The sequence below is a fragment of the Pleurodeles waltl genome, chromosome 7 (genome assembly GCF_031143425.1).
Source record: "Pleurodeles waltl isolate 20211129_DDA chromosome 7, aPleWal1.hap1.20221129, whole genome shotgun sequence".
NCBI classification, from domain to species: Eukaryota; Metazoa; Chordata; class Amphibia; order Caudata; family Salamandridae; genus Pleurodeles; species Pleurodeles waltl.
This window is the reverse complement of record NC_090446.1, coordinates 642,984,347-643,128,525: the sequence shown is the minus strand read 5'-3', so window position 1 is coordinate 643,128,525 and position 144,179 is coordinate 642,984,347.

Sequence of the window (144,179 nt, the reverse complement as noted above, 5' to 3'; positions counted from 1 at the left end):
ATAGGATATCCTGTTTACCAAATCTGTACTGGGAGTTGACTTTCACTTTCACTTTGCAGTCTCAGAGTTATCTAGACTGTGTGGTTGTGTGAAAGGTGTTGTCCTGTGTTTTACTGCTTTAGTGTCCTGTGTGCCTTGTATTTTGTCTTTGTGTCAATCTTTTATTGTTGTCTAACATTGTCTCAGTCTGTTTAGTGTTATTTTGTCTATACCTGTGATAGTTTGTATTGTCTGTGGGAGTCTGTTGTGGGTAGCATAGTTTGGGGGGTTAGTTGGGCTATTTTTCTCCTTCTTTTTCTTTCACACCTCTACCTTTCCCCATTTCCCACTTTTTCTTTCATTTTTCTTTTGTACTTTTTTACACCTCTCATCATGTCAGGTAGGCCTCGCCTGTCCAGGATGGGTGAGGACGAATTGGGGGGCTTCATATGGCTCGTAAGCCATTTCCTCCCACTGATGCTGGAGGCTGGGGGCCGTGTGATACAGGGGTATCACACGGAGGCGAGGAAAATCCGTTGGGAGAAGGTGCGCCATCACCTGGTCCGGGTCTACGGGAGTCTGAGGAATATACATCAACTCAAGCACCGCTGGGCAGATCTGATCAGCAGGGAACAGGACCTGCTGGACCACCTGGGACTCCGGATTGGTGGCTATGTTGGTGAATACTAATCAATTACATGGGAATAATAGGAATGTGTGCGTGAACATGTGATGATTGGTAGCCAATCTGCAAAATAAGTAGCTGACTGCGTGTTATGCTAGAGAAACCTAGGCCCATGGGTATACACATAAATCCCCATTTTTGCTACACATGTACACCCAATAACAGCAGTAAAATGCAACATCTATTTGTATTTTGCTAAGTAGCCCCCTCTCTGCATCACAAAATGATGCAAATGCTGCGCTACAAAGGTATACATATGTGTCCAAATGTGTATTTGTTGCAGGATGTGTATGAAGACCTATGCTACCAGGCCGATGCCTCATTTTTGCAACACATACCAGATGGCTGTAGCTGCATGGAATGTACTGTTGCATTTGTGTCTGAAAAGCAACACGTGAACTGCTCTATTTGTACTCTACTGGTCATAATGGCCAGTGAGTACGTCATGTAGAAACAACATACCTACATATGTAGACGCCATAGCTAGACCGAAAATTGCAAACACATGATGATGCTACACATGTGTGTTGCCTTCACGTCACATGAAGTTAGTCATGTTGTCCACACATATGTCACATGTGTGTCTGGTTGCTGTGTGTTGAACCTGTCCACATAGCCTGTTTGATTGTGAGTGGTCATGCAGTCCTCATGGAACCAGTTGTGGAATGTTTCTCTCTGGGATGCACATGCTGAGATGTATGGATCACATGATTGTTGGGGCCTACTAATGGAGGATTAACTTGGACGACACATGACTGTCCTGGCCACTGCATGAGTGTAGAAGGGTGTGTCACTGGAGCAGGAGACTCATCCAATGATAATCTAGAATACAAAGTCAGCCAGGCAGGATGAGCATGTGTGAAAGTGTATCATTACCATGTAATATTCACACACTGTCATTGTAACAGAAATTATTTGTCTGTTCACCCAGTCTGAGTATAATCTTCCTTTCATGCTTTACAGGTGGACCAGCCCCGTACACCGTTGGTGAGGTGGCCCATTTTGACGACCCCGATACCTACAGTGAGTGTTGCCTAAGTGCTATTTACATTGTTTGGAAATGAAGCATGATGGATTACTGTGTGTTCAGGATAATTCATGATTTGATGTGCTGGCCGTTCATTGGCTTTGTTGTTTTGGTGTGATATCAAATTGGAATAATGTTTCTGTAAAGCAATACCTAGTCATCTCTCAGATTGAGGGGCAGTAGGTCATTCAATTAGTGCGACAATTGGGAATGGCATGACTCATTTTGAATACACTGGTCAATGTTAGACTTGGTCAGGAATTTGCCATTAACTGAGTCAGCATATCAGACTGACAGTCTCCCAGATAGCTTAGGCACATGGCTTCGATGACAAGTGCTTCTTCCTAGTTGAGGATGGACTGTGTACACTGTAGGTCGGATCTTCCGGGGGCATGTACTTCCACAAGGTGACCTCGAAGTGTGTGTGACTTGAGTGCAATGGCCTAGGTGTTCTGTTGAATCATGTGAATGGGTGTTCTACCTCCTCTGTGTGTGTTGTAAAACATGCCTCACTAATAGTATGTTATGTTGGGCTAAGTCATATCATTTTGACATGTGTGGACCTGGGATGTGACAAGGTTGGGCTGACTCCAACGTGTTGCTAGCCCTTCATAGGTGTTGTGTGTGAAGGCACATGCTTGTTGAACTTTCTGTACACTCCTGGTTGTGCATTGATCATGGGATAGTTGTTTGTTCTTCCCACACCACCCACAAAGACTGGGATGTTACTGTGAAACAGGGTACCTAGGACTGTAGCAACCAGTATGTTACACGTACTTAACACCTTTTGTGACTTGAGTTTGTACCTAGGTCCAGATGTAGCAAAATGTCTACACATTGCAAATAGCATAATTTGATGTTAGTGAGTTGCAAACGTCTGTTTCCTAATCCGAAATGTTTTTGGTGGTCATGTACATATTAGCAAAATGCTTTTCTAAATGAAAAAAATAAAGGAGTTTACCAGCCCTACTTGCAAATCACAGTGGTAGGCAATCCCATTTGCTAACGAGTACGTGGTTGCAAAGTGAGTAGCTGTTATCATCCACTTGAAGTGGATGCTAACCAACTTGCTGACTGGAAGGGGTCCTCATTGTGAACCTTCACCTTTGTGAGTGGACCAAAATACTCCTGCACAAAACAGCCAGTGGTCTAGGGGAGCAATAATTATTGTGTAAATTACGAAAAATCAATTGTTGTGAATTTAAACAAATCGCAGCTCATTTTCCTTTCAGATAAAGGGCCTACACTTGGTGAAAAATAACTTGCTTCATTTAAAAGCAGTCACGTCTATGGAGTTCTGCTGTTCCCAGCAGGCCTCCATCCCCGTGAGTGCCCACAGTTGCTAAGGTGGTGCAAGTTGGAACCCACATCATTGATGTTCATGAGGTGGGATTTAGGGACCCCATAGTGACTCGCAGACGGTGTCAGAGACACCGTTCAGCTTTGCAATTTGCTAGTTGATTTCCCATCAATTCCTACATCTGGCCCATAGTGTCGACATATGATTCATGGCCAGGGGTTCAATCTTAGCACACAACTATTTCGAAATGCCATTGAGTGAGGAGTGTGATTCTTATCACATAGAATGACATATGTGGTGAAGTCAGTATGCGGACGAGCTGGTGCCATAATGTATAATGCCTTAGGTATGAATTGTATGAGTAGTTTAGGGTGATGTCATCCATCATGTAGAGACATGGATATGCTATATGTGATATGCCCTTCAGTATGCATGATTCACATGTACTTCCTCTGAGCCTTCCCGTGAACTATGTTGTAACAATTGCTGCAACCAATACATTGCTAGTAATGGACAAATTACCCATTGTGGTATTCAACCCACTGTAAATTCTATGCTCAATATTTGCCTTTTCTCTTCACAGCTGCAAACCTGAGTGCCGCAGCTCGCAACCAGTTTGAGCGCCGGGCAATGAGGTACAGCCACATCCTGCAGGTGCAGTGTGGGTATCGGAGGATGGCCCGCAGATACAATTCGGAACGGGCCTCCGGGGCGTGGTATGCCACACCACAGGCTCCCCCAACGGTGCCCCCAACAACCCCCGCCACTACATCCACCAGGTCTGGCCAAGTGGACCCAGCAACGGACCAGGCATCCTCATCCAGACCTGGACCCAGCCGTGTGGTGGGAGCAGGGCAGTCCCGTGCCCACACCACTCCACCAACACAATCCACCTCCACCGGCACCCAGACCTGCACTGACCCTCCGATCAACCCAGCGGACTTCCACGCATTGTCAAGGAAATTGGACAGGTTGATTGGAAAAGTTGACACCCTGACGGAGGACATGGCTGAGGTGAAGAAGAAGGTGCGCTCCATCCGGCGAACACTACGGAGGCCAAATCAGTAGACATTTTGCCCTCCAGAACTTTTACCCCTCCCCTCTCACCTCTTTCCTATTTCATACTGTTAGTTGGGTTTGGGGGTTAGTTATAGGATAAGTGTAGGAAATTAGCTTAGTTAGTGTTAGGTAAGAGGGTGGGGGGTCCTTCTTCTTTATATCTTATCTTTTTGTGTGGGTGGGTGGGTGGGGGGCACTGTTGGGATTCCTGTTTAAAAAAAAAAAAGATAATCTATAAAAAAAATATATATATATATATATGTGTAGGAAGTTGGCTCTGTATGTGCTATTTCAAAGTGAGGAATAGCATGCACAGAGTCCAAGGGTTCCCCTTAGAGGTAAAATAGTGGTAAAAATAGATAATACTAATGCTCTATTTTGTGGTAGTGTGGTCGAGCAGTAGGCTTATCCAAGGAGTAGTGTTAAGCATTTGTTGTACATACACAAGACAATAAATGAGGTACACACACTCAGAGACAAATCCAGCCAATAGGTTTTTATATAGAAAAATATCTTTTCTTAGTTTATTTTAAGAACCACAGGTTCAAATTCTACATGTAATATCTCATTCGAAAGGTATTGCAGGTAAGTACTTTAGGAACTTCAAATCATCAAAATTGCATGTATACTTTTCAAGTTATTGACAAATAGCTGTTTTAAAAGTGGACACAGTGCAATTTTCACAGTTCCTAGGGGAGGTAAGTATTTGTTAGATTAACCAGGTAAGTAAGACACTTACAGGGCTCAGTTCTTGGTCCAAGGTAGCCCACCGTTGGGGGTTCAGAGCAACCCCAAAGTCACCACACCAGCAGCTCAGGGCCGGTCAGGTGCAGAGTCCAAAGTGGTGCCCAAAACACATAGGCTAGAATGGAGAGAAGGGGGTGCCCCGGTTCCGGTCTGCTTGCAGGTAAGTACCCGCGTCTTCGGAGGGCAGACCAGGGGGGTTTTGTAGGGCACCGGGGGGGACACAAGTCCACACAGAAATTTCACCCTCAGCGGCGCGGGGGCGGCCGGGTGCAGTGTAGAAACAAGCGTCGGGTTCGCAATGTTAGTCTATGAGAGATCTCGGGATCTCTTCAGCGCTGCAGGCAGGCAAGGGGGGGATTCCTCGGGGAAACCTCCACTTGGGCAAGGGAGAGGGACTCCTGGGGGTCACTTCTCCAGTGAAAGTCCGGTCCTTCAGGTCCTGGGGGCTGCGGGTGCAGGGTCTCTCCCAGGTGTCGGGACTTTAGGTTCAAAAGAGTCGCGGTCAGGGGAAGCCTCGGGATTCCCTCTGCAGGCGGCGCTGTGGGGGCTCAGGGGGGACAGGTTTTGGTACTCACAGTATCAGAGTAGTCCTGGGGTCCCTCCTGAGGTGTTGGATCGCCACCAGTCGAGTCGGGGTCGCCGGGTGCAGTGTTGCAAGTCTCACGCTTCTTGCGGGGAGCTTGCAGGGATCTTTAAAGTTGCTGGAAACAAAGTTGCAGCTTTTCTTGGAGCAGGTCCGCTGTCCTCGGGAGTTTCTTGTCTTTTCGAAGCAGGGGCAGTCCTCAGAGGATGTCGAGGTCGCTGGTCCCTTCGGAAGGCGTCGCTGGAGCAGGATCTTTGGAAGGCAGGAGACAGGCCGGTGAGTTTCTGGAGCCAAGGCAGTTGTCGTCTTCTGGTCTTCCGCTGCAGGGGTTTTCAGCTGGGCAGTCCTTCTTCTTGTTGCAGGAATCTAATTTTCTAGGGTTCAGGGTAGCCCTTAAATACTAAATTTAAGGGCGTGTTTAGGTCTGGGGGGTTAGTAGCCAATGGCTACTAGCCCTGAGGGTGGGTACACCCTCTTTGTGCCTCCTCCCAAGGGGAGGGGGTCACAATCCTAACCCTATTGGGGGAATCCTCCATCTGCAAGATGGAGGATTTCTAAAAGTTAGAGTCACTTCAGCTCAGGACACCTTAGGGGCTGTCCTGACTGGCCAGTGACTCCTCCTTGTTGCTTTCTTTGTTCCCTCCAGCCTTGCCGCCAAAAGTGGGGGCCGTGGCCGGAGGGGGCGGGCAACTCCACTAAGCTGGAGTGCCCTGCTGGGCTGTGACAAAGGGGTGAGCCTTTGAGGCTCACCGCCAGGTGTCACAGCTCCTGCCTGGGGGAGGTGTTAGCATCTCCACCCAGTGCAGGCTTTGTTACTGGCCTCAGAGTGACAAAGGCACTCTCCCCATGGGGCCAGCAACATGTCTCTGGTGTGGCAGGCTGCTGGAACTAGTCAGCCTACACAGACAGTCGGTTAAGTTTCAGGGGGCACCTCTAAGGTGCCCTCTGTGGTGTATTTTGCAATAAAATGTACACTGGCATCAGTGTGCATTTATTGTGCTGAGAAGTTTGATACCAAACTTCCCAGTTTTCAGTGTAGCCATTATGGTGCTGTGGAGTTCGTGTTTGACAGACTCCCAGACCATATACTCTTATGGCTACCCTGCACTTACAATGTCTAAGGTTTTGTTTAGACACTGTAGGGGTACCATGCTCATGCACTGGTACCCTCACCTATGGTATAGTGCACCCTGCCTTAGGGCTGTAAGGCCTGCTAGAGGGGTGTCTTACCTATACTGCATAGGCAGTGAGAGGCTGGCATGGCACCCTGAGGGGAGTGCCATGTCGACTTACTCATTTTGTTCTCACTAGCACACACAGGCTTGTAAGCAGTGTGTCTGTGCTGAGTGAGGGGTCTCTAGGGTGGCATAAGACATGCTGCAGCCCTTAGAGACCTTCCTTGGCATCAGGGCCCTTGGTACTAGAAGTACCAGTTACAAGGGACTTATCTGAATGCCAGGGTGTGCCAATTGTGGATACAATGGTACATTTTAGGTGAAGGAACACTGGTGCTGGGGCCTGGTTAGCAGGGTCCCAGCACTCTTCTCAGTCAAGTCAGCATCAGTATCAGGCAAAAAGTGGGGGGTAACTGCAACAGGGAGCCATTTCTTTACACAAGCCCCCCCCAGCCCACAGGCCAGGAGACTCAGCCCAAGCTGGGAGAGTCTTCCTAGTCTGTCAGGCGAGGAAGAGTAGGAGAAATAGGCTGGTTAGTTGCAGGGCCTACTCTGCCTTACATCCTTCTGTTCAGGTCATTCCCTTTGGGGAACTGACCTACTTCCACAGTGATAGGACCTAGTCTGAATTGCCTCTTGTCTGCCTCTTCAATGTCTCCACCCATTCTTTCTATTTTGGTCTTAGAGGTACCCACCTCTGCTAACCTTATCTTGGCCAGGGTTACCCCTAGCTTACCCAGAGAGGTTACCCAGAGCTGGAGTAACCCCACCATGACCAATAGGGTCAGGGGGCCTAACTTGCTATTTGGCATGGGGTCAGACCACCATGCTAAGGATAGTGCAGCCATAAAGGCTAACACCCAGCAGAGGCCACTGACAGCTGTCAGTGCCCAGAACCACACCTTTAGCTCTTCACCTAAAAGGGAAGGGGCTAAGTTACAGGCTTCTTTGGGTTCAGGTTGCCTGTCTGCTGTATTGGAGTGGGGGGTTACCACATCTTGTAGTAAACACCCTTCTTCCACTCTTTCTTCTGTTAGCTGAGGAGCCACCCACTCAGGTTTAACAGTTGCCTGACTAGCCAGGACTTCTTGTGGGTCAGGTTGGACTTTATCAGGGCCATTTTTGGAGTTCTCCCCTACTGGAGCAGAATCTTCTTGGCTTGCTGTAACCTTGGCTAAAGGTTGTCCACCCCTCCTACTCTGTTTTCTTTTCTTCTTCTTCTGGGGCCTGCTTGCATTTACTGCAGAGGCAGGACTTCCAGAATCCTTGGGAGAGGACTGGCACTGGACCAGTTCCTCTCTTGAGCTCTGACTAACCTCTGGGTAGTCATTTCCAAGGAGACAATCAAGGGGGAGGTCTGTACTGACTACTACCCTTCTCCAGCTAAGAGTGCCACCCACTTCTATGGGCACTAAAGCCACAGGCCTCTTAGTGACCCTGTCTAGGCTAACTCTTACCCTGGCAGTCTCACCTGGGATGTACTGGTTTGAGAGCACCAGCCTGTCATGCACAATAGTGTGACTGGCACAAGTGTCTCTCAGGGCAGTGGTTGGGATTCCGTTCACCAGTAGGTGGTGGAAGTGTCTACTTCCCTCTGGAATCTCCAACTCACCTGTTGGGCCCTGTTTCCAGTTGAAGGCTAGGAAGACCTCCTCATCTGAGGAGTCATCTCCCATGGCTACACTGGTTACCCCAGGAATTTTGTTCTGGGGTTTGTTTTTGGGACAAGAAGTGTCCTTGGTGTGGTGCCCAGACTGTTTACAGTTGTGGCACCATGCCTTAGTGGCATCCCAGTTCTTACCCTGGTACCCACCTTTGTTTTGGGTTGTGTCTTGGGGCCCACCCACCTGTTCTGGTTTTTGGGGGCCTACAGAGGACTCTTTTTCTTTGTTTCTAGTGTTACCCACTTTCTCCTGGGGAGTTTTTGTAACCCCATTCTTTTGGTCACCCCCAGTGGAAGTTTTGGTTACCCTAGTCTTGACCCAGTGGTCTGCCTTCTTTCCCAATTCTTGGGGAGAAATTGGACCTAGGTCTACCAGATACTGATGCAACTTTTCATTGAAGCAGTTACTTAAAATGTGTTCTTTCATAAACAAATTATAAAGCCCAACATAGTCACACACTTCATTTCCAGTTAACCAACCATCTAGTGTTTTTACTGAGTAGTCTACAAAATCAACCCAGGTCTGGCTCGAGGATTTTTGAGCCCCCCTGAATCTAATTCTATACTCCTCAGTGGAGAATCCAAAGCCCTCAATCAGGGTACCCTTCATGAGGTCATAAGATTCTGCATCTTTTCCAGAGAGTGTGAGGAGTCTATCCCTACACTTTCCAGTGAACATTTCCCAAAGGAGAGCACCCCAGTGAGATCTGTTTACTTTTCTGGTTACACAAGCCCTCTCAAAAGCTGTGAACCATTTGGTGATGTCATCACCACCTTCATATTTTGTTACAATCCCTTTGGGGATTTTTAGGATGTCAGGAGAATCTCTGACCCTATTTAAGTTGCTGCCACCATCGATGGGACCTAGGCCCATCTCTTTTCTTTCCCTTTCTATGGCTAGGAGCTGCTTTTCCAAAGCCAATCTTTTGACCATCCTGGCTAACAGGGGGTCATCTTCACTGGAGTTATCCTCAGTGATTTCAGAGGTGTTGGTCTCTCCTGTGAGGGAACCAGCATCTCTGACTATTATTTTTGGAGTCAGGGTTGGAGGGACCCTGTTCTCCCTAGATAGGACTGGTAGGGGGGAATTTTCCTCCCAGTCACTATCCTCTTCCTCTGAGTTGCCACCCTCAGAGGGGTTGGCCTTTTCAAACTCTGCCAAAAGCTCCTGGAGCTGTATTTTGGTAGGTTTGGGGCCCATTGTTATTTTCTTTATTTTACAGAGTGACCTTAGCTCCCTCATCTTAAGATGGAGGTAAGGTGTGGTGTCGAGTTCCACCACAGTCACATCTGTGCTAGACATTTTGCTTCTAAAAGTTGGAATACTTTTTAAGAATCTACAACTGGTTCTAGAATCTAATTCAAACTTTTACAAACTTTTAAACTCTAAAAGAAATGCTAAACAGGATCTAACACAAGGCCCTAGCAGGTCTTTTAAGAATTTAGAAAACTTTTCAAATTGCAAAAATCAATTTCTAATGACAATTTTGGAATTTGTCGTGTGATCAGGTATTGGCTGAGTAGTCCAGCAAATGCAAAGTCTTGTACCCCACCGCTGATCCACCAATGTAGGAAGTTGGCTCTGTATGTGCTATTTCAAAGTGAGGAATAGCATGCACAGAGTCCAAGGGTTCCCCTTAGAGGTAAAATAGTGGTAAAAATAGATAATACTAATGCTCTATTTTGTGGTAGTGTGGTCGAGCAGTAGGCTTATCCAAGGAGTAGTGTTAAGCATTTGTTGTACATACACAAGACAATAAATGAGGTACACACACTCAGAGACAAATCCAGCCAATAGGTTTTTATATAGAAAAATATCTTTTCTTAGTTTATTTTAAGAACCACAGGTTCAAATTCTACATGTAATATCTCATTCGAAAGGTATTGCAGGTAAGTACTTTAGGAACTTCAAATCATCAAAATTGCATGTATACTTTTCAAGTTATTGACAAATAGCTGTTTTAAAAGTGGACACAGTGCAATTTTCACAGTTCCTAGGGGAGGTAAGTATTTGTTAGATTAACCAGGTAAGTAAGACACTTACAGGGCTCAGTTCTTGGTCCAAGGTAGCCCACCGTTGGGGGTTCAGAGCAACCCCAAAGTCACCACACCAGCAGCTCAGGGCCGGTCAGGTGCAGAGTCCAAAGTGGTGCCCAAAACACATAGGCTAGAATGGAGAGAAGGGGGTGCCCCGGTTCCGGTCTGCTTGCAGGTAAGTACCCGCGTCTTCGGAGGGCAGACCAGGGGGGTTTTGTAGGGCACCGGGGGGGACACAAGTCCACACAGAAATTTCACCCTCAGCGGCGCGGGGGCGGCCGGGTGCAGTGTAGAAACAAGCGTCGGGTTCGCAATGTTAGTCTATGAGAGATCTCGGGATCTCTTCAGCGCTGCAGGCAGGCAAGGGGGGGATTCCTCGGGGAAACCTCCACTTGGGCAAGGGAGAGGGACTCCTGGGGGTCACTTCTCCAGTGAAAGTCCGGTCCTTCAGGTCCTGGGGGCTGCGGGTGCAGGGTCTCTCCCAGGTGTCGGGACTTTAGGTTCAAAAGAGTCGCGGTCAGGGGAAGCCTCGGGATTCCCTCTGCAGGCGGCGCTGTGGGGGCTCAGGGGGGACAGGTTTTGGTACTCACAGTATCAGAGTAGTCCTGGGGTCCCTCCTGAGGTGTTGGATCGCCACCAGTCGAGTCGGGGTCGCCGGGTGCAGTGTTGCAAGTCTCACGCTTCTTGCGGGGAGCTTGCAGGGATCTTTAAAGTTGCTGGAAACAAAGTTGCAGCTTTTCTTGGAGCAGGTCCGCTGTCCTCGGGAGTTTCTTGTCTTTTCGAAGCAGGGGCAGTCCTCAGAGGATGTCGAGGTCGCTGGTCCCTTCGGAAGGCGTCGCTGGAGCAGGATCTTTGGAAGGCAGGAGACAGGCCGGTGAGTTTCTGGAGCCAAGGCAGTTGTCGTCTTCTGGTCTTCCGCTGCAGGGGTTTTCAGCTGGGCAGTCCTTCTTCTTGTTGCAGGAATCTAATTTTCTAGGGTTCAGGGTAGCCCTTAAATACTAAATTTAAGGGCGTGTTTAGGTCTGGGGGGTTAGTAGCCAATGGCTACTAGCCCTGAGGGTGGGTACACCCTCTTTGTGCCTCCTCCCAAGGGGAGGGGGTCACAATCCTAACCCTATTGGGGGAATCCTCCATCTGCAAGATGGAGGATTTCTAAAAGTTAGAGTCACTTCAGCTCAGGACACCTTAGGGGCTGTCCTGACTGGCCAGTGACTCCTCCTTGTTGCTTTCTTTGTTCCCTCCAGCCTTGCCGCCAAAAGTGGGGGCCGTGGCCGGAGGGGGCGGGCAACTCCACTAAGCTGGAGTGCCCTGCTGGGCTGTGACAAAGGGGTGAGCCTTTGAGGCTCACCGCCAGGTGTCACAGCTCCTGCCTGGGGGAGGTGTTAGCATCTCCACCCAGTGCAGGCTTTGTTACTGGCCTCAGAGTGACAAAGGCACTCTCCCCATGGGGCCAGCAACATGTCTCTGGTGTGGCAGGCTGCTGGAACTAGTCAGCCTACACAGACAGTCGGTTAAGTTTCAGGGGGCACCTCTAAGGTGCCCTCTGTGGTGTATTTTGCAATAAAATGTACACTGGCATCAGTGTGCATTTATTGTGCTGAGAAGTTTGATACCAAACTTCCCAGTTTTCAGTGTAGCCATTATGGTGCTGTGGAGTTCGTGTTTGACAGACTCCCAGACCATATACTCTTATGGCTACCCTGCACTTACAATGTCTAAGGTTTTGTTTAGACACTGTAGGGGTACCATGCTCATGCACTGGTACCCTCACCTATGGTATAGTGCACCCTGCCTTAGGGCTGTAAGGCCTGCTAGAGGGGTGTCTTACCTATACTGCATAGGCAGTGAGAGGCTGGCATGGCACCCTGAGGGGAGTGCCATGTCGACTTACTCATTTTGTTCTCACTAGCACACACAGGCTTGTAAGCAGTGTGTCTGTGCTGAGTGAGGGGTCTCTAGGGTGGCATAAGACATGCTGCAGCCCTTAGAGACCTTCCTTGGCATCAGGGCCCTTGGTACTAGAAGTACCAGTTACAAGGGACTTATCTGAATGCCAGGGTGTGCCAATTGTGGATACAATGGTACATTTTAGGTGAAGGAACACTGGTGCTGGGGCCTGGTTAGCAGGGTCCCAGCACTCTTCTCAGTCAAGTCAGCATCAGTATCAGGCAAAAAGTGGGGGGTAACTGCAACAGGGAGCCATTTCTTTACAATATGTTTGTTTAGGATAGTGTAGTATGTGTGTAGGTTAGTAAGTGTTGTCCTGCACGTGTCTTGTCTCATAATGGTGGGTGGGGGGTTGATGTTTAGATCGTTTCGTTACATGTGTAGAGTAAGTTTAGCTTAGGTTAGTTAGGGACAGTTGTGGGTTAGTAGTAGTCAGGTTAGATTAGTGTAGGTTTATCTTTCCCTTAGTTGCCTCTTTTATTACTTATTGGAAATAAAAAATGTGTTAACCCTTTACCTGATGCGTTAGGTGCTACCTTTGCATGGCCTTGACATCAGTGTAGCAGAAAGTTTTAGTATGACATTTGTGTCCTATGCTCGCTATCCCCAGGCTATTGAGGTTTAACATGCCAGCTACCCGTGTGCTAACTTGGTAAGTATCCACCATGTGGGAGAGCCACCATTGGTAGTGTGCATAGATCATCAAGATTTGGGGTTGGTATGTATCCTACTTCACAAGTTGATTTTGTAGGTAAATAGATAGGTCGGACAGCATTGTGAAGTTCAGGGAGAGCTTTGTAGATGAGTATTTGTTCACACTCTTGTCTTGTTGCTGTCATTGCTGACCTACATCATGTCTGTACTGCTTGAGCATGACTTTCCTTCATGGTAGTATACGCTGTAAGGGTGATTGATGCAGTGTAATTTGGTTATCATTCCTTTCATTTTACAGCATAATTTCTTGTTTTAGTATTGCAAGGTGCCTACATTTCTCAGCCACCATTAGTTGTCTAGAATAGCTATGGATGGGGCCTCATTCTGTCCAACACAGCATGATTGTGTGTGCTTAGTCCCTACATCAGTTATTTTCCTCAGTCCAGTAAAGCTATGATGCAATCCTGGCCACTGCACAGATGTTTCGGTATACATGAAATCAGGACAGTAGTATAGAGAATCGACATGGTTGCCACACAGCCACTTTGGAGTTATGTACTGCACAGTTGAAGTGTGAAATGACACAGAGACACAATAGGTGTGCAAGTGATATTTATTTTTAGGTGGAGTAGTGCAAAAAGTCCATTAACAATGTTAGGTGAGTCCGTTCTGGTGCATTCTTAAATGGTGATCCTATTTACAGGGTGTGGATGATGCTCCTGACATGCTGGGGTGATGTCACAGACGGTGCAGAGGAACAGGAATTGCCAAATGGTAGGAGAGAAACATTTACAGCCAATGTGGACAAGTTAAACAGTGGATTGCCGAACAGTCATTGAGGGTAGTTGGAGTGAGGCTGGCATGTGTCAAAACGTAGGACCTTGGTCAGAGTAGGGCATGGTGCAGGGACTAGGGCTTCCGGGTACTCTTGCGAGTGAATGTTATCTGTTCCATGTCTTCTTCTTCTGATGTGTGTGTTGCCTGGTGTGTCCTTGTTGTTGTTGGTTGTGAAGGGGCAACACACACCTCAGTGTCAGAAGGCATGGAGGCAGACATCCCGGTGGCTGATCCCTGTCCAGTTATGAAGGGCAGTACTGCAGCAAGGAGGGCGTGCTGGTTTTTCAGAATGGCAGCCACATCCCGATGGTAGGCAGCCAGGTCGGCCCTGAGGGGTTCGATGTTGCATTCGTGCACACGCTGACTGGCTTGCTGTTGGAGTTGTTTGGTCAACTGGATGACAGCTGTGCAGATTGCCTTCTGTGTTACTAAAAGTTCCTCCAACAGCGATGTTCTGGCTTGCATTGCAGCTGCCTGATCAGCAGTTGACAGCATGCACGAACGCACCCCCTCAAGGCTGGCTGCCATAGTTTGCATCCCCACCCGCACCTCCTTGGCCAGCTCCCGCTGGACCCCAACGACTGTTCTTTCGAAGCTGGTGCCAGTGTCGTCAGAGTCCTCAGCTGTGTTGGAGCTGGCAGGTCTTACAATTGGGGTGGCGGGTGGTTCTACTGTGGTGGATGCTTCTTCTTGGCTCCTCCTTGTTACTGAAGGGGGGGTTTGGAGGCTTTCGAGGACCATGTCAATGGTCTCTTGTGTGAGGTTGATGGTCTCGTCATCCATGTCATCAGGGAACTCATGGACAGGCATATCGGCAGGAGATCCGTGTTCCTCTGCAAAGAAACAGGGTACAATTAGTGTGTCTGTGTTGAGATCATTTTGCACTAAGATACAAGCCTTTGGATGCCTTAACTTTGTACTCTGATTTTGTCTTGGTATCTGCTGTCCATCATAGGGCATTGTTGTAGGCCTATGGCCCACCTGTGTGTCACATGTATGATATGGAGCTATCAGACATGCCTGCCAGGTCATCTCTAGGTGTTGATTTGTAATTATTTCGGAATATGCATTTTTTTGTCCTACTCCTCCCTCGGTGTTTCACTATTGTTATGGAGGGACATTTGTTTGGGTGGGCTCTCATTATCCTACATGTGATTCTTGGCTTTCTAGGCAGCAGGATAGCTAATGGTGTGGGGGACTAAGTGTGACCCACTTGTAAATAACTCTGTCACCCAGATATTCTATTTAGCTCAGACAGACTAGCAGTGCCTCTGGTCTCCCACAACAGAGGAATGTTTAGAAGTCCAAGCCCATGACATCTTTGGGACTTCTCAGGGAAGTGGTGGTCACTCAGGTCCTACACATTTCTATCTTTTCCGGTATGTTCCCATACACAAATGACACAGACAGTATTTGTTTGATATGAAGTTTCATTGTACAACTGACTTGTAGGAATTTAGGTGTGAGCCCCAATAACCAAAACAATACACACAGTTAGAACTGAAATAGTCCGCAGGAGAGTAATACATTGGTACACAGCTATCATGGTGCCTAACAGTTTCTACTCTCCCTCTGCTTGTTCTATATATAGCACAGCATGTTAAGTTTGGAGCTTGGCTGTCTGAATCACAGGGGAGACATCATCCCTCATATCAGAGGAATGGGCTGGGATCTGGTTGTGCATCAGCAGCAAGGCAGGCAGCATCTAGATGTGATTTTCTGTTTGTAAACTCCCCCATGCGTGTCTTGGGACGAGGAAGTGAATTTAAAAGACATATGTCATTGTGATGACAAAGTTTCCCTACGCAGGAATGGCAAACCTTAACCCCTACCACATCTATCATCAACGAACCAGACGGTATCCTTGACTGGGGCACAGAGTGAATATGTTCTGGCAAACTCCAGTGCAGAAGTAGGCAAAACAGGGTGATTTGACTAATTGCCAACACCTTAGGACTGACTATTTGCTACATTAACTGATAGGAAGGGCAATGAGATTAATTTAGTGCAAAGTGCTCTGAGGCACTTAGATGTGAGCAAATGAGTATAAGTACATTCAGGGTAAGATGCACAAAGGCCTCCAGCCTGAGGCTATTGCGCAAAGTATACGTTTCACTTGCCACGCTACACTTTGACTGACTGTGGGTGTTGTGACTGCCCTGCCAGCACACTTGCCTCACAGGCCCTGCACCATACACTTTTTATTCACATTGCATGATCTGTACATGTTAGGTGGCATGACCTATGTATGTCAATGTTAGGATGTGGTATGGATGTAAACATTGTTGATGTTTGTATCTGATGGGGTCTCATGTGTGTCTTACTGGATTGGCCTGTTTATCGTATGAATGTCCTATTTTTTGGTTAGACTGTGCAGATGTGTTTCATTGACCAGTTGCCTGTGTCCCCTCGTCAATGTTGTTGTCTGAGCAGTATGACATTTGTGATGTAGCATTGTTAGGCAGGTACGTGAGGGACCCTGACGTATGCAGCATGTGTGTGTCGTTAGTGCTGTGTGGCTCCTATTGCTGTTTACTTAGGCTTATGTATGTGTCAGTTATGGACATTCGGCATTTAAGTGTACTGGTACCTTTGTCTTATTTCTAGGAGTAGTTGCAGATGTCATCCTCACCCCCTAATTTAGGTATGTATGTTCCAGGGTGGTGTTCCTGCCATTTGGTACTATAGCTGCCCAGAGATGAGAGGTGTTATTGTCAACTGTGGTGGCAGTTAAGTTGCAGTTGTTGTATTTGCTACTGCATTACAGGTAGGGACCTAGTTGATGGGGAATAGTTTGTGAAAAACAAGTGCCTGGATGTGGATTCAGGGTAGTGTCCTTCCCACCTGTCACTGGTTTCCCTTGGCTCTCTTGTTGTAATTACAGGATGTCCCCGTGGGACTGTAGTGGTGGCAGTATTTTGTCGTGCCCCGGCTATGGTCAGTACTGGGCATCCCCCCCTGCCGTGCCCCTTTCCCCATGCCACTTCATATATGTGCTAAGTTACATGCATTGTGTAGTAGGTATCCCCCCCCTGCTTACAGTCCCCATTATTGCATTGTAATTCCCCATGCGACTTACCCTGCATGTGCGTAGTGTCGTGGTAGTCTGCGCTGTCCAGTCCTTGTATCCCTGTGACGATCTCCTCCGGGATGACGGCTGCGACCATCTCCTTCATGTGGTCCAGGGCCTCCTGTTGTGCTGGACTCCCCCCTCCAGCCTGCATTGCTGCCTTCCTGTTCCTGGCCATTTTCTCTTTGGTCCTACGTTTACAGTCATGCCAGCGTTTCTTACACTCGGTGACTGTCCGGCGTTCTTCAGCCACACTGTTTATCTTGTCCACAATTTCTTTCCAGATGGCCTCTCTCCTACTGAGTGGCAATTTTGAGGATATGAAAAGTTGGTGCTGGTGTTCCGTCACCTCTTTCACCAGGATTTCCTGCTCCTCTGCACTGAAGTGACACTTTCTTTTTTTCTTTAACATGTCCTGGTTCCTGTATGCTTCCTCCTGGCTGGTTCCTGGTCTACTCTCATCCTCCTGGGGTCTATTGGGGCATCTAGGATCCATTTTGGGTCTCCTCTCCTGTAAGTGCAGTTTTCGCTCAAAAATGTCAAGCAATAGCGTGAAAAAAAACGGCGTTTTCACGATTGCGCTGTTGTAAATCGACCCACAGTGATTTGCGTCACTTTTACGTGGGTTTCCCTTACGACAGACCGACGCTGTGTGCGTCACGAAATAATGACTCCCACCTGTTGGTTGCGCCGCCGTACGTAAAAGTATAAATTTGACGCCCGAATGGCGCATCCAAATGGCGTTAGACGGCGCAAATTTTTTTGACGCAAAACTGCGATAGCCCAGTTTTGCGTCAAAAAGTATAAATATGGCCCTTTATGTGCATGCTAGGTCGGTGCCACGTAATGTCACGCGTAATGAGAGGCGAGACGTGTTTTGATACCGGAGCATTTCCACCTTGTCGTGGCTGAAGGTGATATTGCAGACTACTCCTTTAACTCATTCCGCAAATGAGGGGCTTGCACTAAATCCATCCATGACCATGACGGCATTCCAATGTTGCTGTTTTTGAGTAACAGTAAACAGTAAACGATTACTAACAACAAATAAAGATACTGGAACACACCACTTAAAACAGAACTAAGCACTAAACAAGAAAGAAAAGTATATGGAAACAATGTATTAAAAGGATGAAATAAGGCTTCGACGGCCCTACTTCTGGTTTTATCAATACAGCACCCAATAAGGCAATTAATTCACCCGCTTATGACTCATGGCATCACGCGAAACTTTTACTTTCTTGAGCTGTGACTTCTACGGGCACAGCGAAATGACCCTTCACCCCGAGTAGCAGAATTCTTGCAGGAGCTCTAGCACATTGAAGCTCTACACTTCTATGGTGCACCTGGGCAGATTAAGCTGTAAAGCACCTCTTTCTTTCATGTTTTCAGTTGTCAACTGTACCGAATCAAAGATTTCAATGAGCGGTGTCCTGCTTAATAAGAGCCAGCGGTGGCTTGCTCACACATTGAGCCAAGTGGAGGGGTCTGCAAACATTTTATAATCCTGCCCAGCTGGAAAAGAGATGCCAAGTCCACGTAGGAGGAAACGCGCTGCAATCTAGCGGAAAACAGACCTTTATACCCAACAGACGCATCATGGATACAGCCATTCCCATGGAGGTTTCTGCAGGATCAAGTTAATCTCTTTGGTTTATTATGAATGCTCTGTCAGCAAGGCCTTGTAATACAGATGACTTTTTTTTTTACATTGAAACCTCGGAATGATGTACAAGGTACTACAGTGGTATAACTGCTAAATTTATATGGTTTTATGTGTGTAAAATTTGAACATAACTATAGCTTCCTTGTCACCTTTGGGTTTTTAGTGAGATTCTAAGTTTCTTTTCAATTCTATTTCCTAACTATAACGTCCCTTTGACCTTTGTTTTATTTTGGTGAATTTCTACTTTTTTAATGCTGTTTCCGAACTACAATGTCCCTGTAACTTTGCTTTTTTTGTGAATTCCTAGGGTTTATTTTATTTAAAGTAATATCTAAGTAATATTTAATTCCCATATGTTAATCCAACCGCTGCTGTGCAGAGCCTGTGGCCAACTTCCTGTATCCAACCAACTCCAAGCTGCGCATGACCTTTGGCCATGAGCAATGGGGGGGGTTAGCCACAAGACCTAGCCTGTGGCAAGGCCCTGTGGCCAATGCCCTCAAAGGCAGACAACCTGAGCTTCCCCCCCCCCCTTCCCCGGGCAGATAATAATTATGGAGGTCAAGCAGCTCTCCTCCCTGGGCCAATTTGGACCCCAGGGGTCGCATCCACCAGAGTCTGGCTGAACATAGAAAGAGGGGGCACGGGGGCCTCAACCCCGGTCTGATTTCAGACCCAGGGACCCCATCCTCCAGAGCATTGTTTTGGGGGGGCAAAACAAGGGCCCTCTCGGCCCGGGGACCTCCTCCAGCAAAACCTAGTGCATTTTGTAGGGAGAAGGTGGGAATATGGCCCTCTCCCCAGAGTGATTTCGGTACCAGGGATCCCATCCTCTGGGGCCTGGCACATTTGTTTAGGGAAGCGGGCATGTGCCCCCCCCACCTCCCTGGCCGATTTAGCCCTGAGAACGCCATCCCTCACGGCTTGCCGCTATATTTATGAAGGAGCAGCACTTGAAAAAAGGTTTTTGTCACTAGACGGGGTCCCTGTGGGACCCCAACACCAGGCCTATGGGGTTGGGGTATCCCTATCCTGCTCCCATGTCTTTTTTTCCTTGTTTTTTGGGACTTGGGCTGAGTCCCTAATCCTAACATGGCTGCCACCACTTTATAGTTGAAGCGCTTGTGGCGAGGCTTTTTTTTGATGGTATCTTATAGTGTTAAGCACATAGCTGTAGCTAACTTACGGTGTATTAAACATAGTAAGAAAACAATTGACTAGCCTGTTGTCATCCATTATAAATGGGTAGGTGACGACTTTTAATCTGGGAGTAGAGTATAATACTGAACTAACAGCGACAACAAATCGAGGTTTTCGCGTAAGGCTAGTTAGACAATGCCATATTGTTTGCTTTTAGACATATATGGCTGTCCTTTATGCCGACGTGATGGATTCAAACTATTACTACAATCGGTGACAGATGGTCTCTTTTCCTAATGAGCCACCCAATAATAAAGGTAAAACTAACATAATGGGACATTGGCCCTATAAGGTAACATAACTACTAGCAAGTTTGTACCTACCTTTGTAGCCACTAATTGGTTGTACCTTTCAGGCAATCCAATAAATTTAACACTAGAGTGGACAATATGGTGAACGCCAAGCAGTCTGTTGTTTTCTTTATCTGAAAGTCCGTTTACTCCTTATTATGACTTCTATCTAGAGACTTCTTCAGGTAAACACATGATTGTAATGTGTAAATGGGATTAGTAAATTACTGATCTCACATCTTTATATTGGTTAGAACTGAGTTGTGGGACCTCATGGCACATATTTGATCAATGGACATCACGGGTGCCCACTAAAATCTAAGAGCATGAGGTGCACTTTATGGATATGATGGGACCTATGGGTATAAGGCTATATCTATTTATTCTTCTGGGTCTTTTCAGGTATATCACACAAATGGATGTTATTTATATATGTAACGGCATGTTGTATCTTTTAACTTTGTTCTATGAATGTATCTTTGGGCATGGGTAGCTTATATATTGTATATACCTAATGACTTGGACATGGTACTCCACGATTTCAAGGTTGTGTTTTCTATGTGTTTTAATATACCAGACATCATCTAATGTGACATATATCAAGGAATCAGCATTTCATTTAACATAAATGTCCGCCCTATGGCAGCTGTATCTATTTTGTGAATGCAAATTTGGGAACGGCCCTGATGAAGGTGGCCTCCATACGAGAGGATCCCTGAAACGCGCATAGGCCCTTGGTTCCTACTATGTTTTTGTAACGTTGTATAAAACTATTGATGTATTGGAGTTTTACATTTTTTGCATATATGTATATAAACTTATAATATATCACACTCTTGTTATAGTACTTTTGCAGCTATTTTTGAATGTATTTTGGTATTTTTTTTTGTTGTGTGGATGTGGTATGACTGATTTAATTTATTGCCTATTTACAATGTATTTGATATGATATAATAAAATATGGATAAAATTATTATATGCCTCTAGCCACTAAATAAGTACTGACATACATTATTAGATGAATATTGTCATATTGTGACTCTTTGTAGCATATTCATACACAACGTGTAACTCTAGAGTAGCTTTTTCTTCCTTACAGCTTCAGCTTCTATTTCCCTGAACTAGCTACTATATTGTTTTCAGGAACCCCTTCCTTTGCTTAGAAGGTACCTACTGGTAGCCACCAGTAGGTAATGTAGACATATATGCATATTCTCCGAAAAAATACAGTAAACATCTGAGTTATGATTCTGAATCCAATGCAGAAACGCAGTGAAATTCAGTCGTTAATGGTATGCAACACACACAATGTACATCATAACTCACAAAACACCTATTTCCATATCGAACTGGAAAAAAAGGTAGTCAAGCAAGAGTTAAACATGGCAAACATCATAAGTTATTTGTGTGTTGTGTGCATGCAGCTGCAGCTGCAGCCTGGTCCAGCCTAAAGTATTCCCTTTTTTCTGACTCCTTCTCAAAGGACTTCAAGCAAAATGATCTCAATCTACTGCTGAAGAAACCAGGCCTTGATTTTTTGGCACAGCTAATTTTAGACCAATTCTGGTAAGGTACCTCATGAAAGTATCTGTATTCGTTGACAAAACACTATGATAAACATTAACTTTCTGTGGCCTGAATTCATACTACATATTAGTATTACTGTCTCCTGTATACTTCTATATTCGATGCATATCTAGGAATTTATGAAAAACTGGCAGTCATGGATTTCATTGTTTTCTATTTTAAGTGATTTTATTTTTCTTTTGTTTCACACATTTTCACCCCTGCTCATTGCACAAATTCACTTAGGTTTTTATAGCACCATAAAGGTTTTTATTCATATGGAATCACATAGTACATGTATGCAGCAATAACTGATTTGTCTTAGGTCCCCCATACTAAATCATTCCATGTTTTTGATACACTCTTGTGGAAATCACATCCTTGTTGACAGATATTCTTTGGGCATTATGGCCCTCATTACACCGCCGCCCGCCAAAGTTTCACCGCTGAGCGGCCGCCTATGTGGCCGCAATCCCGCTGGCCGCATTATGACATCCCCGCTGGGCCGGCGGGCAGAAACATAGTTTCCGCCTGCCGGCCCAGCGGGGATGTCAGCCGGAACATTGGAGCCGGCTCCTAATGGAGCCGCGGTATTGCGGCCGTGGGACGGGTGCAACTGCACCCGTCACGCTTTTCACTGTCTGCTGTGCAGACAGTGAAAAGCAGGGTGGGGCTGTGCCTGGGGGCCCATACCAAGTGCATGGGCAGTGCAGCGACTCCCCTTCCCGCCAGCCTTTCAATGGCGGTCTCTAACGCCATGGACAGGGTGGCGGGAAGGGGACTCGTAATCCCCTGGGCAGCACTGCCCTGGCGGATTAAAACTGCCGGGACAACCATGGCGGGAAACCACCGGGGCAACCATGGTGGGAAACCGCCGGGGCAACCATGGCGGGAAACCACCGGGACAACCATGGCGGGAAACCGCCGGTTCCGACTGTGCAACCGTGGTCGTAATTCTCCAGATTGTACCGCCATCCTGTTGGCGGTACAATCGCAGAAACAGCCCTGGCGGTCTTTGACCGCCAAGGTTGTAATGAGGCCCTATGTCTTCACCTGTCCATTCACAAAATTATCTATTTTTTTATGTAGAGTGAACTAGAAGGAAACACTGTCTTTGTGTGTTTTTATTATAATTACCCCAGTTCCCATAGATATTGGGTATGACCCTTGTTGGTTCTAACCTACTGCTCCTATGTTTTCTCTGATGGTTGCCGTTCATTTGCAACGGGTAAGATTTTTTAATCTCAGCCAGCTCCAGACTCTCTATTGCAATGGTCATAAGCCTGCTTGGCAATCTAATTTCTCCTATAAGGTCTATTGCTTTCTCATTCCTGGCCTGTAAACATTCTTTTGTTCCACCTGGTGTTCTGGGCTCGGTTCTGGAGTCCACACTTTGGGCTATCATGACTGGGAGTGTTGCTCAAAGCTAAATGCTCGAATCAAATGGACAAACGGAGGCATGTGTAGGTCAGCAGTTTCAATCCCAACAAAAACACCCTCATTTTACAGAGATCTGGCTTATGCCAGGATATTCAACACTGTTTTATTACCAGGTTCACAAACTTTATAGGGACTGTCTTAGAATTTGTTTAAAAATCTATGTATACACATACACCTCTGATTTTTTACATTGGCCTTTGGTACACCTGTGTCACTTGTTCCCTGCTGAAGAAGGTCTCTGTCTCTTGACTTGCGGTTTCACCATATAACTGTGTCTTGAGATCTCTGTGGACTTCTGCCCATTTTCACTCTGTGCTTCAGAGCATTTTATCTTGCGCTAGTGTTACCTGTGGTACTTTTCTCTTTCCTGTGTTGCCACAGTTTGCCAATCAATGGCCTCTATCGGGTTCTGGTTCCGGCAAGGTCTTTTTCAAGACAGAGAAATTGCCTGCACTCCTGTATTCCACTGTGATACATTCTGGAGCGTCGAGAGGTGTTTCTCCATCTCCTTTTCCACATGTATCTGTTTGGCTGCAGAGTCCCTTGTCAGTGGTGGTAAGTCTCGTCCCTTAAATTCATTGCATTTCCACTGCTTTTCATCAGTGTTCAGTGGGTTGGCTCTGTTTTGTTGGCAGGCCATCTCTGATCCTGTGGGTCCCTGCATCTTGTCCATGGATAGTGCAGGTCTTGTGCATCCCGTGTGTTTGGAATGCACTCTGTCCCTGACACTAATGGTGGTACTGTAATGCTTTCTGTCCTTCTAACAATGCTGATTTGGGACTTTGTCCCTGGCCACTAATTCCTTGGTTGAGGATCAGTAAGAAATTGGGCTTAGTATTTGACTTTGGAGGATGAGCAAAGGTTTGCAGTTCTGGAAATGACTTTATGGGACTCTCTCTTTATGGCCCGTCTAGTACGTCTAGTACAGATGGGGTGTGTTTACATTTATGACAATTTTTCAGAGGCGGCATATTAGGTGTGCCATCTTGCAGGTTTGTGGGATAGCAAATCTTGCTGTGATATCTGGGTCTTTTGACTAGCATGTTTATTAAGCACTTTCTTTAAGGCCTTCTTGTTGGTTCTGTGTTTCATTTGGGTTCTCCAAGGGCGATTTTCTTCTTCCATTCTATATATTGTGGCTGGTTTCAATTTCAGTTTCCTTGGTGCTCAAAATGACCTATGGGAAATATTTTTGACAGGCTTAGAGATCCTGTTTGCTTCCCGTTTATGTTCTGCTCTCTGGAGCCATTTGGGGAGCTCTGTGCCCTCTCTGTGGTTTTTCATCCCATTCCCCATGAAGTGTATCGGCATGTTGGCCCCCATGGTCTGGTGGGGTTCTCAAGGGTTGGGATAAAGGGTATTGTCTGTTTCCACTTCCAGGCGGTGACCCTCTGTTTCTTTATTGACTCGTTGTTGCCTTTCAGTCCTCTGTTTCTCTTGTTTGGACAGCTTAGGCCAAATTTTGCAGACTGTTGTGATCTCTCTGGTTTGTTTTTCTTTGACCTTCACTTGGACTCTGTACAGTGCCCGTAATTGTCACCTGGTTCAGGGTTGCTTTTTGCACTGGTCGTGCCCACGACTAACATTTGAGTGACACCTGCTCTTTACAAGCTGTAAGTCTTTGTCTCTGTAGTTGGTTCCAGTTGCTTCTGAACACAGTCTGTTTTATTTCTCCCGTCTATTTTGCCACTCAGCAGAAGGCTTTGTGATGCCTTGAGAATGTCTACTTTATAGGATGGTTTCACATCTTCTCTTATTGCTGGGCTGTTTGGACTTTGGGTTGTTTGGATTCTCCCTCTGGAGATCTCATTCCCTCCCTCCTTCACAGGATCCTGTCTGGTGGTTACAGGAGGAGCCATGGGTTGAGGGGTCCCTCTGGTTCTCCAACTTTTGGTTCTCCTTGCCTATGAATACATTCCTTCTCATTGTAGTATTTGTTCTTTCCAGGTGTTATTTGCTGTCTCTTGCTGAAGTTTCAAAGTTCTCTTCTTGGCAATCATTCATCACAGAGCTGTTATCTTGCACCCCTGTTTGTTCTTGATCAAGAGTGTTGGTGATCAAGCCTTCTTCTTTGTTTACCATTTCTCTCCTTCACCATGTCTATACTCTGCTTCAGTGACATTGGTGGATAACATTTTGGGATCTGTGTCAGTGCTTTTTCTCAGTGACAGGGCCTGAATGTTCCTGCTGCTTATCAATCATCTCTGTCTCCTGTTCTATTTCCTGCGATCTTTTGGAGTTTCCTCTTCAAGGTCTGTCATTGGAGAGGCTAGTGATCACTGGACTTGACTGACAGACATTTTGTTTTTGAAGTTTGGGCCCTTCGTATCTGTTTCTATTTGACCTCTCCTAGATTTTATTCAATAGCTTGCTCAGTGGAGGATCCTTGCTCAAGTCTACACTCTTCTTGTCTTGTGGTGGGCCTTCCTCATTATTAATATTCCTTCGGCAGCTTTCAATGAGTTATCTCTGTGGCTGGCCATCGCTTGCAAGCATTCCTGGTTCTGTCTTTTATTGTGGTCTTTCTTTGGTGTGTCGTGCTGGTCTTGAGCTGTCTTTTTGCACAGCCCTCCATTTTCTCAGTTTGAGTTGGTTCTATTTGGTTCCTGCTTCTTGCAGTGCCAGTGTTTTAGGGCATCTCTTTTGTCTAACAGTTTAGGAGTACAGGTCTCCCTGGGAGTGCACCTCTCGGGTCTCTCCTTGACTACTTGGGATGTGCCATTGTCTTCTTAGGGGTTTGTTCTGCCTGTGTTTCATGAATTTCAAAAGGTGCTCTTTTCTTTTTTCTGGAAGGTCATCAAACTATTGTCCTTTACAGAGTCTGCCCTACCGCCTTTCATCTTTATAACTGCAGTTTATTGCGATTGGCCTGGCCCGACTTGACCTCTTGCCATCTATGTTCTTCTGCCCTTACTATTTCACTTTTTTGTCTTCTTGGCATGTCCCTTGCCTGGGATGGTTTTGGGACATTTACACTTGGGATTGAGCCAATCAAGCAGAAGAATATAAGTTTGCTCAGAGGATGCTGACCGTTCCCCTATCATGTCCGGCTAATATGTGTTTTTCAGAGCTGGGACTAACAGCTGTCGGGGACAAGATTAGGCTGGCACCACTGACTCCGTGGTTAAGGATTTGGAGGAACCCTGATGCCTAACTCTCAAAGGACATATTGGAAGACTGCCTTTCTCCGGACTATGCCATTAAAATACTCGAGATTAGATATATAAAGAGAGAATTTTGAGGCCTGGGCCTGCAGGATTACACTGAAAATCGTGCATGTATTGCCTCCAGTGCATCCCCAGAGTAAAGGAAGCTTTTGGGCTTTGATAAACTGTCTGTAAGCCGCGTCTATACCCCAATTAATTTGATACATGTTTGTGAGCCTTATCTTTCTTGGTTCCCGAATGAAAACAGTCAGGTTTCATCTAACTAGATTACATTTTAGCCTACTGCACTTGTGTGTTGCCTTTCCTCAGAACATTGTCTGGGGAGAACTACTAACTAGATGCTGTGTAATAACTCTGCTGTTCAAATCACTATGCAATGTATTGTATTCTGCCCCTTGCATGCATATGCTAGGAAGTGTTTTGTGTATCGCATTTTTCGCTCTTTTAATACAAACTCTCATAAGGAACCAGAAAATCGCCTGGCTGTGGGAAACTGTGTTCGCCTTTCCCTGGGGGTTAGAAGCAAATATGGTTCATCGTAACCTCTCCACCCTTGTTTTACTGGTATTTTAGGATTTTATTTTGTTTTTAACTTTTTATGTATTAGCTGGTAATCCACTACTGACATGTCCTTTATGTTTTGACTTATATGAATATAGCAGTTTTTTTTTATTATTATTATTTTAATGAATGTTCTGAATTTCGTAATGGTGCTATATTATGGAATGTTTTTATAATGTGTACTTTTATGGCCGTGTACAGCCGAATAAAGTTTCTGTGATCCTGACCCACTTAGGATTGGGCTATAATATGAGCAGCAGCTATGGCTGACTCTGCTGCCGCTGCTTTGGTCTGTCTTTGTCTATTTTCTGTCTCCCATTCGCTTTTTTCTGTTTCAAGTGGACTTCTCTGACATTTTGGGTGCTCAGTTGCTGCACTTTTTAATTCTGTAGCGTGCAAATAGGCAGTCGTTTGTGGTGTTTTTTTCTGCACTGCACAGAATTCTCAGTGAGTACTGAATAGTATTTTTTCCGATTCCTTCCTCCTCACCCAAAACCTTTAAGTTGCCGGTGGACGTACGTCTGTACCTGCTTGAGGCTGGAGTAGTCTAACCAGGAGTTGTGATTGGGCCTGCTCCACGTATGTAGTGCCATGAATGGGAGGGCGCCCCCTCGCACATTGAGGTCACAGGGAAGTTTTTGTCTTTTATACGAGGATTGGGACGCCTGTCTGGGTGGTGTACACACCTCATATTAGTAGGGAAGATAGAGTCGAAGTAAAGAAACTATAGGTAAGTAATTGAAGCATTCACGAATATACCCCCTTAGTGGTATATGGACACTGCCAGGTATGCAGTGCTCTGTTGTTACATATAAAGTAGTGCCAGCTTGGCTTGGCACCGTACCAACCAGACTCAAATTTACTGCATGCTCGTTATTGTCTCTGAGTACTGTGAACGCCTCTATGGGACAATCGGCTTCCTCTCTAGGTCGTCCCGTGCCTTCCCTAATGTGCGGGCCTGAAGCATCAAAGTGCCAAATGACCGGCTGGCTCGTTGATGAAAAGCTGCCGCTGGCACGGAATGTTCGAACCGGAAACAAAATCATCTCGCCAGAGGATTGAGATATATTCTAACTTCTTTTGTTGCAAGTGCCAAAGGCGCGGGTCCCGTACTTGTGCTTCGTGTTGCAGCGCCAAGGACCTCACCACAGAGGCACACTCTGTGGAAAAGCACTGCTCAGTATTTTCAGGGATTCCAATCTGCCTTTTATTTTTCCCACTGTCTCGTGTTTTTTATACAGGGGCAGTCATAAACCTCAATTCACCGAAATGCCAAGCGTATCTGAAATGAAATCACACACTCTTTGACCTCCACTTTCACACACACACGCATTCTTACACATGCAGACAGATTTACACTTACATACACTCTCATATAAACACAACTTTCGCCCTCAAGCATGCACACAATAGCCATTTAAATGCATTTTCGATTGCCTTAATAGTGAAAAATATGTTATTATCCACTATTAGTGTAATAAAAAATGACAGAAATTGTGGAGGTCTAACTGAGGTCCATAAGGACCAGCTGCCAATGTGTTCCTGCCACTGAAATTGCAATCTATGTGGCCAGGGGTCGCAAAGGCAGTGCCATGAGTCGCAGCTGCTTCCCCTGGCGACCCCTAAATGAAGTCCTATATTCAACCTTCCAGACATGCTACAAGTTTCTGGCCCTTCTATTACTTCCATGTTAGTTATTGCATCTGCTGTGCAGTGGTGTGGTCAGTGTGTCTCATTTCACCACACGACAACAAACGTAACACATCACAAAACATGACAGGCAACCAAATAAGTGTCGGAAGACAAGAACTAAACTACAATATAACAACATCAGATTGCAATAATGAAGCACAAAATCACAGCAGCATGAAAAAAGCCACAACGAAATTCCACTCAACAAGAACACACAAACATTCTTGTCATGGTGGTAACACGTGTTAGCACCAAGCACTGCCTTTACTTACCACCCAGCACATGAAATAGCCCAGCCAAAAATGTTTTGTGATAGGGTCCAGTAGATTAAAGGAAAGCGGTCACCTGTTGAAATTTTATTTGATGAAATGCTTATCCCAAATGAATTAGTAACATTTATAAAACATATTAAATGATGGATTTACTTTCAACATTCAAAGGGAAACCCTTTTTGGTTGTCTTTAAGCATTCGTGTAAAAAATCATATTAAACACCATTTACAACACAAACAGTTACCAGAGACTAATGTAAAGAGCCTACCCTGTAAAGAAATCTCCTCCATTCAGTGTCCTCTGGTCAGGTAAACCCTAATGAATATCAGCTCACTCTCACTTCTTTATCTGTGGCTTAAAAATATCCCAGCAATAAATGGACTAAATGTGCACTGATAAACTGTAGAATCAATCACATTTCTTGGGAAAACCAATCAACATTTTGTGAGAAACTTATTTAAAAAATACAAATATTGTAACGGTGGTCCCAAACCTTTAATTTTCATGTTTGCAGCCATGCACAACAAACAGGGTAGAAACTCGTCTACCGGAACGCTCGGGTTATATGAAAGCCCTGTATCAGTGTCAATGAAAGGAAATTCATTGATGAGGAGCAGCAGTTTAGCCATTCATGGAGTGGGCTTTGGGAAGGACCCTCTTAACCAGAGGTCTGGTGTCATTTCAGATTGGTGTTTGCGAGGTACTTTCTCCACTGCCAAGCAAATGTAAGCTGGTGATTGCCAATGGATTTTGTTCTTCGATCTGATTTGTGTTTGATTATTAGTTTAAATCCACAGTGTTCTTTTCATGAACCCTATTGTGGGTCTCATTGTAATGCCCATGTGATCATTTCCCATGACTTTGGAATCCCTTTGCCCCACTAGTGTACAACTGATGGAGCAGACACACAAGGAGTGTAGAGCTGCTTAATGTCAGATCAGGAAAAACACTTCTGTGAGGAATCAACTGACAACGCTGACCCAGTGCACCGGGTTCATCATGTAATACAATCTGGCAGGCGTAGGGGTCATTCAGGTACAGCGCAGGCTGGAAAGCGAGTGACTGAGCCACACTTGTCCATTCCCAGAAGAGCTGGCAAAAGAAGAGGAGGCCTTCTTGCAGGCTGGGACTGTGGTGGGCCAGTGAACACCATCATATGCTCCTGTTTGGAAAACTATTCATGAATGTGACAGTTCATCAGGCCATCCTGATGATTAAGGGTAATCCTCGAGTTAAGATGGCATACTGAATTCAAAGACAAGTGCATGCGCCTCATGGAGTATGTTTTCAGAATTATGCTCAAGCTTGGAAAAGACTACAATCTAAGAGACTACATTTTGTTCCATCCACACCAGAAGGCAATAGTTTGCAACCACTCTCTGAACCATACAGAACTTTTTATAAGGCAATCCATTCCAGAGAGAACTGCTGAACATATAAAAAATGCAACCTGATGCTTACCGAGTATTAGAAAGTAGATGTGTATGGCTTTTGCTCAGGTTCCCAGTGAGCTGCATGTCTCCAGCCATGCATTGCTGCTGAGGTACCAGATAATATCCCAGTCTCCACACTGCAGTTATTAGACATTGTCCTTGAATGCTGCTGAGGACTGCCTCCCCAAAAGAGTTCTTGTGCAAAAAAATCGATATCTGAGGCCTCAATATCTTGGTTAACATACCAATTCAGACATGCCCTCAGTGTGGGAGGGTTGGCACAATTCCACAACTTGAACAGATGATAATGCCATTCATTCAAGTATCTGGCTGACCTGCATTGACTGTGGGCTTCTAGGAGCCACTATTCTCAGTAAGCTGTCTCCTGATAGTGGTTGACGAATACTCCAGGTATCCAATAGGTCATCAGCTGTGTTTTACATGAGCAGCTGTTGGACTTCCTGCTTTAGATGGTGTCTGCACTATATAGAGCATTCTATTGACTTTGAAATCAGACAACAGACTCCCATTCACAGGAAAGCATTCTATCATTTTTTTAGATATATGGGCATTACACACAAAAGATCAGGCCTCGGTGGCCTCTGGCAAATCATAGCCTGGATAACACTTTTTAAGGTACAAAGCTGGTGCAACCATAAAAACAAGCATTGCTCCATGTGCTCCAACACTCCACAATTCACCCCTGGAAAATGCCTGCTGAGATAATACTTGGACAAGCAGGTCAAATATGCCTATCTCAAGTGAAAACCAAAACACCTCCTTACTGTGAGGTGGCTGTTAATTCCCAATGGCTGGGACGCAAAACCCAAGTTGATGAAAAATTGCCCCATTATTAGACCCACCTTTGCTTGTGATGCAGCTATTAAGGACTGTGTTATTGGGTCATGTGTCCTTCAGGAAAGGGCATTGAATCTTGTGATATTAATCTTCTGACTCTGAGTGCCTAGCACAATAACTAAATGCCATGAACTCTTCCTTATTTGGTTCTTAGCTGTGTTTGGCCTTTCTTGTTCTATTGTAATGTTTGTTTACTGTCAGGTACATGTGCTGCATCGCAAGGGGTTGGGAATGCATTCCTCTTCTGCTTAGGCACTATTTCCATACCATGTAAAGCTGGAAAGAGATCTTAGCAAGTAATACACATGCAGCTCATATCTGCTGTGAACTGCAAGTCATGAGTTTCAATTTTGGCATGGTCAGCTCAACCTTCTGAAGTTGGTAAATTTAGCACAATGATACTGGGTAATTTTAACACATTGTTTACAGCGCTCCGTGGCTAAACTGATGGTTGAAGTGCTAGTAAAGAATGGATCTGATTGCTTCTACACGGCCTTGTAAACCCTTGCTATCATGGTTTACTTATAACCTAACTGACATCACTTAATACGTATACTTCTGGGATATGATTATATGATTACAATAGTACAAAGACCAAAGTAATAGAGTGACACTAAATAGGAAACCCCTGGGGGTGGTGTATGGGGTTGGGGACAAGGGAGAGGAGATACTAGACAACAAGCCCACCATGAGTTCACAGTGCAAAGCTACACAGTGTAAGGTTAGCGATTCATTATCTTGCACTAAATATGAGAGTCCGGAGGACAAACAATGCATTTATACCACTGAAAAAGTGCTCGCCCAGACCACATTTAGAAAAAAGAGGCACCTTTTTTGGAAATGTACATACAAAATAGAATTGGTTAATTTAATAATATTTGAATGAATTAATGGGATGGAGACAAGATATGTGTTGTGGCTGTGGTGTTTTTTTCCTCGAAAAACAGAGCTGAAAGAGTTTAATTACTATGAATTTGTTAGATTGCTTTTCAAGCGATCTTTGATATACGCTTTTTGCAATCTGTTTTTGTATTTGACTTTTTTGTTAGCTGAGAATTCCCATTGCCTGCTCTTATTTAGTTTGATGCAAGCTGGTATCAGCAGATACTTTTTTTTAAGTTACAATTATTTAGCCACTTACATATGTTCTATTTTATCCTGCTTTATCACTCAGATTTTCCCTACATCTGTAATTCTAGGGACGTTTGGAGCAATTCGCGAGGTAATAAACATCCCCTCAGAATTTTTACACCACTCCCAAAATAAAGACAAATAGGTCAATTTTATCTTCAAAAAAAGACGCTTCTTTAAACTTTACTGCACGCTTAGCAGCCAAGAAAATGACAGATTGAGTATTAAGAGACAGCATGTTCCTTGACTTCTTTTCTAAACTCGCTTTCTGCCGCCTGGATGAAAAGACCATTAAACACTGTTAGGTCCACTAGCTGCGATGATGAGTTTTTAAAAGAAAAATAAAACATATCCCACTTCACTGAAGCATTATTGGACAAACGTTGGTAACATATTTTTCTTTCTCGCCTTGATTCAGGCACTTATAAATAACTTTAGCTGCAGCATGACTCACACCCGATGCCTTAACGATAAGTTATTTCAAAAGACATCTGTTGTTAATTCAATTTGCGATTTGGAATTAAAAGTGCAGTGTCCTATTTCTTTGCCTGAGGTTGCTCTTGATTCAAGTTGAGAATAAAGATATTATTTACCATCTACACAGAGTGCTTTAATAGTGGAATTATTTGTGAACACTTTTAAAATAGATGTTATTATTCAACTAATTTTTTTACCGACCTCAGAACCAGAAATGATGAATTGATTCTGTCAAAAATAAAACCTTTTACCTGAATATTGCACACAGTCTGTTGCAGTAGATGAAAACCCTGACCAACTATCATAATGGATGAATCGTCTTGCCCAGTGTCTATTCAACATTTAGGGACATTTTTAGATATCATGACAGGTCAGATAAGCTTTACCATGCCACCATCAGCCTCAACTGTCTGGCAGTTACAATCAGGGCAGCTAAGGTAGTGCCTTAGCAGAAGGCAATAGGCATGGGAGTGCACAAAACCCTACCTGAAGTCACGGTCCCCAGTAATATCTCTGGCATTCCCTTTTTAGTCTGCAGGGGGCACTAGTCCTCTGTGTGCTGAAACTAATCATGTGGAAATCTAAAGACAGAGGCTCTCAGTGGCATCAACTGGGCGAAGTATGAAGGTAAACTCTTGTGATGGTCGGTTGATCCATCTGTGAAGTTTGTTCTTCTCAATTTTCTAAGGCAAACATATGAACACAGCAACAAAGAGTCCACCACCTACAAGCATTTTCACTACAGCTCAATAACGAATGAACATTCTCCACAGTTATACGCATGCCCTGAGCCATCAACATCTTCAGCACACAATTTCAGCTAGTCCCAAAGAGGACCATCTCGATTTCCATATGGAAGTGCATAGAGAAATAATTTTTTGCCTACATATCATTCTTATTTCGATAATCACCTGGTCTTACGCATTCAATTTCACTTGTTTTGGTTGCTTGTTAAACTTGTATCCTGTGTTGGAATTGCAAAAATGCATCAGACCGGTACACAGCCCTTGATCACACTGCTGCTTCCTTGAAGCAAAGGAGACAATTTTGATGTTGTAAGTAGAACTAGTGCCAAGTGTTTGGTCAACAAACATAAGATAAGAACGTAAATAATGTTTTGCACTCATAAATCACATTTACATGAACATTAATCCCTGAAGCATACACCTATTCAGCAGCTATCCCAGTCACCTAACTCAAAAACAGCTAAAATCGACCCATACGCTGATAGATTACAGTGGTAAATATATAAGACACTGAAACACAAAGAAGTGATGGGTGGATTTCTTGAGTTAGTCCCAGCCCCTTATATTTACTCTGGGCCACAATCCAGCCTCTATTTTTGATTAGACATGAACTGAACATATGCCTTGGCCCTGCTCCAGTTGGAAAAGCCCAACCCAGACTCTCCGGCCAGGACTGCAGCATGGGTCCTATGTCACAGTGAGCATGGGAACCATGTCTGGGAATACCCACCGCACTAATGACATCACAATGAGAAACAAAAATATGATGGGTGTATTGCTTGAATTGACCTCAGTCACTGGTAATTACTCCATTGCCTTAGAATGCTGAGCTTTCATGTGGACAACAACCCACCTCTGGGGCCACACCTAACTCTACTTTAATTTTTGTGTTAGACCAAATTCCTATGGCTGAAGCATCATCTAGAAGTAGCCTTAGAATATAGGCTCGCTTTCTGCAGGATACTGATAGGGCAGACTAGCTCTTACTCCGTACAAAAGCAAGTGTCTAGTCTCCCAACTCCGTGTAGGTTTTTAGCCCATGAGATTAATAAGAACATAAATAAGGAATACAATTTTAAATTGCCAGTGCTCACTAGTGAAACTACTGTATCTGCTGCATGGTTCTAGAAGCCAGAAGGGAAACAAACCTGTGTTAGTAAGGAAGCAGACATAAATGTATGTCTCCACCATCTGTTCAGATTTTGTAAATGTGGGCTGCATGGAAGAAGCCCTTGTACTCTATTCCAAACCAAGACATCTGCTTGATTAATCCATGTGTGATATACTTTATTAGACATACCATAAAAAGGCCAAAAATGTTGCCTTTGACTATTCGGATTTAAGCTTTAACAGTGTTCATTTAAAAAAAAAAACACAAATTGAACAAATTGAATGATATCAGCAAGTGCACATTCCCTGCCTGGAAAAATGGGCTCATGTTATTCTCGTTGTGCTAACAAGTTGCCCCGGCATGAGGCTCATGAGAAAGTGATTGACACACTAAACTGCCCAGAAACCCTTATTTCATAGTCAACAACCCCATAGAACAAAGATTAAAAGATGAAAATCACGAGAGCTTCTAGTCTGGGAACATTACATTAGAGACATGAAGGTCATAAGGATCTAATGTTCTGCTCCTTATAGTACAGAACATTATCCTTGCATGCCTTGACTTAGAAATGAGGTCCATTCAGGTCACTGCTGGTTTACAAAAATATACTGCACTTAGGAACTCCAGTGCCATGAGAAGATTTTTGAGTGACAGAGATATTAAGGATCTTATTTATAGGTCATTGGAAACGCACAAACATGTTATGTTATACGTTATGTCGTTATGTTATGTTATGTTATGTGGATTTGTACAGTGTGGCTTGACACTTTTGTAGTGCACCCAGACACTGAAGCAGGTAGATCGGTGTAGGACTGAGGGTGTAGGGAGTCAGGATCTGAGAATTAGTTGAAGACTCAGGGCTCCAGGTTCTTTCAGAGTTCAAGAAGCAAGGGGGAGGTCTTGATGTGTAGAGGGAGGTCATTCCGGGTTTTGGGCAGGATGTAGGAGAATGCAAGACATCCTGTTCTTCATTTGCATATACAGGGTGTGTGTTCTAGTGAGAGAGAGACTGAGCACAGGTGTCTGGTGGGTTGAAGTGAAGACACTTGTTAAGGTATGTTGGTCCTATGTTGTGCAGTGTTTTGTATGCATGCATGAGGAATTTGAGCATGCTTGAAGATTCCAGTGTAGAATGCTTTGCTGTATTCTAGTCTGCTTGTGATGAGTGCTTGTGTGATGGTGCATCTGGCATTCAAGGGTAATCACTTGAAGACCTTGTGAAGCATGGAAGCAGGAGGAGCTGACTGCTTTGTCCTGTGCTGTTATAATGAGTTCGTCATTTAGGGCGATTCCAAGGATTCTTGCGTGATTGGTTGTTGTGGATGTGGGTCCGAGCTCTTGTGGCCATGAGTTGTAATCCCAGGGGGAGTTCTTGTACCTGAAGATCAACACTTTTGTCTTGTCAGAAATGAGTTTAAGGCAATTGTCTTTCATTCAATCTGCTAAATTGTTCAATCAGTTAGAGCAGTTGGTTCTTGTGGTGGTGAACTTGTCTGTCATCCATGGGATGAGTTGGGTGTTATGAGCGTAGGATATGGTGGAGATGCCATATGCTCTGATAATGTTGGCTTGTGGTGTGGAGATTTAGAAGTGTATTATAGAGTGATTGGTCCACATGAGCCGTGAGGTGGAGTAAGACTTGGTTTTGATGACTGTGGCAAAGATTGGATCCAGCGGTTGTTCTACGACGTGTGTGCTGTTACGAGCTGGGAGAATTCAGTGTTCTTCAGGCTCACGAGGAAGCCTGAGAATCATGGCTCTGTGGGGTCTTCAAGGTGGAAATTGAGGTCGCAGAGTAGTTTGAAGCCCATGGAGTTGATGGTGAAGGGAGCAATGAGGCCTGGAATTAAGTTGCTGAAATTGGTTCATGTTCCAGGGGGTCTGTTTGCTAGGATTCCTTTGAAGACAAGCTGTTGTTTGTTTTCAGGAAGAAGTGGAGTTCCATGAAGGCATGGGGTGTAGCTTTCAGGGGGGAGGTGTATGGGACGGATCACCCCCTCAATAATATTTTAGAGTCGGGGAACGACTGCTATCGGCCTGGTTGAGGTCAGGTCCTTTCCTGTACAATCGCTAATAGCAGTTAGCCTTCTCAGTGTTTGTTTGAGCAATCAGGGATGCACGGCTCAAGACGTACAGGTGTAAGCCAGATTCCAGTTAAAAAAGTATGTGCTTGTATCACAGGTCTCTGCCGACACTTGAAATGGGTGGATGCCCCCTTGTGATCTAATGTGCAAGCGCAAACATGGAGTAGGAGCTGTGAGCCAAGTGGTAAATCTTGAAACACTGCTCTGTGCAAGAGCAATGCAGTGTTTCTTAAATTTGGGTCTTACTTCAGACTCACTGTACTAGCAATGGTTTATTCCCTGTCTACCTCTAAAAGCAAATCAGACCTTTGCGCCATTGATCTTTTGTGGCACCTCGCCTTTCTGGAAGAATGTCCTCTCCCAGCCATGCCTGTGACTGTGTGATGATGTGTGATGATGAAAGGGTTCAGTGCAGTACTGCCCATTGATGATTCTGACCAACACTTTTTGAATATTAATTTTATTAGTAGCAATTTAATTCTGAAGTGCAGTAAATAATGGTAATTACGGATGGTCATCATGGCTCGGATAGTTACTACAGTGCCTGCAGTCATGATTATGTGTGTAATATCTGGGGGCAGGTTGAAACCATATGAAAGTCCATGAAATGTTAATGTGGTTGCTTACTGTGCATTGCATATAATATTAGGTTATATATTTGTTTTCTAAGTAAAATAGATTAGTGCATTAATGCTTTTGCTGCTTCTAGATCCTTGCTTAGCTTGACAGTAACTGGTACAGTCCTGGTAAAGCAGATACATGGAACATGAAAGGCAGAAGATTGATGCATTTCTGGTTTTTACTTGATTGGTTTGTCACAAAAACACTATGGGGGTCATTACAACATTGGCGGTAAAAGGCGCTTACCGCCATGCAGAAGACCGCCATTACACCGCGGCGGCGGCGGTAGTCCGCCACAGTTATTATGACACACATCTCGGAATCCGCCGAAATTCAGACACCCACACAACTCCACCACACCATAGGTCAGTGTTAAACTGGCGAAAACAAAACCTCCACCTCCACGCCAACAGAAACACGCCCATGCTATTACGACCCACGAATCCACGCGGCGGTCTTTCAACCGCGGTATTCCATTGGCGGTACACACCGCCGCGCTCAAAATACACACACATCTCCAAAACACCGCCACATTGGACAATTACAAATACACACACCTGATACACATACACACACCACTCCCACACACCCAACACAATATAAAACACACACCCACATCACCCACAAACCCCTACGACCACAATTTCGAGACCAAGGCCAGAGAGACAGCACAGCCAAGACAACACCACCATACAGAGGCACACAACACCATCACCCACACCACATCCACGCACAAAACACCACACACCACTACACATCACCACACACATCAACACTCACACCGCCCCACACATCACACACACCACCCCATGTCACGCCAAAGACATCCCCGCTTCTCCGAGGAGGAGCTCAGGGTCATGGTGGAGGAAATCATCCGGGTAGCGCCACAGCTATTTGGCTCACAGGTACAGCACACCTCCATAGCCAGGAAGATGCAGCTATGGCGAAGAATCGTGGACAGGGTCAACGCCGTGGGACAGCACCCAAGAAATAGGGAGGACATCAGGAAGAGGTGGAACGACCTACGGGGGAAGGTGCGTTCAATGGTCTCCAGGCACAACATCGCGGTTCAGCGGACTGGCGGCGGACCCCCACCTCCTCCCCACAACTAACAACATGGGAGGAGCAAGTCTTGACCATCATGCATCCTGAGGTCCTCGGAGGAGTCGATGGAGGATGGGACACTGGTAAGTCAAATCTTAACTATCATATCCCGCACCCTACCTGCATGCTCTCACACACCCCCACCCTCACCCCCTCCCCTATCACTAAAACTCCTCACTAATGTACTAATAACACAAACCACCCATCCCAACACCAAGCCCTGCATGACACAACTAAGCATGGACACCCAGCGCTAAAGCATGCCCACTGCACATACCCACACAACCCCCTAAACCACCATCACACAAGCTCCCACACAGGAATGCTTGCACTGGGGTACACGCTCACCCACCCATTGCACACCATTACACACACACATGCAATAATCATGCTCTTATGCCCCTGCAGGAACACGAAGGACCGTCACCACACCAGAGGGTCCAGACAACACCACTCCACCCCCAGAAGAGGCCCACAGTGACGATAGCAGCTCTGCCCTACTGGATCCTGATGACCAGCCCGGACCATCGTGGGCCTCGGGACAGTCGGTTCCCCTTGCACAGGCACAGCCCAACACCGACCTTCCACCCTCTGGTAACACCAGCACAGCACCCACCCAGCGGGCCCAAACCTCCGTACCCAGGACAGGTCAATCAGCGGTGTGTCCACCACTACAGGGAACCCAGGAGAACCCACCACCCCAACCACAACAGGGACCTGGGGGCAGTGGTAGTGGGCACACGGTCCAGGGGACGGAGGCACAGGAACACAGGGGAACTGGGAGGGCTGCTGTGCGACAGGGGGCGAACAGGCCAAGGGAACCCACTCTCCACGAGGCCCTATCCCCCATCATGCGAGCATACCACCACTCCCAGGAGACGATGGCGACGGTCCTGGACAAGTTGCAGGAGACCCTGCACCTGCAGGAGGAACAGTATTTGGGCTTCAGGGAGGAGCTCAGGACCATCAGCTCCACCCTGGGCACCATCGTAGGGGTGCTGAAGGACATACAGCAGACCCTGAGGGACACCGTGGCACTCCAAGGGGCCCCTGACACTAGCCAGGACGATGAACTGCCCACCACCTCCGCCGGCGCTAGTGGACAGGACGCCCCGCCACAGGACCACCACATCAGCACCCCACCTCCTGCAGACGGACAACCACCACGCAAGCGGTCCCTGAGATCCAGGAACAGGACAGAGCAAGATGGCAAGACCCCCGCCAGGAAATGAGACCACCCTGTTTGTCCTCCCACTGTCCCACTTTGTTACCCTGTCCATACTTAAACTGCCCCAGCTCCACTTCCTATGCCCAGATGGGCAGTCCACCTGTGAGACTAATAGACTGGACTCTGACATGGACATTCCTCCGCCATCACCCATCCTCATTTTACAACCCCCTCCCATTTCTGAGCACTTCAATAAACACCCTTGAAACACAAAACAATCTGGAGTCAATCTGTGATTTAGTAAATATGTATTATCAATGACAGTGTCATAATGCGTTTCCTATTGTAAAGCTAACATACCTATGTCACACATCACAAGTCCTTGAAGGATGCAAGCAGATGACACGTTGGTAACCACACCTGTGAAACCGTAATGGAAAGGTACAACTCAGTTACCAAATACTGGTTGAAATCAACAGACAGGATAGAGGTAGACGTGTGAAAGTTAATGTAATGGTAAAAAAGAAAATGTTCTCACCTGTGTGTCACTGGAAATATTGCTGTATGACTGACTCCCTGTTGTCGTTGTCTTCTTCCTCAGCTTCCTCCTCATCACTGTCCACAGGCTCCACAGCTGCTACAACACCGTCATCTGGATCATCCTCCTGCAGAAAAGGCACCTGGCGTCGCAAAGCCAAATTATGAAGCATCAAGCAGGCGATGATGATCTGGCACACCTTCTTCGGTGAGTAGAATAGGGAACCACCTGTCATATGGAGGCACCTGAACCTGGCCTTCAGGAGGCCGAAGGTGCGTTCGATCACCCTCCTAGTCCGCCCATGGGCCTCATTGTAGCGTTCCTCTACCCTGGTCCTGGGATTCCTCACTGGGGTCAATAGCCAGGACAGGTTGGGGTAACCAGAGTCCCCCAATAGCCATACACGGTGCCTCTGGAGTTGACCCATCATATCAGGGATGCTGCTATTCCGCAGGATGTAGGCGTCATGCACTGAGCCAGGGAACATACCATTTACCTGCGAGATGTACTGGTCTGCCAAACAGACCATCTGAACATTCATAGAATGATAACTCTTCCTGTTCCTGTACACCTGCTCACTCCTGAGGGGGGGAACAAGACCTACATGGGTCCCGTCAATGGCACCTATGATGTTGGGGATATGTCCAAGGGCATAGAAGTCACCTTTAACTGTAGGCAAATCTGCCACCTCAGGGAAAATGATGTATCTCCTTACGTGTTTCAGCAGGGCAGACAACACTCTGGACAACACGTTGGAAAACATAGGCTGGGACATCCCTGATGCCATGGCCACTGTTGTCTGGAAAGACCCACTAGCAAGGAAATGGAGCACTGACAGCACCTGCACGTCAGGGGAATTACAGTCAGATGGCGGATTGGTGACATCAGGTCTGGCTCCAACTGGGTACATAGTTCCTGGATTGTGGCACGGTCAAACCAGTAGGTGACGATGACATGTCGCTCTTCCATTGTCAACAGGTCCACCAGCGGTCGGTACACCGGAGGATTCCGCCATCTTCTCACATGTCCCAGCTGACGGTGCCTACGAAGGACAACAGCGACGAATCAGTCATTATTCCTCCAGGTATGTACCCACAGTTGCACACAAGACTACACCACTCACAAAACCCTTCCTGTATGTGTGTTGAGTGTAGGCCTAGCTATGTGTGACGCAGAGGTAAATTAAGCCATGTGGGCCCCTGAAATGGCGGCTGCCTGACCTCTAAACTGGGACAATGGAGGCAGTGGGGTAACTGCGCTGGCGTTGCACACCGTCGCGGTAGCCGGTCGTAGACCGCGGCGCAATGCTGCATTGGTTGACATAGGACCCTGTGGGTCCTAGGAGCCAATGAGCAGGTGCACCGGCGGTGATGATGCGCACCGCCGCGGACGTGACCGCCATTTTCTATCTGTTCAATCACTAGATACCTGACCTTCAACAGGAGAGGACCTACACTGCAAGTGCTGCTGTGACCTCGGTCTGGAAGCGACGATGGGTGCTGCGTCTGGGGAAAGGGCCCCTACCTTCACTGCACAGGAGTTGGAGAAACTGGTAGACGGGGTCTTCCCCCAGTACACGCTACTCTATGGTCCTCCAGACCAACAGGTTAGTACACAGGGAGCACGTTGTATGGGCTAGGCCTGGGTGAAGAGGGCTGGTTGGAAGAGGGAAGGGGGCCGAGTTCATAGAACATTAATGCATGGGAATGAATGGGCCACATGGCCAGAGTAGGGAGGGGGCCACTCACATCGACGGTGCAGTTGGTAATGACTGTTCCTCTTTCCTTGTGCATGTCATGTAGGTCAGCGCCCAGATGAAGAGGGACATCTGGCGTGCCATCGCCAAGGAGGTCCGGACCCTATGGGGCCCACCAGAGACGGGGCACCCGCTGCCGGAAAAGATGGGAGGAAATTCGCCGCTGCAGCAAGAAGACGGCGGAGGCTCAGCTGGGGCTTGCCTCCCAATGTGGGAGGGGTGCCCGTCACACCATGACCCCCCTGATGTTCCGGATCCTGGCGGTGGCCTACCCGGAGTTGGATGGGCGCTTGAGGGCATCACAGCAGACACAAGGGGGTGAGTACACTCTCATTCAGCTGACTTTGCGTGCAGTGGAGGTGTCTGGGTGGGGGAGGTGGGCTGTGGGTTTCCCTAGGCCAGGGCGAGTTCGGTAGGCAAGGCCCCTCCGTAATGCAGGCCATGTGGCACTCTACCCCACCTCAGCAGAGTGCCAAGTACAGGTATAGTTGCCCCTGTGGCATCCATGTGTGCAGATGTCCACCATTGCCATGTAGGCCATATCCCAGAAATTGTATATGCAGAGGGCAGGAGCACGGCGTAATGCAGGGGGCTGCTGTGTCTGTCTTGTCCGCCAAATGGTAGCGGTATGCCATGCACTCAACCGGTCTTTCTTCTGTCTCCCCCCCCCTTTTGTGCTCTCCCTGTTCTTTTGTGCATCAGCATCATCAAGCGGAGGTACAGTGACACCGGAGCATGAGGGAGCTGCATCCTACATGGCCATGGAGGGCCACACCACGGACTCTGAATGCACCAGTGGGACGGAGGGCGAGGGGAGCTTCACGTCAGCCACCGGATCACAAAGCAGCGACACGGACTCGTTCGCCGATGTGGGCTCCCTTGTGGTGGCGGCACCATCTGTGCACCCCACTTCTACAGGTACAGCTGCACTTCCACTACCAGCACCGCCCTCCCAGCAGCCCCTCAGCGTTCGCCCCGTGCCCGCTCACCCAGGAGGGTGGGCATCACCTTCGCCCCAGGCACCTCAGGCCCTTCCCCAGTGACCCCTGCTGCCCTCAGTGAGGAGGCCATTGACCTCCTCAGGTCACTCACTGTTGGGCAGTCTACCATTGTGAATGCCATCCAGGGTGTAGAACGAGAGGTGCATTCCTGGAGGGCATTCATTCTGGTCAGGCTGTCCTTCAGCGAACCCTGCAATCTCTGGCCTCAGCACTGATGGCAGCCATTGTCCCTGTGTCCAGCCTCCCCCCTCCAACCTCCTCCACCCAGACCCAATCCCCTGTACCCCACCCCATCCCAAGCACACCTACAGACCAGCATGCACACAAGTCAGCACACACAAGTAGCTCAAGCAAACATAGGCACCACACAACCCACAGGCACTCACGCAAGCCTCACCCACGTACAGACACAGCAACATCCACTGCCTCCACTGTGTCCCCCTCCTCCTCTTCTCCCTCCTCCCTCCCAGTCTCGTCTACACACACACCTGCATGCCCCACATCTACAGGCACCATGAATCGCACAAGGAGACCCAGCACTCCAAGCCGCTCACCTGCACTCACCACCTCCACTGCCATTTACACGTCCCCTGTGTCCTCTCCCAGTGTGTCTGTGACACCCCCTCCCAAAGTACACAAACGCCGGCAACCACACACCCAACATCCATCCACCTCACGACAGCCACCAGTACCTGCACCTGCACCCAAAACACCTAAAGTGACACCTCTGACAACCACCTCCTCTTCCTCCACTCCCAGACCCCCTCCAACTACCCATCCCAGTGTACGTCAGAAACTGTCCCTCTGTAAAGTTGACCTGTTTGCCCCCCCCCCTCCAATTTATCAGTCCCGTCGTAGCGCCTCAGCCAAAAAGCCTCCAATACCAGTGGTGCCTGTTCAAGGTTTGTGGAGAGCACCGGCCACCAGGGCAGGCAGTGTGACCCGGAGCCAAGGCACTGGCAGCCCACCCCCTGTAAAGGCTCTCAAATTGGAGAGTGGACGACTGGACTGTAGGAGGCTGGACTGGCTTGTAGTGAGTACCAAGGGGTACTTACATCTTGCACCAGGCCCAGGTATCCCTTATTAGTGTATAGGGGTGTCTAGCAGCTTAGGCTGATAGAAAAGGTAGCTTAGCAGAGCAGCTTAGGCTGAACTAGGAGACGAGTGAAGCTCCTACAGTACCACTAGTGTCATATGCACAATATCATAAGAAAACACAATACACAGATATACTAAAAATAAAGGTACTTTATTTTTATGACAATATGCCAAAAGTATCTCAGTGAGTACCCTCAGTATGAGGATAGCAAATATACACAAGATATATGTACACAATACCAAATATGCAGTAATAGCAATAGAAAACAGTGCAAACAATGTATAGTCACAATAGAATGCAATGGGGGCATATAGGGATGGGGCAACACAAACCATATACTCTAGAAGTGGAATGCGAACCACGAATGGACCCCAAACCTACGTGACCTCGTAGAGGGTCGCTGGGACTGTAAGGAAACAGTGAGGGTTAGAAAAATAGCCCACCCCAAGACCCTGAAAAGTGGGTGCCAAGTGCACCTAAGTTCCCCAAAGAGCACAGAAGTCGTGATAGAGGAATTCTGCAGGAAAGACCAACACCAGCAATGCAACAACGATGGATTTCCAGATGAGGGTACCTGTGGAACAAGGGGACCAAGTCCAAAAGTCACGATCAAGTCGGGAGTGAGCAGATGCCCAGGAAATGCCAGCTGTGGATGCAAAGAAGCTGCCACCGGATGGTAGAAGCTGAGGATTCTGCATGAACGACAAGGGCTAGAAACTTTCCCTTTGGAGGATGGATGTCCCACGTCGTGAAGAGTCGTACAGAAGTGTTTTCCTGCAGAAAGACCGCAAACAAGCCTTGCTAGCTGCAAGCGTCGCGGTTAGGGTTTTTGGATGCTGCTGTGGCCCAGGAGGGACCAGGATGTCACCAATTGCGTGAGGGGACAGAGGGGGCATCCAGCAAGAGAAGGAGTGCACTCAGAAGCAAGCAGCACCCGCAGAAGTGCCGGAACAGGCACTACAAAGTGGAGTGAATCGGTGCTCACCCGAAGTTGCACAAGAGAGTCCCACGCCGCCGGAGGACAACTCAGGAGGTCGTGTAATGCAGGTTAGAGTGCCGGGGAGGGACCCAGGCTTGTCTGTGCACAAAGGAAATCCTCGGTGAGTGCACAGGAGCCGGAGTAGCTGCAATACATGCGGTTCCCAGCAATGCAGTCTGGCGTGGGGAGGCAAGGACTTACCTCCACCAAACTTGGACTGAAGAGTCACTGGACTGTGGGAGTCACTTGGACAGAGTTGCTGAGTTCAAGGGACCTCGCTCATCGTGCTGAGAGGAGACCCAGAGGACCGGTGATGCAGTTCTTTGGTGCCTGCGGTTGCAGGGGGAAGATTCCGTCGACCCACGGGAGATTTCTTCGGAGCTTCTAGTGCAGAGAGGAGGCAGACTACCCCCACAGCATGCACCACCAGGAAAACAGTTGAGAAGGCGGCTGGATCAGCGTTACAGTGTCACAGTAGTCGTCGTTGCCACTTTGTTGCAGTTTTGCAGGCTTCCAGCGCGGTCAGCAGTCGATTCCTTGGCAGAAGGTGAAGAGAGAGATGCAGAGGAACTCTGATGAGCTCTTGCATTCGTTATCTAAGGAATTCCCCAAAGCAGAGACCCTAAATAGCCAGAAAAGGAGGTTTGGCTACTTAGGAGCGAGGATAGGCTAGCAACACCTGAAGGAGCCTATCAGGAGGAGTCTCTGATGTCACCTGCTGGCCCTGGCCACTCAGAGCAGTCCAGTGTGCCAGCAGCACCTCTGTTTCCAAGATGGCAGAGGTCTGGAGCACACTGGAGGAGCTCTGGGCACCTCCCAGGGGAGGTGCAGGTCAGGGGAGTGGTCACTCCCCTTTCCTTTGTTCAGTTTCGCGCCAGAGCAGGGCTGAGGGGTCCCTGAACCAGTGTAGACTGGCTTATGCAGAGATGGGCACCATCTGTGCCCATCAAAGCATTTCCAGAGGCTGGGGGAGGCTACTCCTCCCCAGCCCTGACACCTTATTCCAAAGGGAGAGGGTGTAACACCCTCTCTCTGAGGAAGTCCTTTGTTCTGCCTTCCTGGGCCAAGCCTGGCTGGATCCCAGGAGGGCAGAAATCTCTCTGAGGGGTTGGCAGCAGCAGCAGCTGCAGTGAAACCCCGGGAAAGGCAGTTTGGCCATACCCGGGTCTGTGCTAGAGACCCGGGGAATCATGGGATTGTCTCCCTAATACCAGGATGGCATTGGTGGGGCAATTCCATGATCTTAGACATGTTACATGGCCATATTCGGAGTTACCATTGTGAAGCTACACATAGGTAGTGACCTATATGTAGTGCACGCGTGTAATGGTGTCCCCGCACTCACAAAGTCCGGGGAATTGGCCCTGAACAATGTGGGGGCACCTTGGCTAGTGCCAGGGTGCCCACACACTAAGTTACTTAGCACCCAACCTTTACCAGGTAAAGGTTAGACATATAGGTGACTTATAAGTTACTTAAGTGCAGTTTAAAATGGCTGTGAAATAACGTGGACGTTATTTCACTCAGGCTGCAGTGGCAGGCCTGTGTAAGAATTGTCAGAGCTCCCTATGGGTGGCAAAAGAAATGCTGCAGCCCATAGGGATCTCCTGGAACCCCAATACCCTGGGTACCTCAGTACCATATACTAGGGAATTATAAGGGTGTTCCAGTATGTCAATGTAAATTGGTAAAATTGGTCACTAGCCTGTTAGTGACAATTTGGAAAGAAATGAGAGAGCATAACCACTGAGGTTCTGATTAGCAGAGCCTCAGTGAGACAGTTAGTCATAACACAGGTAACACATACAGGGCACACTTATGAGCACTGGGGCCCTGGCTGGCAGGGTCTCAGTGACACATACAACTAAAACAACATATATACAGTGAAATATGGGGGTAACATGCCAGGCAAGATGGTACTTTCCTACATGGACCGTGTGAAGACTCCTGGTGGGAAAACAACTGACATGGGTTCCAAGAGGATTGGAGAGTCAGCTGTGACTCCACCAAAGGTGGGGAAGGGCCAGAGGAAGTCTGCCCAGCCTGTTGTGAGTGTCATGGCGGAGAAGGGCGGCATCATTCCCGGCGGTCGAGACACAACCGCCAGCACCGTCGTCACTGGTCAGGAGACCCCCGCCACCACCAGAGTCATTGCCCAGGAGGGCCCAAGTATCGTCACTGGTCAGGAGACCACCGCCACCGCCGGAGTCATTGCCCAGGAGGGCCCAAGTATCATCACTGGTCAGGAGACCACCGCCGGAGTCATTGCCCAGGAGGGCCCAAGTATCGTCACTGGTCTAGAGACCACCGCTATAGTCACAGCCCAGGAGGGCCCAAGTATCGTCACTGGTCAGGAGGCCACCGCCACAGCCGGAGTCAGTGCCCAGGAGGGCCCCAGCTGCCACAGCCCAGGTGGGCTATGATGGAACTTCATGCCACACACCAATGCCCAGTGTAGGGAACGTCATGCCACACACCAATGTCCGTACCAGAACTGACATGGCAAAGCACCGCTGAACAGTCCAGAGACCGCTATGGCAAAGCACCGCTGAACAGGGCAAAGACCGCCATGGTAAAGCACCAATGAACCCGGCAAAGACCGCCATGGCAAAGCACCGCTGAACAGGGCAAAGACTGCCATGGTAAAGCACCGCTGAACAGTCCAGAATCGCCATGGCAAAGCACTGCTGAACAGTCCAGAACCGCCATGGCAAAGCACCGCTGAACAGGGCAAAGACCGCCATGGTAAAGCACCGCTGAACAGTCCAGAACCGCCATGGCAAAGCACCGCTGAACAGTCCAGAACCGCCATGGCAAAGCACCGCTGAACAGTCCAGAGACAGCCATGGCAAAGCACCGCTGAACAGGGCAAAGACCGCCATGGTAAAGCATCGCTGAATAGTCCAGAATCGCCATGGAAAAGCACCGCTGAACAGTCCAGAACCGCCATGGCAAAGCACCGCTGAACAGTCCACAGACCGCCATAGCAAAGCACCGCTGAACAGTCCAGAACCGCCATGGCAAAGCACCGCTGAACAGGGCAAAGACCGCCATGGTGAAGACCGCTGAACAGGGCAAGCACCGTGTAGGAATGAATAGACCGCCACATCAGCCATCCTTATCCCATGTGCAGCTGGGACAGTGACAGGACAGGGACTTTCACGGTGAGACTCATCCAGTCTGGGCACCAGTCCCCCTCCAGAACCAGTGGAGACATGCATCCACTACCTCAGTCCTGCACAGGATGAAGCACTCTGGGCACCAGTCCCCCCCCAGAACCAGTGGAGAATGTTATTGACTTGAGAGACTGTGGCTTTGCACTCCCCAGGATGGCACGGTGGGCACCCCACCCACTGTAGAGACTTGAGAGACTGTGGCTTTGCACTCCCCAGTATGGTGCAGTGGGCACCCCACCCACTGTAGAGACTTGAGAGACTGTGGCTTTGCACTCCCCAGGATGGCACAGTGGGCACCCCACCCACTGTAGAGTCTTGAGAGACTGTGGCTTTGCACTCCCCAGGATACATCAATGGGCATGGAGCCCTGTCGTGGATCTGGCTTTGCAGTAATCCGGCTGAGGTGTCCCCCCTTCCCTTCCCCCTGAGGTGCCTGTAGTATTTCTATCTGATGCCCCGGCAGTGTTCTCTCCGATTGTGGTCAGGTATCTTTTGTGGGCCTCGCCCATGCATTTTTGGACTGTTGGTGCACAGACATTGTTATGTACATATCTGCACTACTTCTCGTAATGTATATATTTCTGACTGAATTTCGTATATATCTGTATATTTTTTAAAGACATGTATATTGCAAGATTACAATGTTTGAACGGATTTCGCTTTGTCTTTTCATTCTTCCGGGGGGATTGTGGGTTGTTACTGTGATTTTTGTGGATGCATTGGTGTGTATGTTGTAATATGCGAGGGTGGGGGTGGGGGTGTTTGGTGGGTGTCCCCCTAACTTTTGCCTCCCCTCTCCCCCATGTCGTAGGTGCAGTACTCACCGTTGTCTTCGGCGCCTACGTAGATGGTGGTCGTAGAGGAGCAGAAAGACAAGGGCAGGGAGTATTTGGAGTTCCGGGTCCATGGAGTCCTCGTTCCTCGTGGGATGTGTTCAGGTGAGCGTTTTCCCATTGCAAAAGCTATTTCCGCCGTGTTTTTATCCACGGTGAATCCGCCCCGGAAAAGGTGGCGGATTGACGGGTTGTGATACTATGGGTGGTACATTGTCTTCCGCCTGTCTGTTGGCGGTGACCACCGCGCTGCTTGTCTGTACCGCCGTGGCGGGCGGTGTGTTAAAGTGGCTGTCTTTGTTGGTGGTTTCCGCCTGGGTCATAATTCCCTTTTTTTATCTGCCGCCCTGTTTGCGGTATTACCGCAGCTTTAACACCGTCCGCCAGGGTTGTAATGACCCCCTATATGCCCCAAAGTCTTCTTAATGATTATTACTAGTGTAGATACACTTAGACATGTTTCTATTAGTGACATCAGCGTCAGGTTTCTTTCCTGGCTTGCCCCGCCCTTTCCATTGGGTCCCTCATTTGATTCCACTCATCTGTCTACACAAGAAGGAGGAAGGCTAGTTTGATCGGGCTTCTTTGGAGTTAAGATCAGGCCAGAATCCTGTTTAGCTTGTCTTTGCCCAAAGGTTCGAGTAGCAGGACGGGGTTGGTGTTGGGGTTCTTATATGACTTCCTGTTGAAGAGGGTGGTTTCTGCTACCATGTGCAGCAGATTGAATTGGAGCCCATGTCCTTAGTTCCAACCTCTGCTTCCACTGGACACATTCTCCTAATCTACTTAAGGGCCCTTGTGTAGAGCAGGGCACCGTAAGATTTCTGTGGCATCCTTGGCTTGAACTCAGTGCTTCAAATCTTGCCTCAGCCCTGCCTCATCCCCTTTGAAGTCATGCTCCTCTCATTACAGAATTAAGGTTTCCGTTCAGTGCTGAAATGAGAAGAATGAACTCCACGAACCCACAAATTGGGCGAGAGAATGGTGGTGGCAGAATGGGTAAATGTCACAAGGGAATGGCATTGTAAGGAGCAGAATCAATGGCAGCCAGCTTGTGGTCTGCCAGGGCAAACAAAATAAAGATAATAATATCACCCTTAAATAAATTGACAAGAAAAGGTGATAAAACTGTTCTTCCTTACTTAATTTGTTCCAAACATCATTTCAAAATAGCTCACTGTAGAAACTAATGCATATCCTACAAGTATCAGCTTATACTAGTAAGACCAATCAGGTACTTAATGCACATTATAGACAGACCTGTGTCTTATTTAGGACCACAGTTGGGAATCTTAAAATAGCTTACTGTAGATCATTATGTGCAACTTCAGATTTACTCAAGGTATGATAGCTTGGAGTGTTAATGTGGTTGTTTTAGAGATCTTGCATAACTTGTAGGTAACAAGTTACAAAGTAGTAAATCAGCTCAATGAGTTTTGCCCCTCCTGCAAACAACTGCACATAACTGCATATAACCTGCAAAGTAACAAAAAATGTCATACTTCTAAGGCTGGTGAAGTGTGTCCTCTTGGGCAACATTAACATTTATTATTAAGTGGCATAGTGCAGTCTATTTGCAAAGTGACTCCATGGTTCAGCCAGTTGAACATGTACTGTAGACATATTCAGTGATCTGCAGCTCACAATTTCTAAGTTACTCTGAGGTGAAACCGGTGCTGCTATTAGCACTTGAAAAGGACACCTATTTATAGTGCTTAGAAAAGCAACAAGTGATATATAATTAAAAGAATCTTTCATATCTGTTTGTCTTCTGTTAATGTATGTCTTGATACAGCTTGTCTTAGTTCCCCTGATGGATTTCTTTGATCTCTTACATCTGCTGCCTGCCCAGAAGTGCGTTGAAAAAAAGGAGATTGTGTTTATCCATAATGTTGAACTTTTGCAGCCAGTCCGTGCTTGAAATCTGTACCTCCACACAACACACACACAGAATACATGGGTGCTGCTGCGTGTGTCCTTGTGTCAACACCTCCCACTAGGACAGAGGTGGGAAGATTTTCGGGGGTCGGGTTGGATTCATTTTAAAAATAGCTGCACGGCAGGAATAAACAAGGTGACTGAAATAATCTCAGATATGTCAGTCACTTGTGGCGGTAACAGTCTATCGTTTCTCACACAGTATAACACTCTAACCAGCCTTATACAAATTACTGTTGGTTCTGCTCCAATAGGAACAGTCCACGCCGAGCTGCTGTGCCTGGTCCCCTTCAGAAGGTAAAACGATAGACTGGAATGCGGCCCAAGAGATTGCCAGTGTCTTAAATGTATTCACAAACTGCTTGTATCTTCTTGTTTTTTAAGGTAGATACCCTCATTGCTATGGGTATGTCTAGCTGTGGTTCCAATGCTCACTGTGCCACAGGACTGAAGGCACACCTCATTGACAAGGCCTTAAAAGCTTGAAACCAGACTGAGGTTGCTTGTGTTCTTGTCAGGAGGGAACCTGGCCCAGCTGTTCTCATAGACTGCTATTGAAGTAGGACCAAGACTGATTTACACATCGCAAGCCTCCGTCTAGTGACACTTGCGGATGAATAACAAACAAAAGGCCGAAATGTGCCTTGAACAATTGCCAGTGATTCTTAGAAATTCAAATGTTCCTTTCATCACCTTGTTATCTGTTGCAACAGTAATAAGGCTGGCACCCAGTCTTTCCCACCACTGGTTTCTGTTGCATGCCTGCTCCTGTCCTTCTAAATTGGGTACACGACGGGCAATTGTAGATTCACACCCCTCTAATGATATTGATAAAGCTACGCCTCTGTCTTGAGGCTCTAAGCAGCCATTCTCCAATAAGAGTTTGAAAACCACCCAGGATATTGGTAGCAGCTCCAGGAAGCTTTTGTGATTTTGTGTGTGTGAGTGTGTGTCTGTGGGGCGGTGTAAATATTTATAAACCTGGGGAGTAAGGGAACTGAGACTAGTCTAGTTTTGTGATCAACAATTAAATGAATAAAGAAACTAGTCTAGCTCGATGTGCAACTCTTAAATGATGTGAGGAAACTCGCAATAGATGTTTAATAATTACATTTTTTCATGTATGTTGACGCTGTACCCAAAAGACATTTCAGATATAGTATTTTCATTCAGTGACCCTTAAGAAGGCACTGGCAAAATCCACTACACCATTCTATGAAGTAACATGCACATTCCTTTATTCCTAGACAGAGTAGAGATTTTAGAAATGTGCAAACGAATTTCTATCTCTGACTGAATTCCCAGGCAGAGAGAATGTTTTCAGAAGCATCAGAAATGAGTGAGGGGTGACTGAGAACAGGTGTTGGAGCTGCCACGAGGCACATCCAGTACTGCCTATGCCCTCTGTTGGAACTGACTGAGATGATGTGTTATGACAGCATCTGAACTAATGTGCAAGCTTGCCTGAGCTTTGGGCACCGGCATGGTCAGTCTTTGCTTGAACAACCCTGGTCCATTAATTCAGTCATGCATTGGACTCTCTCACTTAACCCAACTCTGAATGTGGTGAGCACTTGTGTGCTTTTAGGGACTCAGTTGCAGAAAGAGGACTAAACCGAGGTATGTGATGGGGCCGAGACAACCAGGAGGGCTGTCAAGAAACATCTGTTCAGACATGAAACACTGACAGCGCGCACAAACAAGGGCCGAGGAGAGATGTGCGTGAGGGGGTGTATGTTAGATTATCAAGCACACACATATTGTACTTCAAAATTATTGTAACCAGCATGTCGACCACCAAGCTATTTTGAATGTAAGTAACTATTGGTAAATTTAGATTTAGTATCAGTAACTCGACATCTATGCACGTTAAAAATATATCACCAAGGTACCTATATGCGAAGTTAAGAATAGTAAACTTGTACTTGCCTACATACACTTATCCTCATATTATTTTTGGTAGTCGATATTCTGGCTGTAATATTTCTGTAGTACAATTATAAAAACTCAGCATTTTGACAGCGGGTAGGAAAGGAGAACTGATGCTTTACACGTGAATTCAGGAGAACAGCCACGCCAGGTCCCATCTTGACGGGAACACAAGCAACCTCAGACTGGTTTCAGGCTTTCAAGGCCTTGTTGACACAGTGAGCACGGGAACCACAACTCGACATACCCATTGCACTGAGGGTGTTTACTAAAACAAACAACAAGATAAGGGAAGCAATTCATGAATAAATCTCAGCTACTGAGAAGCTGTTGGGCCACGTTCCAGTTTATCATTTTAAATGTCTGAAAGGGACCAGGCACAGAAGTTCGGAGTGAACTGTTCCCATTGGAGCGGGGTCAACAGTGATTTGTATATGGTTGGTTTCGGTTTATAATGCTATTCTTGGTGAGAATGTTAGCGCTCACTTGTTGCGTTTCTAAGCTCTGTAAACAGGAGATGTCACTCCTATCCTTTTTATGTGCTAATAGCAACACTGGTTTCACCTCAGAGTAACTTCGAAATTGTGACCTGCAGATCAATGAATGTGTCTACAGTACATGGTCGGCTGGCTGAACTATGCCGTCACTTGGCAAATGGGCTGTATTTTGCCACTTAACAAAAAATGTTAATCCTACACAAGGGAACACATTTTACTAGCTTTAGAACTGTGAAACATTTAGTTACTTTGCAGGTTATATGTAGTTACGTGCAGTTGTTTGCAGGAGGGGCGAAACTCCATGAGCTGATTTCCCACGTTTTAACTTGTCACCGACAAACTACACAAGATCTCTGTAACAACCACATTAACCCTCTAAGCTATCAATCCTTGAGTACATTGGAAGTTGCACATAATGCTCTTCTGTAATCTATCTGCGATTCCTAAAAGTGAACATGGATAATACACAGATCTCTCCATTATGTGCAGTAGGTACCTGATTTGTCTTGCTAGTATACGCTGATACTCGCAGGATATGCATTAATTTCTACAGTGAGCTATCTTGAAATTATGTTTGTAACAAATTAAGTAAGGAAGAACTGTTTCTTGTCAATTTATTTAGGGACTGTATTGTTATCTTTATTTTGTTTGCCCTGGCAGACCACAAGCTGGCTGCCATTGATTCTGCTCCTTGCAATGCCATTCCCTTGTGACATTTACCCATTCTGCCACCACCTCTCTCTCTCCCAATTTGTGGGTTCCTAGAGTTCATTCTTCTCATTTCAGCACTGACCGGAAACCTTAAGTTCGATGGCATCTGTCGCTGTAGATACACATGGTATGCATGAGCTCGCCATCTGGTGTTGGGTCGGAGTGTTACAAGTTGTTTTTCTTCGAAGAAGTGTTTTCGAGTCACGGGACCGAGTGACTCCTCCTTCTGTACTCATTGCGCATGGGCGTCGACTCCATCTTCGATTGTTTTCTTTCCGCCATCGGGTTCGGACGTGTTCCTGTCGCTCCGGGTTTCGGAACGGAAAGATAGCTGAAAACGGAAGATTTTCGACGGTATCGTTGCGATCCGGTTCGAGATAGACACATACGACGACGCGTTGAACATCGAAGCGCTTCGGTGCCCTTCGGGGTAGATTTCGGCACCTAGTCGGGGCCTAGTCGGCCCGACCGCGTGGAGAACAACGCCGATGGAACGGACCCCGTTTCGATTCTGCCCCGAATGCCACAACAAATATCCTTATACGGACCTACACTCGGTCTGTAACCTGTGCCTGTCACCCGAGCACAGCGAAGAATCCTGTGAGGCCTGTCGGGCGTTCCGGTCCCGAAAAACTCTGCGCGACCGTCGAGCGAGAAGACTGCAGATGGCGTCCACGCCAAAGGAGCGTCGACAATTCGAGACAGAAGAGGAACAGGAGGAATCCTTTTCCATCCAGGATTCAGACTCCGACGAGCTAGACTCTACAAAAACTGTGAGTAAGACGTCGAGATCAGATCTTAAAAAAGGAAAGAAGGCCCAGGGGACGCCACTGCCAACCGGCCATGGCTCCACCCAAATTCTCGGTGACCAACAATCGGCACCGAAAAAGGCCCATTCAGTGTCGAGATCGTCCGACTTCGGTCGAGACACCGGCACGCAGCCTCCTCAGGACCGAGAGAGTGCTAAACAGAAGCATCGGCACCGAGAGTTCGGTGTCGACACGGATCGACGCCGAGACAGTGGCGCCGAAGACCATAGAGGCCAAGAATTTTCGGCACAGAAAAAGAGGAAGGTTACCTCGGAGCCGAAAAAACAATCAACGGGGTTTTCGGAGCCGAAAAAAGCGATTTCAGACCCTGTTTCAGGCTCCTATACGGAAGAGCATTCTATGTCTTCACAAATGAAGAAACATAGATTTGAACAAGAACTGCAATCCACTGACGTGGATCACACGCAAAAGCGTATCTTTATTCAGCAGGGGACTGGGAAGATCAGTACCCTTCCACCTGTCAAACGAAAGAGAACGCTTCAGTTTACTCCTCAGCAGCAAACAGCACAAAAGGTAACACCTCCTCCCTCGCCTCCACCTGTAACTCCGGCTTCACCAACTTACACCCCGTCACATTCGCCAGCTCACACCGCCATGAGCCACGATGACCAAGATCAGGATGCGTGGGACTTGTACGATGCACCAGTGTCTGATAACAGCCCAGACACATACCCAACTAGGCCATCACCACCGGAAGACAGCACAGCCTACTCACAAGTGGTGGCTAGAGCAGCACTATTCCATAATGTGGAACTACACTCAGAACAAGTAGAGGATGATTTTTTATTTAACACCCTCTCTTCAACCCACAGCTCCTACCAAAGCCTGCCGATGCTCCCAGGCATGCTCCGCCATGCAAAGGACATTTTCAAGGAGCCAGTTAAAAGTAGGGCAGTGACGCCTAGGGTGGACAAAAAGTATAAGGCGCCTCCTACTGACCCTGTATTCATCACCTCTCAGCTGCCACCAGATTCTGTGGTGGTAGGGGCTGCCAGAAAACGGGCAAATTCACACACTTCTGGGGATGCACCTCCCCCAGATAAAGAAAGCAGGAAGTTCGATGCAGCCGGGAAGAGGGTTGCTGTCCAAGCAGCAAACCAGTGGCGTATCGCAAATTCACAAGCGCTGCTAGCGCGATACGACAGAGCCCACTGGGATGAGATGCAGCATCTCATTGAACATCTCCCAAAAGATCTGCAAAAAAGAGCAAAACAGGTTGTTGAGGAGGGTCAAAACATCTCCAACAATCAAATACGCTCCTCCATGGATGCAGCAGACACGGCCGCAAGGACCATTAATACGTCGGTTACCATCCGTAGGCACGCATGGCTCAGAACGTCTGGATTCAAGCCAGAAATTCAGCAGGCAGTGCTTAACATGCCAGTAAACGAAAAACTTCTGTTCGGTCCGGAGGTCGACACAGCCATAGAAAAGCTCAAGAAGGACACTGACACTGCCAAGGCCATGGGCGCACTCTACTCCCCGCAGAGCAGAGGATCTTATAACACCTTCCGCAAAACACCTTTTAGAGGAGGGTTTCGGGGTCAGGCCACACAAGCTAGCACCTCACAGTCCGCACCGCCCACCTACCAGGGACAGTACAGGGGAGGTTTTCGGGGCCAGTACAGAGGGGGGCAATTCCCTAGGAATAGAGGAAGATTTCAAAGCCCCAAAACCACTACCAACAAGCAGTGACTCACACGTCACTCACCCCTCCCACACAACACCAGTGGGGGGGAGGATACGTCAATATTACGAAGCATGGGACAAAATAACTACAGACACATGGGTCCTAGCAATTATCCAACATGGTTATTGCATAGAATTCATACAATTCCCTCCAGACATACCACCAAAATCACAAAATTTATCAAAATACCATTCACAGCTTCTAGAGATAGAAGTTCAAGCACTACTTCAAAAAAATGCAATAGAATTAGTACCAAGCACACAAATAAACACAGGAGTTTATTCACTGTACTTCTTGATACCAAAAAAGGACGAAACACTTAGACCAATTCTAGACCTCAGGGTAGTAAACACATTCATCAAATCAGACCACTTTCACATGGTCACACTACAAGAAGTGTTACCATTGCTCAAAAAACACGACTATATGACAACCCTAGACCTCAAGGACGCATATTTCCATATACCAATACATCAGTCACACAGGAAATATCTAAGGTTTGTATTCAAAGGAATACATTACCAATTCAAAGTATTGCCTTTTGGTTTAACAACTGCTCCAAGAGTATTCACAAAATGCCTAGCAGTAGTCGCTGCACACATCAGAAGGCAGCAAATACATGTGTTCCCGTATCTAGACGACTGGCTAATCAAAACCAGTTCGCTCACACGATGCTCAAACCACACAAATCAAGTCATACAAACCCTCTACAAACTAGGGTTCACCGTCAACTTTGCAAAATCAAACATTCTGCCAAGCAAAGTACAGCAATATCTAGGAGCCATAATAGACACAACAAAAGGAGTAGCAACGCCAACTCCACAAAGGATCCACAATTTCAACAGGGTCATTCAACACGTCTCCAAACCAAACAATACAAGCAAGAACAATACTACAGCTCCTAGGCATGATGTCCTCATGCATAGCCATTGTCCCAAACGCAAGACTGCACATGAGGCCCCTACAACAGTGCCTAGCCTCACAGTGGTCTCAAGCACAGGGTCACCTTCTAGATCTGGTGTTGCTAAACCGCCAAACTTACCTCTCGCTTCTATGGTGGAACAGTATAAATTTAAACATAGGGCGGCCTTTCCAAGACCCAGTGCCACAGTACGTAATAACAACAGATGCTTCCATGACAGGGTGGGGAGCACACCTCAATCAACACAACATAAGAGGACAATGGAACATACATCAAACAAAACTGCATATAAATCATCTAGAATTATTAGCAGTTTTTCAGGCACTAAAAGCTTTCCAACCAATCATAACCCACAAATACATCCTTGTCAAAACAGACAACATGACAACGATGTATTATCTAAACAAACAAGGAGGAACACATTCAACACAGTTAAGCTTGTTAGCTCAAAAAATATGGAAGTGGGCAATCCACCATCAAATTGGTCTAATAGCACAGTTTATTCCGGGGATCCAGAATCAGCTGGCAGACAATCTCTCTCGAGATCACCAGCAAGTCCACGAATGGGAAATCCACCCACAGATTCTGAACACCTACTTCACACTCTGGGGAACACCACAAATAGACTTATTTGCAACAAAAGAGAACGCAAAATGCCAAAACTTCGCGTCCAGATACCCACACAAGCAATCCCAAGGCAATGCCCTATGGATGAACTGGTCAGGAATATTTGCTTATGCTTTTCCTCCTCTCCCTCTCCTTCCTTACCTAGTAAACAAATTGAGTCAAAACAAACTCAAACTCATTTTAATAGCTCCAGCTTGGGCAAGACAACCCTGGTACACAACACTGCTAGATCTGTCTGTAGTACCACACATCAAACTGCCCAACAAACCAGATCTGTTAACGCAACACAACCAACAGATCAGACACCCGGACCCAGCATCGCTGAATCTAGCAATCTGGCTCCTGAAATCCTAGAATTTGGACACTTACAACTTAGCCAAGAGTGTATGGAAGTCATAAAGCAGGCCAGAAGGCCACCCACTAGACACTGCTACGCAAGTAAGTGGAAAAGATTTGTTTGGTACTGCCATCATAATCAGATACAACCACTAGACGCAACTCCAACACATATAGTAAATTACTTGCTCCATTTACAAAAAGCAAAGCTAGCCTTCTCTTCTATTAAAATACACCTTGCAGCAATATCTGTATACCTGCAAACTACCTATTCAACTTCCTTGTATAGGATACCAGTTATCAAAGCATTCATAGAAGGGCTTAAAAGAATTATACCACCAAGAACACCACCTGTTCCTTCATGGAACCTAAACGTGGTTCTAACGAGACTCATGGGCCCACCTTTCGAACCCATGCACTCTTGCGGAATACAATTCCTAACCTGGAAAGTTGCCTTTCTCATCGCCATTACATCTCTAAGAAGAGTAAGTGAAATTCAAGCGTTTACAACACAAGAGCCTTTTATACAAATACATAAAAATAAGGTCGTCCTACGACCTAATCCAAAATTTTTACCAAAGGTTATTTCACCATTCCATCTAAATCAAACGGTAGAACTACCAGTTTTTTTCCCACAGCCAGATTCTGTGGCTGAAAGAGCACTACATACATTAGATGTCAAAAGAGCATTAATGTACTACATTGACAGAACAAAAAACATCAGAAAAACTAAACAGCTATTTATTGCATTCCAAAAACCTCATGCAGGTAACCCAATATCAAAACAAGGTATAGCCAGATGGATAGTTAAATGCATCCAAATCTGCTACCTTAAAGCAAAAAGACAACTGCCCATTACTCCCAGGGCACATTCAACAAGGAAAAAAGGTGCTTCAATGGCCTTTTTAGGAAACATTCCAATGCAGGAAATATGTAAGGCAGCCACTTGGTCTACGCCTCAAACATTCACCAAACACTACTGTATAGATGTGCTATCCGCACAACAAGCTACAGTAGGTCAAGCTGTATTAAGAACTCTATTTCAGACAACTTCTACTCCTACAGGCTAATCCACCGCTTATGGGGAAATAACTGCTTACTAGTCTATGCATACCATGTGTATCTACAGCGACAGATGCCATCGAACTGAAAATGTCACTTACCCAGTGTACATCTGTTCGTGGCATCAGTCGCTGAGATTCACATGGACCCACCCACCTCCCCGGAAGCCTGTAGCAGTTCAGAAGTTACCTTCAATTTTGTACATTTGTATATATATTATTTAATCCTTTAATAGGTACATACTTACATTTTTCATTGCGCGGGCACTATTACTATAGTACAACTCCTACCTCACCCTCTGCGGGGAAAACAATCGAAGATGGAGTCGACGCCCATGCGCAATGAGTACAGAAGGAGGAGTCACTCGGTCCCGTGACTCGAAAACACTTCTTCGAAGAAAAACAACTTGTAACACTCCGACCCAACACCAGATGGCGAGCTCATGCATACCATGTGAATCTCAGCGACTGATGCCACGAACAGATGTACACTGGGTAAGTGACATTTTCATTCTGTAATGATAGGAGCATGACTTCAAATGGGATGAGGCAAGGCTGAGGCAAGAAGATTTGAAATGCTGAGTTCAAGCCAAGGATGCTACAGAAACCTTATGGCCTCCTGTTCTACTCAAAGGGGTCTTTAAGTAGAAGAAGAGAATGGGCTAAGGGGAAGCAGAGGTCGGAATTAAGGACATGGGATCCAATTCAATCTGCTGCACATGGTGGTACAAACACGCCCTCAACCCCCCTTAAACTGGATGTCAGATAAGAACCTGAACACCAACCACATCCTCCTACTCGAAGCATTAGGCAAAGACCAGCTAAACAGGAGTCACGCCTGTCCTTAACTTCATAGCAGCCTGATCAGACTTACCTTCCTCCTTCTTGTGTAGACAAGACGGGCAGAATTGAATGAGGGACCCAATGGAAAGGTTGGTGGAAAGCCAGGAAAGAAACTTGACATTGCTGGCACTAATAGAAACTTGTTTGAGTGTTTATACACTAGTAAAAACTATTTATATAGCATTAAAAAGACTTTGGGGCATATAGTGGTGTTTGTGACTAACCTATGGAACCAATCGAGTAAAAATCAGAAAGGCATCAATCTTCTGCCTTGCATTTTGCACGCACCTGCTTTACCAGGACTGTACCAGTGACTGACAAGGGATGGTGAGCACGAGTAATAGCCATTATTTAAGGCAGTTCATTAGTGTACCTTTCTCTAAGTGAGGTCAAGATCATCAATTGGCAGTACTGCGCTGAACCCTTTCATCATCACACAGTCACAGGCGTGGGTGGGAGAGGACATTCTTCCATGGAGAAGTGCCACAAAAGATCACAGATGCGCAGGTCTGATTTGCTCTTAGAGGCACCAGCCAAGAAAGCATTGTTAGTATAGTCAGTCTGAAGTAAGATCCACATTTAATAAACACTGCGCTGTTCTTGCATAGAGCAGAGTTTCAAGATAAACCACCTGGTGCAAGTGTCCTACTCGGCATTCACTCTTGTGCATTAGGTCACAAGGAGTGCATCCATCCACTTCAAGTGTCGGCAGAGACCTGTGATACAAGCACACACATTGTTAAACAAAATCTGACATACCCAGCAATCCTGAGCCCTGCCTGCAGTCTAGCACTGGCTGTTTGAGCAAACACTGACAAAGCTCACTGCTTTTAGCGATGGTTTAAGAAAGGACCTGACCTCAACCAGTTTTGCCTCGACTCTAAAATATTACTTGAGCTGGGAGTTGTTTCACCCTATACAAGCCCTTCAAGCTACGCCCCGGCCTGTAAAAGTGGGTTGGAAACCTTCCCAATGCAGGGGTTTCCAGCTCACCTTTCCTCCCACCTAGGGATGTTGGCTCCTTGCCTGGTGACCATGTGGAGGGTGCTGAGATAGTGTGGCACAGTGGCACTCTGTGAGTCGGCAGGTATGGTACTGCTGAGGCTTTCACTGCTTGGTAGATGCCACAGGTCCCCAGGTACTGGCATGCAGGCTCTGGTCACAGCTGTAATTCACTGACAACTGCGGCCTTTGGAGAGAGCAGAAATGCATTGTTCTTTTTAAGCGTCCAGGCAATGCTGACATGCCATCACCCTTGCTCCCAAAATGGCAGCTGTACCTGAATGATACCTGCCAGCTCAGCACTGATAGACGACTCGGTCTGTGTTGCTCGCTATGTGCATGTGAAATATAATTTATCTTATATAGATGATTGTGATTATTATTGTGATAGTCAACATTTATGAGTTTTAGCAATTATTATCATTATTATTATTACTGAATTATGATTTGACTGATTATGAATATAATTACGATTATAAATAGAGCTATGATTGTTTTTGTTATGATGTTCTGGTGTTATTGTTTGGATCGGTTTGTTGTTATTATTGTTATTCAGTACTGCGCCTGTGATTTATAGGGCACATCAAAGTGGCATAAAAAAGTGCAGGCGCTCGGGAGAGGGCTTAATGTGCTTGATGTGCGGCAGATGTCTTCAATGTTACCATCAACAAGACAGAGCCTACGTGTGGGCCGAAGGAAAAAAAGCCGCTCGGATGTTTTTATCCCATCAGAGGTTAATGGGGGAACATCATAGGACCAACCTGCTGTTTGTTTGATTTCTGTTATTTATAATTTACAATTACCACGGTCCAAGCAGCCGCTGTTTATGGAACAAGTGGGTCGGGCAGTTCACGTGTGCCAGTGACATGATGTAATCGCAGTGCATCAAAATCAAAGCAGAACAACAACACCAGCCATGCTGTCCGATTGAGACTTAAAGCAAAACAAACAGAAAAGCCTGCAGCCAGAACTAAATGGAGGCCATTCACTGGGGGAACACAATATTGGGGTGCACGAGCTTGGAGATAAGTAAGTGACTGGGATCACGGGGCATGATGAGAAAGCTAGCAGCACGACTTGCAAAGGACACTCTTTTAGTGGCCAGTGCGGGGTATTCTCAGCAGAGCTTAGGTACTTTTATTGAAACTATACCAGAGCTTCTCAGCAGGCCCGCCACACTCGTAATGGTCATGGCCAGGAGTGGATACGCTTTATCATGCCTGTCATAGGCAACTTGAGGGCTTTGATACTTGCTTTGTCTTACATGAATCACCAGAATACAGAATCTGAGACATCCCTACCTTCACTTAATACTACTCCACATACCTTAATTGAAAAGTGAAAAGGTTATGTTTTTATATTTCTTCCTTTGTATTGCATGCTTATGCCATAAAAAACAAACAAACCAAAAATATTAAAATGGTCTACCACCTGAATATGGTCACCACATACTTGCAGCTAAAATGCTAAATTAAGAAAATTCATTCAGTGGTGTGGCTCTTTTCGGTTGTGCTATACTACAGTAACTTTAAAAAGGAGACAGGACATAAACCACCATCTAACCAGGCCCCAGAACTTCAAGAAAAATAAAGAGCATTTATTTTTAAAGTAAATGCAGAAAAACAAAATTAAAGAAGCACTCTTTGAAAGAGTTTTGCCATTGAAGAGAAAGGTACTTTTTTAAGCATGTGTGAACAGTGTGCACAAGATTTGTGCAGTCACTCAAACGAGGGAAGTCAGTGGGTAAAATGAGGTGATCCATTGCCCCATGTTTTATGCTGTGGTGGATGGAGCAAAATGTGAACAACAATTCATCAGTGGCACAACAAAGCCCCCACCTGTGCTTGGGCGGGGCGTGCTCCAGGGGGGCATCTCACTATCCAGCCCTGAGAGCACCTGATTAAGACCAGAGGGGGCCCCTCCATGTACTTCGCAGGGGGGGGGGGCGCTCAACTTTCATTACACCACTGCCAAAACCCCTCTCTGTAGGAATATTGTGTATGATTTGTATTGAAAAAAACACAGTCTGCCAAGACAACTAAAGCTATTTCAAAGGACAGAACTAATAAAAAGAATACATCCAATCAATGCAATTAGCTAATTTGCTTTCCTGGGCAATGTGCCCTGTAGTGAAGCCCCAGCAGTCATTGTTTAATCTCTGGCATGATTGTGTATGAATAAAGACAGTTTTTCTTCACAACGAAAGCTGTGGGTCAATAGACACTTAACGTTGCCTTAGTACTCTCAGGCCTAGATTTATACTTTTTGACGCAAAACTGCGTTTGCCCAATTTTGCGTAAAAAAGTATAGCACTGACTTGCGCCATTCCAGGACGCCAGCCTGGTGCCAAATTTATGGAATGGCGCAATCCACCTATACTTACCTGGGATGGGGTCCCCCATCCTCTGGTGTCCCTCTGGTGTGGGTGGGGGTGTCCCTGGAGCCTGAGGAGGGCACCTGTGGACTTATTCCATGGGGTTTCCTAACGCCTTCCCTGACCCAGGTGTTAAATAATGGCGCTAAGCAAGCTTTGTGCCATTATTTAGGTCCGCCTCCCTCCCGTGCACCTATTTTGCATGGGAGGATAAATAAGGCGCTATGGCCTTAGAGTCATTTTTTGGGCGGGAACACCCACCCTGCATCTCATTGACTCAAGGTGGGTTCACGCATACAAAACATGACTTTAACACCAATATTTTGACTTGGACTAGTCTAACGTCAAAATATAAATATGGAGTTAGGTTTGAGATGAATTAGCATAAAAAATTACGCTAATTCAGAGCAAAGCAAATATAAATCTGTGCCTCAGTCGCTTGTGTGGAAGAACCGAGTCCCTTTCAGGCTGTCATGGTAGGGTGTGAAGATGCTTCAGAATGAGCCCAGTTGCTCTGCAGACAGTGCTACCTGTCTAAATGTACTCTCTGTCCTGCAAAATGTCAGTGCCACCCAGGTTTGGCGAGCCCAGCAATTCTAACCTAATGCCAGCAACAAAGCCATGTACCAGAAGCCAAACTACAATTCACAACATCCAAAAGCTGTTGCTACAAATTCAGCAGAAGCCGAAGGCTCACTTGACAGCGGTGCTAGTGCATTTCCTTATCCATTTAGTGTTTTGAAATAATAAAAAAGCTTCTCTTCTCTACAAGAAATATGCCACAATCCAAGGCTAAGTTCCTGAATTTCACATCTGTAGGCTTGTAAGTGGTTTGCATTCATTTCTGGCTTATCTGGAATTCCCAAAGAAATCTAGGAATACCCTTGGCGACCTGCGCCAGTCACATATTCCAAAGTGCACGCATTTAAGACAATATTTCTGCATTCAGAAAGCTAGTTATTCTACATGCCTGCATGCAGGAATGAAATGCCAAAGTGCATTTATACTTCAATACTTTTTTGTTTTGTTGATGAATGAAAACCCTTACCAAAAATTCCCTACGATTTTGAGCTTGTCAGCGCCTTACTTCTCTGTTTGGTGAGAGTGAATCTCCAACCGTATCCATGGTGGGAATGGCTCTGCAAAGTTTTTGTGAATATTCACAAGGAAAAGGTTTCTGTGTTGTGCTTTCAGGGTGGGAGCATCCATATGGCAAGGTAAGTCCTCTCTATGCAACAAAGGAGGTTCAGGTAACACCAAATTTCAGCAAAGATTGTCTTTTTTTTCTGGAGATGAGGCAATTTTGCCTTCATTGCTGATAACCCTTGCACTATTCTGGTGAGTTACATAGGTCTCTTCAATATTGTTCTCTTGGTAAGGGCATAAAAAGAACAATTCTTCCCTTGGCTCTTCTATGCTATCTGGAGAGGTTTCAAAATTCCCTAATATCTGTTGAGTGGGCTCATGAAATTGTTTGCCGTTTGAATCAGTGAGCAAAAAGTACTTGAAAGCAAGAAGCGAAATATGTCTTGATTCACCCCTCACACATGTTCAGGGATGGTAAGAGCTGGACTAGAAACCAAAATCGACCCTGCCAAAAATGAGCAAATCAACCCCACGATGCTCAAAGAGGACCTGGTGTATTTCAGGTTGGCTCACTGTAGCCCATCCTTCTTCCAGAGCAACTTCCTACGCTCACCATACTGAGGAAATACCGAGGAAATGTCAGCACGACCAGATGGCCAGTCTAGCCCTGCCCCTAATATTGGCTAATTTCAGATACATCTTCGTTCCCTAGGGTAACAACGACCTTAATCTATCAGCCTGCATTTATCAGCTCCTATAGGGATTTACTTCTGAAGTTTATTATATCTTCAGGTATTATATTATTACTGTAGCTCAAGTTGTAGTTCTTCCTACTCATTTTTTTCCCTGATTGAGCTACTAGCATTCTCTTAGGGAACCCCTTTATAGTTTTTTTCTCATTACCTAGGGAGTGATCTGATCCGTAGTCCCAGCATTCCAACTCTACTACAATCTCTAAGTAGAGGAAGAGGGGAAGTGGTCGGGGGATGGAGGAAGGAGGGACAGTGGAGTCACTAACTGGGAGATGGGGAGGAGGTAAAAGAAGTGGGTGTGGTGGAGAGGGGTTTTACAGGCAGGCCCTCATGGTATAAGTGGAGGAAGAGAGGGTCGGTGGGATGGGGATTGTGGCAGGCTATATGGACACCTCCCTTCTGCTGAGGGGGGAAAATCCAGAGGGCCTTGGGTCTTAGGTATTGTTCTGATGAGGATGCTCTCCTGGGTGAGAGGACCAGTGTGGGAGGGACTTTATTTTTCAATATTTGGCTTTCTTCACCAGCCTCTATTACCATTGGCTTGAGATTTTGCCAATCGTGTTTTGTCTCACGTCAATGGAATGTTATTGGCTGTTCAGTGTGTCCTTCTACTTCCTCTCTAGTGTAGTCATTGAACTGCATGAGGTCAACATTACAGCTAGGGATCTTTCAATCCGAATTTTGTTTCTTGTCTAGTTTGAATGTACTTATGTAACATGTGTTAGCACATTAAGCCCAAAACTCTCTCCTCTGCCAATTGTTGTTAACTCATGTTATGTTATAGATGACAAGGATCTCAAACTTTACAGGTTCGTGGGTAAGTACCTCATCTAGTCTGTTTTTCTGTGTAATCTAGAATTTATAGTCCTTTTTGAGCCTGTGATAAAATCAAGACTACAAGTCCCAGGATGCAGGAAGATCTCTGGATTGTAACAACTACTCATGTATGAACCTTGGAAGTGTGAGAGCTCTGAAAGATCAGATGCTAATAACCAAAGAAGATGTAAGGCTTGACAAGAGATATCAAAAAGATCATCTGTGGTGGCCCCCCGGAATCATCCCTCAGCCCGTCCCTCTTCAACACCTACATGACCCCTCTGGCAGACACCGTCAGATTATTTGGAATCAACATCATCTCCTACGCTGACAACACACAGCTCATCCTCTCACTGTCCAAAGATCCCTCCACCACAAAAGCTAACTTCCACAGATGCATGATGAACATAGCGGACTGGATGAAGGACAACTGTCTCAAACTCAACACCAAAAAAACAGAAGTCCTCATTTTTTAGAACAACACCTTCCCATGGACTGACATGAGGTGGCCAACAGAGCTTGTCGCACCCTCCACCCCAACAGACCATGCCCGCGACCTCGGCATCATCCTGGATAGCAAGCTGTTTATGAAGAAACAAGTTGACACAATCTCACCCACCTGATTCCACACCCTTCTCATGCTCTGCAAAATCTTCAAGTGGTTCCTAGCAGAGACCAGAAGGACTGTCACACAGGCCCTCATTACCAGCCGACTGGTCTACGGACATGCTCTACGGAGGAATCACAGCAAGCCTCCTGAAGAGTCTATAGACAATACAGAACTCAGCAGCAAGACTCGTACTCGATTACTAATAAAGAAGTCCCCAAGTGTCGCACATCCATGAATATTCCATGCCAACAATAACGGTATGGGAACATCTAATCCTAAGGATTCGCACTTGCATAGCCATATAAACGTATGGCAGACCGGTATTAGCCGTGTGCTAAACAAATTATTCAGAACAGCGGCTGTGTAGGCTAGTACCTTATACCTTGTTTGTTTCGGTAATCTTGGATTCTTCAGAAAAGCGGGAAGATCAATGCCCGCTTCTCATGCCATCCTCAAAAAAGAAAAAAAGAAAAAAAAAAACATATCAACGAGCCTTTATTAGTAATCGACTGCTTTCCTGGCAGTAAATGCAACAACACTTGGGGACCGACTATCAGTGCCTTTGGTACAGCTTCCGGCAGATTTCCTGTTAATTAACTGTCAAGAGATGTGCATAAGCAGCTTGTCCCTTTTGCAATTGCTCGTTTGTATACGAGGCTTCTGGGAATTGGTAATTGATAAAGTGCACTAGGGAAAGGCTTGGGCTTAACATTGATAAACGCCTTTTTAGGTAAGCATGAAGAGTGCGTGGGGTGTCGGATGACCATTGATGAATGGGAGCATGCCTCCATGGTGGGATGCAAGTTCCTTAGGGCAGCCAATATTAAAAGAATGGACTTTTTTCCCAGGTTGTTGGCCTTTTATATCCCATCTGCAATGCATCAAATGTACCTCAATATAGTGAATCAGTGTTTTAGATGCATGCAGGAGGAAAAAGGGGGCTGGCTGAATATTTTATATCTCTCCCCCAAGCTGATCTGCTTTTGGCAGGATGTATTTTCAGCTCATAGTGAATGTATTAACACTACAATCTGTCCAGAGGTCCAACTGATTCTGTTTGTGGTGTCCTCTGCTACTCGAAAGATTAGGCTACATCTACAATATTTTATATGTGCCGCTTTATTGGTTGCCCAGTCCATTATTTTACAATATTGGTGAACTTCCAATTTCGAGGGAGCATATGCACGGGCTTTAGTGTTTTAAAGATATCTCGGAAGAATTTGGTGGTATCTGAAGAGTAAATGTGTGTGTGGGCATTTTCACACTTGGTAACATAGTATGTCTTGCGGTTGACCTGTAGCAAAAGACACACAGATCATTTCTATAATCACTGTTCGAAATTATATTTATGCATGCCTGCACTTTTTCTTTTTACCCCGGCAGCTCGGACACAAGTATCCTCTCTTCTTGAAAATTTTTGTTAAGCTAAAATGAAGGTTAAGAAATAGGCCCTCACGGACCTGGATAATGTATAATGTATATCTGTATGCACTTTAACAATGTCATATTAGTTCTTACCACACTGTATGTACATTAGAGGCAATATGTCATATTCTCTGTCGTTTTTGGATATTATTGCTCAATGAATAAATACATTTTAAAAAAGAATCGTACTTTACCTCCCTAGAAGGACCCCATCTCAAAAAAACTACACTGGCTTCCGATTCAGAAGAGATGCCAGTTCAAGATACTGACCCATGCCTACAATGCCCTGCACAACGAAGGGCCAGCATACATCAACAAACGTCTGACCTTCCACCAACCAACCAGACACCTCCGATCAGCTTCCCTTGCCCTCACAGACATCCCACGGATCTGTCAAGCCAACAGCCAAGGATGCTCCTTCTCCCACCTGGCAGCCAAGGTTTGGAACAACATCGCCCTGCAATTCAGGACTTCACCATCACTCCAGCTATCTAGAAAAGAACTAAATACCTGGATGCACGAATTATCATTCCTCCACGCAACAGCTCCAGTGCCACAAGACACTCATGGGTGATTTGCCACTCTATAAATGTTTTATTGATCAGTTTCTTTGGGTCTTTATAGCACACTCAGGGCCAGATCTATTAAAAGTGGGGCAGCGCGGTGCCGCACCAAAATGTGCAGTGCTGCGTCACTTAAGAAATGCAGTGATACACCATATTTACTAAAATACGCTGCACCGCTGTATTTCCCCCTGCAATGGCGCTCAATTTAGCTCCCAACGCAGGCATCCTTGCACCATGGTGTAAGGGTGTCGGCATTGAGGGGATTGATTGTTTATGTGCAGGAAGATGTCCCTTTCTGCACATAAGCAACCTACAATGGTGATTTGGTATTATGCAGCACACATAGAAGTACTAAATCGTCTTTTTTTCAATGATTGTTTATGTGCAGGAAGGAAAACCTTCCTGCACATAAACAATCATTCATGGCCTTTTGGTCTTTCTATGTGTGCTGAATGCAGCACATGTGGAAAAAGCAAAAAAGAGGAGGAGTAAAAGTAATCCTCCTCCTTGCACCATGCTAACACCACCCCTGGGGTTGCATTAATTTTTGGCGCTGCCACAGATTAACGTCTTGTAAATCTGGGGCAGTATCAAAAGCAATGGGTGTTGTGGAGGAACGCCCACAGCAACACCCATTGCACGCCCCTCTAATGCAGAAAACTGCATCGAAGGCTCCCATATTTACGAGGTGGCGTTAAGCCACAAAAAGTGGCATAGCACCACATAGTAAATGTGGCTCACTGCACAGTGATGCTCTGGTGGTGCTAGGGCATTGTGAATCTGGTCCTCAGTGCCACAAAGTTGGGCTAAATCACGGCAGGACCACTGTATGAAATAACTCAGCTGCAGAGTCATAGCTCTCTCACAAGTAAAATATTCACTTTTGGCTTGCTAGATCTGTTACACCCCAGAATAAGATTTATAGGCAACGGTATCCAAAATTGCGAACTGTTTGTAGAGTGGAATGTGCTTTATGGCTATCTTGCATTAATTTTTAAGTGATCACGCACCTTACCTAAAGAAAAAAAACTTGTGCGGTAATGGTAATAAACTGGTTCACACAGAAAACGTGCCTCGATGAAACAATTTACTGAATTTTGAGAAATTTGTCGAGGTCCTCGTAACACAAAACTCTGGATTTCCAGAAATGTCACTGCCATAAGCAGCTCATCCTTCAATTTAGCATTGTGAGGAAGAAACAATATTATAAAAGGAAAGTCTAGGACTAGGAACATATTAGTTCATATTGACCTGACTGCATCAGCTCACCCTTAAATTTAAAGCAAAGTTTACTAAATTGCATTGTCTTGCAGGTGACTGACTAACACAGACACGTCATCAGGGGTGGCTCTTCCATGAGGGCAGAGGAGCGTCACTCCCCCCACTAGCAGCGGCAGCTGCTAAACCTTTACAAGGAAACAATAACAAACAGTGTTGTAAAGGGGTGGGGCCATGGGGTGAAGTGCTCAGCACTCCCCCAGCACTTCCCCTCAGAGCACATGTGTGTTTGGCCGGACGTCACAGGCCGGCCAAAGACCCATGTGCTGTAGGCTCTCTCCAGCCCAGCAACACTGTTGCTGGGCTGGAGAGAGCCTGCACAGGCTCCCAGTCTGCCTGGGTGCGCCCTGGCTGGACGCTCCACAGCCAAATCTAATGCTGCTCAAATCTGGGAGCCTGTGCCTGCAGCCAGCAGAGGAGTGGTGTGCGGCACGGAAGCCAAGGTAAGTTTATTTATTTATTTTTTAAATGTTATTACAATTCCTCCCGCCACCCCCGATCCTCCCACGTGCCACCCCACCCTGCCCCCTTTAACACCCACAAACCACAACTGCACGTCATATGTAAGGAGCCGCTAGGGCTGTGCTACCTGACTGCACAACAGATTCATCCTTTCCACGATTAGCTCTTGACACAGCAGTCACATGCGGTTATTACTAATCTTCCTAAATCCTAATTACCTGTTTGCACGTGCAGTTCTTCTGTTGAGGACATGAGTTAAAAGAAGGACTAAGAACAGTTTTACAGCCTGGCTTCCTGTCTCCTCATCCTGAGGTCGCTCTATATTTTCCCTTCAACCAATCACGACGCAGGAGCCTCTGACCTTCTGATGAGGTTCATTTTAATTGACTGAAGAGCTGTCAATAACTCATTAGCTGCTAGAAGGTTATTTAAGACTGGAATTTACTAGCCACTCACTCCTGGAAATCATTTCAGTCTATTCCCTGGAGTTCAGTGGCTGGTAATTTAATAGCGATCATTGTCTTGGGAGGGGGCAAATGGGGGGAGTCGGTATTTGATAGCAGATGAGCAGTGGAAAGAAGGGCAAATGGACAGGGAAGGACTCATGACTCCAAAACCAGAGCTTTTCAATAATCTTTTGTGTGGCTGTTATTTACTGGAATTAAATGCCGGTTTTAGGCAATATCTATACTTCACCTACTTTTGAAGCTGTTGCAATTAATCCTGGAGAAGTTCAATTACTTGACATTATAGCTAGACTCACATTTTAAACGTACAAACCGTAGAAATTCACCTGTTAGAGTTATCTGAAGTAACTAAAACTCATGCCATATGGTATCTATAACTCACGCCCACGCCATGAACTGCTAATTACCCCACAAATTATAGCACTCATGACATCTTTGATAATGTCATTGATAATCTCAATGTAATATTTACAGTAAAAACGTTCACGAAAATACTATGCCTGGCAGGGCGTGAGTTATAATTACCTAAGGGCACGAGTTATAGTTACTTCGGATAACTAACTATACCAGCTGAATTTATAATTCATCTTTTTTACAATTAAAACTACATTTTTAAAAGCTCAAACCTTCCCATTATGTTTTTGTATGTGACTTAAATATTTCTAAATATGTGTGTCTGCTTGATGCATACTTTTCCTGCTTTCATGTGAATTGTTTTGTGGTTCATGTCATAGAAATTGCTTAGGGGTCATCCCAGGTTCTTTATTGTTTACCTTCCTCTAGTGCCCGTTTTTAGGTCTCTAGGGAGCAATTTTAGGTCGCTTCTGAGATATTTTGTTCACTTACAAAGGGCTTAGAGCCTACCCATTGCTTGCCATTGGTTGGCTTCACTGTCACATTAATTTCCTTGCTTCTTTTTGGTATCAGCGTGTGCAGCCTTCACTTTCACTTCGTGTGTTTGTCCCTGTCTGGACCATGGCCTAAGTACTTCTTCCTGGCCCACTGTCCTTCCACTGCTTGTGCTTCCTGAGCTACTTTTTACTTTTAGTTACACTCCATAAGAGCACCTGTGTTTGTGGGCCATCTCTCTCCCACCTCTTGTCCTGCTTCGTTTTACCCCCTTTCACTGCACTCGAATTGCTCTCGTGCTTTCCCCCTGCCCTCCATGTGCTCAGTATTGTGTGCTTCGCTCACTCACCCTTGCTTCTTTGCCCTGTGCTTCTAGGTTGTGCTAGCTTGTCTGTTTGCTTCCTTGCCTCTGTCCATTGCTTTCCCTGTGCTGAGGTTTTCCCATACATCTCTTTGCTCCCAGCAGCCCCTTCCTGTTTTAACTTCTGCCTTTTATATCCCCACCACCCATGCCTCAGTTGCTTCTCATCCACGTCATATTAATATACCAGCTTGGCTCTGTGCGGAGGAACTACTTGTCCCCTATGTCCACCGATCTCAGTGACGGGCTGACAATCGCGTGAGGTGATGAGTTCCATGTAGCGTCTTTTGGCAGGAGTAATGTGTCACTGGATGTCACTGAAAAAAGCAGCACCTATAGCTAGACAAGGTGTCTCCCACATTGTGAAAAGAATTAACACATACCTCTGAAACGCAGTAGGTATGAACATAAATGCAGTGCAGATTTTCTTTTCCAGCCAAGCCCCATCTCTGCTGCCTGCCCCATCCCTCCTGTCCTTTCTGCGTTGTGTTTGCCCTGACCCTCCTGCCACCCTCGTGCGTTGTGTTGCTTACCCCCTACCACTCACCCACTCTAGTGTTTTTCAGCTTGCCCCATCCTTCCAGCATTGTGTGACTTGCTGCGTCCCCCAAACCCCTCCTGTGTTGTGTTGCTTACCTCATCCCCCAAGTCTCTTTCCACATTGTTGGTTGTCCCGTCCCTCTCCTGTTGCGTTGCTTTCCTCGCCATTCCCACAAGAAATAAAAGCGATATGATGTGGCCAGCGTTGGCTGCTTCACAACACTTTTCTTCGTACGTGTCAGTGAAGTTGCACAATAGGGCAAGGGTAGCCTCCCACCCTACTGAGGTGAGAGTTTAACAGCCCCCCTGTGTGTGCGCCAGAGCCTCCATGCAGACTTCCAAGTTGGCCCACTCCACTGAAAAATCCAATTGTCTAGTTAAGACTGGTTTAATATGGAGCCAGTCACCTATGGATTCTACATATGAACCTCACTGCAGGCGACCATCAGTAGAATACTGGAAATTCTACTGGGTAATTAAATTACGGACTGAAGCCAATAGACACAATTAGACATCAAAACATAGCAGCGTATTACTTTAGAAAACCGTTCCCGGTGCCCTGGCATCCATTCCTACTGAGAGAATCTCCGCGAGACGCGCGCTCTCGACATCAGTTTGCGCTTTACTAGCCAGTAGCCCGAGGGGGTATTTTTACAGTAAATGTTCCATCGACTGCAATGAGTACGTACATTAATTTAAACTGCACGGTGCCCTTGTCGTACTAACTACTTACAGAGTATAAATGCTTAAGTATATGCGCCACTCGGGGCAACGGGAGCACAGGAAATGAGTCTGTCGACATTTAATCAATGTTATGTGCTCTTCTATCTGCTCTGCTGCCAGGAGTAGCAAGCAACATACCATTAGCATGTCACAGCTTCACACACCCTCCCCCACATACAGACCCTCCCCTGGCTTCCCACAGGCTTTCCAACACCCAGTAACAGCATCAAGTACCCTCAACACACCGGCCACATCTCACGGTAGCACAACAATTGAGATCTTTCCATTAGTCTCAGTGTAAATAGGCAGCGGCAAAAGCAATAGATTTTGGATTTCAATGGCAATGGCTGCCATTTGCCAGTGGCTTATTTGCTGATGCAGAACAATTGTCAAAAATACAATAAGAAAACACAAAAGGGCAATGTTGAACACACACGTGTGCATCATCATCACGCACACATGTATCTGTCATGACGCAATGATGGCCCCACTGTGATGATGTATATGTGCGCATGAAACACTATGCCTTAATGCATTACGGTGGGATCTAAAAGACTTCTCAGGTTTATGATTCCGAGTTATTTACATTTAAGTCCCCGAGGTACTTCATAGAGTATAGGGTTCTCCTGGGGTGAGGGGTCTTGATGTTAAATAGAGATAGAGAAGCGAATTTTAATGATACCAAAAAGACAGCATTTGAGCACTTTTTCATTTTGTAAGCTTACCTGTCTCTAAGCTTGTGCATTTCAGCAATAGAAACCTAGCTACACAACAGTGGATTGTAGCTTAATGTGAGGAAGGAGAGCATGAGGGTGCAATAGTAGCACCATGCTCATTGAGGGGGATTGATGCTTTGAGCCTCCTCCAGGCATCCCAAGCCTGTGGCTATGGGCTAAGTATTTATGGACTAGATTCTCTTTGAGCAGATGAGTATTCTGTCTCTACCTGACTAGCTCTTTTTCCCAATTAGGGAGACAACCATTCCAAATGAAAAGGCCTCCATTGAGAATCTATTCATACACCATGTTCTCCCTGGGCGTGAAGTCAGATAGCACACCAAGTTCAGAGGGAGGAGCAGAGCTAGATAGACAAGAGTTCCAAAATGCTTTCTATACCTTTATATCCCCATCCTTTACACCTCATTGACCCAAGGAGAGGAGGCACCATTATCAGCTTGCTTCTGTAGTTGCAGAGTTCCCTTCCATTCCCCTCACATTCCACATTTAAGGCTTGCCTTAGGCCTGTAGTAGATGTTATGAAGACCTGGTAGAATGCCACTTCTATGCACTCCCGACTAATACTAGTAGGCCTCCAATTCTAGTAGGCCTCCATGCTATACAGATCTAAGCAACATGGACTACCAATTGGGATACACAGAGGTACTTTCCTTGTCTTCTGGAAGGACCCACATTGAATCAAATGAGTCACTCAGCAGACTTTACGCCTACTTGCTTGCTGGTTTGCTGTTGTCACAAGTGAAATATGATCCCAGCAGGTATGGATTGAAGAAAAAAGAGCTATCAAAGAATTCTTTTGGTAAGAGAATTGTCACTGAATTGTCAATTGGGCTTTTATGCAGCCTCTAGATCCTTAGTGGTAGTGCAAAGTGTGTGGAAAAAAAGATTGCTGTCATATGCTTGCAAAACTTGAGCTGCCTAATTCTTGGTGGGATTACCATACAAATATGGTATCAGAAAAACGTTTTCTTAATTATACTGTGTGTCTTGACTAGAAGCCTGTAAAGTTTTCATCAGAAAGAAACGGAAGTTTTACCTAGTCTAGGAAATGGCACTATGGCCCTCATTACAACATTGGCGGGCCATGCGGCCGCACTCCCGCGGTGGCCAAATGTAGCCGGCGGTGTTGCGGTGGTGCGACGGGTGCACCCGTCGCGCTTTTCACTGTCTGCTGTGAAGACAGTGAAAAACTTCATGGGGCTGTGCAAGGGGGCCCTGCGACTCCCCTTTCCACCAGCATTTTCATGACGGTTGGCGGGAGGGGGACTCGTAATCCCCTGGGAAGCGCTGCAAGCAGCGCTGCCCTGGAGGATTACAAGCGATGGGACCAACGTGGCGGAAAACCGCCGGTCCCGGCGGTGCAACCATGGCGCTTCCGCCGCAGTTGGAATTCGCAAGATTGCACCGCCAGCCTGTTGGCGGTGCAATCGTCAAAACAGACCTGGCGGAGGGTTGTAATGAGGGCCTATGTCTCATGAAAAGATATTTTGGCCAACACCCTAAGTGCAGAGAATTTTTTTTTAATTGGAAGACAAACATGAGCATGTCGGTTAATAGAAGAGCTAAAGTCCAGTTCTTACTTTACCTGGCTGGATCTGACTTTAAGTGTGAAGACAGAACATTTCCTTTGTGGAACCTACCTTATCCATTTTGCCTGATGCCCTCTGAGCCACTTTGATCCTCACAGTTAGCCCTCATAATTTCCATGGCATCAAACTTTAATTTCCTTTCAAAACTCAAACTTCTTGATTATGTTTACAAATGTTTCATATTTTCTTCACGTTTGGTTCACTAACTTCACTTTCGGATTTCGAACGGGAACAAAGACATACATATAATAATACACGTGTGTTTATTTTATGTCATAAACAGAGTCAGTGAAAAAAGAAATTGTGCAAGCATGGCAGTTTCCACAAAATTATAGACTGAGTACACCTGCTACAAACTCCTCTCTCTGCTGCTTCATCGGCGGATTCCAACAGCAAACAAATGGGAATGAGTTTCTATCTCAAATCGATCAAAAGTTACTAAATAAATCACAACGCACATGGTGCAACACAGATGCAGGGTTAATTGAGCACGTTCCAGTTGTTTGTTCAGGTTTTGAACTTGTATTATTGGGGTGAATCTTTTGCTCATAAATAATTAAATGTCCACATTTGATGGACTCAGGATGGATGTTTGCCTGGAAGCATGAGAAATTCTTTACATATTTAAAAGTAATTGAAAAAGGACAGCAATAATGATTCCTTCTTTGTCAAAAATATTTTCTTCGTTTTTCATAGAAATTCATACTGCTACACAGACACCGTTCTCGAAAGGCATTTATTTCAAGAGGGCGCTCAGAGGTCGCAACAAATTGAAGGATTTTCCTGAACTATGAAAGGTACCATATCTTGAATCTTACAGTCCCTCCTAGCGAGATATTATACACATGGAATGTGAATACTGTTCTGCAATGCTGCTTCTTAGTGAAAAAAATGTTTTGATATCCAATCTGTAGGCACAAAGTAACAGCAAAACTAAATACCATTTCTAAAACCTAATTGGGATACACAGAATAAAAGAGGTTTACCTATATTACATGAAACTTTTTTAACTGTGTGAAACGTATGTTTTACGTAAATTCTTTTGCTTCTGGAGTTAGAGATGGAGTAATATTAATAACTTGCATTTTGCCCTTCCTTGAAGAATTTGCATTTCTTGCCAATCCTGTTGCTTAATTTGGTCTCCACAGCTGCATAATTCCACTGGTTTTTGTTAAAGTGTTTCTTGAACTTTCTAGGTAGGTTTTCATTTCAAATTAAAGTTTGAATTCAATAACAATTTACTTTTCTGTTTTTTTTTTTTGTTAACTAGAAACTCTGGGCATTTTATGTGTGTTACTTTATTGCAGTCAATCCTACTATGGCTCTTGTGCCAAGTTTGTTGGACTTTTCAAACCCCTTCAAAAACCCCTGTTTGCGCAATGGTTGAAATTCCTAATTGGGTGGCTTTTATCGCATCTGGTAAGTAACAGGTTAATGAAATACCTTACACTTTATTAAATTTCATCAGGTCAAACCTGTCGGAATTCAACAGAAAACAACAGTACTGTATTTACCATAACATAAGGATTATTGTGTGATAAGCACCAAATGGCCCATGTTTTCTCCCAAAATCACAAGAGGTACTTTTTATCACATTTGAAAATTCTGAACTGCAGAACCGCTAAGGCGGAGGAGCATCGCCCCACTGGATTGTGGAGAAAGGAAAAATAAAATGATAATAATGCGATCTTATTATCATTTTATTTTGCCTGGGAGTAAAAGGTGTGGTGGGACTGGGCTGGTGGGAGGGGGCCAGAGGAGGACTTTTGCTGCACAAAGTGCACATGTCTGTTTTGACGGCTGGATTTGGACGGCCAAACAGACATGCACACTTTGCATGTTCTCAACCTGGCTGTATTGGACAGCCAAGTGAAGAACATGCCCAGGCTCCCGCTGCCAGTCTGAGCGGTGAAGCAGGCCGCTCAGACCAATCATAATGCTGCTATCATTCTGGTGAAAGCAGTGTTGTGGTTGGCTGGGAGTCTGTGAGAGCCAGGAAGAGGAAGAGGATGAGGATGGAGGGGAGAACAACGCATCTCCCCCGAAGGTAAGCTTTTTAAAAAAAAAAATTATCCCCCCGCCCGATCCCGCCAACCCCGTTGAGTGGCAGACGCCACTGTAAATAGTGCCTGTCCTTCAACACACTCAGTCAGAATTAGAATTAGACTGAGAATTAGAAAATTCTCAGTCAGAATTTTGTCTCCCACACACTTCTTGAAGATGTGTTTGACCACTCGCCTGTGTAGATTTCAAATAACCTCAAGTGAAGCCAATTTGTTCCATCTTAAGCATGATGGCTGTCGATGAACTTGGCTTGTGACTTGACTGAAAATTTGGGGAACCAATGACCCCCCTATCCCCCTGCTTATAAAGGTTGGTCTCTTCCTAACACTTCCTTCATCTTGAGGAGACATCTCGTATTCGGTGAGGGAGGCCTTCCCTCCCCATCACAAAAGAGCAGGCATTTCCCGAGAGAGAGTCGCTTTTCCAGACAAGCCTCCTTACAACATAACATGTTTTATGAGGTCCCTATTTTTATGGACAGATGTTCTTTTCAGAGCTGGCTGTAATTATATCAGCAATGTCATAAATATGCAACTGCTGCGTGAGATACTGCCAAGATCTCCACCATGAAACTATAAAACCTCTCTCCAGGGGAAGATTATCTCAAGGGTTTGTAGAAAATATGTTTTTGGCAACCAGCATCAGGATAAAGGTGACAAAAGTATGAACATTATCCAGTGATGACGAATTGTTCTTCGGAGTGTGTAAAAGGGCCTTGTGAGTTAATGTGCCAGGATAGGCGAGAAGGAAAGAGAAGGATGGAGGAGGCAGAAACAGGGAAGACAGAAAAAAAGCAGAGTGAAGAGGAAAGTTTTTAAGTCCAGCCCTTGCTTAGCTGCTAACCTTTATTCATTTAGTGGGTGTATGCCTTCAGTGATGAGGGGTTAAGGTCTGGTGGTTTTCGCAACTGCTTGGACATCTTGTATGGTACTAGCCATGCATATTGCCGTAGGAAGGAGATGCGTGTGCATGTTTCTTTGTAAAGAGAGATATTGAACACCATGATGGCTGCCTATTGACATCAGTACTAGGGGGAATTGCTAACTCTTTTGTCAGTGATTCAGGCATTACATACAGGGCCAAAGTCCCTTTAGAAATTATGAATTACTTGGGATTCAGTTGTTTCTATCCTATTTCTCTGGTCACCTAAAGCAGGTGCAGCCTCTGGGTGAAAGGTTTTAGATGTGCAGAGTTTCTCCGATTCTCATAATTTCAATGTGGGCAGTAACTGCTAATACTGGCCCTCTTTGAATTACACACGCACTTTATGGAGTACATGGGTCCTGTTGCATTGATGTTCAGTGCTTTGTTCAATGTATTCTTTTGGATGTTGTGTGTGGCATGTCATGGCGAAAAGTGCCTCTGTTGTGAGCACATTGATAGCAAATAATATGTCACATCTGTTCTATGTTGGATGTGTGGAATGTGTATGCCAAATGCGTTGTATTGGAAGTATGTGCTTGTTGCTTGCTGTGATATACAATCCTTTTGGTTTCTCGCGTCCTTATATACATCTATGCAGCACAAACCTCACCTCAAGTGCAGTACTGTGTGTGTTTACGCTTAAGAGACAGAAGACCCGGTTGGCTGGATGGTTTCCAGAGGAAAGCGGATGAATCCTTTTAAGGGCAGGAAAATCGGGTACTTTGGTACATTCAAACATAAAAAAGCACAATATTAGCTGGAACAGCAACCAAAGTTGGGAACCAGAGCACAGCCCAGGCAACCCTTTAAGAGAGCAATAATGCATGCACCATTAAGCCAAATGAGTCAATGTCCTTGATTCATCCCACCCGCAGAACCCGCCTGCAGTAACGAGATCGTCCAAATCGAAGGATTTCTATTTTTCAAATAAAGTAGAATATTCTGAAACAAAGAGGTGTAATCCCGAGCACAAAGGTATGGCTTTACCCTCAAATCAACAGACATGGAAAGAAACAGATGCATGTATGCAAATTTCTAGGGCACTCTGTATTACATATAGAACAAGATGCAGTGCTTAATTTACGCCGGTGGTTTCTGGTGCAGAGCATTGGCACTTATAATTGAGGGTCGGCATTTACTTTTCGACATCAGGCAATTAGGGCGAGCAAAAGACACATACGGGAAAGGCGGGGGAAGAGGAAGACGGAAAAGCGTCATGAAGGGAGAAAGGAGAAAGCTTCAAGAGTGAGTGGAAGGGGTAGAGAGTGTCTGTAAATGGATTAAAGAGGCCCGAGATGGCTTTAGGATTATGCTACCTCGGTGTTCTGTGCACGCACGTTTAATTGCAGCAGCCGCGTGTTTCAGAAGAAAGAGCACCGGCACGTTTTTACTTACAAATTAACCACTGACAAGCTGTGATTCAGAGTGGCCATTTACATATAGTTTCCATTTGTGAAGTATTGTCATAGATTGCCATCTTTAACATGCAAAAACATACCATTCATGTCCATACTGTACACCCAGAAACACACACAACGAATTACACACGCATACCCTTTCTTCTATGTCTAGCTATAGTACTCACTCTAATTAACTTCTTAAGAATCATTGTTGTTGTTAGTATTGTTATTGTACATCAGCATCAAAAGGGCATAGACTAAATAATCACAAAACATGCACAGCTCCTGAAACTGCTTCAGAGTGGTGCAGATGGGATGTCTTAGCACTGTTAGATGAACTCTTTTCTTACCGGTTTGGGAGTGTGATTACAGACAGTGGAATGACTGGTCTCTTCGAAGGAATGAAGAGGTTAGACATAAGGTAGCAATGTAGATTTTCCTAGTAATTTATGATGGAAAGTCTTAATTTTATTAAAGTTAAAGACACGGAGGCGAATATTATGCATTCCTTTCTTGCTTTATTCTCAATAGCAGCAGTCAAGAACTACAGCTCCCAAAAGGACTAGCAACAGGCTAGCCAATGGGAGCAAACAGAAACCAAAAATAAACCAATCAGGGAAACCCACTAACCATAGAGACTACCCTTGACTGCAAGCAGCCCTCTTTTCTTGAGCGAGCAAGTCAAATAGAGTCATAAAACAAAGGGTAAATAAGTCCAACGATTGCTAGAGCGAGGGAAGCGGAGCAAAGGTCCTGAACACCGCCAATAAACCATGAGGACGTTGATGAAGGATGACGATCCTGAGGAGATTGGAAAGCAGAATCCAGGGGATTTCCTTTGAAAAAGGAGGAGATGGAGCCAGTGGCGTTATCCCAAAGCTGGAGGCAATGCAGGAGTCACTGGGTGGGAAAAGAAAAATACATGTTAATAGAAATACTGCGGTGGGATAATATTCGCCTCCGTGTCTTTAATAAAATTAAGACTTTCCTTCATAAATTAATAGGAAAATCTTCATTTTATGTCAAGACCGGAGGCTCTATTATGCAAGTTTAAAGCTTGTCAGTAACCAATGAAGAAGCAGTTCTAACAGGTTTACAATAGAAGGTTTTCAAAACATTGTCATTAAACCAATCTGCTGACCTGAGAATGTCCTCCAAACTAGACCCCAGAGAGAAAGCCTTGGACGCCATAGCTCCCCTAGAAGAATGGGCTCCAAAAACAGAAATATCAATACCCGCCAGGGACATAATCCATTTAACCCATCGGGCCAAAGTTACAGAAGCCACCGCATTGTGGGGTTTGTGAAAGGAAATCAAAAGTTGGTTAGAAGAGGATGTTCTCAGGTTACAGGTTCTTTTTTCGTACTCCTTTAAACAGAGACCCACACACAGCTTTGGTTTGTCAGGAAAGAAAGGATAGAAGACAGAATGTAAATTGGTTTTGGTACGTTTGGAAATATGAAATAGAACACCCAAGGGCAAGAACTGCCGGACGGACACGTCTAGGGATTTAACATCCGATACTCGTTTAATATAAATTAAACATAACAACATAGTTAGTTTGGCAGAAAGCATTTTAAGAGAAAGACTTGTATTGTCTGGCCAAGACGAATATTTGGCGGTTGGAGGTCTCGACAGTTTCACACCCTTTAAAAGTCGACAAATCAAGGGATGTACTCCGATTGGTTTGCCGTCAATATTTGAATGGTTCATAGATATAGCAGATCTGTAAAGGTTTATTGTCCGATAAGATTTACCTGCACCCGCCTGGGCACAAGAAAATTGATAATTAAATTTAAATCTGTTGAAAAGGGATTGGCACATTTTCCCACACACCAGCCTGACCAAAGAGACCAAGCTTATCTGTAGGCTCGCCTTGTGCCGGGTGCCCATGCATTATTGATGAATTCCAAAGATTCTGACGAAATAGGGAAGGACTGTTGGGAAGGCCGGAGATGTTCCAAACTGAAAGGGTTAGAGAGTTGTCGAGAATTAGATTGTGGGGACAACCGAAAAGGTCTAGGAGAAGGGTCGGAAACACCGGAAGCAGAACTGGAAAGTCTACCGCTAACTCGAGTAGAGGAGAAAACCAAACTTGGGATTGCCAGAAGGGAACTATCAGGACAAGAGACGCTTTCTGATGTCTGACCTGGTTTAAGACTCTGTGGATTAGAATGAAAGGAGGAAAGGCATAATTGAGTGTCCGGGACCAATCTTGGAGAAAAGCGTCCGTAGCGATGGCCAGAGGATTCAGGCGCCAGCTGAAGAAAAGTGGAAGCTGAGTATTGAGTCTGGACACAAAGAGATCTACACGAAAGGGACCCCATTTCCTTACAAGTTGAAGGAAAACTGAGTGGTGCAGTTTCCAAATGCTGGAATCCATGAGATGGCGAGAATGCCAGTCTGCAGTGGAATTCAAGGATCCTGGGAGATACTCGGCAAGAAAGGAAAATTTGTGGGTAAGACAGAATTCCCAGAGGCTCTTGGCCAGAAGAGCGAGAGGCCTGGACCTGGTGCCTCCTAGGTGGTTGATGTATCGCACCGCGGATCTGTTGTCCATACGGAGTAGAATGGAGCATCGCACTCTGTTTTTTGTAAAACTTTTGATCGCAAAGGAGCCTGCAAGAAGCTCTAAACAGTTTATGTGCAATTTGGACTCCTCTGTGGACCATATACCACCAGTCGATATTGAACCACAGCGGGCGCCCCAGCCCGTGAGACTTGCATCTGATTCTAACACAAGATCGGGCACAGAGGGGAAGATGGATCTGCCGTTCCAGGCATCTAAATGGGATATCCATCATTGTATTTCCATTTGGGATTCTCGGTCTAGAGACACGAGGTCGGAAAAGGCCAACCCTCGATGAAGATGAAGAATTTTGAGACGCTGTAACACGCGGTAATGTAGAGGCCCTGGGAAAATGGCCTGGATTGAAGAGGAGAGAAGACCTACGACACTTGTGAGAGACCTGAGGGAAATAAAGTCTTTTTGGAGCGTTAGGACCAATTCTCTTTTGACTGCAGTAACTTTGGAAGGGGGAAGGAGAAGAGTGGCCGAGACAGAATCTATTTGGAAGCCTAGAAATTCTATTTGTTGGGAAGGAACAACCATGGATTTTTCGTGATTTATAAGGAAACCTAGTTCCGAAAAGAGTGTGGTTGTTGTATGAAGGTGAGACAGATGGGAAGATATGTTTTGGTGCATGATAAGAATGTCGTCGAGATAAATAATAAGTCTGATGCCCAGGGATCGAAGATAGGCCACAATGGGTTTCAACAGTTTCGTGAAGCACCAGGGTGCCGAAGATAGGCCGAAAGGAAAGGAGGAAAAGTGATATGTTTTGGAATTCCATTGGAATTGTAAAAAAATTTGTGAGAAGGATGAATAGGAATGGTGAGATCCCCATCCTGCAAATCCAATCTGACCAAACAATCGTATTGAAGCAGAATATCCCTGAGATGGATGATGGTTTCCATTTTGAAGTGTTGATAGACAATAAATTGATTGAATGATTTTAGATTGATTACTGGTCTTAGTTTCTTGTTCTTTTTGTGGACAAGGAAGAGAGAGCTGATGAACCTATAAGGGTCCGGGGTGCAAGGATGAATGGCATTTTTGTCTAAAAGGGACCTGATTTGTGAAGAAATGAGAGAGGACGTTTTGAGAGAAAATCTTGGGAAAGGAGGCAGATGGGACTGGAAAGGGGGAGAGAGGAGTTCGATATAGTATCCCTGAACAGTGCTTAGAACCCATGGGTCTGAGGAAATCGACTTCCATTTTTGTAGGAAAAAACGTAGCCGACCTCCCACGGGAAGGCCAGAAAGTTGGCTTACCTTGATTATTGAAGGGCCTGGGAGTAGCGTTGTCCACCGCTGCAGAAGCCCCTTGATCTTTGGGGATAGAATTGGGGTTTAAATTCCTGGTTGTGGGTACCGAAAGAGTTGGAATAGCCTCTTGAGCCTTGATTTTGATATGTGCGGCCGGTAAAGCGGCTCCTACCTCAACCGGCCCGGGCAAAAACCCATTGGTTGAAGACCTTCTTTAATGACTGTTGGGCCTTATCCAATGAAGAGAAAGTGGAAACGAAGCGGCTAAGGTCTTTGATGAAAGAATCATCAAAAAGTTTGCCATCGGCCTGGATGCCGGGATCCAAAGTAGCAAGGTTAGCCAGCTTAGGGTCCATCCTTAGGAGGAGACCCTTACGTCTCTCATGAATGATTGCTGAATTCGCATTTCCCAAGAAGCAGAAGGCTCTTTGTGTCCAAAGAGAAAGATCTGAAGGATCGATTGGAGAATCTTCCAATCTGGCTGATTCGGCTAAGTCAAAGATTCTTGCGAGGGGACCTACTACGTCCAGGAGTTTATCCTGGCACGTCGGCCAGGCCTTGTCCACCCCCTTACGGGGGATCCGAATTTGGTAAAGAACGTTATGAGTGACTGGTCGATAGACGGAGTGACTGTTATGTTGGACTCCAACGAAGGTCTAGGACACTCTGATTTTAGTTTCAACCGCGTCTGTTTGTCCAAAGGGAGACGTAAGCGAGAAGATATATAATCGCCCAAGTGATCCAAAGGAAGCCATTCAGTGGAGTTAGGATGTTGTATCAGAGACGGATCGAACATGGGGACACCCTCTGAATCGACAACACTGGAAGAAGGATCACTGGAAGAAAGTTTAAACGTTTTGGAGGAGGAGAGGATGGGGAAAAAACATCGTCAGGATTATCTGATTGTGATAAATCGTCCATGTCCTCATCATCTGTGTCCAATATTCTTGAGATAACAATCTTTTTTGGCGTGGAGATATGTTTTGTTTTAGATTCACATTTTAATTGAGAAACTGTTTCTTTAGAGATATTTCCCTCCTTCGTAGGAGGACTGGGAGAAATCAAGTCCTCATTCTGATGTGAGGCAAGCTCACTTTCCATTTGCACGCCTTTACCGGATTTAGTTACAGTTAATTTGCGTTTTCTGCCTTCCCCGCAGAACGGGCCATAGAATTGGACACCATGGACATTACAGAATTTTAGATGTTTTTTTACATTTTGTCCATAGATGCTTTTAGAGCATGTTTCACAGTGGATTGAATAAACATATTTAAATCCTGTTTAAAGGATTCCTCATCCTCATTGATATCAGGCATCCTAGGGGAACTGTCAGGATCCATAATAAAAATAATCCCCAACTTAAGCAAACAGAAAGGAAATTGGAGTTTGTGAAAATTGTTGGGCAGGCAGGGGTTAATTGAGAGCAGTATGATAAAACTCCTCCCCGAGGGCGAGGACATAGAGGGAAGCCGGGCCGACAAGCCTCGCCCCCCAGAGGTTCAGTGCAGGCAGAAGGAAGCAGTGCAATGAGAGGTATGGAGTCGGAAGGCTCTACGACTGAAAACGGTGTCTAAAGAAGCCGCTTTGCAGAAAGAACAGCGTGAACTGCAGCAATGCCCGGGGGAACCGTCCCGTAGGTCAGATGCGTGAAGATAGAGAGCGCGCTGACAGGAATAGGACAAAGGCAACCGAATGGAACGCGCGACGGTTAGTGCGCGCGCTGCCCCATAACGTGGTAACTAAAATGGGAGGGAGGGAGGGGACCAGATAAAGAACGCGATAAGGGCATGAATAATAGGTGTGAGATATCACAGAAGAATAATAAATAAACACGAATACATAGGACATAATATCACCATAAACAGGGAGAAACCCAGAAAGAGTACTTATCATGACTGCGAGCAGCAAGAAAAGAGGGCTGCTTGCAGTTAAGGGTAGTCTCCATGGTTAGTAGGTTTCCCTGATTGGTTTATTTTTGGTTTCTGTTTGCTCCCATTGGCTAGCCTGTTGCTAGTCCTTTTGGGAGCTGTAGTTCTTGACTGCTGCTATTGAGAATAAAGCAAGAAAGGAATGCATAATAGAGCCTTCGGTCTTGACATAAAATTTAGCATGTCTATTTGTTAACAATTTGATTGGAATATAAATTAGTTCTGACAGTTGCAATGCCATTCGTGTTGCTGACAAAGGTCTAAATTGCATCAATACATTTCATTATGCAACGATAGTGGGAGTTTACTAAAAACCATTGTGCTGGCAGCCAGATGATGAAATATTTTTTAAATAATGCTAGGTTCTAGGTGTATGGTCGTCTCCTAGGATGGGAGATAGGTCAGGGCATTCCCTATCTGTATAATGCTAATTATTTTAATGCATGCTTCAGATTAGATAAGGTTAGATACTTAATTAGTGTAGGTTGAGCAGTATTGAACGTCCTTTCTTGATAGAAGCCGACCAATGAATGCTCCACTTCCTACTGGTAGGTCCTCATTATTCCTAGCCCTTCTTGTCCTCATCCCAGTCATTGCTTGTGGGGTGAGTGTCACCTCGAGACAGAAAACCGCAGGACAAACGTTTCCAAAGGAAACTCTGCCGGTCTATAACTGGTTGCAGTAACAGGGCTGGCACTTTCTCCATCCACCTTTTTTCCATTCTCTGACTGAGACAAAGACGCTATGGATTTTGTTGAGATCCTTGCCATGCTGGGGCCACCCCTGCTGCCTCCTTAGCTATCTCCACGGCAGAGTGTGGTATGAGAGGAACAGTTCGATGGATTGGAGTTCACAATCTTATCCCTACCAGGTGTGTCAGCCATCCATCTCTGATGATGCTATTCTGAAGCATCATACGGCCACAAAAGTCGATTATTCACCATAGAAGGTGTGCTCCTGGTGAAAATATGAGATTGGTTGATGGGCTTTTTGATGCAAATTTCCTCATATCAAACTTCACAGAGTTATTCGAGAATGTGGAAGAAAGAGGTGACTCTTCTGCCTTCTTGGAGGGAATGGAATTGCAGATCCTGTTCCAGCGTCTGTCGGCCACAATCTTTCCCTAAAAAAACTGCCATACTAATGCTTCACAAACGTCCACAGTTCTCTGCATGCCATTTAAAGAGTCTCATCTATTTTGTGCGTGCTGAGTCTGACAATAACAAACAGAAACTGGCCCCAAGGGGGAAGTGTATGCCTTGACTTCCACGGCAAATCTAAATTATTTTTCAGAAAAAAGAACCCTTTTATTTCAATAGGGTATCTTTAAATGAATTCATATTTTTATTTTTATCTTTTTAACTTTTAGAACATACTTACCAATTAAGATAAATTTCAAATTTTTAGGTGCTCCTATAGTGACGACGCAGTAAAAGTGATTACTGTGTTCTTTAAAGTGCCAAAGTGTTATATACAATATATACAAAATATGGTTAAGAAAGGAAAAACAGTGATCTTCAAGAAAACTCCTTAATTTCAGGTGTCTTGAAGTCACCTTGTATTTTTACATTAATCCACATCAAATTATATTGACGTTTCGACCCTATATAAAGACATGAATCAATAGCGGGCCATCATCAGTACTGAAAATTTCTCTATGTCGGTAGCACCTAAACGCAAATAAAATAAAGATTTATTTTACAATCTTTATATGAGAAATCTAATCCTCATCATAGATCTTTTTTTATTTTTAATTGGAACCAAAAATAAGTGGCCACTCACCTATTGATTCAAAGATTTTAGCATTGATTTCCCAAAACTGTCTCCTATTGGCAGTTAAAAACGCCTCTAGTCGTTTTTCCTATAACAAATTAAATAACCTTTATTAATTTAAAATGTTAAATAATTCATTTTCTCATCCCTTAATTATATGGTATTTCTCAATTGTAAAAAAGTTAATTTAAGGATTGAGTCCCATATTTTTCAGGATAATATTTGGGACAGTTATCTGAATTGAAATTACAATTCGTCCTAACCATTACATCCAAGAAGAAAAGACAAATCTTTCCATTAGTTGCTTTCATTTAATAAATTTCAATAGTGTCTCAACACTTTATCAGTTAAATTTGTATTTTAAATTATAACCTTAAATGTTTAGTAACACCGATTTATTATTGTGAACGTATTTCTTACTCACGTGCGTCCCACAACTGCTTTATGAACAAACAATTTGTCTGGTTTCAAAATAAGGCCCTCAGGGCGTTAAACTTTGCCATGACTTAATTCAACCCTGAAAAAAACAAGGCGATTCTTTTTAGATCCATTAAGGTTAGAAGGTCTCAAAAAGTATCCAAAATACCTTCGTTCAAACTCATTTACTTCAGTTACTTTGTTACGACGTGCAGGAGGACGCTGACTTGCATCTTCCCGAGTGTGCCAAAATCAGCTGTTTAAATAAACTTGTACTGTACGTAACATGCATACCTCAACTTTCAAACGCCCTCTACCGTCGGCCAGAAAAATGAAACTGGAAGACTAAGCCTGTTTAAGTGATCTATCTCATGGGCCATAAAACTTTCCTGATTTGAACTGCAAGAATTACTTTGTAAAGGTTTATATTATTGTAAATGGAGTTTCATTCATCTTGCAATATAATATATGAAAAAACAAGAAAACAGTCCTATTATTTTTACAATCGAACATTAAACATCGTATTGCCATAATATTACCCACTAAACCACCTAATATAGTCTGGGGAAAAAAGGGGAGTTATTTATGACCAAACATTTTTTGTCTATTCTGAATTATAGAGTACAGAAAACCACATTAACAGTAAGTTTATCTATTTAAAGCTCTTATTCTTACTTAATTATATTCTCTTCTTAGTATAATATTTCAGTGTTACATATTGGTTTCATTATTCATGTGACATTGAATCAACAGAATCCAAATATCCTCCTTTGATCACATAATATAAGGATGATATCGTCCCAAATAGCTCATTGACACATTTACACTATTGAAGTTTGTCTCCAATCCTCCAAAATATTAGCTTCATTCTCCTTTAGTCATATAATAAGAATGATGTTTAACTTATCGTCCCAAATGGATCATTAACCCATTTATATTGTTGAAGCTTGTCTCCAGTCCTCCAAAGTATTAAGTCCATTATTTATTGTTCCACATTCCTCCATCCAGTATAATTCACGTTTGGAGAGGAGATTGTTTTTGTTTCCTCCTCTAGGACCCAAAGTGACTTGTTCAATGATTTGCCATCTACTCTTGTCTCTGTTATGTTGATGTCTTTGGTAATGATCCACCAATGGTGCTCCCATAGTTCCACATTTAACTCAACTTGTATAGTGTAGAATCCTACACTTTATTTTCTGTGTGGTTTTTCCTATATACATGAAATTGCAAGGGCACCAAATTACATAGATAACATCTTGTGTGTTACAGTTTGTGAAAGAAGCCAAAGTAAAAACATTGTCACCATAGCAAAAGTCAGTTGTATTAAAACTGAATTTACATGCTGAACAGTATCCACATTTGTAATGGCCCAATACATATGGAAGACCACACAATGTGTTATTCATTATTTTTAATGTTTGAGGTAAAGATGCCCTTACCAATGTACCTTTAACATTCCTTACTTTCTTGAAAGAAAAGAGAGGGGATCCTTTGTGGTGAGATGTTCCTTAACCAGTTCCAAATGGTGTGTAACAATCTTTTTGATATCATTGCTAGCTGAACTGAACATAATAGGACAAAATAATTTATTATCATTCTCCTTTTTTGGTTTGGGCTCCAGCAAGTTTTCTCTGTGATTTTACCATGCTCTTTTCACCAAACATTTTGGATGGCCCCTCTCAATTAGCCTGACAATGGGCTGCATTGCCTTTTGAAGGAAAGGAAATACTTTTCTTCAGCCACACAGCAGCAACAGATTCACTCTATGGGATAATGGGGGATGTTTTCCTTTTGTCAGTTTTCTGGAAACCAACAAGAGTTCTCTCACTCTCACAGACACAGCAGGAAAAGATTCTCAGGACACTGCTCTCTGAAACAAAAGCAAAGTTCACCTTGGAAACAGCGGAAATCCTGACAATGTTGAGGCTACCCCAAGAACATTCCCATTTTCATGATCACCAAAATGCCTGAGGGGTTCAAGATAGTCACAGACTAAGGGCTGTGAATTTGCCTTCTCCAAAATTGAGACCATTCACAGAATCATTCCACCAATATCATCAAAGGATTTCAAGTGACAACTGACCTGATGGTTGCCTGTGTTCACATTCCTGTATCATTCATCCACTAACTTTCCTAAGATTCTCTGTTCAGGATCTGAATTTGAAGCTCCAATTACTACCACTTGGGCAGTAATTCATCCCCACTGTTGTTCACAAATATGATAGCTCCACTATGATAGCTCCATTGGTGGCTCTTCATTATCTACAGGGTTGGCTAATTTAGTTTCACCTGGATGATTGGTGTGCCATTGGAACCAAGCTACATGTGACGGAAGAGCCACAATCAGTGTGAAACCATTCTTGGGCTGTCTATGTTCCAATTCAGGGAGGACCTGGCAGAGCCAGCTTGGATTTTTCCTATTGGAGCCAGATAAAACTGATTTGCATATGGCTGAATCCAAACTGAGGTGGCATAGTGCCCAAAAGAATGATGAGTTGGAAAGCTACCCCAACCAATTTCCAGTGGTTAGGCTTATTTCAAGCATATTCACATTGCCTTTTGTGAATGTGATGTACCGTACTAAGTGGCCCAGGGAATGCCCAGATGTAGAAAACTCCACTCCGCTTGCAGAGTTTTCCGAATTTGGTTACTTCGCCCTACGCGGAGTAGTGCAGAGTTCCCTAATTCCACCATCTGGTGTGAAGCAGAGTTTTTTTTTTCATTGCGCGTTAGATTTGTTTTTGGTGCTTGATCACGCTGCAATATTCTCAGGTCGCTAGCGAGTGCATATGAGATTTTGCTCCCACTTGCGTGGCTTCCGACCATGAAAGCGCCCATCTAGTGTCGCTTGTGAATGCACCATGAGTAGATTTTCTACTCGAAAAGCAGCAAAATCTAGAGTGGATTGTCTTCTCCAAAGGACTGTGCACGTTGTATTTGTGTGAGAAGCCTTTTTATTTTTTTTTATTTCTAACAGGAAGGAAGTGCCCCAGAGACTACAATTTCCTATTCCTGTTCAGCAGGCACCTCCCTGTGCTTTGCCCATCTCTTGGCCACTCTTCACTTGGATTTCAATGTGGAAGGAGCATTCTATTGGTCTGCTGGATATATACTTTTGAATATAAGGACCTTGTTTTTGTGATATCACACAAGTAAGTTCAAAAACTCCTGTATAAGGATGTTGTTTGTTTGATAGGGCATACACCAGTATTTCTTTGTACTTTTATTTGATTTTAAAATTTTACTGTGGTGGGTGGCCTGGAGTTTAAGTACAGGCCTAGTTAGTTTTTGCATTTCATTAATTTTTCATCTTTTGTAAAGGAAAAATGTTTCACAGTTAGGTATATTTTCTCCATGTTTGTTACGTGTGAAATACTAATTTATTTTACTATGTGGCCTAGACTTCCAATGGGCCATTTAGCCAGTAGGCCCAGTATTAATCACCAGTGCATGAAAAAAATGTTTCTGTGGTATATGTATTTAAAACTTAATTTAGGGCAGTGGTGGCATTTGATTACATTTAAAATGCTGTCTATTGTTTGCATTTCATTGTTTTCTGCAAAAACTATATATTTGAGGTAATATCCAATGGCATAGGAGTACACATGATTTGGCAGTGTAATGTTCACTTATCAATGTGGACTATACCTTATGTTTGTCAATTACAGATTCCTGATTGACTATGTGGCTCATCCTCATTTGGAAATATCAGAAAGTGTCACAGGCAGATGGGATTTGCAGACTAACATGTGAAGTTAACATGGATTAAACCAGGTACTGTCTGGCATGAGATTTGTGGTGTGTGAGTTCTGTGTCCAGACTGTCAAGACAGTGGGATGGTAGTGTCCTTTTCCACACTAAAGACCTGTTTGGTATTGGAGGTGGGGTCAATTGTGTCACATGTTTGTTCATATCTCTGACACATGTCATAATGTGGTATCCAGATCATCTAACATCATAATAGTTTGTGCTGTATGGGATAGCTGTCAGTGTGTTTCCACTTTGCAGACCAATGTGCATGTGTCTGAAGACTGACATAGGTGAGTGGCAAGCCTACAGATACCTGACCATGGTAAGTGCAAGGTTCCATGACTGGGGACACAAGTACTGACCTCTGACTGTTTCATGGGTATGGTCATTTTGGAGATATGGTATTGGTATGTCATAAGGCTTTAGCTGATGATACATTGACCCAATCTGTTTGCCTCCTGGGATAGTGAAAGACTGATATGTCCCTAACTTCGGAAGTCTATGTGTTGGTAATGTATGACACCTATGCTGAAACACTGAGGTTAGGTTTTACATTAGAGATGAACATTTTGGTAGAAGAGTTGTCATACATGACAGTTGTATATGGCTGATGAATCACAATAAGACATGATCTATGGTAAAGTGATATTTATTGGGGAATGCACAGCAAAATGAGTGATAAGAATAAAAAATAACACAAAGTAAACAGTGAAGGGTTCATTCATGGTGGATGAACTCATCAGGTTAGCTGCTACACCATTTGGAAACACAAGTCCTATGTCCTTGTACCATAGGAAAATGGAGATAGGTTTCCGAACAGTCAATGGGGTGTATCTGGTGCACACAAGAGGGACCAATGAATAGGGGTTCACTTCCTGGCAATGGGTTTGGTTTTGGCATCTGCTCCTTCTGGATGTCTGGGTGGACGTCAGGCATGAGGAAGAGGTGAAACCACCTCAGGGAGAAGGTACGTTCCATGGCTGGCAGACACCAGCAGGCACTCCTCAAGACTGGTGGTGGACCCCTACCTCCTCCCCCCACTTCACATCATGGGAGGAGAAGGTCTTGGACATCCTGCATCCTGAGGGCTTGACAGGAGTACCTGGGGGAATGGAGTCTGATAAATCACTAAACAAAAGATGTCACCAAACTGCACTGTTCTGCCTGCTCACTGACCACCTTTTGCCATCTTAACAGCCTATCCACTCACCAACCATGTGTCCAAATGTCCGAATATCCCTTTCTGGCATCCCACATGTCAGCTAAACTCATCTGGGGCCACAGTGTCTGTGTATTGCATGGGTAGTACATGGATTGACAGCACTACAGCACTACAGCTCCCAGCAGGTACTGTTCCACCTGTAAGAAAACAAGTACCATCATCAGTGAAACATGGATGTTTTTGTGGGGACATGGTAGTGGTGGTAAAGATGGTGAGGTAGTGCAAAATAGGAAAAACATTTTTAGTGATGAGGTGTGGGTGCTGTGATGTGAGTGAGTGATGGTTGTTGTGTATTGTGTGAGATACCAAATTGTGTGTTGTGTATGTTGTGCAGGTGTGGGATGAGTGCTGAGAGTAAGGTGTAGGGGTGCCTATTGTTTATTTTGCTATATCTTAAAATGTTTGCTTGTCTCTGGCTGAGTGGCATTCCGGTTGCAAAGGATTGTAGGTTGTGTAGGTGTTTCTTATATACTGCAGTGTGTAGGTGTGTTGGGTGTGTGAACGTGTGTCAGGTGTGGGGTATTCAAACTATCCAATGTGGTGTGATGTTCTGACTGATTTGAGTTTAGACTGCCGCGGTTTGCACCGCCAATGGTTTTCCAGCATAGAAGAACCGTTCTTGTGATTGTGGATCATAATCTGATCAGAAGTTTTTTGTCAGTGTGGCAGTGCTGGTGGTGGAACATCCTCTTTTCCACCCTCCAGTGTCCTGGCGGTTTCGGAATTTTGGCTGTTTTTTGGCAGACTTCCTTGTGTGACTCTTAATATGGCAGTCAGATCACTGCCAACATTGCGGTATTTTAACTGACACCACTGCTGCGGTCTTACCGTCAGACCGCCAAAGTCGTAATCAGGGCCTGAGTGTTGTCAAGAAGTTTGTGGTCATTGACATATTCAGTGAGGTGTCAGTTGATGATATTCTCTAAGACCTTGGCTAGGAATGGTAGCAGTAAGATTAGACTATAGTTGATGAGACCTGAAGGATCCATGAAGGGTTTCTTCAGCAATGGGAGGACAATTGGCTGTTTCCAAGCATCTGGGAATGTCACGGAAGAGGTGGAGGCATTCTGAAGAGGTGTGAACCTGGTGCTGATGGGTTGCAGTCTTCTTGACTAGGTGTAGTAGAGACAGGGGTCCGATTGGGCCCCTGGGGGTAAAGACTTCATGATGATGGAGGTTTTGGCTCTGGTGTTGATGGGTTATGTTGTTAGCACTGGCTCTTTGGATAAGATTGGGAGGGGTTTGGCGAGCTCTGTCTAGTATGGTTGTGGGTTGAAGTTGCTGTCCAAGAGACAGGTGTGGAATTGTCAACCCTGATGTTGAAGGTGGTGAAACTAGATCCAAGCAAGTGTCCAGCAACATGGGTAGGTCAGCACACACACTTTGCCAACACTGAGCACCTTTCATTCAAGTTCGATGTCCCAGCCATGTCTCCTATGCCTGTGGCCTTGATGACACAGTGAGTCTGCATTTTGTTTCTCTTTTGTATAATTTTATAACACCACCACATGGTAACATGTTGCTCAGAGTTGCTCATGACACTTTTCACTTTCTTCTGTAGATTCAGAATCAATCTTAACCAAAATTGAAAACAAAATTAAACACCAAAATACTTTCACTTCCCGTTGGAATTACGAGTAGATCTAAAATCTTTTCCATATTGTCATGCCTTATTTACCCATTCAGTAATTGTGTGAGCTTTGCTGGTTGTATAATGGACTTTTATTCATGAGAACAATGATTATAGATAAACAGACTTGACTGTGTGAGGCCCCAGAGGGTACCTTATACATTTCAATTCACTTGCTTGTTGTTCATTTCTTAAATTTATCAACATAAAGTCCTAGTGGACACTACAGATTGCTATATCTCCCATCTGGCAACTATATCTATAGCTGCGCCCTAGTGGACTTTTCAGAATGCTATATCTCTCATCCTACAACTTAGTTTCACAACCATCCTGCTGAAATTGGGTTATTATTTGTGTGGCCATCACAAGTAATACGCCCACAAGTGTCCTCTCTGGGAACCAAACAACCCATTTTAGTGCTTGACTCCGCACATGGTAGCAAATCGGAGCAGTCCAAGACCTTCTCAAGGGTGGTGGTGTGGGCTAGTAATCACCAATCAATGGAACACAATAATAACACTGAATAAATGATTGTCCAGTCAGTAAGTTTTCTTTAGAAAAGGGAGAAATACATTTATTACACACACACCACTAAATACTACATAGTGATTTACAAACATGTAGAATAGGTATATAGGCAGATGGAACATACCATAAATGACATTGTGTAATCACATGACTGGTGACCTTCTAGAGGGGTCACCTAAACATATTAGTTGAGTTTAATCATTTTTTAATGCTTTGAACACTATTCTGAATGTTGAACCAATAACTATGTGCAATTGTTATGACAACCAATAAAACATTATGTACATTTTCATGTATTTTACATTAACTGTAATTGTTAAAATGACCCCTAAAGGGAATACAAAAAGCATTGCATTGCAACCACACTGTCAGCCCGTAGAAGGCGTACAGCACGAACATTATATTTGTGTATTTTCAGGACTTCCAGATTGTTACTGTACACATGGTGCCTAGAAGGCAAAACACTCCCAGTTGTAGGATAAAAGCTCCAGCCAATGAAGTACTTAAAATTTTACCAGAAATCCAGAAGAGGTGATAATTGTGGAGTCTGCCCAACTTACGGTGAGGACTCTGAAAGTATCTTGATGGTCCCGTCATCCTGGGACCACCACAAGCAGAGATATTCGCAAAAAGGTGAACAGAATAATATGGCCCCACAAGGCATTATGGGGCAATTCCTGACAAAGCAGTGAATATAGTAGCAGCGGCTCTCCAGTTCTGCTTGAGAGAGTCAAGTCCGTTGTTTACTTTTTGTTCATGTTTAAGCACCCTCGTACCACACTTTCTTTTCAGATTGGGGTGCCCGTCCCACCTGGGCACCACATTTGCTGTCCACATTGGAGGACAGCTCAGGGAGCCCACCCCTGCTGCCCTCATCAGCTCCCTACACTGGAGGCACATAATGTGCTGGCCCGGAAGCCAGCAATCTCCATTGATGTCTGCCTGGGCAATTGTGCAGGGTGTGTGGCCGCTTCCCACTCCCCCCAGACCAATAGGGGAGCAGGGAGAGCAGACCACATGCGGGAAGAGTGTGGCGGCACTCCCCTATCCTCCAGGTAAATTTGGACCCAGGAATGAGGTCCTGGGCCCCTTCTGCTTCCTGTGGGGGAAACGCAACCACGTCCCCCATACATCCAGAATCTCCAGGATCCCTGCTTCATAAAGCACCTGAAGGACCGATGATGGGGTCCAGGCCCCCTGTAGGGAATCTGCCCAAGTGATGGAGTGCCTGAGAAGGATGAGATAACAGGAAGGAGGCCACATGCACATCATTTCCTCCAGCAATGAGATAAACTGCTTCTTTGCACCATAACTCAGGCCCTGGTCGACCCCAGGGAGGAATAATCGGGCCAGCGGCACAGTCTCATGTGCTATCAGGCAGGAAATTAAATCAAAGATTGCCAGCTTTAGAATGTCATAACTTGGACCCCAATGGACTGATTTGTTTGGTGATCCTGGGCTCATCTTACTCCTGGTGGTGGGCTTTATCCACCAGAGGCAGTTGCAGCCACCCCCTCCCCTCTAAATTGGTTCAGCCCTTAATGAGCTGATCCCCCTGGCTCCCTTTGCCACTTCTCCCTTGGTTCTTTGCTGGTGGGTGCAGAAAAGTCTATGGTTTTCCCCCAGCTAGTTCTCAGAGAGTATAAGGGGGTCAGCATCACTGGCTCTTGGGGATACCCACTAGTCCCGGGGTCAAGTGGGCAGAGTCCTCAGTCCTCAGTAGGGGTCAGGGGGTTCCTCCTTCCAGTTCTGCAAGGAAGTCCCAGGATACAGCAGCAAAATGTGTTCAAGTCTGCAGTCACGAGAGAGTCTCTCCCTAGTGCAAGAGTTTTTAAAAGAGAGAGGAAGGTTCCTGAAGACAGGCACCCTTGGCCTATCCTGGGGTGCCACGTTACCTCTTCACCTCATCCTGATCCTTCTGCCCTGTATGCTGGTATAATCAAAACGGGAATCATCCGGGAGCCATTGGTCACATCAGCTCCTGGGGTCTCTTCTCCACCCCTCGCTGACATTTCTACGAGGGACTTCTCCACTAGAATTTCAAGTGGACCCCCTTTGTGGGTTGGCTCCAGTTGTCTGGGCACTCTCCTTTGTTCTGCAGGCTTGGCCAGGCCCAGCCATGGTAGAGTGTGACAGCTGGGTGATTAATAGAGATTGTTCCACCCCACCCCTTTCCTGAGCAGAACTGGAAAAAGTACTGCTAATTGCACCCTTTGTGTGGGGCAGCCAATTTTCCTACTGCTGGAGAAAATGTAATTAACTGGGCACAGCAGGGTGACACCAGGCCTGGGCTCTGAGCTTGAACTGAGTCAGGGAAATATGGGAACTCTAAATTACCTATAATTTGTACAGTTATCATTTTGGGAGTTACATAATTGGTTTCCCCACACAGGGTACACTCTGTAGGCCAAAGGGAAATTAAACTGTACGCTAAGGCAGTTCCCTCCTTATGTGTATAATGTGGTTCCACTATAAAATAGTAAAGCACACTGACTTTCCCTAATTGTGTACATTACGCTCACAAGGCCTAACCCAGGTGAACACCTAATCATGCAGAGTCCCAGTTGTGCACTGTTACCAGACTGTGCACAACAGTAGTCTCCCCCAGTGCAGCCCCACATGTGTGCACATATATGTGCACACGTGTTCATGTGTAACCAGCCAAGTGCCCCTTCTCCTTGCTGGGTCGCAGCAGCCTTATCTTAAAAGGTGGAGACTAGTGGTAAACATTCGCAGTCCGTTTGCTATGGGATGACCGTGCAATAGTAAGACTCACTCACAGTAAAAAGTAAAAAAACCTGGTGATCAGGAAAGCAAAAAATCCAGGCGTACTGCAGGGGGAGAACACAGTGCAACACACCCTGCTCCTGTTAACTAAAGCCTGGCATCTTAAGATCCTAACTTGCTATTCTGATCTGTTCAATTATGTCTCATTCAGCACTTGCCCTTTTACTTTAAAGGTATATATAGCTCTTCTTCCATGTTTAAACCCTGGTGTGAATTTTGTGTCTAGATCAAACATGTATTATGACTCTAGTTTTCATAACGCTTTTTTACTATTCACTCCTCCTGGGTCTCTCAGGACAGAGTCCGTTACAAAGTACTTTGGTCCTTCAGACATTACCTCATGCTTTTCTTCAAAGTAGTAGACCAGCAGATAGTTTCCATTTTTATTTTCCTTTTATGTACTGGCAGAATTGTGCACTTAACATTTTTGCTTCCGCATAGACAGTTTAATACATACACAACATGTTCACTTACAGTGGAATTTATGTTTGATTTTTCTTGGGTTTTTACCAAAAATGCCATTGTAAATTGCTTTCCTGACACCCATTTGCATGTTTTATACTTAGTAAACTGCAGGTCTACCACATCCTGCACCATGGTGGCCTTTTTTGCATGGTTTTATTTTTTTCAGCAAAACCTCCAAGTGGGGAGTTCTCTTCTGAAAATAAAAATCTACTGTCCCTGAAAAGCTAAGAATTTTCTCTCTGAGCATGGCCACTATTTGAGAATTTTGAAACCTGGTATTAGCCATGACCTAATAGATAGATAGATTGATAGATAGATTGATAGATAGATACAAAGATTGACTGACAGACCGACAGACCGACAGACCGACAGATAGATAGATAGATAGATAGATAGATAGATAGATAGATAGATAGATAGATTTAGATTGATAGATTTAGATTGATAGATTTAGATTGATAGATTTAGATTGATAGATTTAGATAGATAGATAGATAGATAGATAGATAGATAGATAGATAGATAGATAGATAGATTTAGATTGATAGATAGATAGATTTAGATTGATAGATGGTCTTAATCATCTATTTATCTTTTCAGCTGTCATTCACATGTTGCTTCCTCCCACCCAGCATCCAGAATGTAAAAATAGATCACCTCACTTTAGCTATTATTTACTTTCTATGTGAGTGACTGCATTCTACAAACACAATGTTGTCTGCCACACAGAAAGTAGTTCCTTTCAGGACTTGTTGGACATGCATTGTGTGCTTTCTTTCTTTTAAATATTTGTTTTTTCACTTGCTTTCAATTTCACAAGGGCATGACAGCTCCTGAAGCACAGCTTCCAAGTCCTCGACGCTATTTGCAGTGTGACAAACTCTTTACGGCCTCCATGCTTCTTAATGGGCTTTCAAGCAAATACACGGTAGCCACCTGTAAGAAAATGTCACTGTAGGTATGGTTACCCCCCAATGTTTTGCCTTTTGTTGATGCCAGCTTTGATTGAAAGTGTGTTGGGACCCTGCTAACCTGGCACCAACACCAGTGTTCTTTCCATAAAACTGTACCTTTGTCTCCACAATTGGCACAGTCCTGGCACACAGATAAGTCCCTTGTAAAAGGTAACCCTGGTACCAAGGGCCTTGTGGCCAGGTAAGGTCTCTAAGGGCTGCAGCATGTATTATCCCACCATGGGGACCCCTCACTCAGCACTTGCACACTGCCTCACAGCTTGTGTGTGCTGGTGGGGAGAAAAAGACTAAGTCGACATGGCACTCCCCCCCAGGGTGCCATGCCCACAACCCACTGCCTGTGGCATAGGTAAGTCACCTCTCTAGCAAGCCTTTCAGTCCTAAGGCAGGGTGCCCTATACCACAGATGAGGGCATAGCTGCATGAGCACTATGCCCCTACAGTGTTTAATCCAATGCTTAGACATTGTAAGAGCAGGGTAGCCATAAAGAGTATATGTCGAAAAAAGAGGGGGGTAAGAGAGGAGGATTGGGCGGTCCAGTGTACACCCTCCCAACAACGTACTAATATGATTTGGTACACTGTTCCGAAATTGAAAGAGAAGGAAAGAGAAAGAGTCCTGATAATCAGGAGCAATAGTCCTCACACACCATATTTGGTGTCATGCTTCATCATCGGACAGCTCCTCGTCAGACTGGCGCTGCAATGTCTGACGGGCACCCCCCGAGGGGGGGCTCTTTGCCGGAGATCTTTTTGAATAGAAAAGAAAGAAAAGAAATTTTTCTTGGTTACCGGTGTTAGATGCAGCACCTACCCGGGGGTCGCGTTCCCGAACGTTCGGGAACGCGACCCCCCGGGTAGGTTCGGGAACGCGACCCCCGGGTAGGTGCTGCATCTAACACCGGTAACCAAGAAAAATTTCTGTGTACCGGGCGATGGGCCAGCGATATCCCATGGAGCCTATTGTCTAATGGATATGGGCGACTGATAGGAAAGGAAAGCCAGTCCGGTTTAGTCCTAGTAAGCGACTGATGACACCCTGACTGTGAGTGTTAGTCAACAGGAGTGTAGGTATTTTGTTTTTTCTTTTGGAGAAAATTCATGATTTAGTAGGTCCTGAAGAAGCGTCACGGGATCCTGTTGGACCAACAACGACGCGAAACATGTCGACCGCATACTAAGGAGTGTTGGATCCCTTCCATCCTCCCTAATTATTTTGATTGTTCTTGTGTGAGTGTCCGGGCATTGTCTCCAGTTTTCACTCCCTTGACTTCTTTTTAATCTTGACCATTTCCCAACAGCGAATAATAAACTATTAAGTGAGGGATCTGAGCCAATTTTACTATTCTTTTTCTGTACATTTTTTCCTCTCTCTGACCCATATTTGGCTCCGCGGCATCATCGAGTATATTCAAAAAGATCTCTGGCAAAGAGCCCCCCCTCGGGGGGTGCCCGTCAGACATTGCAGCGCCAGTCTGACGAGGAGCTGTCCGATGATGAAGCATGACACCAAATATGGTGTGTGAGGACTATTGCTCCTAATTATCAGGACTCTTTCTCTTTCCTTCTCTTTCAATTTCGGAACAGTGTACCAAATCATATTAATAAAGAGTATATGGTCTGGGAGTTTTGTCAAACACGAACTCCACAGTTCCATAATGGCTACACTGAATACTGGGAAGTTTGGTATCAAACTTCTCAGCACAATAAATCCACACTGATGCCAGTGTGAGATTTATTGAGACATGCACTCAGAGGGCATCTTAGAGATGCCCCCTGCATGCCAGCCCAACTGCTAGTGGCTAGGTTGACCGGTCTCTGCCAGCCTGCCACTTCCAGACTAGTTTCTGGCCACATGGGGTGAGTGCCTTTGTGCACTCTGTGACCAGGAACAAAGCCTGTCCTGGGTGGAGGTGCTTCACATCTCCCCCTGCAGGAACTGTAACACCTGAGGGTGAGCCTCAAAGGCTCAAGCCTGGTATTACAATGCCCCAGGGCTCTCCAGCTAGTAGAGATGCCCGCCCCCCCCCCAGACACAGCCCCCACTTTTGGCGCCAAGTCCGGAGGAGTTAATGAGAAAAACAAGGAGGAGTCACCCTCCAGCCAGGACAGCCCCTAAGGTGTCCAGAGCTGAGGTGACCCCTTCCTTAGAAAATCCTCCACCTTGCTTTGGAGGATTTAGCCCAATAGGATTAGAGATGTGCCCTCCTCCCCAAAGGGAGGAGGCACAAGGAGGGTGTAGCCACCCTCAGGGACAGTAGCCACTGGCTACTGCCCTCCAACCCTAAACACACCCCTAAATCTAGTATTTAGGGGCAACCCTGAACCCAGGAAATCAGATCCCTGACGACTTAACAAGTAGAAGGACTGCTGACCTGAAACCCTCGGAGAGAAGAAGGAGACGACAACTGCTTTGGCCCCAGACCTACCGGCCTGTCTCCAGATTCAAAGAACCTGCAACAGCGACGCATTCCGCGGGCCCAGCGACCTCTGCCGACTCAGAGGACTGCCCTGCAAACCCAAAGGACCAAGAAACTCCTGTGGACAGCGGCTCTGTCCAAAGCAACAAGAAGAAACCATCTTTAAAGGGACTCCCACCTCACTCCTGAAGGGTGAGTCCCCAACACTCTGCACTTGACGCCCCCAGTCCATGTCCAGAGAAACCAACACTGCAGAGAGGACTCCAACGACGTGTCCACCCTGAGACGACCTCCCTGCATCCCGACGATGATACCTGCAGAGAGAATCCAGAGGACCCCCCTGACCGCGACTGCCCGGTAACAAAGAACCTGACGCCTGTAAGAAGCACTGCACCCACAACCCCCAGGCCCGAGAGGAACCAACTAACTTTGAGGGAGTGACCGCAGGTGGCCCTTATCTTTTCCCAGTTGGTGGATGGCCAGAGAAGCCCCCCTGTGCCCTGCCTGCATCGTCAGAGTGACCCCCGGGTCCCTCCATTGATTCCAATACAAAACCCGACGCCTTGTTTGCACACTGCATCCGGCCACCCCTGTGCCGCTGAGGGTGTATTTTGTGTGCCTGTTTGGGGACCCCTCCAGTGCTCTACAAAAACCCCTGGTCTGCTCCCAGAGGACGCAGGCACTTACCTGCTAGCAGACTGGAACCAGAGCCATCCCAGTCTCCGTAGGTGCTGATGTAATTTGGGCCCCTCTTTGACCTCTGCACCTGACCGGCCCTGTGTTGCTGGTGTTGGGTGTTTGGGTTGACTTGAACTCCCAACTGTGGGCTGCTTATGCCCAGGAGACTGAAATTGTAAGTGCTTTACGTACCTGACAAACTAACCTTTACTTACCTCTCCCAGGAACTGTTGAATTTTGCACTGTGTCCACTTTTAAAATAGCTCATTGCCATTTTATGGCAAACGGTGTACATTACTGTTTTCATTCAAAGTTCTTTATTTACCTATGCCAAGCACCTTACAATGTATGTACTTACTTGAAATCTGAATCTTGTAGTTCTAAAATAAATTAAGAATATTTTTCTATATAAAAACCTATTGGCCTGGAGTTAAGTCATTGAGTGTGTGTTCTCATGTATTGCCTGTGTGTGTACAACAAATGCTTAACGCTACCCTCTGATAAGCCTATCTCCTCAACCACACTAGCACAATTAGAGCATTAATAGTATCTATTATTGCCACTATCAACCTCTAAGGGGAACCTTAGAGATAGTATATACAGAGTCAGCTTCCTACACCACCTTTACAAAGACATCAGTACACAAGGGTGGACTTTTGTTTTGGCTTTTGTAAACTTTGTTTTTAGAAAAGACATTCAAAGACATGCAAAGGTACTTATGTACATGTATAGGTGGAAATTTTTGAATGCTTTGTAAAAGTTACGAAATTTATTACATTTCAAAACAGCCACTGCGTATTCACCGTTTTGAAAGGTTTTCTTTTAAAGTGTACAAAACATTAGAAATATATTTTGCGGACCTCCAAAATCCAAGGTGGCCTGTAATTGGATATCAGGGTATGTTAAATGCAGGATCAGAAAACCACATTGTCCGCCTATTGCTTGCCATGTTAGATTGTGGACATTAACTATGGTCTATAATACTCTACACCAGCCAGGCCCCCTCCGCGGGCTTGAAAGGTTAAAGCTCTATACCCTGTGACATATATTGTGATCACTAGACAAGTACTTGCTTGAAGTCTTCAAGGTTAGGAGGAAAATCTTGGAAGCAGAAATATTACAAGCAGTTGGAGTAAAACAGTGGAGTGTGCTTCTGCCTGAGCTAAGGCAGGAAAACAATTGGGTCACTCCAAAATATGGCCTTAAAACATATTTTTGTAGGCGGTCCACTACAGGCTTCTCCGCTGTTCAAGCCAGCATCTACATACCTATGGATTAGGGAGCCCTATAAGTGACTTGTCTTCATCTCATAGCTTTCCAGAACGCTTAAATTAGTTTTCTGTGTGAAAAAAGGAAAATAATGTTAAAGTGTGACAACCTTCTTAGCTCTGTGCATGCGAATAATCCAAAGACTTAATGTAAAATCAGTTTTGTCCTTGTTTGTTCTTAATACTTTGTGAATCGGGCAACGAGCTCTGCATTGTGCATTTTGCAATGTGTAGTCAAATACCTTTGGTGGTGTATAGCTTTTTAACAGCATTGCCCCATTCCCTTGAGTCTGCAACACAAGAGTAATCTCAGATATGAGGTATTCATTGAGGATCTACATGGTTAAGAAAGAGTTTTAAAAGCGGCGGCCCTTTCAAAGGGTCCTCTCCACGACTTAGCTCCAAAGAACTGAACTGGTTCTCCCCATAGTTACGCCCAAGCTTATATTTTGCAGAGATCTCTTATTGAACTCTTCCACAACCTTTGTTGGTCTGGCTCAGAAAGGGGTGTCCACCCATTAGGATCGCCTCCTGCGCTCAGATGTTTTATGTCTGGGAGACTGTTATGAACAATACAATTTTAGTGACCACTGACATTGCAGACGTAAGTCTATGGAGGTTCTTGGTTGTGAAGCCTACACTGGCTGTCAAAAAAACAACAGCTAGAGTTCATCTTGATATGTCTGCCCTATAAAACCTTCTGTGGCTAAACATCCCCTCTCCACCAAGAACTAGAATTATGAACTCATCCTGATTGTTCTCTTTTCAATCTCTTTCCCTTTCCTCAGTCCCCATATTTCTCACACTCAAAAAGAAAGTAACTGACATAAAACAGATAAAGAATATACTGGCTGGTGTTAACAATACACTGAATTTATTCACAAGATCCCTATGAGTGCAGATGAAATACAAATGAAGAGCCATTTTGTGGAAGACAGGGGATGTTTACATTGTGGGGCCACAATATCACAGTGAGTTAAATGCTCGCGCTTAACATTATTTCTGTTCTGCGCTTCCCGAGTTCAAGGTCAACTGGGGTTTATGTGCTTTACAATTGTGGAAATAGGCATTTCAGAATATTACTTTGATGATGTCTGTTTGGGTCGTGAGGCCTATTGAGACATCTTTCACCTGAAGGCCCCATTATTGTTTATATTGTAATATTTAATATGTTTGCTAAACAAATTAATATTGAAAGGGTGAGGGTGTAATGACAAGATTTTGAATGGGTGACCTAAGGACACCTTCGTCCATTTTTGCTGCTAACAAAAAAAAAATTACATTATCGCTTGGAACATTTCCCCATCATTGTAGCCCAGTCAGGGTGAGTCAGGTGCACTGTGAAGATGCTCTTAGCTCGTTACAACCCTATCTTACTTCCAGAACAGTTAGATTATGCACTGGTTCTGAGATAATGCTCATCGGTTTCTCATTTTTTTTTTGCTGCTTTTCTGAGAAAAAGAACTGGCGTCCTCTATGCATGGCTAACAAAAGACGAAGATTGGAAGGCGGGAAACAGCAGCTCGAGCGGGAAGCAGCAGGCCGGGGAAATGACAGCATGACCTCCTGGCCTTCGAAAACGATGGTCCGCAGTTTCTAGTTATTGGCCATGAAGGGAGGGGGAATAGAGAGGTTTCGTGGAACCTCAGCCCCTCCCAACTAAGAACTATCAGCACCTCCAGGTCATTAATACTTGTGTAGTATTCTCCACACAAGTCCTTCTCCTTGAATGTAAATTAAACAAGATGCCTTGTGAACGTAAATGACATTACACGTCCTTTGACCCTGCCCCAGTGACTTTAGCTTCTTCCTATTTGCTGCTATGGGGCTAGATGAACATAGGGCCTGATTCACAAATGTAACTTACATTTTTGAGTAAGTTAAAATTTTGTAGTAATTGGCATATTTATGATGCTCTTGCATCACCTTGTGCCCATTTGCATAATTTTTAAAGCAAATGTGGCGTTAAGGTGGCGTTTCCACACTTCATATTTACAAAGTGGCGCAAAGCAAGCATTGCCCCACTTTTTAAACCCTTGCGCCACATTATGCCTATTCCAGGCATAATGTTTGCAAAGGGGGCGTTCCCACATAGGAAAGCCCAGAAAAATGGTGCAGTGAAATTTACTAGATTTCACTGCAACATTTTTAGCCTCATTAAGGTGACGCTCCTATTGAAAACAGTGGCCCTTCTTGTGCTTTGCTGCATTGGTGTCATAATTTATGGCGCTAATCCAGAAAAGCGCAACATTAGAGCCATAAATTCTGATACTAATGTGGGCACAACTGCTATGGTGCGCTGTATTGTAAATACGGCACACACATGGTGTCGTTAGGGGGGGCGCAATGGGACACTTGAAAAATAGCGCATCATGAATGATGCACCACTTTTCCATAAATATTCCCCTAAATTTACTACTTTTGGTATTCTCAAAAGTCAAGCGTAAACTTGCTAAAAAAGTGTAAAGTACATATCTCCATCCCCAGAATAATGTAATTGGCCTACTCTTTTGTAGGTGGCTGACATCCCTCTCTAAATCCCTCTTGCTCCTCCTTAATCTTAGCCACTCCTCGGTGTCCCTCTTTCCTACTACAACCTATACTCTACAGTCAGGGTGAGAACTTTGTATTTGTAAGTATAGGTAAAACGTGCATATTATAGTATGTTTTGTAGTACTACACAACGCACTACAAACTGCAGTTTTTGAATCAAGTCCAAGGGATAGAACATACAGCAAGTAAACAGAGACCCCGATTTTGAATGCGAGGAGGAAGGCAGAAATGAGAGGCATGGAGTGCAAGGGGTTTGAAACGCAATATATTGTACCATCGTTCCACCTGCCGTAGAGCAGGACATACTTGTCTATAAACTGGGGAGTAACGGATGGGACGCCAGCTTTTAGGCCTCAACACCTTTATTTCTCTCTTCTCTGCCCCTGCATTTTCCCTCTTCATTGCAAACAGGATGAGTGGGGAGGGTGACTTGATTTTGAAAATCAAACTCATTTCACAAACATAGTGGTAGGACTACAATGCTGCATTGACTCAGGGTCACAGAATGGCTTAATTGACAGCAATCATCAGCATAGAAAATACCTACAATGTAACACATGAATAGAAGTCCAGCTTTTACACAGTGTCAGGTATGTTAACTACATCACTAATTGGATTAAAACTTGCCTTCTCTGTGTTCTTTCCTCGCTCTCTGAAAACCCAGCGCATGTGCTAAATTTACTGAAGTTTCTGGGACAGGTGATTAGAATCCCAGAGAGTCCCAGGTAATCTGCGATGCCTATACTAGGTGCTGTGCTTTGATCTGCTTTGAGTAAATGGCCCAGTTTTGGTTTTTCGTTTGCACTCAGGGTCGGAATGGGACAGAAAATGGGCCTGGGCACCAAAAAACAACCGTGCCCCCACCCCCACACCCCCAATTTGTCACTTACAAAGCTTAAAAGTGGCCCAAGGTTTGAAAACTGGGGCAGTTTTGTATTACTAAATTATGCGGTATAAGTCTTTGCAAGGTATGGAAGACAGAGTGCTGCAGGCATTGCTTTTTATAACACCAGGGAAATAAACAGTAAAAACTGGTCCAGCAGACAATAAAACAGGCCCACACACTGACCTCTCAGACCGGCCCATCAGGCACAGCTTGATTGCCCTACAGGTCAGTCTGGCCCTCTCATTATGTCTGTCTGCACCGCAGGAGTTTCCGGACACCATACTGTGATGCTGTTGTTTCAGACCCAAAGTGCAACACTGGCCTGACCTTATTGTGAGGAAAAACTGGGAGTGAAACTGTATTCAAATGATACCGTAAGTTATTCTCCAGCTGCGTCTCCCATCCTCTCCTCGGTGCAGCCAGGACGAGAGGCAGAGTTGTCCAGAGAGTGTTTGTGCACTGACGTTTTTATTGAAAATGTTTTTTTTATCATTTACGGTCAAAAAGGACAACAGCTGCTCATGTTCCCTTAAGTGAAAATAAACACAAGGAGTCTGATTAAAGCAGGTCAGTATATATTCAGGATAAAGTTCCCAATCCTCTTGTTAGTTCTGCACTCTTATGTGTCTCGCAATTGATACTAAAACATCCCAGTATTGGCGTCGTTTAAGAGTCACCACTGCGATCTCTGGCTTTCCCCTTGTGACCCATAGCATGGCCTTTGTGATCCCTGGCCTCAGACATGACAAAAGCAATGATGAGTAGAGAAGATAAACAATGCCTTGATGAACACTGACTACTTCGTGCAGCTTGTGTAAAATAAATCTATTCAGCAGTACTGTACTTAGGATATATCATAACATGAAACAAATAAATATCACACTTCCTAAAACTTGCTGCCGTGCTTTATTGTGAATACCTGAAAAACAGCAATGCCAAAGCAAATAGGGCTGGCGTTGGCAAACTACTGAAGTTTGTATCAATACTGCGAAGATATGTCACAACAAAACAAAAAAATGCACCCTAGACATATAGCCATAACCTTGCAATAATACGTTTAAATAAAACAAACAAAAACAGTGTGAATTCTTCCTAGTAGGCAAGAATACCTAAAATTGGTATAGAAACCCTTTTTCAGTTTTAATGCACATTACGGAAAATTATGATGGTAGATGGGCATTTGTGAACAGAAGAAATGCCCACTCTCACAGAGTGGTATTTGTATGCATGTGTATTTGAATGCATGTTAGTATCATGTCTTCTTCAGTCTGTGTCTTAAATATATATATATATATATATATATATACCCCTAACAGGGGTCAAAAACAAATCCTTTATTTGGATAGATATAAGGGACAAAAAAAAAAAAAAATATATATATATATATATATATATATATATATATTGTACCTTATATCTATCCAAATATATATATATTGTCCCTTAAAGGATTTGTTTTTGAACCCTGGATATATATAAGGGACAATATATATATATATATATATATATATATATATATATATATATATATATAGGCCCGTATTTATACTTTTTGACGCTAAACTGCGCTAACGCAGTTTAGCGTCAAAAAATTTTGCGCCGGCTAACGCCATTCTGAAGCGCCATGCGGGCGCCGTATTTATTGAATGGCGTTAGCCGGCGCAAGCAGACCGGCGCTGCCTGGTGTGCGTGGAAAAAAACCACGTACACCAGGCAGCGCCGGCGTTGGGAAAAGTGGCGCTAGGGCGTCTTAAAAATGGTGCAAGTCAGGTTGACGCAAAAAATCGCCTCCACCCGATTTGCGCCATTTTTAACGACGCCCAGACGCCATTTACATGACTCCTGTCTTAGTAAAGACAGGAGTCATGCCCCCTTGCCCAATGGCCATGCCCAGGGGACTTATGTCCCCTGGGCATGGTCATTGGGCATAGTGGCACGTAGGGGGGCACAAATAAGGCCCCCCTATGCCACCCAAAAAAAAAAAAAAATGTTATACTTACCTGAACTTACCTGAATGTCCCTGGGATGGGTCCCTCCATCCTTGGGTGTCCTCCTGGGGTGGGCAAGGGTGGCAGGGGGGTCCCTGGGGGTAGGAGAGGGCACCTGTGGGCTCATTTTGAGCCCACAGGCCCCTTAACGCCTACCCTGACCCAGGCGTTAAAAAGTGGCGCAAATGCGGGGTTTTTTGACCCGACCACTCCCGGGCGTGATTTTTGCCCGGGAGTATAAATACGACGCATTTGCGTCGCCGTCATTTTTTTAGACGGGAACGCCTTCCTTGCATCTCATTAACGCAAGGAAGGCGTTCACGCAAAAAAATGACGCTATTTGCCCATACTTTGGCGCTAGACGCGTCTAACGCCAAAGTATAAATATGGCGTTAGTTTTGCGCCTAATTTGCGTCGAAAAAAACGACGCTAATTCGGCGCAAACGGAGTATAAATATGCCCCATAGTCCCTTATATCTATCCAAATAAAGGATTTGTTTTTGAACCCTGGTAGGTCCAGAACATTATTTATTATTGAACCACTGTGTGCTATCTCATATTGTTTGTTGATTCATGGACTACATAAAAATGCTCCTTTGGAAGCAATTGTTACATAGGTATATTGCACACCCACGCTTCTTGGGCTTTATTGGGCTTCCCCTATATTGCTGTATACCCACAGTACAAGGCAGCCAACGAATATCATGGGCTGACCCATTGCTCCATCCTGTATGTTGGAGTGAGCTGATGTAAAAGGTGGATGACTGTTGAACAGGCAACTGGATGTTGAGAGATGACCTCAAGCCGTTCTCTGTTTTTGTGTATGGTTGTTTTCATTATATGAGGGTGGTAAACAGCTAAAGCTGTCTCTGAGCCTCACCTAATGATGTGTTTGAACAACACAGTAATCTCTAAGCTTTGCAAGTGTGATAGTTCCTTACAAGTGATCAGACATCAAAACTTGTTAACAATGAAACGGAGTACATCAAGCCAATAACATAGTTCATATTCAATATGTGGACCCTCTGGATTAGTACTGGTTGACATGACTACTATTGTTTCTTTAAACTGTTTTTTGTAAATCTTGCTGTGACTTATCGATACACATTATCTTCTCTTTTGTCTTCAGTGACTTTAGTAATTGTGATGTTATTAAGAGCAAGGTTTGTGGCATAATTTTTTGGAAGCCAGGCTCAAAATCCCTAAAATGACTCTGTCTCTGATGTCATTGACAGTATGTGGCCACTTCCGCTACCCTTGGCATTTTTATGAATCAACGTCCATGGAAATCAGGTCGTGTTCCTAGGATAAAGAAGAATAAAAAGTGCACAGGTTGTATGTACTTCACTTGTATTTTAAGCCCAGCTATAAAACAGTCCAAACATAAAACACATGCCAAAGCCCTATATGCTTCCTTTCTTACACAGTGCTACACTGAGAATGTGGCCTAATTTGTTTGTATTAATATTGCTTATTAAATTAAATACGGCCATATGAAGAGCAATTGGTCATGAACCTGTAACTATAAAAAAAAGTAGTTTAAATTCAACTTCCTATATAACTTATAATTACATTCTAAATGGGAGACCTATAATGGCATTTGACTGACTTTCATTGAAAAGTCTGACATCTAAATTATGTACAGTCATCATTTATATGCCGAAATCGGCCCCAGTTGCTTATATGAATACCTCTATGCTTATTGCTACATGGATGCAGGTGTATCATCGAGGTATGTTGATGCATTTCTCCCTTCACCGGAATCAATGCCTGACAAGTTCAATTAACATTCTGACCCAGCATTAGGGTGTGGAGAACAAGTCAGAAAATTCAGCAAAGTTTGTCGATCCCTTCATCTGATGAGCCGTCCGAAGACAAAAGTCCTCCCAGTCAAGCACTCTGCAGGACGTCTGGAACGATGGCCACAGGAGCAAATCAGGACCTCTCTATTTTAACATACGTTTTAACAGCTGCCAAATCCTGTTAGACTTCAACATCCTATCATTAAGTAGCACCGTCAGGCATTACATTGCATAAATATGCTACATCTTGGCCCACCACAGTGTAAGGCCGGGAGGGAGGGGGTTCTTCCAAGAGTGGGCAATCATGAGTCTTGCTGCCAATAGGAAAAATGTGAGTAACCAGGAGTTTTAATAAACGTATTATTAAATAGTCATGTATGCAAGTAATGAATTTGCGTAGAAAATGTAAAAATCTAGAGAAAAATAATGCACGCATTTGAAAATGTGCCCACGTGAAGTGGCTGCAATGTTCACAAACTATACTTAATAATGCTTTATTAAGTGAAAATGATGAGCTTATGTTTGAAAATGTAGTAATACACCATATTTAGGGTTATGCATTATGTATTAGTTTTATTAATTAAAAGCCTTAACTTAGCAGAGGTCTTGACCTAGTTGCTTAGCCTCATGTCAAGCTGTATTTTTAAATGTTTAATAAAATGTCTGTGTAAAGAGCTGAATTGTGAATTTCCATTGTGCTGACCTAATGCATTCATAACTGAAGTCTTTTTCCATGAGAACTGCTTACTAGATGATGCTGTTCTTGCTAGGTGTAACAATGTAATCGTAACGTGTTAGACTAACTTTCTCAGGCTCAAAACAATGAAGATACTGACTGGAGTATAAGCTGCAACAATATTGTTACCTGACGAGCCGGATGGATGAGGACATTACATGAAAATACAATCATAAACACATAGACTATGATCTTGTAGAAACTGCCGAACTGAACTAAGAATTTTGTTGGATAAAGTAAAAAATTAATGATCCCCCAACCAATGGGAAAGTGGGAAGTAAATTCTAGAGATCTAACTTAACAGGACTGCACCGAAGGATGACAGCGATTGTGCCCATTTTCTTCTTGACCGAAAGGTCATTGACATGTTGAGAGTTTTGAGATACTTAACATAAATGCTAAAGACTTTGCCATATTCTTAAACTTGATGCTGAGACACAATGGCTGGCTGACTAACTGATGTCCTGACGTCGAAGACTGGTACCGCATGCTCATCCATTCTGTGGATAGATAGTATAGATTAATGATGTTAGCGATTAATGCTTGATTTTTCTTCTAGGTACCAACCGCATTACTTTTGTAGAGCCATAGCTAGATGTTTTTTACAAATTTGTGTGTCTAAATTCTTTTGCATGAAGCCCAACATGCCAATTCTAATCTGGGGTTAGATAGAAACTTCACTCAGAAGATCATCCTTTTGAATAATGTTTGATGCTTTATTTTGCTGAATCTAAATGTATGTGATAACATTTGAACACATGTTCATCCTATTGATTTGCACTGTAAGTCTAGAATGTGTAATAGTACAAGCTTTGATTAGATTGCGTTTCTTTCACAGGTTCAGCCCGATAGTGCTGTTCTTGTATGTTTATCATTTGATATTGAGATTGACTTATGTGACCTTAGCCTTATTGATATAGGGAAATAAAATGTTTCTAACTTTTACATAAAGATGTGGTTATTCATGACTGAGAGGTCATGGTGTGTGACAATTACTGACTTCCTATTGATTATTGATTATTAATGTTACAGATTGTCATTGATTATTAATCTGTCTACCGGTCCTATGGTGGGAACATCTTAATTATGAGTCAAAAGATTCATCGACCTATTCGCGTCCCCTTGTAAGTTTACTTACCAAGGTTAGGCGCACCAGCACCTGCATCCTGGAGTCATGCAGGGGTAAACAGAGGTACCAATGGATCTACTGGCAGTATCACTGAGCAGAGCAGGTGAATCTGTTGGAGCACTTTGCTCCAGAACCACTTTACCAACTCACACTATCACCACACATGAAAATATATGTTCTATGATAGGAACCCCCTAAACACCCATCCGCCGTGCCCCTGTAGAGAGTTTACATTGGTATTCTCGGTGTGGAAATATGCCATACAAACTGGAGTAGCTGTTTCTGGATTTGAAGTAATTAATGTTACCAAGCTATGAAATCCCAAGCCTCCCTGAATAATATACATCTTTGCCAAACGCTTTTAGTCCAGACGGGATATTACTAGCATATAGACTATGGATGGAATTTGTAATCATAATTACCGGGTACTGCAAGAAAGCGATGGCCCACAGAAAACGTGATTCAGACCGTAAATGATGAGATACCCCAGTGGGGTCTCCCACTCTTATGCCAGTAAATTGGGAGTAGGTAATAGGAGGCCACTTCAAATCATTGCAACTCACTCAATAGGAGTGGAAGGGATGTAGCGGGCAGGTAAGGAAACCCAAATGCCACTGGCGAAGAGTGCCAGCTTATACTGTTTACAATCTACTTCCATCACTGTCATTTGTGGGTTAGATTCCAAGTAGTAAATTAGGAGCACTATGGTGAGTGCAAAGATAAGCGGTGACAGAGGACACCCTTGTCTGGTGTCACTGTGCAGCGATATTGCGGTATAGAGTTTGCCACTGAATTTGTGATTAAAATTCTGAGCTATATATTTTGCCAGCAAGTAATTCATCATATAAGGGACAGCCTGGAGGAACTGCAAGTCTTCCCGATCAAAGGCCTTCTTCGTGTCAAGTGAGAGAAGGACTATCATGGTATATGTGAATTCTCCCTTGTCTATGACGTTTGATGCCAGTCAGAGAGTGTCCCTAGCTTGTCTTTTTCTTATGAATCCTGACTAACAACTGAAGAGCAACTGCCAATTCTTACGTAACCGGGAAACCAAAATAGAGGTGAGGATTTTTACATTGAAGTTGAGTAGCGCAATGGGCTGATAGGACGAATGGGCTGATGGATGTTTGCCCTGATTCAGCAGCATAGTAACTGTGAATTCCAACATGGTTGGTGTCACCCTTTTGGTTTGTAGAAAGGAGTTATAGACTTTTGACAGAGGTTCGGCTAGTAACTCGCAGCATGCTTTGTAATATGATACTGAGAACCATGAGGGCCCGGGGCCTTATTGGCATTCAGTTGTAATATGGCTGCTCTTACTTTTTCCACTGTGATGGGATCATCCAGCTCCAGAAGGAGTGAGGCGCCTCTATGGCAGAAGGTAAAATTTGGCAGGTAATTGTCACAGGTGTCTGTGGAGGGGGATTGGGCCTGGTAGAGCATGGAGTAATAAGATGTAACAAGCATTTGCAATGCATTGGGTCTCACGTTTGCTCGAGTTAGAGCTATTAGCATTGCAAACTCCTAACCTGACTTTTCTTGACACATAAATTGAAAATTTAAAGTAAAACAGTTTCACATAACTAACCAGACTTTTCTTGCCATATAAACTGAAAAGTAAAAGTTTCACATAAGCGAGCTGACAGCCGCCATCAGCTCAAAGCAGACACACAAAGGGAAATAAAAGTTTGCTTGCAGTGAAACCTATTGGCAAAAGTGCAATTATCCATGTAACTGTCAAAAGTGCAATTATCTATGTAACTGGCAAAAGTGCAATTACCTATGTAACAGGATCAATGTCATGCAAAGTGCTAGACTACTTCCCAGAGAGATTGCGCTGCGAAACAAAGAGAAAAGTAGTCCAGAAACCACAGGGAAAACATCGAGCCTTGTATGTTTTCAGTAGTTGGTTGGTGCGCTTGAGGAGGGCTAAACACCGGAAAAGGCATGACGTATGCATGCCTTTCACTAATGAAAGCAATTGGATTTTAAAAAGCAAGCCCACAAACCAATTAAAGTGGCTGACGTGAGATGGGCATGGTTAGAAGCCCAAAGAAAGATTACAGCAGGGGACGGAGCACTTTGTCTTGTCCCTAAAAAGCTCCAGGATTTTGGCGATTCTGTGTGAATATTGCTATCATCAACCCTAGCAGAGGAAACATGATTTCTCATTTGTTTCGATCTCAGCCTATAGGCCTATTAGCCTTGTTGCCCTTGTTGTAGAATCTCTGCTTCTGTGCTGCATCATGCATATACCATTGCTCTACTTCTCCACGCACACACCACAACTCTCTATAGATCCCAGGGGAACCTCTGGCTTTTTGTTGGGCAGTTGGTTAGTTGGTCATCTTGGCCCACCTTTTTGGCTTTGCCCAATTTGGTAAAAGTGGGCGTGTGTTTTATCATTAATTCTTTAATTGACACACCTGCAGCACCTTTAAAGTATCTTCAAACAAAACAATTCCAAGCTAGAATCAGAACTCTGTAGTAAGTAAATAGTGCTGTTTCAATTTCAGACCGCACGCTCTAACAGCAGGTTTAGGAATATAATAGGTTGCTGAAATCTTGCAAGATCTCTGTGGCCATTTTGAATTGAACTTGTTTTCGAATCAAACCAATAAAGGTGGATTGTTATACATTGTTTAGACACCATTAAAGTAAAGGTTACAGAAGCCAACATTAGACTGAGGAAAAACCGGTGACACAAAGCAGTTGTATCTGTTTATTTAAATACGCTTTTTATTGTCTTCTACATAGTCTGAAATTTGTAGGTGTTTTAGTAGAATTTAGAAGTAGTATTTTCAGTCTATTTTGATTGGTTACTATGAAAGCTGAACAGTGCTGTAGTATGGAAAATACTGGTGAAAAAGTGAATGAGGAAATTATCAAGGAACTTATTCAACATAGCGATCGGGTTGCAGGAATGCCAACTACGAGTACCAGGGATATTGTTTACTTTGAATAAACAAATAACGGGAGCGGCCCCTTAGGCAAGGGCAGCTCCCCAAGGGGGTATTTTTTTATTAGGCCTTTTCTGCTCCCCACCCCCCGGGCGCAGATCAGCCTATTTTAATTAGACCAATCTGCCCCCGGGTGGGGCAGAAGCCACTGGGCACCAAGGATAATAAAAAAAAAAATCTTTACAGGTGGGGAGCGATCCCTTAGGCAAGGGTTGCTCCCCTGGGGGGCAAATATATTTTAGGCCATTTCTGTCCCCCTTGGGGGAAGATCTGCCTATTTTTATTAGGCAAATCTGCCCACTAGGGGGGCAGAAACCACTAGACACCAAGGATTTTTTTTACGACAATTTCACAAAAGGGGAATGACTCCTTAAGCCAGGATTGCTCCCCTGGGAGGCAAATTTATTTTAGGCCTTTCAGATCAGCCTATTTTAATTAGGCCGATCACCTCCAGGGGGACAGAAACCAGTACGCACCAGGAATTTAAATGATTTTTTTTTACAGCTGTGGAGCGATTCCTTAGGCAAGGGTCACTCTCCAGGGGAGACCATTTTATTTTAGGTCATTCCTGCAACTTTGGAGGCAGATCTGCCTATTTTTCTTATGCCAATCTGCCCCAAGGGGTCTAAAACCATTAGACACCAGGGAGTTTTTTTGCGCCAATTTCACTCAAGGGGAGCAACCCCTTAGACAAGCGTCACTCTCCTGGGGGGGCAAATTTATTTTAGGCCATTTCAGCCCCCCTTTAGGCCTTTCAGATTGGCCTATTTTAATTAGGCCGATCACCCCCAGGGGGCAGAAACCACTATGCACCAGGGATTTAAAAAAAAAATGTTTTTACAGCTGTGGAGCGATTCTTCAGGCAAGGGTCACTCCCCAGGGGGAACAATTTTATTTTAGGTCATTTCTGCACACCTTGGGGGCAGATCTGCCTATTTTTCTTAGGCCAATCTGCCCCAAGGGGTCTAAAACCATTAGACACCAGAAATTATTTTTTTAATAAAAAGGGTTAATTGTGGGGCTCTCAGTAGGTTCTGTTGCCCAGAATCCTTTAAAAATCTCAAAATCTGGCCAAAAAACACTTTTTCCTCACATTTCGTTGACAGAAAGTTCTGGAATCTGAGAGAAGCCACAAATTTCCTTCCACCCAGCGTTCCTCCTTGTCTCCCAATAAAAATGGTACCTCACTTGTGCGGGTAGGCCTAATGCCCGCAACAGGAAATGCCCCAATGGGGCGTGGTCTGGCCACAAACGGAGATGGCCGCTTAGGAGCTGAGCTCTGCTAGGCGGCGGGCTGCGGACCGGGGGCGGTGGTGCCGTGGGGGCGCCGGGAGCCCCCCAAACCATCAATAATATTGAGCGCCGAGGAACGGCGCTTGGGGACGAGTGGACAACGCGCCGACCACGGAGGGAGCGTGCTCTGCCCCTCCGTGCGCACAAGGAGCAAGGAAGATGGCGCTGAGGTCTACGGCGGAGTGCTGAGCCGCTGCCTCAGGTAGTTGGCTGACCCGGGCCGGGGACCGCGTCTCCCCCGCTCTGCTCACCGGAGGAGGTGGGAGCCTGGTGGCTTCCACCACTCGCCTCGCTCCTCTCGCCCCTCCCCTCTCCTGAGGACAAGGGCCCCCGCGGGCACGCCGGAGACCTGGGTGGCCCGTGAAGAGAGAGAACGACACCAACATTGCACAACCCCCCCCGACCCACTGCAGAACCTGGGACCCGGGGAGTCCCTTTCTCTCCTCCACAACCAACGACTACAATCCCAGAGCTGCTGCTGCTTCTGGGAGAGTGGGGGGCATCACGAGTGGCACCCCGCTTGTCCGCCCCACCCACACCAACTGTGCAAAGACAGTGGCCCCAACGGGGGCGGGGCGGACCGGAAGACCGGAAATAAGGAGGGGGGAAGGAAGGACGGAAGAGGAAAGAAGGGAAAAGGAACAATAAAAAAAATTAAAAAAATAAAAAATAAAAAGAAGCACCAGTAACGAAACACATCTGGCCCAGCAACAAAAAGTGAACAGAGAGGAGAACCCTTTCTTTTTTTCCCCACACCTAACTATGCCAAATGCCTGCCGGACCTCCTGACTGACAGGGGGCAGGTAGTGCAACCCTCCCCCGGACGGGCTAACGGTGAAAGGTGGAGAGCACCGCATGGGCCCTACAACGGCAAGGAGCACCACAGGAGCCTTCCCACTGGGACACTTGTTCACTTGGCTACACCCCCAGCCGCCATTGGGACCAGAGACGAGAGGACCAGCCGCGGCCTCAAGCATCCAGGAGCGCGGACACCTCATAATTTTCTTTATGGTCTCACGTGCCTCCCCCGCCTGGCGTGCCGTAGTGGACCCCTTTCTTGACGACCACAGAGCTGGCGCCTGGACGGCATAGGAGGAACAGAGACAACACCCGGGACCCCCCTCTCTCCCTCTCCCAGCCGGGAACCCAGGACCACAGGGTCTGTACCTGTGCCTGGAACTGCACGCTGCCCAGACGCCCAGAGGTTCGACTCTTGTGACTTTGTCCCAAGCACCAAGCGCATCACCGTCTGACACTGTTTGGCTCCCTACCTGAACGAGGGAACCCGCAATGCCCAGGGGCAAGAAGACGAGCAAAGTAACGGGTAAACCAGCCTGCCAACTACTTTTCTCTGAAGCCCTCTGACAGCAGAAACATCCCTCAGTAGAGGACTCTCCACCCCTTCCTCACGCCAACATGGCGGATGACACACAAGCTGCAACAATAGACCGTATATTGCAGGAGATATCGGCGGTGAGTCGTAAGCTGGAGGGCATGGACAATGCCATGGTGGCGCTGACAGCGGAGACGAGATCTATGTGGCTGGACATAGCCGGTTTTCAATCGCAGATGTCCGGGCTCGATCAACGAGTGACAACGGTGGAAACTCAAGAAGCCTCCTGGTCCGACAGAGACCTAGAACTCTCACACCTTCATAGCAAGCTGGCAGACTTGGAGGACAGGAATCGCAGGAACAATGTTCGCATCCTTGGATTCCCAGAAGGCGTGGAGGGCGCAGGCATATTCTCCTACCTGCGGGACATATTACCCAAGCTAACAGATCTAACATTTGATCCCCCTTTAGAGTTCCAGAGGGCACACAGGTTGGCCCCAAGAGACAGGATGGAAATGGCCGCCCCCGCCCAATTATAGTCTGCATGCTGTGACACTTGCAGGCCCGCCAACTACTACAGATGGCTCGCACACAAGGATAGTTTAGATCAGGTAACCTGGAGATCCGGATGTCAGCTGACTTTTCCAAGGAGACCGCTGATTGGAGGAAAGCCTTCCTGTCCCTCCGCACCCAACTCCGCCGCCTAGAAGTGAGATTTGATCTATTTGAGCCGGCCAGGATGTGGATCACCAAAAATGGGGAATCACTGAACTTCTACGACCCGGAGGACATGAGAACATTCTTAGAAGGACTGCAAGATCAAACCCAGTCCATGGAAATAAACGCCCAACTCCCCCAGACCACGCAGAGCCCACTCCAGAGTACTAGCCATCCGATACCCGCACCTGAACCTGAAATGCGCCCTACCACAGATCCCCAAAGCAGGGGAAGAGACTTTGAGAGACTCGCGAAAAGCTACGACGACAGGGGCCAAGTACTCCAAGCGGTGGTGATGCACACACAACTATCAAAAAGAGACCAATCCCGTTCCCCCCTGAAGCCCACGATGGACCCCCCCTGAGGACAAAAAGAACAGTAGGCCCCTCAGGACCCTCCCTACAACCAATCAAGAGCCGGCATGACCGCATCGACGAGCCCTGGCTGTGGAGAAGACAAAATGGAGACCTGTTTTTTCGTGAACTCATAGACATATTGTCATAAGGGGCTAAAGCCTCTGCTTGTCCTAGATAGTGTTTGAATACTCTTGCTTATCACTACATGCTTTTGCGTATCCTCCTTTGTTTTCCCTCTTTTTAGAGACCTGGTAAAATGCCCTCTTTCAATAGAATAACCCCTGTTTATCGTTCAAATAGATTTTGAGCATTTCCTCAGAACTGTTACGCTGTTTTCATCCATTAATAATTTGTTTTAAGTTAGATTACCTTCAATAAGGGTTGCTAAGTGTTTACTAAGATGGACAAAGCATCATTGTGCTTGTGTTGAGTGATTTACAACAGTAGCGTGGCACCCCTCTTTTCCACAACAACAACCCAACCGTACCTCTACCCCCACCCCTCCTCCCCCCCCCCCCCCACATTCCCCCGGCTCCGACAAAACTAGAAAAAACCAACAAAATTGGCTTACGCTTCCCGGCGGCTCCCTTCTCCCGGATGCAAACAAGGTACAGACACTACCTCCCAAAACTGCCACGGAGCCATGCAGCGCTGGCCCCCCTGTCCCCCGCACCCCACATAACACACTGCGGAAGTCACACACATCCCACGCACTGCCCTTATCCCCCCCTCCCCTCTGCTCCCCGCCTCCTGTCCCCCCTCCACCCCATACGCCACCTGGATCTACGGGTAGATGGGAGAGCCAGATTATGGGGGCCGAGGAGCCGTGCGTGCGCCGCCTCCCTCGGTCTGGGGCCCGCCGGTCAGGCAACGGAGCTCGATAGGCCTGGGTACTAGACCCGCAGGTTACAGTCTTAGACCGTCGGGACTAGTGTCCTGTTTTCTCTTCCTTTTCTTATTCTTTCTTAATTTTCCCTCTCTCCTTCAGCTCAGTTTACCTGTCTTATCCTTTAGAAGTTAATCCCTTTCCTTCTCCCTCACCCACTTCCCACTTGTTTCCCGTCTACTCCCCCCCCTATCACTCATCCTCTCCAGCTTTAGAGTCTCCGTCAAGTCCCTTCCCCTTCTCTACCCAACCCTTCTCCGGCACCTCCTCTCTGCCTTGTCCCAAGTGCTCCTACACCCGGGTAGACCTCAATAAGGCGCAAGGATGTCCGACACAGGCAGAGGACCAGCACCACCTTTGCGAATCATATCTTGGAACGTAAATGGCCTTACCCACTTCATGAAGCGGAAAAAGGTTCTATCCTTTCTCAATTCCAAACAGGCTGATATTGCCCTCTTACAAGAGACACACCTAGATGGTCCGGAATCCGATAAATTGAGACGCGACTGGGTGGGCATCGCCCTGTTTAGTTGTACCCCCCCCCCGCCAGCACAGAGACCACCCCAAGAAAATGCGGCGTGGCGTTACTAATACGCAAAACCCTCCCACATACCGTTCTTAAGTCATGGGCCGACCCCGAGGGCTGTTACGTGTTTGCCAATTTAAAGATGGGTGACTCCTCGCTGTGCGTGGGTTCGATCCCACGTAATAGGAGGGGATTGGAACATAACCAGAGACCCATAGATGTTAGGAACAATGCAGATAGATCCCTACAGACCGATATATTATCGGACAATGGCCTGGTGGACCACTGGAGGCTGACCCACCCCACAGAGCGAGAATTCACTTTCATCTCACCGGTTCATGGCACCCAATCCCGACTCGTCTATTTTCTCCTGTCCCACAACCTCGTGGCCTGCACCCACGAGACTCGCATATTGGAGGGCGGCCTCTCGGACCACTCTCCGATTTGCATAGCCATCCACCTGGGCCTTGTATCTCTGGGTCGTAAACCTTGGACATTCGCGGTCCACCGCTATCGTTCGCCCCAGGGTAATCTGCAGTTACAGATCACGCTACCTCCTTCGCTCAAAATAATTTAGGCTCTGTGGATTCTAGCCGAACTATGTGGGCCGCAGCCAAGGCCTCAGTGCGGGGGCAACTTATGCGAGACGTGGCACTGGCAAATAGAGACAGAAGAGAGAAACAGGCAGCTCTGGAACTTGACATACGACGGTTCACTAGACAACACACCGCACACCCCTCCCTCCCGGGGCACCGAAACTTAGAGCGTGCCCAAATGGCCCTCAACGAGCTGTATACCTCTCAGGCAGAGTATGCTCTACAGAGATTACAAGGAAGACATTACGAACAGGGATAGAAGGTAGGGCGCCTGCTGGCAGCCCAACTTCGGCAGAGGACAGCTGCCCTTGCCATCCCAGCCATCAGCGCCTCCTCTGGAGAAATACTAACACACCCACAAGCCATCGCTAACGAATTTGCGTCCTTCTACAAACATCTTTATACATCGGAGAATACATCCATCCCAGCGCAGTGTACAGCTTTCTTGGAGGGCATTGACCTACCCACTTTGTCCGAGGAGGGACGCAACCTCCTAGAAGGGGAAATAAGCAGGCTGGAAGTAGAAAAAGTCATCTCCGACCTCCCTTACCACAAATCACTGGGGAGGATGGATTCCCGGCGGAGTTTTATAAATGGATAGGGAGGTATGTAATTGACATACTACGCAAGGCCCTGAACGAAGCTTGCTCAACACAGACCCTGGGGGCCATATCCAACAACGCCATGATAGCCGTCATACCAAAACCCGGGAGAGACCCCCTGCTGTGTGGCAGCTATCGACCCATATCTCTTTTAAACAGTGGCTTCAAAATCCTAGTGAGTATCCTGGGCAATAGATTACGCAAAGTCACACCGTCTCTGATCCACCACACACAAGTGGGGTTCGTACCAGGTTGCACCTCAAGGAACCACTTGTGCACCCTATGCCATACCCTTTGGGCCTCTAGAGACCTGCAACAGGAGGCACTGGCCCTGTCTCTGAATGCGGAAAAGGCATTCGATCGCATAGAGTGGTCTTATCTGTTTACAACGCTGGAGAGATTTGGTCTGGGAGACAATTTTATCTCAATGGTACGGCTACTCTACGACCAACCTGGGGCAAGAGTCAATTGCGGAGGCTTCCTCTCAGACCCCTTCCCTATCCGAAGAGACACACAACAGGGCTTCCCCCTTTCACCACTCCTGTTCCTGTTAGCAATGGAGCCCCTTGCTGCGGCTATTCGCTCCTCCCCCTCCATCACGGGTCTCACACTACCGGTCGTCAATTCTAAAATCTATCTATATGCCGATGATGTCCTACTAACTCTCACGGATCTAGAAAGATCCATACCAGCCTTGCTAGAGATTATCAATGGATTTGCAATCCTCTCCGGCTACAGCATTAACTGGGATAAGAGCGAGGCGCTCCCCCTCTCGCGGATGACTACAAGAGCAGCTCTTCTAGGCTTCCCGTTCCGTTGGACACCAAAATGCCTCAAATACCTGGGAGTGCTAGTCAATCCGGACCTAGCGCACATGGTGGCGGACAATATTGACCCCCTCATTGCGCGGACGAAGCTTGATTTCGCAAAATGGAGCCAACTGTGCCTGTCCATGTGGGGTAGAGTACAAGCAGTAGGGATGGTCACAGTGCCCCGTTTCACCTATATTCTAGGGCTGCTCCCCCTACAGGTGCCTCTCCATACGCTGAGAAACATAGATACACTCATTAGATCATTCGTATGGGGTTCCATGCGACCACGCTTATCACCCGCTAAACTCCTAGCCCGACGCTTCCACGGGAGCATGGGACTACCGTCGGTAGAGCATTATTCACTTGCACTACACCTATCCCAGCTGTTGCACACTCTGTCCGGAGCGCCGGACCCGCCCCAATGGATAGCTGTGGAGACACCACTGCTATCTGCGAAGGAGGGACTCGGAGGGCCTTACCGTGACGACCTTCCATCTATTGGTTCGGTGAACCCCGTCTTGAAGGCGACACGAGCGGCTTGGCGTAGGGTCCACTGCCTGCTGGGGGTCCACCCTCTTTTTCACACCCAAGCACCTCTGTGGCGCAATAGCGGACTCCGGATAGGCGGTGAAGTGCTGGACTGGCCACGGTGGAGGAGGGCTGGTATCCATACCATTTCCCAGATTCTGGAAAACGACACGCTTAAATCCTTCCCCAGGGTACGGGAGGAATTCAATCTCGAACCGAGCCAAGAGTGGTGATATCTGCAACTCAAACACTGCATCTGTCGGGGGACCGAGGTTACCCAATGGGGATCCCGGTCTTCACCCATAGTGGCCTACTTACAACAGTGGGGGCAACATAAGGGAGTCATGGCGGGCCTCTATGACCTAGTTACCCGACAGCTCTACTCCCAACCCCTCTCAGATACGCTACGTTTAAAATGGCAAACCCGACTACAACAGACATTAGACCCAGAAGACTGGGAAGACATCCTAGAGGCTTTGGACAGAGGTACCCGAGAGGCACGTTTAAAGTTCTGCCTCTTCAAGGTCCTACAAGATTGGTACTGGTCCCCAGCAAAACTGCACAGGACAGGACTCCTCCCACATGCGAAGTGCTGCCGATGCCCAGAGCCATATTGCGACCTCAAACATATCTTAATAGATTGCCCAACGGTCCGATCACTGTGGGATACGGTGGGCTCTATCCTGGCTGAATCCATGGTACTCCCAGCACCACTTCCCCCCTCCCTCATACTTCTGCACAACACGACCTCTCTCCCAGACTTAACCAGACCGCACAAGAGGTTGCTTCACTCAGCGTTAGCCACTGCAAAAATCTGCATACTACGCCACTGGCGATCGGCCGCTCCTCCAACCCCGGAAGAATGGATCAGAGCTATGACCCGCATCGCCACGCATGAAAGAATCATCTATAACCTGCAAGACCAAGACCAAATATTCAGCCAGGTGTGGGCCCCCTTCCTCACTGGGGGATGTCCGTAGGTCGCTTGAAATCACACACCGCTCCCTCCTCCCTCTCCATTTTCACTTTCATTTTCCCCCCTCCCTTTCCCATCTCCCACCCTCCGCTCCTCGTTTTTCCCCGTGACAGATTACCTCTCTTCCTCTCTTCTCATTAGCCTCTTCTTTCTTTTCTCTTTTCTCTTCTCTCGCTCTGTCTTCCTTCTCCCCCTCTCTCTTCCTCAGCTCCCCCAGGGGCACGCTCCAGGCATCCTATACTCTTATCAGTAACCTGCGGTCGCAGACCCATACATCAGAGTCGGCATAAGAACATTAAGTAACAAGCATGAGCGGTGTCGAGAGAAGCTAAGGAACTCAGACCATCATATCCAGATCGACACTACCATTCCGATAGGCCGCTTCCCACCGTAAAGATACCCGACCGTAATTTGATAACACACTGTATGCAGGCGCTGCAACTTGCCTACAAGCCGGATACCGGCACAGCGAGGAGCAAACTCCCCTCCCCAAGGGGTTAGACTACATTATAACCTAGCTCCGACCACCCTATATAAGGGTCTACCCCCACCTCTCTTCTTCTGCCCCCCCGTACGAGGATGCCTTATAGCACGAAGTACTGCTTATCCCCCAGCCCCGAACCATATTCCCCCCTCTCTACTCTCCATACTCCCTCCAGCTTTTTCTGATGGTTGTTATCATTATGACTACTGTGATCATTATGGCAACGGTTTAGAAGAACAACTGACAATGTACCATTGCACCATCTTTTGCCTACATACTTTGACTTATTATGTATTATTGTTTATAAATGTTGGGACCTTGATCCCTCTTGGATTGTGTACCATTTTGCAGTGCTTACAATAAAACAATTAAAAAAAAAAAAAAAAAAGGAAATGCCCCAAAACACAACGTGGACACATCAAATTTTGCTAGAGAAAACTGACTTATTTTTTGTAAAGTGCCTAGCTGTGGATTTTGGCCTCTAGCTGAGCGGGCACCTAGGAAAACCTACCAAACTTGGACATTTCTAAAAACTAGACACCTAGGGGAATTAAGAATGGGGTGACTTGTAGGCCTCTCACCAGGTTTTGTTACCCAGAATCCTTTGCAAACCTCAAAATTTGGCAAAAAACACATTTTCTTCACTTTTCGGTAACAGAAAGTTCTGGAATCTGAGAGGAGCCACAAATGTCCTTCCACCCAGCATTCCTCCAAGTCTCCCGATAGAAATTGTACCTCTCTTGTGTGGGTAGGCCTAGTGCCCTTGACAGGAAATGCCCCAAAACACAACTTTGACAGCACATTTTCCTAGAGAAAACTGACCTGTTTTTTACAAAGTGCCTAGCTGTGGATTTTGACCTATAGCTCAGCCGACACCTATGAACACCTACCAAACCGGGACATTTGTAAAAACTAGATACCGAGGGGGATTCAGAATGGGGTGACTTGTAGGCTTCTCACCTGGTTCTGTTACCCAGAATCCTTTGCAAACCTCAAAATGTGGCAAATAACACTTTTTACTTACATTTCGGTGATGGAAGGTTATGGAATCTAAGAGAAGCCACAAATTTCCTTCTACCTAGCGTTCCCCCAAGCCTCCGGATAAAAATGTTACCTCACTTGTGTGGGTAGGCCTAGTACCTATGACAGGAAATGCCCAAAAACTCAACGTGGACACATCACATTTTCCCAAAGAAAAGAGAACTGTTTTTTGCAAAGAGCCTAGCTGTGAATTTGGCCTATAGCTCAGCCGGCACGCAGGGAAACCAACCAAAGCTGTGTATTTTTTAAACTAGACACCTATGGGAATCCAAGATGGGGTGACTTATGGGGCCCTCATCAGGTTCTGCTACCCAGAATCTTATGCAAACCTCAAAATTAGGCCCAAAAATACTTTTCTTTCCACCCAGCGTTCTCCCGAGTCTCTTGATAAAAATTTGGGGTTTTGGTTTTACATTTGGCCACAAGAGCTTGGCCCACTCTCAAAATCGTCCCACTTGTAATGGTGAGGGCTGCACGTTTTGGACTTTTGGACGCTGCCATGTAGAAAAACCTATGAGACCTATACACATTTGAAAACTAAACATCTGGGTGAGTCCAGGGTGGCGTGCTTCACATGCACTCCGCACCATTTTCTTACCCTCAATTCCCTTCAAACCTCCAACTTTGCTTGAAATCACACATTTTACCCACATTTTTGTGATGAAACCTTCCGGAATCTGTAGGGATCCACAAAATTATTACCACCCAGCATTGTCACATCTATATCAATAAACATACTGCCCTACTTATCAGCCTAAAAATGTTTATTTTTTCAAACTGCCCTTTTGGACCCACTTTGGTTCCCCTTCAACTTTGATACATTTTTGACTCTTCCTTGTCACAGGCACTTAGCCCACCTACACAAGTGAGGTATCATTTTTACTGGGAGACTGAGAGGAATGTTGGGTGGCAGGAAATTTGGTCCGGTGCGGTGATCCGACACAGAAATGTGGAGAAAACGTGATTTCTTTTAGCTAAATTTGAGGTTTGCTGAGGATTCTGGGTAAGAAAGCACTGGGGTATCCACGCAAGTCACCCCTCCCTGGACTCCCTCGGGTGTCTAGTTTTCAGAAATGCCTGGGTCTAGTAGGATTCCCTAGATGTCTGCTGAGCCCAGGACCAAAAACGCAGGTGCCCCCCGCAAAAACAGATAGTTTTGTATTTGATAATTGTGATGTGTCCATGTAGTGTTTTGGGGCATTTTCTGTTGTGGGCACTAGGCCTACCCACACAAGTGAGGTACCATTTTTATCATGAGATGTGGGGGGGATGCTGGGAGGAAGGACGTGTGTGGCTCCTGTAGGAGGCTGGACTGGCTTGTAGTGAGTACCAAGGGGTACTTGCACCTTGCACCAGGCCCAGTTATCCCTTATTAGTGTATAGGGTGTCTAGCAGCTTAGGCTGATAGATAATGGTAGCTTAGCAGAGCAGCTTAGGCTGAACTAGGAGACGTGTGAAGCTACTACAGTACCACTTAGTGTCATATGCACAATATCATAAGAAAACACAATACACAGTTATACTAAAAATAAAGGTACTTTATTTTTATGACAATATGCCAAAGTATCTTAGAGTGTACCCTCATTGAGAGGATAGGAAATATACACGAGATATATATACACAATAGCAAAAATATGCAGTATAGTCTTAGAAAACAGTGCAAACAATGTATAGTTACAATAGGATGCAATGGGGAAACATAGGGATAGGGGCAACACAAACCATATACTCCAAAAGTGGAATGCGAACCACGAATGGACCCCAAACCTATGTGACCTTGTAGAGGGTCGCTGGGACTATTAGAAAATAGTGAGAGTTAGAAAAATAACCCTCCCCAAGACCCTGAAAAGTGAGTGCAAAGTGCACTAAAGTTCCCCTAAGGACAAAAGAGTCGTGTTAGAGGAATAATGCAGGAAAGACACAAACCAGCAATGCAACAACTGTGGATTTCCAATCTAGGGTACCTGTGGAACAAGGGGACCAAGTCCAAAAGTCACAAGCAAGTCGGAGATGGGCAGATGCCCAGGAAATGCCAGCTGCGGGTGCAAAGAAGCTTCGACTGGACAGAAGAAGCTGAGGTTTCTGCAGGAACGAAAAGGGCTAGAGACTTCCCCTTCGGTGGACGGATCCCTCTCGCCTTGGAGAGTCGTGCAGAAGTGTTTTCCCGCCGGAAGGACGCCAACAAGCCTTGCTACACGCAAATCGTGCGTTTGGCGTTTTTGGACGCTGCTGGGGCCCAGGAGGGACCAGGAGGTCGCAAATTGGACCTGCAGAGAGAGGGGACGTAGAGCAAGACAAAGAGCCCTCACTGAAGCAGGTAGCACCCGGAGAAGTGCCAGAAACAGGCACTACAAGGATGCGTGAAACGGTGCTCGCCGAAGTTGCACAAAGGAGTCCCACGTCGCCGGAGACCAACTTAGAAAGTCGTGCAATGCAGGTTAGAGTGCCGTGGACCCAGGCTTGGCTGTGCACGAAGGATTTCCTGCCGGAAGTGCACAGGGGCCGGAGTAGCTGCACAGTCGCGGTTCCCAGCAATGCAGCCCAGCGAGGTGAGGCAAGGACTTACCTCCACCAAACTTGGGCTGAAGAGTCACTGGACTGTGGGGGTCACTTGGACAGAGTCGCTGGATTCGAGGGACCTCGCTCGTCGTGCTGAGAGGAGACCCAAGGGACCGGTGATGCAGCTTTTTGGTGCCTGCGGTTGCAGGGGGAAGATTCCGTCGACCCACGGGAGATTTCTTCGGAGCTTCTGGTGCAGAGAGGAGGCAGGCTACCCCCACAGCATGCACAAGCAGGAAAACAGTCGAGAAGGCGGCAGGATCAGCGTTACAGAGTTGCAGTAGTCGTCTTTGCTACTATGTTGCAGGTTTGCAGGCTTCCAGCGCGGTCAGCGGTCGATTCCTTATCAGAAGGTGAAGAGAGAGATGCAGAGGAACTCGGCTGAGCTCATGCATTCGTTATCTAAAGTTTCCCCAGAGACAGAGACCCTAAATAGCCAGAAAAGAGGGTTTGGCTACTTAGGAGAGAGGAAAGGCTACTAACACCTGAAGGAGCCTATCAGCAGGAGTCTCTGACGTCACCTGGTGGCACTGGCCACTCAGAGCAGTCCAGTGTGCCAGCAGCACCTCTGTTTCCAAGATGGCAGAGGTCTGGAGCACACTGGAGGAGCTCTGGACACCTCCCAGGGGAGGTGCAGGTCAGGGGAGTGGTCACTCCCCTTTCCTTTGTCCAGTTTCACGCCAGAGCAGGGGCTAAGGGGTCCCTGAACCGGTGTAGACTGGCTTATGCAGAATTGGGCACATTTGTGACCAACAAAGCATTTCCAGAGGCTGGGGGAGGCTACTCCTCCCCTGCCTTCACACCATTTTCCAAAGGGAGAGGGTGTCACACCCTCTCTCAGAGGAAGTTCTTTGTTCTGCTATCCTGGGCCAGGCCTGGCTGGACCCCAGGAGGGCAGATGCCTGTCTGAGGGGTTGGCAGCAGCAGCAGCTGCAGTGAAACCCCAGGAAGGGCAGTTTGGCAGTACCAGGGTCTGTGCTACAGACCACTGGGATCATGGGATTGTGCCAACTATGCCAGGATGGCATAGAGGGGGCAATTCCATGATCATAGACATGTTACATGGCCATATTCGGAGTTACCATTTTGAAGCTACATATAGGTAGTGACCTATATGTAGTGCACGCGTGTAATGGTGTCCCCGCACTCACAAAGTTCAGGGAATTGGCTCTGAACAATGTGGGGGCACCTTGGCTAGTGCCAGGGTGCCCTCACACTAAGTAACTTTGCACCCAACCTTTACCAGGTAAAGGTTAGACATATAGGTGACTTATAAGTTACTTAAGTGCAGTGTAAAATGGCTGTGAAATAACGTGGACGTTATTTCACTCAGGCTGCAGTGGCAGGCCTGTGTAAGAATTGTCAGAGCTCCCTATGGGTGGCAAAAGAAATGCTGCAGCCCATAGGGATCTCCTGGAACCCCAATACCCTGGGTACCTTAATACCATATACTAGGGAATTATAAGGGTGTTCCAGTAAGCCAATGTGAATTGGTAAAATTGGTCACTAGCCTGTTAGTGACAATTTAAAAGTAATGAGAGAGCATAACCACTGAGGTTCTGGTTAGCAGAGCCTCAGTGAGACAGTTAGGCACCACACAGGGAACACATACATGCACACCTATGAGCACTGGGGCCCTGTGTGACAGGGTCCCAGTGACACATACATATAGGCCACAACCTTATGAGCACTGGGGTCCTGACTAGCAGGGTCCCAGTGACACATAACAAACATACCGAAAACATAGTGTTTTCACTATGAGCACTGGGGCCTAGCCATCAGGATCCCAGTGAGACAGTGAAAACAGTGACAAACATCCTGACATACACTCACAAACAGGCCAAAAGTGGGGGTAACAAGGCTAGAAAGAGGCTACCTTCTCACAGCTCCCCTCAGATTCCAGAACTTTGCAGCACCGAAATGTGAGGTAAAAGTGTTTTTAGCCAACTTTTGAGGGTTGCTAAGGATTCTGCATAACAGAACCTGGTGAGAGCACTACACCTTACCCCATCCTGGGTTCCTCTAGGTGTATAGTTTACAGAAATGTCCAGGTTTGCTAGGTTTTCCTAGGTGCCAGATGCCAAAATCCACAGCTAGGCACTTTGCAAAAAACAGGTCAGTTTTCTTTGAGAAAATGTGATGTGTCCATTTTGAGTTTTGGGGTATTTCCTGTCGCGGGCACTAGGTCTTCCCACACAAGTGAGGTACCATTTTTATCGAGAGACTTCGGGGAATGCTGGGTGGAAGGACATTTGTGGCTGCTCCCAGATTCCAGAACTTTCTATCACCGAAATGTGAGGAAAAAGTGTTGTTTTTTTGCCACATTTTGAGGTTTGAAAAAGATTCTGGATAACAGAGCCTGGTGAGAGCACCACAGGTTACCCCATCCTGGGTTCTCCTAGGTGTATAGTTTTAAAAAATGCACAGGTTTTGCAGGTTTTCTTAGGTGTCGGCTGAGCTAGAGACCAAAATCCACAGCTAGGCACTTTCCAAAAAACACGTCAGTTGTCAATGTAAAAATGTGATGTGTCCATGTTGCGTTTCCTGTCGTGGGCATTAGGCCTACCCACACAAGTGAGGTACCATTTTTATCAGGAGACTTGGGGGACCACAGAATAGAAGAACAAGTGTTATTGCCCCTTGTCTTACTCTACATTTGTTCCTTCTAAATGTAACACAGTGTATAAAAAAGATGTCTATTTGAGAAATGCCCTGTAATTCATATGCTAGTATGGGGACCCAGAAATTCAGAGATGTGCAAATAACCACTGCTTCTCAACACCTTATCTTGTGCCCATTTTGGAATAATGAAGGTTTCCTTGATACCTATGTTTCACTCTTTATATTTCACCAAATGAATTGCTGTACATGCGGCACACAATGAAAACCCATTGCAAGGTGCAGATCCCTTATTGGCTCTGGGTACCTAGGGTTCTTGATGAACCTACAAGCCCTATTTAGCCCCGCAACCAGAAAAGTCCAGCAGACTTAACGGTATGTTGCTTTAGAAAATCTGTTATAGCTGGAAAAATTTATAGAAGAAAACATGAACAGAAATGGCTCTTTTTCACCTAAATTTCAATATTTTTTTATTTGAGCTGTTACTTTCTGTAGGAAAAACTTGATGGAGCTACACAAATGACCCCTTGCTGAATTCTGAATTTTGTCTATTTTTCAGAAATGTTTAGCTATTCGGCATCTAGAATTGGTTTCACACCCATCCCTGTCACTAACTGGAAGGAGGCTGAAAGCACAAAAATAGCAACAATGGGGTATGGCCCAGTAAAATGCTATAATTGTTGTGAAAAATGTGGTTTTCTGATTCAAGTCTGCCTGTTCCTGAAAGCTGGGAAGATGGTGATTTTAGCACAGCAAACCCTTTGTTGGTGCCATTTTAAGGGGGAAAACTAAATTTTAACTGTATTTTGACTAATTTATTGGTCACCTCCAGTGGAACACACAAACTCTGGGTACCTCTAGAATCCCTAGGATGTTGGAAAAAAGGACGCATATTTGGCGAGTAGCTTACGTGGGCAAAAAGTTATGAGGGCCTAAGCAAGAACTACCCCAAATAGCCAAAAAAGGCTTGGCACAGGAGTGGGGAAAAGGCCTGGCAGTGAAGGGGTTAAATAACAGACAAAGCGTTGGTTAAAAATCCATAAAAAAGAAAGGTGCTCTTAGCGGTACAGAGAGACAAGGTGCCCTATGCGGCACTGAGAGAGAGAGTATCCTTTGTGACACAAATAAAGATTAAATGAATAATTCAGGTGAAATGTCCTTTTCTGACAATAACAATGATTTGGATGAATATGTTTTTGACATGACTCAGGGTTATAATTTTAACATGGAATGTGATGATTTTGAGAGTTAATCCTTAAAAGATGCATTGAGGAACCCTTAATGGGAAGAAATGTTTTCTCCTTTCAATATAAAACATCCTTGTAGTAGTGACTGGTGGCCAATGGAACATGTTAAAAAATGTATTTAAAAGAGGTTGAGGAGGCCTCTGGAAAAAGAAGTGAAGGCAGAATGTTCAAGGCCAGTTATTGAGGGCAAGCATGCATAACACCTAATTTAGATCCTGAAATAATCTGTTTTTTATTTTGGATGGGGTAAAGATCCACGTTAGGGATTGGAACATTCCCTTAAACAATGTCAGGACAAAATTTTAGATGTTTTAGGGCCATTAACTAGAATTTTTTACATGGCAGAGGAGACGTACATTAATAAAAGTGAGGTGGACTTGGAATTACCATGAGGATAGTGCCAAAGAGCAATAAAATTACTGGGCAATGCAAATGCAGGAATAATGGCTGAATGCAAGAAAGCTGTTCTGATGAAAATCATTCCTAAGCTAGGTGATATGGCAGATAAAGAACCTAGCGAAGATGCCAATGGCTTATTGTTTGGTGAAATATTAGTTAAAAGTTTAGGAAACTATGTATCTACCTTCACTGCTTTAAACAAAGCTCAAATAAACATGAGGAAGGTTTTCAATGGAAGTGTTTTTGGAAGGGCAAAGAAAGGGGGACTTAATACTGGCCATGGGATACAAAAGGTCTCAATATAACAGTTAACACAAGGGATATGGTAGAGGTTATCAGGCCTCTACTGAAGAGAAGCAGAGGTGGTCACACTGCACAAGCAAGAGGTTTGATGTGAGTACAATATTTCCAAGGAACCCAAGGTGAGTATGGAGATTGCAATTGGTTCTTTCCAAGAAAAAGTTGGAGGACGGTTAAAAACATTTGTGAGTGCATGGGAAAAGATTACAAAGGATCCTTGAGTCCTGCAAACAGATCAAGGTTTTGAAATAGATATTGTGGAATATCCTTGGCAGGAGAGAGAGAATAAAGAGAGAATTGTATGCCAAAAAATCAAAGTTAATAATAGATGCAGAAGTAGAAGTTATGTTACAGAAAGGAGAATATACGAAAGGTTACATGAGTACTTTTTTTTGCTACAAAAGGACAATGGATGGGGACTAATTATAAATCTAATGGAGATAAACAAACTTTTGACATACAGGCATTTCAAAATGGAAGGAATCCATTGTTTAAGAGATGTGCTATAAAAGAACGATTGGCTAGTAAAGCTGGATTTAAAGGGTGCATAATTCACTACTGTAATGGGAGAACTCAGAGCTTTTTGCGCTTCTTTAGGGGAAGAAACTATGTCAGTTCCTGTGTCTTCCCTTTGGTTTGTCTTTCGGCCCCATGGTGTTTCACGAAGGTAATGAGAGTAGTGATGGCTTATTTGAGGAAAAGAGGAGTAAGGTTAAATGTATATTTAGATGACACTTTGATTATGGCCCAAGATGAAGAACAGTTGGAGGAAACAGGTAAATATGGGGAAAGAATTATTGGAAAGTCTTGATTTCATTATAAATTTAGAGAAGCCAATTTTGGTTCCAACAGAGAGGATGGAATTTTTAGGGTTTGGAGTAGACACTGTGAAGGTGGTACTTCAACTGCCGGAAAGGAAAATTAAGATGATTCGGAAGGAAATATTGCACGTGTTAAAGAAGGATGTTCTTTCTTTGAGATATTTAGCATGGATGATAGATTTGTTGTCTTCATCCATTTAGGCGACTTTTCCAGTACCTTTCCATTATTGTGCGTCATAGAGAATAAAGAGAGAGTTGTTGAGGAAGGGTTTGTGGTATGGAAACAAAGGGGGTCATTACAACCCTGGCGGACGGTGTTAAAGCAGCGGTAATACCGCAAACAGGCCAGCGGACAAAAAAAGGGAATTATGACCGTGGTGGAAACCGCCAACAAAGACAGCCACTTTAACACTCCGACCGCCAAGACGGTACAGACAAGCAGCGCGGCGGTCACCGCCAACAGACAGGCGGAAGACAATGTACCGCCCACAGTATCATAACCCGCCAATCCGCCACCTTTTCCGGGGCGGATTCACCGTGGATAAAAACACAGCAGAAACAGCTTTTGTAATGGGAAAACGCTCACCTCTACACATCCCACGAGGAAGGAGGCCACCATGGAGCCGGAATTACAAATCCTCCCTGTCCTTGTCTTCCTGCTCATCTACGAACACCAGCGGCGGCGGCGGCGAAGACAACGGTGAGTACTGCACCTACGACATAGGGGAGGGGGAGGCAATAGTCAGGGGGACACACACGCAACACCCCCACCCTCGCACATTACAACACACACACCAATGCATTTCCAAACATCACAGTAACAACCCACTACCCCCCCCACCCCCGGAAGAATGCAAAGACAAAACGAAATAAGTTCAAACATTGTAATTTATCAAAATACATGTTTCAAATATATACAGATATATATAAACACATTCAAAAGTATATACATTACGAGAAAAAGTGCAGATATGCACATCTCAATGTCCGTGCACCACTGGGCCAAAAATGCATGGGCGAGGCCCACACAAGATACCTGTCCACAAACGGAGAGAACACTGCCAGGGCATCAGAGAGAAACACAACAGGCACCTCAGGGGGAAGGAAGGGGGGGCACCTCAGCCGGATTACAGCACTTTGCCAGATCCACGAGGGGGCTCCATGCCCATTGATGTATCCTGGGGAGTGCAAAGCCACAGTCTTTCAAGTCTCTACAGTGGGTGGGTTGCTCACTGCCATATCCTGGGGAGTGCAAAGCCACAGTCTCTCAAGTCTCTACAGTGGGTGGGTTGCCCACTGCCATATCCTGGGGAGTGCAAAGCCACAGTCTCTCAAGTCTCTACAGTGGGTGGCTTGCCCACTGCCATATCCTGGGGAGTGCAAAGCCATAGTCTCTCAAGTCTCTACAGTGGGTGGCTTGCCCACTGCACCATCCTGGGGAGTGCAAAGCCACAGTCTCTCAAGTGGATGGATCTCTCCACTGGTTCTGGAGGGGGAATGGTGCCTAGACTGGATTAGGCTCCCTGTGACAGTTCCTGTCCTGTGACTGTCCCAGCTGTACATGGGATAACGATGTTTGATGTGGCGGTCTTTTCCTTCGGGCAGCAGTGCTCTGCCCTGTTCAGCGGTGCTTGCCCTGTTCAGCGGTGCTTTGCCATGGCGGTGTCTGGCCGGTTCAGCGGTGCTTGCCCTGTTCAGCGTTGCTTTGCCATGGCGGTGTCTGGCCTGTTCAGCGGTGCTTGCCCTGTTCAGCGGTGCTTTGCCATGGCGGTGTCTGGCCTGTTCAGCGGTGCTTGCCCTGTTCAGCGGTGCCTGGCCATGGCGGTCTCTGACCTGTGCATTGGTGTGTGGCATGACGGTTCCTCATTGCCCAGCGGGGCTGTGGCAGCCGGGGCCCTCGTGGGCACTGACTCTGGCAGTGGTCTCCTGACCAGTGACAATACTGCTGCCCTCCTGGGCACTGACTCTGGCGGTGGTCTCCTGACCAGTGACGATACTTCTGCCCTCCGGGGCACTGACTCTGGCGGTGGTCTTCTGACCAGTGACGATACTGCTGCCCTCCTGGGCACTGACTCCAGCGGTGGTCTCCTGACCAGTGACGATACTTCTGCCCTCCTGGGCACTGACTCCGGCGGTGGTCTCCTGACCAGTGACGATACTGCTGCCCTCCTGGGCACTGACTCCGGCGGTGGTCTCCTGACCAGTGACGATACTTCTGCCCTCCTGGGCACTGACTCCGGCGGTGGTCTCCTGAACAGTGACGATACTGCTGCCCTCCTGGGCACTAACTCTGGCGGTGGTCTCCTGACAGTGACGACGGTGCTGGCAGTGGTGTCCCGGCCGCCGAGAAGGATGCCTCCCTTCTCTGCCGTGCTGCTCACACCAGGCTGTGCAGACTTCTTCTGGCCCTTCACCACCTTTGGAGGAGTCACAGCTGACTCTGCAATCCCCCTGGGACCCTTGTGAGTAGCTTTGCCTCCAGGAGTCTTCACCCGGTCCCGTCGGCCACTTTCCAATCTGAGATGCTTTACAGGGGGTGGACTGGCAGTGCCTTGGCTCCGTGTTACACTGCCTGCCCTGGTGGCCGGTGCACTCCACACACCTGTAACACGCACCACTGGTACTGGAGTCTTTTTGGCTGAGACGCTACTATGGGACTTATGAATTGGAGGGGTGGGGGTGGGGGCAAAGAGGTCAACGTTGCAGAGGGACAGTTTCTGACGAACACTGGGATGGGTAGCTGGAGGGGGTCTGGGAGTGGAGGAAGAGGAGGTGGTTGTAGGAGGTGTCACTTTAGGTGTTTTGGGTGCAGGTGCAGGTACTGGAGGCTGTCGTGAGGTGGATGGATGTTGGGTGTGTGGGTGCCCGCGTTTGTGTACTTTGGGAGGGGGCATCACAGACACACTGGGAGAGGACACAGGGGACGTGTAAATGGGAGTAGGGGTGGTGAGTGCAGGTGAGCGGGGTGTGGTGCTGGGTGTTCTGGTGCGAGTCCTAGTGCCTGTAGATGTAGTGCATGCAGGTGAGAGTGTAGACGATACTGGGAGGGAGGAGGGAGACGACGAGGAGGGGGACACAGTGGAGGCAGTGGATGTTGCTGTGTCTGTATGTGTGTGATGCTTGTGTGAGTGCCTGTGGGTTGTGAGGTGCCTATGTTTGCCTGAGCTACTTTTGGGTGTTGAGGTGTATGCCTGCTTGTCTGATGGTGTGCTTGGGATAGGCTGGGGTACAGGGGATTGGGTCTGGGTGGAGGAAGTTGGGAGGGGGAGGCTAGAGACAGGGACAATGGCTGCCATCAGTGCTGAGGCCAGAGATTGCAGGGTTTGATGATGGGCAGCCTGACCAGAATGAATGCCCTCCAGGAATACATTAGTGTGTTGCAACTCCCTTTCTACACCCTGGATGGCATTCACAATGGTAGACTGCCCAACAGTGAGTGACCTGAGGAGGTCAATGGCCTCCTCACTGAGGGCAGCAGGGGTGACTGGGGCAGGGCCTGAGGTGCCTGGGGCGAAGGTGATGCCCACCCTCCTGGGTGAGCGGGCACGGGGCAAAAGCTGAGGGGCTGCTGGGAGGGTGGTGCTGGTAGGGGAGGTGGCGGCTGTACCTGTAGAAGTGGGGGGCACAGATGGTGCCGCCACCACAAGGGAGCTCCCATCGGTGGACGAGTCCGTGTCGCTGGTTGGTGATCCGGTGACCGAAGTGTAGCTCCCCTCACCCTCCGTCCCACTGGTGCATTCTGAGTCCATGGTGTGGCCCTCCATGGCCATGTGGGATGCAGCTCCCTCGTGCCCCGGTGCCACTGTACCTCCACCTGATGATGCTGATGCACAAAAGAACAGGGAGAGCAGAAAAAGGGGGAGGGGACGACAGAAGAAAGACAGGTTGAGTGCATGGCTTACCGCTACTGTTGGCGGACAATACAGACACAGCAGCCCCCTGCACTACGCCGTGCTCTTGGCCTCTACAGATGCAACTGCTGGGATCTGGCCTACATGGCTATGGTGGACATCTGCACACATGGATGCCACAGGGGCATCTATACCTGTACTTGGCCCACTACTGAGGTGGGATGGAGTGCCACATGCCCTGCATTACGGAGGGGCATAGCCTACGTATTTATGCCTGGCCTAGGTACACCCACAGCCCTCCTCCCCCACCCAGACCCCTCAACTGCACGCTAAGTCCCCAGAATGAGAGTGTACTCACCCCCTTGTGTCTGCTGTGATGCCCTCAAGCGCCCATCCAACTCCGGGTAGGCCACAGCCAGGATCCGGAACATCAGAGGGGTCATGGTGCGACGGGCACCCCTCCCACATTGGGAGGCCATCCCCAGCTGAGCCTCCGCCGTCTTCTTGCTCCAGCGGCGAATGTCCTCCCATCTTTTACGGCAGTGGGTTCCCCGTCTCTGGTGTACCCCCAGGGTCCGGACTTCCTTGGCGATGGCACGCCAAATGTCCTTCTTCTGGTGGGCGCTGACCTACATGACATGCACAGGGGAAGAAGAGAAGTCATTACCAACTGCACCGTCGTTGTGAGTGGCCCCCATCCCTACCCTTGCCATGTGGCGCATGCATTCACACTCCTTCATGTTCCCTGAACTCTGCACCCTTCCCTCTTACAACCAGCCCTCTCCACCCAGGCATAGCCCATACAACTTGCACCTTATGTACTCACCTGTTGGTCTGGAGGACAGTAGAGTAGCGTGTACTGGGGGAGGACCCCGTCCACGAGCTTCTCCAACTCCTGTGCAGTGAAGGCAGGGGCCTTTTCCCCAGACGCACGTGCCATTGTCTCTTCCAGAACGAGGTCACAGCAGCACTTGCAGTGTAGGTCCTCTCCTGTCGAAGATCAGGTATCGAGTGATTCAACTGATAGAAAATGGCGGTCACGTCCGCGGCGGTGACGTCCGCGGCGGTGCGTATCATCACCGCCGGCGCACTTCGTCATTGGCTCCTGGAACCCATAGGGTCCAATGTTAACCAATGCAGCACTGCGCCACGGTCTACGACCGCCTACCGCGACGGAGTACAACGCCAGCGCAGTTACCTCACATTCCCATTGTCCCAGTTTAGAGGTCAGGCAGCCGCCATTTCAGGGGTCCACATGGCTTCATTTACTACTGCGTCACACATACCTAGGCCTACACTCAACACACATACAGGAAGAGTTTGGTGTTTGGTGTTGTGTTCTGTGTATCTGTGGGTACATACCCAGAAATTTGTTGACTCTGTGGTCGCTGTTGTCCTTCCTAGGCACCGTCAGCTGGGACATTTGAGAAGATGGCGGAATCCTCTGGTGTACCGCCCGCTGGTTGACCTGTTGACAATGGAGGAGCGACATTTAATCATCACCTACAGGTTTGACCGTGCCACTATCCAGGAACTATGTACCCAGTTGGAACCAGACCTGATGTCACCAATCCGCCATCCCACTGGAATCCCCCCTGACGTGCAGGTGCTGTCAGTGCTCCATTTCCTTGCAAGTGGGTCATTTCAGACAACAGTGGCCATGGCATCAGGGATGTCCCAGCCTATGTTTTCCAACGTGTTGTCCAGAGTGTTGTCTGCCCTGCTGAAACACGTAAGGAGCTACATCGTTTTCCCTCAGATGGAGAATTTGGCCGCAGTGAAAGGTGACTTCTATGCCCTTGGACATATCCCCAACATCATAGGTGCTATTGATGGGAGCCATGTCGCTCTGGTCCCCCCCCCACAGGAGTGAACAGGTGTACAGGAACTGGAAGATGTTATCATTCCATGAATGTACAGATGGTATGTTTGGCAGACCAGTACATCTCCCAGGTAAAAGCTATGTTCCCTGGCTCAGTGCATGACGCCTACATCCTGCGGAATAGCAGCATCCCTTATATGATGGGTCAACTCCAGAGGCACCGTGTGGCTATTAGGGGACTCTGGTTACCCCAACCTTTCCTGGCTATTGACCCCAGTGAGGAATCCCAGGACCAGGGCAGAGGAACGCTATAATGAGGCCCATGGGCGGACTAGGAGGGTGATCAAACGCACCTTCGGCCTCCTGAAAGCCAGGTTCAGGTGCCTCCATATGACAGGTGGTTCCCTATTCTACTCACCGAAGAAGGTGTGCCAGATCATCATCGCCTGCTCGATGCTTCACAATCTTGCTTTGCGACGCCAGGTGCCTTTTCTGCAGGAGGATGGTCCAGATGGCGGTGTTGTGGCAGCTGTGGAGCTTGTGGAGCCTGTGGGCAGAGATGAGGAGGAAGCTGAGAAAGAAGACATAGACAACAGGGAGTCAGTCATACAGCAATATTTCCAGTGACAAACAGGTGAGAAAATCTTTTTTTCACATTACATTCACTTTAACAGTTCTACCTCTATCCTGTCTGTTATTTAATAGCAGTATTTGGTCACTGAGTTGTACCTTTCCATTACGGTTTCACAGGTGTGGTTACCAACGTGTGTCATCTGCTTGCATCCTTCAAGGACTTGTGATGTGTGACATAGGTATGTTGGCTTTAGAATTGGGAACGCATTTTGACACTGTCATTGATAATACAAATTTACCAAATCACAGACTGACTCAAGATTGCTTTGTGGTTCAAGGGTGTTTATTTAAGAGCTCAAAAATGGAGGGGGGTTGTAAAATGGTGATGGGGGATGGTGGAGGAATGTCCATGGCAGAGTCCAGTCAATTGGTCACACAGGTGCACTGCCCATATGGGCATAGGAAGTGGAGCTGGGGCAGTTTAAGTATGGACAGGGTAACAAAGTGGGACAGTGGGAGGACAATCAGGGTGGTCTCATTTCCTGGCGGGGGTCTTGCCATCTTGCTCTGTCCTGTTCCTGGATCTCAGGGACCGCTTGCGTGGTGGTTGTCCGTCTGCAGGGGGTGGGGTGCTGGTGTGGTGGTCCTGTGTCGGGGCGTCCTGTCCACTAGCGCCGGTGGAGGTGGTGGGCAGTTCATTGTCCATCCTAGTGTCAGGGGCCCTTTGGAGTGCCACGGTGTCCCTCATGGTTTTTTGTATGTCCTTCAGCACCCCTACGATGGTGCCCAGGGCGGAGCTGATGGTCCTGAGCTCCTCCCTGAACCCCAAACACTGCTCCTACTGCAGGCACTGGGTCTCCTGAAACTTGTCCAGGACCGTCGCCATTGTCTCCTGGGAGTGGTGGTAGACTCCCATGATGGAGGAGAGGGCCTCGTGGAGAGTGGGTTCCCTTTGCCTGTCCGCCCCCTGTCGCACAGCAGCCCTCCCAGTTCCCCTGTGTTCCTGTGCCTCCGTCCCCTGGACCGTGTGCCCACTACCACTGCCCCCAGGTCCCTGTTGTTGTTGGGGTGGTGGGTTATCCTGGGTTCCCTGTAGTGGTGGACACAGCGCTGATTGACGTGTCCTGGGTACGGAGGTATGGGCTCGCTGGGTGGGTGCTGTGCTGGTGTTACCAGAGGGTGGAAGGTCAGTGTTGGGCTGTGCCTGTGCAAGGGGAACCGACTGTCCCGAGGCCCACGATGGTCCGGGCTGGTCATCAGGATCGAGTAGGGCAGAGCTGCTGTCGTCACTATTGGCCTCTTCTGTGGGTGGAGTGGAGATGTCTGGACCCTCCTGTGTGGTGGCGTTCCTTAGTGGTCCTGCAGGGATATAAGAGCATGATTATTGCATGTGTGTGTTTAATGGTGTGCAATGGGTGGGTGTTTGTGTACCCCAGTGCATGCATTCCTGTGTGTGGGTTTGTGGGATGATGGTTAGGGGTTTGTTATGGGTATGTGCCGTGAGTATGCTTTGGTGAGGGGTGACCATGCTTAGTTGTGTCATGCAGGGCTTGGTGTTTGGATGTGTGGTTTGTGTTATTAGTACATATGTGAGGAGTTGGAGTGATAGGAGAGGGGGTGAGGGTGGGGGTGTGTGATGGCATGCAGGTAGGGTGGGGGATATGATAGTTAAGATTTAACTTACCAGTGTCCATTCCTCCACCGACACAGCCGAGGCACTCTGGATGCATGATGGTCAAGACTTGTTCCTCCCATGTTGTTAGTTGTGGGGGAGGAGGTGGGGGTCCGCCGCCAGTCCGCTGAACTGCGATGTTGTGCCTGGAGCCCACAGAACGCACCTTCCCGCGTAGGTCGTTCCACCTCTTCCTGATGTCCTCCCAATTTCTTGGATGCTGTCCCACTGCGTTGACCCTGTCGACTATTCTGCGCCATAGCTCCATCTTCCTGGTTATGGATGTGTGCTGCACCTGTGAGCCAAATAGCTGTGGCTCTACCCGTAGGATTTCCTCCACCATGACCCGGAGCTCCTCCTCGGAAAACCGGGGGTGTCTTTGGCGTGACATGGGGTGGTTTGGGTGATGTGTGGGGTGGTGTATGTGGTGATGAGTGTGGTGATGTGTAGTGGTGTGTGGTGTTTTGTGCGTGGATGTTGTGTGGGTAATGGTGTTGTGTGCCTCTGTGTGGTGGGGTTCTCAGTTGCTGTGCTTTCTGTCTCTCTGGCCTTCGGTCATGACTTGTGGTCGTAGGGGTTTGTGGGTGTGTGTTTTATATTGTAATGGGTGTGTGGGAGTGGTGTGTGTATGTGTATCAGGTGTGTGTATTTTGAATTGTCCAATGTGGGTGTGTTTTGTAAATGTGTGTGTATTTTGAGCACGGCGGTGTATACCGCCAATGGAACACCGCGTTTGAAAGACCACTGCTTGGATTCGTGTGTCGTGATAGCATGGGCGTGTTTCTGTTGGCGTGACGGTGGAGGATTTGTTTTCGCCAGTTTATCACTGACCTTTGGTGTGGCGGACTTGTGTGGGTGTCTGAGTTTCGGCGGATTCCGAGATGTGTGTCATAATAGCTGTGGCAGAATTCTGCGGCCGCGGCGGTGTATTGGCGGTCTTCTGCACGGCGGTAAGCGGCTTTTACTGCCAATGTTGTAATGACCCCCAACGTGTTTTTGAATCAGGAAGCACAAGAAGTATTGAATGGGTGATTACAAAGTAAAGAAGCATGGAATGGTTGAGCTATTTTTGGTTGTGCACCGGATTTTCTGTTGAAAACAGATACCAGTTTGTTAGGATGGGAAGCAAGTTTAGGAGAGAGATGGACAGGGTATCTGTGGTCAGGATAGGAGGGAGAAAAACGTATAAACTGTTTGGAACTGACAGAAGGTCTGTATGCTTGGAGGAGTTTCAGAAATGTTCTGGAAGGGCAGACAGTGTTGATGAAAATGGACAATGTTTCAGCAGTAGCATACATCAATCCTCTGGGGGTTGACGGGGAGGTAGCAGATCCCGTGGCCTATCAGATTTAACAAAAAATGTTGGTAGTTTTACATGGAGCACAGGATTGTTGTAAAGGCAGAATATTTATCAGGTCAAATGAATATTATAGCCAATTGGAGTTTTAGGAACATAAAGGATTTCAGCGATTGGAGGCTGAATCCTTGGTAATTCAGGAAGCTAAACAATATTTGAAGTCCGTTTTAAGTGGACCTATTTGTGAGCAGATTGACTTTTCAAATAGAGAAGTATGTCAGTTGGATTCCAGATCCAGAAGCTTGGACAGTGGATGCTTTTCGCAAAAAATGGAAAGGATTGAGGGCTTATGCTTTCCCGCATTTTACAATGATATAGAGAGTTCTACTTAAAGTGAGATTGAAGAAGTGTTAAATTGTGTTGGTGACACTCACCGTTTTCGGTGTCACAAGTATGGTTTCCATCAGTAATGGAATTGGCATGCAAAATTCCTTTCTTGATTCAGGCAGTAGAAGGTTTATTAGAGAATTGTGTAGGAAAGGAACACCCATTACTCCTAGAGAGGGTTAGGAACCTTCTTGTTTGGAAGATATCAGGAGATCTGAGCATTTCGAGAGACTTTTGAGCAGGGCTGCTGAATTGCTCCAAGAGTGGTGGGCACCTGGAACAAGAAGAATATAGAGGAGTTTGGAAAATATGGTCTAGTTGGTGCATGGAAAGGCATTTGGATCCCGTGGAGGTGCCTGTAGTTGGTGTGGTCAATTTCTTTGGTAAACAGTTTGAGAAAGGTTTAAGTTTCAGGACTTTAAACTGTTACAGATCTGATAGTTCAGCAAGTCATCTTAATGTGGATGGAAGATCAGTAGTGAGAAATGCTATTGTGTGTAGAGTGCTGAGTAACATGAGATTAAAGAGACCCCAAAGAGCAAGGTATGATACTTTAGGGGATGTGTAATGTCATTATTTCTGTCCTGGCCCCAGTATAAGTTTGATTTGAAAAGACTTT